Raw genomic sequence first — 128,451 nt, 5'->3', positions numbered from 1 at the left:
TAGACTTTGTCTCAGTGTTTTTACAAAGCCATTAAACTTTAAGCACTCCCTGTTTAGCATTCTAACGTTGACAGTTTATTAAAAATGTTTGGAAAAGAACCCGATTGTTTCCACAGACCGCCACCTTGGTGGAATCCGCACACTGCCACAACACGTTCATTTATCATCATTCAAAAATTACATGGTGTCAGTTATCAAAACGACACCGTAGCTTTGTGATGTGGCTTTTGTGAACAGAGCTTGGATTTAAGACCTCGTTTTGATTCTTCCACCTTCTGTAGCCTTTGTTCCGTGTCCATATTCTTGTTTTTGTCTTTGTGTTTCTTAGATGTTTCATAGTGCCTTCTTCAGTGACGTGCGGTGAGGTTCATGGCTGGTGAGGCACTGACTTCATCACAGTCAGATTTACAGACATGAACCCTAAAGAGTATCTTATTCACCATTTGATTGGCAGCAGTTAATGGGTTATGTTTAAAAGCTCATACCAGCATTTTTCCCTGCTTGGCACTCAGCATCAAGGGTTGGAATTGGGGGTTAAATCACCAAAAATGATTCCCGGGCATGGCGCCGCTGCTGCCCACTGCTCCCCTCACCTCCCAGGGGGTGATCAAGGGGATGGGTCAAATGCAGAGGACACATTTCACCACACCTAGTGTGTGTGTGACAATCATTGTTACTTTAACTTTACACATACAAACTGTAGCACACAAAAAAGCACATTTAATAAAAAAAAACGTTATTATGGTCTTACCTTTACTTATAAATGAAGTCCATGCGCAGCTCCTTTTGAACAAAAGCATCGATAACTTGTTTATAGAAGTCTTCCTTATCTTTCTTCAGTTTTAAAAGTCTCTCTGTCTCGATGGAGATCTTCCTTTAAGTATTACCTCCTGTTTCGATTGAAAGTCCAGTTTAGAAAACTGTTTTATTTTAGATATGTAATCCTCCATGTTAAACGTCCAGGCGAGAGGAAAAAATAAACGATCGCTGCTAACTGTTGCTGCTTGTTGTCACTTCTTCTGCAGCCGAGTAGTCGCAAGAATGATCTCTGGGATCACTAGCGCCCTCTACCACCAGGAGGCGGGATTATTGCGAGCCTCACACAGTGCGTTTTCGCAGCAATTGTATGATTGCTCAGCACAAGAAATACGTTACACACATACAGTTGACAAAATACACTGTACATTATATACCTCAGCTAACTAAACTATGGAAATGTATAATATAATTCATATAGCAATACGGTCCCACTGCACAGCAGGCCAGCAGTTAGCCGAGTCATTGCGCAATCCATGTTGAGGCACAACTGAGTGACGTGCCTCAACTGGCTGCTGACTCACCGCAAGTCTCTTCTCAGTATTTGAACGGCAAATGTGAAAATTCAGTGATTTTGAATAAAAATAATCTAAAACTGGTGAAGTTAAATGGAAAATAACTTTATAGTATAATCACTGGATACATATAACAATTTTTTTTTCTTTTCTTTCCATGATGGCACGTGAGGCCCCGCCTCACCTGCCTCCCCTGACTGCACGTCACTGGCCTTCTTAAATTATATTGTAATCTTTCTCCACGCAAAAGACACACAGGTTTGCCTTGTACCTCCGTGAACATGTACTCTGCCTTGAAACCCCCTGTTCTCACCGTCCACCTTCTGTTTAGCCATTATTGGGGGGGGGGTTGCCGAAACTTGACATCTGCCCTGAATGCTGACGAATAATGAAGCCGAGGCCCACTTGCGGAGCTACGGTGAGTTCGAGGGCTACCGTTGCATTGTGGATAATGGAGTATTGGTGCATGCAAAACAGCAGCAGGCGGCTGTGGCCTGTGGGCCGGTTCTAATACTAATAGATAGCCATATAATTCATTCGACTTGACTTTGACACTTAGGACGTAATCAATTGGTCCCTTAAAAAAAAAGCACAGCACATTTTATATGGTACGTCAAGGTCAGGCGCCGGGTTGAAAATAATGTGTGTCAATTAAATACTTTCTGGCTAAATGTATTTGTCCTTTTAATTTTAACCAAAAAATACAGATTAGAAATGGGTATCTTTGGTCACCTGACAAATGGATTCCGATTCTTGGAACGATAATACAATTCAGAATCGATTCTCATAATATATTTGATAGATAAATTACAACAAGACCTTTTTCAAATGGTAGAGGTTACAAAAGCTCCTCTTGGCTATTGACATACAAGTTGTGCAGAGTTAGTCTAAATTAAACTTTTGTTTTTTACAAAAATCACAGAATATTAATCAATCGGATGAAAGAAAATGGAGCAACTCCAACCCAATCCCAGCTTTACATTACAGAGGACATACATTTACACAGCAATTGAGAAGACATACAAATAACACTTAATAAATACAACAGTAAAAAAGTGAACACTAAAAATATATTAAAGCAACAGTATCAATAATAGTTGGTCAATATTTTTTGTCCCAAAAATTGATTTAATTTTTTTATTTTTATTATAATTGTTTCTCGAATATTGTAAATCGATTTGGCATCGGAATAAATAAAAATTGTGATTTGAATGTGAATCAATTTTTTGGAGCACCCCTACTGCGTATGTCTTATAAAGTCTAGTATTATCTGTGCACAATATATTCCAATAATGTGTTTTTGGTTATCAAAATTCCATTCATCCATTTTCTACCGCTTATTCTCTTCGGGGTTGCGGGGGGCGCTGGAGCCTATCTCAGCTACAATCGGGCGGAAGGCGGGGTACACCCTGGACAAGTCGCCGGCTCATCACAGGGCCAACACAGATAGACAGTCAACATTCACACTCACATTCACACACTAGGGCCAATTTAGTGTTGCCAATCAACCTATCCCCAGGTGCATGTCTTTGGAGGTGGGAGGAAGCCGGAGTACCCGGAGGAAACCCACGCAGTCACGGGGAGGACATGCAAACTCCACACAGAGAGATCCAGAGCGTAGGATCGAACCCAGGACCTTCGTATTGTGAGGCAGACGCACTAATCCCTCTTCCACCGTGCTTAAATACAGTACATAAATATCTGCTGGTCAAGTTGACTTACCATTTCAAAGTAAGATATCCATCAAGTCTGGTGAGGTACAGTACAGTTATATGGTTCTGCAAAACAAAAAGTCACAACTTTCTTATTTAAAATTGAAGTGGAACTGCACTTTTTTGGAATTTTGCCTATCATTTACAATCCTTATGTAAGTCAAGAACACACATGTCTTTCTTTTTTTTATACATTCTAACTTGTAAATAGACGCTAGCAAAAGTCAGCTAACAATGGAGCAAGCAAGAGTCGCTCTATTCTGCCTATAAAGCGTTCTAAAAAACCTCAATCAACACTTTATATACATGCTGTAAGTATATATGTAATGTAGTAACAAGCACATTCATAATAACATCATATTTACATATTTTACTCATTTTAAGCATACAGTTCATTTCACAGACAAATCACAATGTTTGCTTCTCCCTTTAACAACAAACACTAAGCATCATGCAGCAGTACTGCTAAGGGCTCAACAAGAAACCCAAACTACGAATATAATAAAACACTTACTGTACAATGTCTGCTCTCAGTGGGATGTCGACTGATGGGATGTTCATATCTTCCTGTTTAGATACATAATTTTGTGTCTTTCTTGCCATCTTTGGTTTTAAATTGAATGTCAAAGTTGACCAACTTCTCGGTTTACGTCCTCAACCTCCTATCCAAGTGAGAGCCATGATTTATAATCTATAAATAACTTTCACCAACTCCGAGGCGATGGAGCAGTTCACCGGCTCAGTATGTCAATCGCAGCATAAGCCAGTTGGAAGTATGCTAGCTGTTCCACAATTAGCATGTTAATGTTAACATTTTGTCATTTTACACTACCCTTTTAGCAAATGTTGGACATTTTAACTTAATAACCATGGATATTGTTACTTGGCGCCATCTTGGACGTATTAGCATGCAAACTTTCAATGCTAGCATTTTAGCTCTATGTTTTAACCTAATAATCATGGATTTTGTTAGTTGGCGCCATCCTATAAGTATGCTAGCTGTTCACCTATTAGCTTATGTTAATGTTAACTTGCTATAATTTTATAGCACCATTGTAGCTCATTTTGTATATATTAATCTAATAATCATGGATTTCGTTACTTGGCGGCATCTTACACGTATACTGGCTGTTCCCCTGTTAGCGTGCTAATCTTGACATGTTAACATCAGCATGTGAATGTTAGCATGTTAACGTTAGCACGTTTTATATCTGCATTTTTGCTAATTATATACATGATTTTGTTACTCGGCACCATCTTGGAAGTATGCTAGCTGTTCAACAATTAGCATGTTAATATTAACATGTTATCATTATACACTACCATTTTAGCTAATTTTGTACATTTTAACTTAATAACCATTGGTATTGTTACTTGGCGCCATCTTGGACGTATTAGCATGCTGATGTTGGTATGTTAATGTTTGCATGCAAACTTTCAATGCTAGCCTTTTAGCTGATTTTGTATGTTTTAACCTAACAATCATGGTTTGTGTTAGTTGGCACCATCCTATAAGTATGCTAGCTGTTCACTTATTAGCTTATATTAATATTAGCTTGCTATAATTGTATATCACCATTGTAGCTAATTTTGTATATTTTAACCTAATAATCATGGATTTCGTTACTTGGCGGCATCTTAGACGTATACTAGCTGTTAGCATGCTAATGTTGACATGTTAACGTCAGCATGCGAATGTTAGTATGTTAACGTGAGCATATTTGATATCCGCATTTTTGCCAATTATATACAATTTTAATTTAACATTCATGATTTTGTTACTTGGTGCCATCCTATAAGTATGCTAACTGTTCACCTATTATTTTATGTTAATGTTAGCTTGTTATTATATCACCATTGTAGCTCATTTTGTATATTTTAACCTAATAATCATAGATTTTGTTACTTGGCAGCATCTTAGACGTATACTAGCTGTTCCCCTGTTAGCATGCTAATGTTGACATGTTAACGTCAGCATGCGAATGTTAGCATGTTATCGCGAGCACATTTTATATCCGCATTTTAGCTAATTATGTACCATTTTAATTTAATATTCATGATTTTGTTACTTGGTGCCATCTTCAAAGTATGCTAGCTGTTCCCCTGTTAGCATGCTAAAGTTAACATGCATTAGTTACCAAGCTATAAGATATTTATGTCTAGGTCCAGGATTACTGCAATCATAATAGTCTGACTACCAAATATCAACATGCTTACTGGGTACTATCAGAACCCTACAACACAGAGCTGATAATGTTCCTACCAACCCAAAGGCCAAAGAGAAAGAGCATAGGCATTTGAGGGAAGCCCTCAAAACCTGTGGTAACCCCAGCTGGTCGTTTGTGAAAAGTGACTGACGCAAAAATATTGTCATTCCATATGTATCAGGGTTACCTGCGAAACTGAGAAGAATTATTAACCAACACAACATCTCTGTACACTTCAAACCAGGCAACACCTTGAGACAGAGACTGGTGCATCCTAAAGACCAGACACCCCACACCCACAAAAACAATATAGTGTATGCTATCCAGTGTAATGAACAAAACAAACACATGGCACGGTATAGACGGGCAAACTCTTCAGGCCAAGACTCAGCTGTCTACCTGCACCTCAGGGAGAACCAGCAGTCTTTTGAGAAGAAAACTGTACAGATTCTGGACAGGGAGGACGGATGGTACCAAAAAGGAGTGAGGGAAGCCATCTGTGTCAAGGTTGAAAAACCATCCCTGAACAGAGGAGGTGGTCTGCAACACCACCTGTCTCCCACATACAACACTGTCCTTTCAACCATTCCTAAAATACTCTGCAATTTAGCCTCCAACAAATAACAGGAGTTAGAAACAGAAAGTGACCAGAAGGCCATTTGTTTACAACTGAATGTAATGCTAATGTGGATGATTCCGACTATTTTGGACTGGTAGTAGTCGATCCACAGCGATCGTTTTGCCACACAATACCTCAATGCTAACGAGGGGGAATTACACTTCAATGACTGTCGTTGACTTTGACGGTTAGGATCGCTCGTTTGCATCAAAACTGTTGTTTTTCTCACTACGATAGGGCGAAACCATCCTTGCCCAGGCACACTCTCCTGGTTTTGGAGTATGAATATTTGGGTTTTGCCACCAGCCGCTAGACTAGAACTGGCTAATCTAAGTCTAAGATGGTTACTTTTTAAGTCATTTTCCCAACACTGTTTAATGGAACAAACCAGAAGTTAGCCAGGCTAAATATAGTCAGGCTAACAGGAAATTAACCAGACTACCAGGAAGTTAGAGCCAAGCTACAATAGAATAACATGCTTATTTCCCCCCTTTGTCTTATGTTAATTTGTGCTGTCTTTTATTTATCAAATTTTGTGATATTCAGATTTTAGTTCATGCAAAACACTTAATTATGTTATGTTTGTATGTGTCAGGCTTGTCCCTGACAGTTTGACTATGTTTTAGTTTTTTCTCTGTTTGTCTTAGTTTCCTGTCAGCGCTTTTATTTTGTCTTCATTTCCTGAGTGTCTCCCTGAGTGCTGCTTCCCCTCAGCTGTGGCTGATTGGCACCTGGCCACACCTGGTGTCAATCAGCCAGCTACTATTTAAACCTGCCTTCTCCTCCAGTCATTGCTGGATCATTGTCGTTACTACCTGTCGTGTCGTTGTTTGCTGTATGCTGTCGTTAAGCTATTCCCTGGATCCTGACTCCTGTTCCTGCTTTCTGGTTCGTGTTTTCATTTTCTTATTTTTGAACATTAAAAACATGTTTTATTGTACCAAGCCTGCTGCCATCTCTGCATCTTGGGGTTCGTCAACTACAAACTCTGACATAATGATCCAGCCTGTTAACACGTTCCCCGCGGAGATTTCCATGGCGGAGAGGCTTAACAAAGCATTAGAATTAATGGCTAAATTGAAGAGGAGTTCGGCCGCATTTCAAGCCCTCTCCCACCCATCCCTTTCGTCTGTGGGCCTGTCTGGGGACGTCTGGGATCCGTCCCTTGAGGGGGAGGCTAGGAGTGGCTGTGCAGCTGGGGAGGCACAGCTACTCCTCACCCCAGTGGGTCTGCAACAGACGGCGCCATCCTCTTCGGTGGACCAGCAGACGCCACCATGCAGTCCGGTGGGCCAGCAGACGCCACCATGCACTCCGGTGGGTCTGCAACCTACGACGCCACCATGCACTCCGGTGGGTCTGCAACCTACGACGCCACCATGCAGTCCGGTGGGCCGGCAGACGCCACCATGCAGTCCGGTGGGCCGGCAGACGCCACCATGCAGTCCGGTGGGCCGGCAGACGCCACCATGCAGTCCGGTGGGCCGGCAGACGCCACCATGCAGTCCGGTGGGCCGGCAGACGCCACCATGCAGTCCGGTGGGCCGGCAGACGCCACCATGCAGTCCGGTGGGCCGGCAGACGCCACCATGCAGTCCGGTGGGCCGGCAGACGCCACCATGCACTCCGGTGGGTCTACAACCAACGGCGCCACCATCCTCCTCTCCGGTGGGCCAGCAGCAGACGGCGCCACCATCCTCCTCTCCGGTGGGCCAGCAGCAAACGGCGCCACCATCCTCCTCTCCGGTGGGCCAGCAGCAGACGGCGCCACCATCCTCCTCTCCGGTGGGCCAGCAGCAGAGGGCGCCACCATCCTCTTCTCCGGTGGGCCAGCAGCAGAGGGCGCCACCATCCTCTTCTCCGGTGGGCCAGCAGCAGAGGGCGCCACCATCCTCTTCTCCGGTGGGCCAGCAGCAGAGGGCGCCACCATCCTCTTCTCCGGTGGGCCAGCAGCAGAGGGCGCCACCATCCTCTTCTCCGGTGGGCCAGCAGCAGAGGGCGCCACCATCCTCTTCTCCGGTGGGCCAGCAGCAGAGGGCGCCACCATCCTCTTCTCCGGTGGGCCAGCAGCAGAGGGCGCCACCATCCTCCTCTCCGGTGAGCCAACAGACGCCGCCACCATGCACTCCGGTGGGCCAGCAGAGGGCGCCACCGCCATCCTCCCCGGTGGGCCAGCAGAGGGCGCCACCGCCATCCTCCCCGGTGGGCCAGCAGAGGGCGCCACCGCCATCCTCCCCGGTGGGCCAGCAGAGGGCGCCACCGCCATCTTCTCCGGTGGGCCAGCAGAGGGCGCCACCATCGTCTCCGGTGGGTCCTCCCATGCCGGCGGTCGAGCCGCCTCGCCAATTGCGGCGGCGTTCAACTCGCCGTCGCCACCTAACTCTTCCCCGCTGGTTGCGGGGACACTTGGCCTGGTGGCCCACCTCCTTGTCCTCCCTCCACCCTCCCGTGACTTTGGACTGTTTTTTGGGGGGGGTGTTCCTAGAACGTCTGGTATCCGTTATAGGAAGGGGGGCTACTGTCAGGCTTGTCCCTGACAGTTTGACTATGTTTTAGTTTTTTCTCTGTTTGTCTTAGTTTCCTGTCAGCGCTTTTATTTTGTCTTCATTTCCTGAGTGTCTCCCTGAGTGCTGCTTCCCCTCAGCTGTGGCTGATTGGCACCTGGCCACACCTGGTGTCAATCAGCCAGCTACTATTTAAACCTGCCTTCTCCTCCAGTCATTGCTGGATCATTGTCGTTACTACCTGTCGTGTCGTTGTTTGCTGTATGCTGTCGTTAAGCTATTCCCTGGATCCTGGATCCTGACTCCTGTTCCTGCTTCCTGTTTTCTGGTTCGTGTTTTCATTTTCTTATTTTTGAACATTAAAAACATGTTTTATTGTACCAAGCCTGCTGCCATCTCTGCATCTTGGGGTTCGTCAACTACAAACTCTGACAGTATGTATACTAATAAAAGAAGAAAAACACAAAGATAGTCAAGCTAACGGAGAGTGAACTGTAGAATTTTGAGGACAAAAATGAATTTATTCAATTTTGGAATGAGGCTGTAATATACCAAAATGTCAAAGTGAAGCACTTTAATACTTTCCGGATGCACTGTATGCTCGTCAGGCTAACAGGAAGTTAGCAAGGCTACCAGGGGTCGCAGACCTGAGGGATATCCATCTTTAAAGACGGATGCCAAAAATAAATTTGGCGGAATGAATAGGTACATTTTTCTTTTTGCTTTTGAGAAACACGGAGAACGGAAAAATCTAAAGGTCTATGATACTGTCAAATATTACATCTTAAGTCTTTAAAGATGGATACTCTGTCAATGTGTAGTATATATGTCTATTTCTGCTTGTGTTTGAGTGGTGTTTCCACTACTAGACAAGATGAAACGAGTGTAGTGGATAATAAGGAACAATAAGATTGTCTTTTAATATTGGTGCTATTTTAGGTATTATTTTGAATAAGCACACAACCACAATAGTTAGGCACTGATGTCAATTGGTAGTTTTAAATCAAAGACAATAGCCCCTTCTGTGTCCAAAAATACACAATTTAAATTTTAAAAGCACTTTGTATTGATATTTTTATTGGGACTAAAACATAAATCTTACATGACCTTAAATCAATGCTAAATAGGCACTGAGTGGATTCCCATTAATAATTGACAAAAGTCACAGGTTTTAAAAAATGTCCAGTATTATGTCCTTTGTATCCTACAACAGTAGTATTACAATAGTACATACAATAGTACAGTATAGCCATAATTGACAGTCAATCTCTTAAAAAACAATGTTTTTAAAAATCTGAATCCATACAGCCAACAGTGTGTGATGAATGCCTTAATAATAATGAGCATGTTTGTCATCATAATGAGCAAATATGTGCAAATATATTTTAGACAACTATTCCAAAATACAAACACCCCATCAGTACACATTCAATACGGAAAATAAGGTTAACCTGCAGTCAATGTCTTTGTTTTTGGCATACACCTTTAGCATTTAAAATACTAGTATCAGAAATTGGCGTAAGCATTAAAATAGATCATATTGTGTGCCTGTGTGGTTGAACAGGAAGTAAGAACATGTTGAAAACTATATTTGATACATTGGTATCAAACAGTAATGACTTTGGCACCTCAGTTTTTTTACGATTCATTTTTAGCACTTCATTTTTGGCAAAACATTGCACACTGACTTTAGCAGCTGAATTTGTTTGTGTTTGAATCTTGTACGCTGATTTTTTTAAGTCAAATTATGCTGACAACATACCTGCCAACTACTCCGGTTTTCCCGTAATTAGTACGGTTTTCATCAACCTATTCCGGGTTACGATTGCAGTGATAAAAAATACGGTTTTTCATTAATTAAAAAAAAATATTTTTTAAAAATGCGCGAGGTTATTTATAGCACCGCTGCCAAGCACGAGGCATTGTTTCCAAACGAGCGAACGATCATGGAATCAGCCGGAGAAAATTTGCAAACGAGTCTTAAACCGAAAAGAAAACTGCAGTCATTCCGTGAAGAATATTCAAAAGCCTATCCGGGAATAATTATCCGTTCCAAAAAGGGTGAAAACTACGCGAATTGCACCTTGTGCAGACAAGATTTTTCGATCGGACACGGAGGAATTAGCGATGTAAAAGACCACCTTGGGACAAAAGAACACAAGTCTAATGCCGTTGCTAGCGATACAAGTGGAAAACTTTCAACGTTTTTCGGATTTTAGCCACAAAAAGGTAATGACACTAATGTTATCTATTGGAATTGTTTAGTACTGTTATACTGTTAAAAGTGTTTATACTATTTATGCTTTCAAGTCCAAGTTGAAGAAATCTTGTTAAATGTTGACAGCATAACTACCAAAATACAGAAGTATGTCCTTAATATTTTTGCAGTGCTATTTCTGTTGAAAAGTTAAAATGATTACATTAGAGATGTGATGTGCCACTTTTCAAGTGTCTGATGGCTTAAATTAATTTTCATTAATTTTTCATATTTTGAATTCTTTTGAAAGGCTTACAAAAAAACTACATTTGAATTGTAATTCCATGCTATTGACAGGACTATTAATTTTAATGAAGTTAGCTTACCATGTTTACAGTATGATAATTGTGATAGAAATGTGAATTTTAGGCACAGAATATTTTTTACAATTGAACAAGGCAGTAGATTATACAAGCTTGGACAGAAAGTTAATAATGACACCAATTTTTTTTTTAATGGAATTGTTTAGTACTGTTTTACCATTTGTTTACTGTAAAAAGTGTTTATACTGTTTATACTTTAAATTAACAAATTGAAGTCTTGTGAAAGGTTGACAGGATAACTGGCATTAACTGTCAAAATAATTTCAAACTATTGAAGTTAGTTTACAGAATAAACATGTCAATCAACCCATATGATTTTTGCTGTAATATTTTTGTTTTGAAAAGTCACTGTGACTGATAGAAAAGTGATGGTTTTAGCAACATTTTAACCTGTCTGAATGCTAATAATCATTTTGCGTCGGGGGGAGAAGCCCCCCTGAACCCCCCACCAGGACTTTGTCCTGGACCTACCGGGGCCTGCGGCCCCTGGACCCTGGCTACTAGGTTTTTCTGATTTCAAAAGTTGGCAGGTATGTGACAATTCTATTGATTATAATTTGTAAGCAAAATTTGTGTTTTAAAATTCAGTGTGTAAAATTTCAGCTCAGAAATATTCGACCTGTGTCATGTGACTTCAAACGTGACACCTTATTGGCTGGTTCTAAGGCAAGCTCGATTGCTTCAGTCTTCATTTGCCGGAAGTGAGTTTTGAAGCGATAAATATTTCTGCACCAAATTTTTTTCCACAGAATTTTAACAAACTGAATATTCAAACACAATTTTTCTCTCAAATTTTTATTGAGTGAAATTGTCAGCATCATTTGATGTAAAAAAAAAATACAAATAAAAATCCGTTCACAAAATTCATATGCAAAAAATTGTGTTTTATAAAATCAGTGTCAAAAAAAGCTTTTGTAATAAAGACACAAATGTACCTCCATAAATTAACATGAAATTATGCTGACAATTTTACAGAATACAAATGTGTAAGCAAATGCATGTGTTTAAACATTCAGTTTGTTAAAATGCAGTGTTTTAATATTCAGTTCTCAAAATTAAAACGCGAAAAAATTCAGTTACATAAATTCAGTGTAAAAAAGAAGCTTTGGTAATAAATACATACATTAACCTCCATAAAAGTGGGTCTTGCGTTTTGAAGCAACATTTTTGTCTGCACTGAATTTTTATACATTGTATTTTAAGGACAAAAATGAACCTACATATATTACTGCCTATCATTCTGCGGAATCATGTGCCTAAACAAAGAATCCCACGCATCGGTGATTCGGTCTCAGTACTACAAAACAAGCCACCATGTCAGCATTTTGATAAAGAAGGTGACAAACACTAATAAATTCAATAAAGAAAGTAACATCTTCCATGTTAAATGTTCATTTAGCCATTGTATTTATCAATTATATGTATTTTGTATTGCTTTCTGTATGTACGTTTGTAAATAAATATTTTTGTATGGGGGGGTAAACTTACAAAATCAGCAGGCGGTCAAATTCTTAGTTTTCACATTCTAAGCAACTAAATAAATTAACCCTGAGTTCAATGTGCACTAGGAGATTTGATGTGGCGTTTATGTGCATTATGATGTACGCAGCACCGTTACCGTGAGTAACAACATTAACAGTGTACTTTATTCCATCTTCTCTCTTCTTCCCATCTTGGTGCGCATGTTGCGAACCAGGAAGAACAAAACGGTTGTGACAGCCATTAAGACCTCGGCGACCCAGAACGCCATGTCCCAGCTGTGTTGTTTGGCTACAGTGCTAAAGGGAAGGCCGGCAACAAAAGCCCCCACTGTAATAAAAAGAAAGCTGGGTCAGTGGTATGAATGCGGCATAGACGCTACTAATGCGCTCGGAGATGCTCGTACCGTTAGCCATCAGAGCTACGATAGCGTGGGAGGTTCCGCAAAAGTTGGGGGGCGCACATTCGCTTGCAATCACACCGAACAGAGCGATTGGTCCGTAGGAGGAAAATCCAAACATGGCACCGAGAAAGAGAATCCAGATCTGTAATGAGGAAAACAAGTTATTGAGTATGTACTATAAGTACGGTAGTAGAAATGTAACTGTCAGGCTCAGATGCAGTACACAGCACACGGCGTGCAGGTAAAAGTACATTTATAGCAACAGGAAGCAGGGAAATGCTAACAAACCATTCTTTACAATCAAACAGCATCAAGAGGCAGGTGACACTTGACTATAATTCCTCTTGATTAGCGATCAGGGACAGGTGAGTCCACTGATCGCCAATCAAGAGCAGGTGAGGTAAACAGGCGCAATCCTGACAGTTACCTCTCTTTCAGAGACACCGAGGAGCACAGACACAGGATGGAGGACTTGGACCCAAAGAGGAGCCTCCTGAGGGAAGTAAAAGACGTCAATGTAGGTTATTCTGTTGGTTGTGTACTCAACATTGTTGCCCATATTTGGTAGACACACACACACACCACAACACTAGGTAGAGCTAGGGATGTAACATTTTATATAACACTTATCAGTATTGTCGTGGTATTGTTGAAAGTGCTCAAAAATAAGTATACACATTGAAATCTTTTAACAAAGTTATTTTTTTGAATAACGAAAATAAATACACTAGTTAGAAAACCCACTAACTTTGTGTTTCTTATGCTTCCCTGGTAGTGTTTTAGTCTTAGTATTTTATCTGTTTTAATGGAAAAGCTTTTATTTGTTTAAAATATTGGTTTGTACTGTAACACTTTAAAAATAAAGTATATTATTATAATCTATTATTTCTGGTGGGCATTGTGGCGTCCTACTCTGTTCAGCGGTCCCTGAATGTACCGCAAAAACACCCCCGCCTCGTATTGCTCGGAGTACAGAACGATCACTACGTTCCAAAAGAGCCCAGCTTGTAGGTTCAATGTGCACAATTGAATATCTTAGTTGCTCAGACAGCAATGGGTTCATAAGTTTAGATTGGGGTATGTCATGGGGAAAGACGTTCATGTCTCTTGTTTTCATGTGAGCATTCTAGCGAGCTGGCGCTTGTCAGTCCGTGAGTTTATCAAAGTGCAGTTATCAATCACAGTTTTTCGATCGTTTTAATTAAAACAGTAATACTAAACGTCGGGAGTTTTACAGCCGATATCATTAATATTGTTTTTCATTACATCCCCCAGGTACAGTACACAAAAGGGACGTCAATCTTACTACAACTCACAATTCCGATTTTTGGGGTGAGAATTCAATCAGAATCTATTCTCGATTCGACACAATTTTCGATATTATTTGGTATACAGAATATAATAAAACATGTTAAAAACAGCTTACAGGTTAGAAAATCTCCTTTTGGCTACTGATGTACAGTATTGTACCTGTTAGCGAGGAGATGACCTAAAAAATATTTTTAAATATAGGTTATTGAAATATTTGAATTGATGCAGAATTGTTCAAATAAAAAAGAAATGCAATTCCTATGTGAATACATTTTTCAGGCACCCCAATTACACACTGTATTGATGACTTTACATTATCATTCATTTTCTGTACCGCTTGTCCTCATTAAGGTCACATATACAGAACCTTTCATACTCACATTCATACCAATAACAAGAGGGCGGTACCTCTATTTTTGTACGACCCACTTTTCGCATGATTCTGTTGTCCATGAAAATGTTCACCCTAGCTTACCTTGGTTATTGTATGCCGTCTTGGCCAAATGTACAGACTACAGTTGTCCCTTGCTACATCGCGCTTCAAATATTGCGGCTTCACTACATCGCAGGTTTAACAAAAACAAAAAGAAAATCATTCTACATGTTTTTGGCCTAAATTAAATGTTTTATTAATGTCTTATATGTATTACAGTGCAGTATTTGTATAATTTTATATTATATTGTGGCAATTGATAACGGTATTCACCAAGCAGGACTTCCGTTTATGGGTCAAATGTAAACAATGTTAACAACAAAAAGTTGGAAATCTTGGCGGTGTTGACTAACTTTAGGCAGAACAACTTTTTGATGCACTTCATAAAAAGAGAACAGCGGGACGTAGCATTGGACATTCGGCGCGGCACTTCAGATAACCGAGACTGTTATCAGCTAATAACATGTTCGGGCAAAGGGGAAATGAACTCTCTAGATTCACAATGCACTTCATCCTCGACATCAATCACATATCTTTGGCGTGAGCTATGTGGATGAGCGATGTGGAATGATAACCCAGGACAGGCATTGCCAACAAGACAGAATGCTGACAAGTAACAACAAAGCTAATATTTCTAGCAGCGACCAGGTTTTTGAAAAACAATTTACACCCATCTCCTAAGCATTTGAAGCCCAGTTCCAAATTACAAACCCCGTTTCCATATGAGTTGGGAAATTGTGTTAGATGTAAATATAAACGGAATACAATGATTTGCAAATCCTTTACAACCCATATTCAATTGAATGCACTACAAAGACAAGATATTTGATGTTCAAACTCATAAACTTTATTTTTTTTGGCAAATAATAATTAACTTAGAATTTCATGGCTGCAACATGTGCCAAAGTAGTTGGGAAAAGGCATGTTCACCACTGTGTTACATGGCCTTTCCTTTTAACAACACTCAGTAAACGTTTGGGAACTAAGGAGACACATTTTTTAAGCTTCTCGGGTGGAATTCTTTCCCATTCTTGCTTGATGTACAGCTTAAGTTGTTCAACAGTCCGGGGGTCTCCGTTGTGGTATTTTAGCCTTCATAATGCGCCACACATTTTTAATAGGAGACAGGTCTGGACTACAGGCAGGCCAGTCTAGTACCCGCACTCTTTTACTATGAAGCCACGTTGATGTAACACGTGGCTTGGCATTGTCTTGCTGAAATAAGCAGGGGCGTCCATGGTAACATTGCTTGGATGGCAACAAATGTTGCTCCAAAACCTGTATGTACCTTTCAGCATTAATGGCGCCTTCACAGATGTGTAAGTTACCCATGTCTTGGGCACTAATACACCCCCATACCATCACAGATGCTGGCTTTTCAACTTTGCGCCTATAACAATCTTCTTTTCCTCTTTGGTCCGGAGGACACGATGTCCACAGTTTCCAAAAACAATTTGAAATGTGGACTCGTCAGACCACAGAACACTTTTCCACTTTGTATCAGTCCATCTTAGATGAGCTCAGGCCCAGCGAAGCCGACAGCGTTTCTGGATGTTGTTGATAAACGGTTTTCACCTTGCATAAGAGAGTTTTAACTTGCACTTACAGATGTAGCGACCAACTGTAGTTACTGACAGTGGGTTTCTGAAGTGTTCCTGAGCCCATGTGGTGATATCCTTTACACACTAATGTCGCTTGTTGATGCAGTACAGCCTGAGGGATCGAAGGTCACGGGCTTAGCTGCTTACGTGCAGTGATTTCTCCAGATTCTCTGAACCCTTTGATGATATTACGGACCGTAGATGGTGAAATCCCTAAATTCCTTGCAATAGCTGGTTGAGAAAGGTTTTTCTTAAACTGTTCAACAATTTGCTCACGCATTTGATGACAAAGTGGTGACCCTCGCCCCATCCTTGTTTGTGAATGACTGAGCATTTCATGGAATCTACTTTTATACCCAATCATGGCACCCACCTGTTCCCAATTAGCCTGTTCACCTGTGGGATGTTCCAAATAAGTGTTTGATGAGCATTCCTCAACTTTATCAGTATTTATTGCCACCTTTCCCAACTTCTTTGTCACGTGTTGCTGGCATCAAATTCTAAAGTTAATGATTATTTGCAAAAAAAAAAATGTTTATCAGTTTGAACATCAAATATGTTGTCTTTGTAGAATATTCAACTGAATATGGGTTGAAAATGATTTGCAAATCATTGTATTCCCTTTGTTACGATCCGCTGCCCGGATCATAGTTTGTTTATGTTTGAGTCACATGTATTTTCAGCACCTTGAGTTTTGTTTGTTTTCAGTTGCCATGTCAACCGATTACATTCACCTGCCTCTGGTTAGTGTTCGGGATGCGCACCTGTTGCCCGGGCACTAATCAGAGGGCTATTTAGTCTTTGCCCTGGCCTCACTCGGTCTGGCTTCCTAGTTTGTTCCCATACAACTGATAACGACTACTTAGATTTCATGCTATGCTATTTTTTCCTGCTAGCTCCCACGCTAGTCCTTTTGTTTTTGCCTTTTGCTATTTGCACGTCTTTTGTTTGTTCATCGAATTATTTATATTTTAAATAAATCATTTTCCTACCTGCAAGCTGTGTCCGAAGCCGTCTGCATCCTTGGGAGAACCACACCCGCATCACTATGCGACCACGTCGTTTCAGTAGGAAGCCAGCAGAAGACAATTCTCCCGCACCGGCTAACGAGGAGTGGGACGAAGGTACGCTCATGGTGTTGCGAGCGATGGAAGCCGAGACGCTTCGCTATTCGACGGAGGAGAGGTCGAATCTCATGTGGGGAGCTGGAGGCTCTCTTATCCCCATCGACTCCCTCTGGTCGGAAGACATCGGCGCTACACAGCAGTACCGTGCGCGCCGTCAAAGACGGAAGCCGGCCAGAAGGTCTTTCCCTCGCCGCCAAGACGCGCCGCTCCTGCAAACTCCTCCCCGGACCGAAGCAAGCTACATGCAGCTCAAGCTCCCCATCCTCAGACGTTTGGCAACCCAATCGACCACTTCGCCAAACATTTCTCCGATTGGGCTGTCAGTCACATGGACATTTCCAACAATGACCATTGGCGCCCCCCGAAGAGGTAACTCCGCCCACTCCCGATGACGTCATTGAGCAAGAATTTTTTTTTCCATCATCTGCTTCTTTCTGTCAGCCAATTCCAAATAACTTGTATTCTAAGATAAAACATTATCAGGACATTTTTGTTAAGTTCAAGTCTAGTCAGTCACATTCTGATTTTCAAGCCCCGCCCCCAATTATTTTGGCCCCACCCCCTATAGCTCAAGCTCCGCCCACTCCTCTGTTTTCTCCCTCCTGGTCGTCCCTACAGTCCCATGATATTGGGAAGACTAACAGTCAATTTGGACAATTTAAAGAGGAGGAGTATACCCCCCTCCATACCTCCCTCCACCCACCCTTGAAGACGGTTCCAAACCGCAAAGAGCGCGTCTGGTATCCGCGTCTTGAGGGGGGGGCTAGTACTGGGAACTGTGCTAGTGCGGTGGCACAACTTCGGCGTGTTAAGCCGCAACCTCCTGCACGGCCACCGCCACCAGTTTTTCGGCGTGCTAAGCCGCAACCCCCTGCACGGCCACCGCCACCAGTTTTCCGGCGTGCTAAACCGCAACCTCCTGCACGGCCACCGCCACCAGTCTTTCGGCGTGCTAAACCGCAACCTCCTGCACGGCCACCGCCACCAGTCTTTCAGCGTGATAAGCCGCAACCTCCTGCACGGCCAACGCCACCAGTCTTTCGGCATGCTAAGCCGCAACCTCCTGCACGGCCACCGCCACCAGTCCTTTGGCCTGCTAAGCCACAACCGCCAGCTAGGCCACTTCCAGCTGCACCTCGGCTAGCACCTGTTCCTGCACCTCGGCTGACACACCAAGCTTCGTCTCCTGTACCTCCACCACGCCAAGCTCCACCATGCCAAGTTCCTCGGCTGGTTCTCACACCAGCGCCGGCTCCAAGGCTGGTTCCCACACCAGCGCCGGCTCCAAGGCTGGTTCCCACACCAGCGCCGGCTGGTTCCCACACCAGCGCCGGCTCCACGGCTGGTTCCCACACCAGCGCCGGCTCCACGGCTGGTTCCCACACCAGCGCCGGCTCCACGGCTGGTTCCCACACCAGCGCCGGCTCCACGGCTGGTTCCCGCACCGGCTCCAAGACCAACCCCTGTCCCTGCTCCGAGGCTAGCACGAGTCGCGGCTCCAAGACTTGCACCAGAACCTGCACCAGCGGCCGCGATGACGACGTCTCCTCCTGCCTCCACGACGACGACGTCTCCTCCTGCCTCCACGACGACGACGTCTCCTCCTGCCTCCACGACGACGACGTCTCCTCCTGCCTCTACGGCGACGACAACTCCTCCTGCCTCCACGGCGACGACAACTCCTCCTGCCTCCACGGCGACGACAACTCCTCCTGCCTCCACGGCGACTCCTCCTGCCTCCACGGCGACGACGACTCCTCCTGCCTCCACGGCGACGACGACTCCTCCTGCCTCCACGGCGACGACGACTCCTCCTGCTTCCACGGCGACGACGACTCCTCCTGCTTCCACGGCGACGACGACTCCTCCTGCTTCCACGGCGACGTCTGCTCTCTCCTCGTCTCCGGTGGGCTTTTCCAGGACGCCGCCACCTTCCTCGCCCTCATCGTCGTCTCAGCGACCTCGAGTGGTCTGGCTGCGCAAGCGGCGCTCTCAGAGGTTTGTGTATGGACGCCAGTGGCGCAAACAGCAGCGACACCCGAGACATAGACTTGGAACTCTCCGGCTGCTGAACTTCTGGCGCCACTCACGCCCACCTTCTCGGCAGCCACGAATGTGGCCTTTCCGTGGTCGCCCGCCTCGCCTGCGGCAGCGGCGTTCCACTCGCCGCCGCCACCTGACTCTTCCCCGGTGGATTCGGGGACACGTGGCATGGCGACCCACCACCAAATCCTCCCTCCGCCCTCCCTGGACTCTTGAACTGTTTCTTGTTTTTTGGGTTCTAGTTTTTTTTCGTGTCAAGGGACATCTGGAATCTGTCCTTTTAAGGGGGGGGTACTGTTACGATCCGCTGCCCGGATCATAGTTTGTTTATGTTTGAGTCACATGTATTTTCAGCACCTTGAGTTTTGTTTGTTTTCAGTTGCCATGTCAACCGATTACATTCACCTGCCTCTGGTTAGTGTTCGGGACGCGCACCTGTTGCCCGGGCACTAATCAGAGGGCTATTTAGTCTTTGCTCTGGCCTCACTCGGTCTGGCTTCCTAGTTTGTTCCCATACAACTGATAACGACTACTTAGATTTCATGCTATGCTATTTTTTCCTGCTAGCTCCCACGCTAGTCCTTTTGTTTTGCCTTTTGTGCTACGTGCATGTCTTTTTGTTATTCACCATATGATTTATATTTAAAATAAATAATTTTCCTACCTGCAAGCTGTGTCCGAAGCCGTCTGCATCCTTGGGAGAACCACATCCGCATCACGATGCGACCAGGTCGTTACACCCTTCATATTTACATCTAACACAATTTCCCAACTCATATGGAAACGGGGTTTGTCGACGAATTACCCATGATGTGATAAAGTATTTTCAAGGTGTGCCTGTGTTGTAGTTGCCGGGTGACAACCATAGCAATGACGCTTGGAGGAACCTCAGGGCTAACAGTGAGTATTGTAATTAGAATTATATTTAACATTAGAACAGACTTAAGGCTATGAAATTTGTAAAGGTGACTATATGGGTGTTAACATTTAGAAAGCCCATATAATGTTAAAAATACATGTTTAGAAGGTCGTTAACAGTTTTTAATGCTCTAATTATGAAAATATTAGATGTATTAATAATGACCTTGATAAACGAGGGGCGGCAATGGAATCTAGTTTATGTATTATACTGGGAAGGTGAAGTGTTAGCAAACGACGTAAGAGTGTCTGCTGGCTCGGTCTTCGTAGCATGATCACTAAGCTGTATGCTTGTGGAGGTCTTATGCACACTTTCACACCTCACCATTCATGGAGGTGGTGGAGGCGCCTTGCATGTCTGGATATCTGCTACTGCTGCAAATACTTTGCCTTTCGTCACAGCTTGTATTTGCTTACAGAGTAAATGTATGACGCAAGAAACACTTCCGATTTTTCACTTTTAATAAGTACTGCGTGGAAATTTGGTATGTTTGTTTTGAACAGAAGTCTCTGTACCAAAAAAAGTCAGAAAAACTACAACATTTACCGTTACACCCCTAGTATCTAGAGAGGTCTGAATAAACGCTAAATATAACAACAAATTAGCAAAGTTAGCAACACTGATCCTTTCTGTTAAATGTTCTTATGCTCTGGCAGAGCAGGTGCACATTATTGTGTTAAGAAGCAGAGTTACAACGCATACCAAAGGTAGCACCAAATCTATCATGGTGGCTCAAATGTATTTGTGGCAAGCCAGTAGCTGTCCCCTCCTGTCGTCCATTATTTTCCTTCACATTGCCAGTGAAAGAGCTCTTAACTCCAAACAATCAACATTAGTTAATTTAATTGGTGCTTGCCCCCCCAAAACAGCACAACTTTAACATGTAACGTGCCTTTTCAAGATAAAACTTTAAGATAAGAAATATTGTATAAAGACAAAACAATAGTATGAACTACAAACAAGTACAGTAGTAATGTAATAATAATGTCAAGTATTTACCTTGGAGAGTGAACTTTTACAGTATCTCCGTTTAAGCTGCTTCTCTGTCAAACACACCATCAGCAGCTTCTCCATATTTTCATTGATAAATGTCTGCTGTTTAGATATTATTTAACGTTTCTTTCCTGGCGTTATCGACACATTCTGTTCCAGTATGGTGCAGACTACGCACCACCTCGACTACACGCTTTGTCATGTTCTTGTTGATTAGTTTTTTTGATTCAATAAATATCATCCACTCTTTGTTCTCAGGGTCTCTGCGGGTTTGAACAAGTCAAATTAAGACTTTTTCTAAGACCATAATGAATATAATTTTAGACCATTTCACATCCATACGGACAAAAAAGTACACACACATAGAGGAAAATCAGAAGACCAGAATGAATTTTAAGTAGATTAATTCATTCACTGCTCTTTCACATTGGAAAACAAAATGGTTAAACTAACTAAAAACTCCAGAAACCTCTCTATTGTAAACTAATTAAAAAATTACATATTAGCAAACATCAGAACAGCCATTTTTCAGATTTGCCATAGAAGTGTTTTCTTGCAAAATGTGCAGTGTGCTTCATATCAAGTGTTTTCATGTAACAACCAGAATGTCAGCAACGGCAGAGAAAACTACAACAATATATTGTCTCTGAAAGGGGCTGTTAGCATCTCTGCTAAAACTAAATAGTTAACTTTTGCAGTGTTTTTTGCAACTGTCAGAACTGAGCAAACGGATAAAAACATCAACAATACTACTCCTGTATCTGCATAAAGTTGTGAAAAACAAGAGTGTGCAGAGCGATTATCTAAAAAGAAAGAAGGCAATTATGGCTTGTATGCCTCCAACAGAATTTGGATGTGAATAATATGGATAACATTCAAATTTGCTCAGCTCATTTTGTATAGGTTATGTATAAATACATTTTAACCTGTTTTTGTGACTTTCTGAAAACATATTGCTAACAGTTAAGGACTCGTTTTTATTTAAGCATTACCAGATGACATTCGCAAATCTTCTTTGCTTTTCTCACCCTACCATAAACTAAACACTAAACAGACAACATTTATAGCTTTTAATTTACGTTGCTGTATAAACTTGGAGAAAAGATTATGCATGACAAGCTGACCTGAAATTATTAGAATAAACAGGAAATAATACGATAATTATGCTTTTTTAATAGTTTCATTGCTGTGAGAACATGACAAATAAATTAATGTGTGCTTACTGCATGTAATAGTATGATTTCAATAGTAAACATCTTATTTTGAGCTCCTTAGACAAATGGCACCACTTTACCCACATAACACTCCTTTGGGGGGGGGTTACGTTTATCTTTGTATAGTAGTGTAAGTGTTTGTGGCGTTTCAGCATCTTTTGACACAGACTTATCCCAGAGTTTAGTCTTTTACATTAACATTGTATTCACTTTCACCGTTCACTGTTTACAAACACTTCCCTCCTCGATGGCGCCACACTTTATACGTTTCCATCCACTGGCTTCAAGCATATGTTATTAAATTGATCGTTCTGGAACCACAAATCGTTGAACTTGCACTTACCCATTTTATGCAAGTAATTTGGCTTTGCTGTGGGCTTTCGTTAGGTTTTCTACGCTGCTATGCTAAGCACACACTAGCTGGTGGTGCGTGAGAAATTTTGACCGGGCAGCACAAGTAGCCTACTTGAGTTCCGTTTTGTAGTTACGTAATAGCATCCTCAAGAATCTAAATATTTAAAAGCAAGACTGAAGTTTTTGCATGTTTTAAATAAAAGTAACGTTAATAGATTTTTTTTAAGACCCTTCAAATTTGTATTTAAGACCTTTTTAGACATTGTAAGACATTAAATTGAAATTGTTGGATTTAAGATTTTTCTAAGACTTTTTAAGACTCTGGTCCTTCACTTTCACTTTTTTTTTCTTTTTTTTTTACAATGGTTGGAAAAAGAAAGTTATGCCCATTTCTAGCTTTTAGCTCATGCTACCGATTCTGACCAGATGTTTTGGTCAAACCTTATTGGGTTGACTGTAACATTTGCTACAGCAACTAATGGCGGGGATGCTTGTAACAAATTTTTTTGTTAGCAACTTAGCTGAGGCACAGCTCTTATCTCAAAACACTACATTTGGGGCGCTCTTAAATTGAGGTACCACTGTAGTATTTTTTGCAGTTACCTTTGGGATTTCAGGCGTGATGGTGACCCTGAAGAGGTACATTGAGATGTACATACCAGCCATCATTACAATCAGCAAGCCATGGCGGGGGTTGCCATGTGTGCCCAGGCCACACTGGGGTACGTCAGAGAGCATGTTTGTGATAAGAGTAATGCAAAACAAAAACATTGTTTCCACCTGAAAAATGTGTCTGCTACTTACGCGCGCAACAGCTCTGTCAGAGATAAAGCCTGAAGCAAGGCTGCCAAGGAATCCTCCCACCTCCAAGGCACTCATGTACGTACTGCCTGTGAGCAAGCACAAGTTAGCACCCTTATCCGCTGCAAATGCGTCAAATAAATCATAAAATGACACAAACTCATACCCATTAGAGCAGTCTGGCCTTTCTCCTGCATGAGGAACAGCTGCCCCCAGTCAGTTGCAGCTGTCTTCACCCCAAACACCACCAGGTAGCCCAGAGACAGCACCCAAAGAAACGGCGAGAGAAGGAACTCACTCAGGGTGCTTTCACTGATGCCTGGTAAAGAACACACATGAACCGATAAATGTACCTTGAAAAGTACTAAGATCATCTTATTCATTGAAAAAGCAACATTTATTCAATGTCCTACCAGCATTTTTGCTATTGTGACAAATACCTCACGTCAGGCTTTCCATATCAATTTTAAGCTTGTTTTATAGTAATTAACTGAAGAACTATAGTAAAAACAGTTGAATGATAACACTTGACACAATGAAGCATTACAATGGGTTAATGGCTTTAAAATGAGCTTTAATGGCAGAAAATACGCCTTTGGAAATGAGTTAGCTTACTGACACACGGCCATCTTGGGGAAGCAATAATATGGGAAACACAGGACAACAACTCCAAAATGTTTTGTAGCATGTCCTGGTAATTGTATAAGACTTGATTGAATATATATTGTAAGAACAGTTGAATGATAACACTTGACACTCCATTAAAGTAATACAATGGTTTAATGGCTTTAAAATGAGCTTTAATGACAAAAAATAAGCTTTTAGGAAATGAGCTAGCTTAGCATAGCTTTAATGAACTATTATTGACCGGTACTTTTCAGAGGCGGTATAGTACCGCATATGATTCATTAGTATCGCGGTACTATACTAATACCGGTATACCGTACAACCCTAATACCTAATACTTGTTGGCCAACAAAATGAATAATCTTGAATTCATTGTTGTTAAATATAATTGTGGTTATCATTTTGCCCATAATTGTGCAGCCCTAGTGTTTCTCACCTTCTTTATCAAAGTGCTAGCACTTTCTGCAGCCCCATGGTGGTGTTTTCTGCAGTCGTATTTAAAGAAGACCTATGATGAGTTTCGTCTTTTCTGATTCATACATGCTGTTACAATGTTGCATACTCGTGTTAAACAATGCCAAAGTGTCAGATCATCAGGTTCATGCATTTGGGTGTTGTCATAAGTCCCCTTTAATTAAAAAAAGCACAGAGAGGGAGTCACCAGAACGTGGGATTATTTGTTTGGAAACTTGATTCAGCCGAATGATACGCAAGAAAGCCAGTTTGTTAGGCGCAATGTGTGGCTGTCCTATAACCAAGACGGTACATGGAAACCGGGAGAAAATGTTCCTTCATAATAACAATTTTATACTGTACGAAAAACTAGGTACCATTGTACTTCAATACACGGATAAGGTATATCCTTTCCATTTGATTTTAAAGTGGTTTTAATTCATAATTTAGGATTTCAGTTATCTATTAATGATGTAGCCATCCATCTATCCCTCAATATACAGTATTGTCGTTAATTACCTCGCTTTGCTCCCTTCTTGGCCGCTACCACAAGACTGGGAAGGCCCACATCCTTTGGTTCATTCTTCACCAACAACAGGGTCACAAGCGAGAAGGCAGCACAGAAGATGCCTGACATTGTTAGGATGGTCCTCCAGTCATAGTAGTGGAGGAGTACGGTGACCAATATCGGACCTAGACTTCCCGCCATGTTCATGCTGCAGGACAGCACAGACCACCATGTTCCAAACTGGGACGGCTCGAACCACTAGAGAAACAAATAGGCACACAACTTGGACTATTAATTTGACAACAATCACATGGTAAAAGTTAGCAAATTACCAAATTAAGAAGCTGATCACAGGCACTCTTTGTGTTTGTATGGTTGTATCCCGAGGGTGTGTGTAGCCTTAGATAAGGTTGTGTTTAAATTGTAGCCCCATTGTGGTCTTTAATATTACTTATTTATTATCAGGGGACCCTAACATCACCACCCTACATATTGTTTGTACCTGACAAGTTCTGCTACCTTTCAGGCTTTTATTGACAAACCTTGTTTATAAAGTTATAATCAATAGAGCAAATAAACCTATTCACTATGATTATAAATACCGGTAATTCAAGTTTCCCTTTACTTCAGGTAGAGGTTAGCTGATTCATGAACTGTAAAATGATGATCAGTGAATAATAATACATAATTATCATAATTAGTATTATTAGTGCATCTACTGGGAGTTAAGCCTCCCCTGTGTTTAAAAACTAGAGACATTATGTTTCTAACTTTAATCAAGGGTCCTTGATTAAAGTTAAAGAAGCACACATTATGTGTGCTTCTCATAGCACACAGTAATGTGCTATGAGAAGCAAAAGTGAAACTTAAATATAACTATGTTGGATCTATTATATTTTTATCTTTCTACTACCATTTCATCCTGGTTCCCAAATGTTGGCACTGTATGTGAATGTATAAAAGTGAGCTTTGATGATGTTATGGCATCTGTGTTGAGTGAACTGTGAATTGTTGTATGCTGGGTTTGCCGCTCCCAGAAGGAATGAACCATTTTGCATTTTTTGCAAAGCATTTTAGGTTGTGTTACACATTCCTAATTTGATTCAAACAACATTACTATTGAACTTTCACAGCACAATTATGCTAACTTTTCTGACATTCATATTTTATAACTGACAGATTGAAATTAAATGAACACATCACCAAATCTTTACAAAAGCCCAGGCAATGATTATGTGCCCCCCTATAGAGTGTTTGTGCCACTGGCCGGCCCCAGTTCTATTGATTATCAGCCTTATCTGTCACACTGAACATGGTGATAAAGTTGTTAACTCTGCAGAAGAGCAGCTGCTCAAGCATTGTGGCAAAGGTTGCACTTTGAGACGTGATCTAATAAAAGATTGTTTCTCTTGCAGAAAAAAAAAACTTAGTGTTGTCCAAGGTTGTTAAAGTAGAGATCTACTAAGGATGTTCTACAAATAGAACCTCCTGTAATCTGATCCTCTTCGACATGCTGAAGACATGCCAAAGCCTATTTATTCCCCGCCTTTTGAACACTGCTACATTCAGTATAGCGTCTTACTCTCACGGCGTCTCCGATTATTAGTACAGTATATGATCCTCAGTTGGTATTGTACATAACCTCCTCACAAAGATAGAAAAGCCCATCGTTTTAAGGGCACGTTTATCATAACAGAGACAAAATGAAAAAAACAAAATAACCTTAAAGGTAGTTTAAAAAATAATTTACGTTTGACATAAATAAGTATTTAAAACCCTAGCAACCAGCAAGAATTCTAACCTTAACATAGCAATTTTGAGTCAATGAAACACACATTAAGTCCTGTTCCTTTAAGAAAGTAAAATAGTACCTTCATTCAATACAAGTGCTCCAGCTTACAAGTTTTTCAGGATACGAGCAGTCTCTCTGCTAATTGTTATGCCTTTGTTTACAAGCAAAAATTCGCTTTATGAGCCTCCCCCATTGTCGCAGTCTGACCAAAACAGCCATTTTATTAGCTTATTGCTAGAGATCGATCTAACTTTGTTTGTCCAATCATGGGAAGGAAGAAAATGAGTGTGAAGGACAGTGCAGAGAATAGGTGGATGATATTCATTGTATTAAAGAAACAAATCATGGAAAACATGACCAGGCGTTCAACTAACTAACTTAGCTAAGCAGTTGGAGTGTAGCACGGCTAATCTGCACCCTATTGAAGCAAAACGAGTCGATTACGCCGGCCAGAGACATTAAAAGAATACTCAAGCTGCGGATATTTATCCATGAAAATATTGAAAAGCTTCTGATGGCGTGTTTGACGGCGAAGCAGTTGGTAGGACATACCATAGAATTCTACTCTCAGAGATAAATGTTGTACATTATTACTTCATAAAACTACTGTACTTGTTTTTACTACATTCTATTGTATTGTTTTTCATATGATATTTCTCATCTAAAAGTCAGTTTTCTTTCTAAAAGGCATGTAATGTTAAAATTGTGCTGTTTTGTGGGCGGCGCTGTTTGACAATGCAAGTCTTACGAAGTACTAGTTGCATCACAAAACCAAATAAACTTGTATACCTGTCCTACAAATGTCAGCCTTCTAAAATATTTAAACCTCTCCACCGCAACAGACAAGACCAAAGAGCTGTCAAAGGACCTTAGAGACACAATTGTAGACCTGCACAAGACTGGACTGGACAACTTGGTGAGATAATTGATAATTGGAAGAAATAACAGCAGTCAATGACCCTCGGTCCCAAGTATCGGAAATGAAGTGTTGGGCAATATGCATATCGGTAAGAAAGAGTATATTGGGCTTGCTTACAAATAATACTAACCTACCATCAAAATAATGGACTGTTCATATTTTTGTATGAGGGTAAAAACTGTGTGTTCTAACACCACTGAACCCTCAGTCTCATATCTTACAGTCTAGCATCTCATGTGGCCTGAAATCAACAGTGTCTGGCAGCAAGTGTTAGTATTGCACCCAATGAACATTCTCTGGATGACTCGCAATTACACGGATCATGCAGTGTTGCTGTGTGGATAGTTACAGACATGGCAAGAACAGTTGAGGAAATTCTGTGCAAGACACAATCATCGGATTACCTTACGTAGGACCTTCCCACATGGCGGCCAGCCGCAGCCTTGTCCCAGCCCGTTAACGAACCACAGCACAGCGAACATATTCACAGTAGAAGACCAGGAGAAAACCACGTTGATGCCTCCCACCACAAAGAGGCCAATGGAGAAAAGCCAGCGGGCACTAATCTGGTCCGACAACACACCGCTGATGAATTTACTGATGGCGTATGCCATGGTCTGACTGCTGGTGATCAGACCTGCAGACAGAACGAGGGTCACCATTATGAACCATGAACATTATATCAACACTGCATCATTTGTTTGCCCACAAACATGTTATCTAAATTAGTTTTTTCACATTTGCTTTCTTATTTTTGGTTTTTGTTCACTGTAATGTGCTCAGTGTCAACATGCTATTAGCCAGTATTTTCCAATCCTATGCAACTCCCTCCTGTTACTCAAAAGAGTCATCAAACCACAAACCTGTTACCTCAATTACTTTTGAGGACAATTGTTTTATAAAATATTATATTTGTTTACTGTAATATACTTGTGTCAACATGCAATTAGCATAAATGCTATGTGGCTGTGGAATTTTCTAATTCTATGCTAACAACTCATTCCTGTTACTCAAAAGAGGAATCAAACCTGTAACATAAATTTGTATTTTGGATAATATTTTTTATTCTAAAATATGTATTTTTTTTTTGTTGAACAGAGCTGCCAAGCCTCACACAAATTAACCCATTCTCATGCTGCACTTGACATTTGTCACAATTATATTTCCTTATTCACTACGCTATATATATATATATACATTTTTTTTTCATAGTGATAAACTTTTTCTCCTCGCGGCTTGCTTTAGTTCAAGTAACTCTTGATTGCCTACTGAAACAACCAATCCCAGACCAATTCATATATTCTTGTGCCTAAATCTAGCCAAACACAGAAGGCACCACACATTATAAACCAATCAGAAGCAATATAAGGCGGGTCTTGGCGTTTGATTGATTGATTGAAATGTTTATTAGTAGATTGCACAGTACAGTACATATTCCGTACAATTGACCACTAAATGGTAACACCTGAATAAGTTTTTCAACTTGTTTAAGGTCCATGTAAATCAATTGATGGTACAAATATATACTAACATCATAATACAGCCATCACACAAGTTAATCATCAGAGTATATACATTGAATTATTTACATTATTTACAATCCAGGGGGTTGGATGGGGGGTTCAGAGGGGTTGGGTTTGGTTGATATCAGCACTTCAGTCATCAACAATTGCATCATCTGAGAAATGGACATTGAAACATTGTAGGTCTGACTTCGTAGGATATGTACAGCGAGCAGTGAACATAGTGAGTTCAGAAAGCATAAGAACAGTATATACATTTCATTATTTACAATCCGGGGAGGTGGGATGTGGAGGGGGGAAGGTGTTCGTCTGGGGTTGAAGTTGCCTGGAGGTGTTGTTTTAGTGCGGTTTTGAAGGAGGATAGAGATGCACTTTCTTTTACACCTGTTGAGAGTGCATTCCATATTGATGTGGCATAGAAGGAGAATGAGTTAAGACATTTGTTAGATCGAAATCTGGGTTTAACGTGGTTTGTGGAGCACCCCCGGGTGTTGTGGTTATGGCGGTCATGGCGTCTCTCTCTTTCACTCACACCTCAGCAGAGTGTTGTCAACTTGGCGACTTTATCTCTAAATCTAGAATCTTTCCAACTCCTTTTATTGACTTTCTTTAGCCAAAGCGACTAACGACTCGGTGCAAAGCTGCCGCTGTTTCTGACTGAATTGGTTTAGAGCAGGGGTGCCCATTACGTCGATCGCGAGCTACCGGTCGATCGAGGAGGGTGTGTCAGTCGATCGCAAACCAAGCATTAAAAAAATAAACCTAAAAATTTGTGATCATAATCTTTACTACGACGTCACTTTTGTCAGTTGATTGACATTCACGGCACCCGAGGGTCTTCTGAGATGACACTGGCTGCTCCGAGATCATTATTTAAGAAAACATGACCGAGAGGAGGGCTAGAAACACTTTTTATTTCAACAGACTCTCGCGCCGTACCTGCAGTCAAAACTCTAAAGACAGACTGCACAGTTCCTGTCTTCACAATAAAAGCCCTGCTTCATTCTGCCAGCGCTAACAGAATAAGACTCTCAGAAAGCTAGCGTGCACAAGCTAGCAAGCTACGGAATTTGTCGCCAATGTATTTCTTGCAAAATGTATAAAAACGAGTATGGAAGCTGGACAAATAAGATGCCAAAAACTAACCACTTTCATGTGGTATAGGACAGAAAGGAGGACTTTTTTTCTCCTCCATTCGAAAATGTGGAGGTTATCAGCACTACTGTCTGATTCCAATCAATGCAAGTCATCAGAATCAGGTAATAGACTAACTTATATTCTTGTCTTCATGAAACAAAGGACTCTATATGTCTTAAACATGCTTGTGTTATCATTAAACACCTTTAACTTGTTAACAAAAACGTCTCTTTCATAAATAAATAAATAAATATAAATTATATATATGAATGAGGTAGATTCCTTCGACTTGGTCAATTGAAAAGTAGCTCGCCTGCACAAAAAGTGTAAGCACCCCTGGTTTAGAGAGTGAGATGTAAATGATAATGTTTTATCACCGTCACATTTATAATAAAAACAAACCTATTGTTCATGTCATGGCTACGCAATAGATTTGGTTTGTTTGTGAATATTACAACCCTTCAGTGTTTTGATCAAATTGTATACTCTTGTTTACTTTAAGAATGTAGCACAAATAAAAAACAACTAAATTTAGAATCAACAGAAGAAAATTTAATTCTAATTCTAATCATAATTTGCATTTTTTAACTCACTTTTTATGTCTCCCACCACATTAATCCTCTCTCCTAAGTGTCCATTGTGATCAATTATGAGTTCAAACCCCGGCCGAGTCATACCAAAGACTATAAAAATGGGACCCATTACCTCCCTGCTTGGCACTCAGCATCAAGGGTTGGAATTGGGGGTTGAATCACCAAAAATGATTTCCTGGCGCGGCCACCGCTGCTGCCCACTACTCCCCTCACCTCCCAGGGGGTGATCGAGGGTGATGGGTCAATTGCAGAGAATAATTTTGCCACACCTAGTGTGTGTGTGACAATCATTGGTACTTTAACTTTAACTTTAATTATGATGTCATCTGTCAACATCTAGCAGCTTTTATGACAGCCAATAGCTACTTTCCTTAAGAGTTGGTATGAGATGAAAAGAGATCGAGGACAGTGAGGACAGAGACGTAGAAGAGATACAAATTGAGAACACAGATGCAGAGGATGAGTCAGAAGAGCCAGCAGAGAAAACAGTGGAGGGGATTTTTATTTCATATTTCTGGTTAATTAAGACTTGCAATAAGAGGCCACAGTGCAGGGAGAGCTGTTGCAGATGAGGACATCAGTCTTAAGGTATAAACCGAGGGTAAAATGGGCCAAATCAGTGTTAAAAAAAAAGACCAAAAAATGTTTTCAAATGCATAATGCCTCCAAAGTTTCACTTGTCATTTTCTGAGACTTGGCAGCCCTGGTTAAATCACTGTAATGTGTCTACTGTCAACATGCTGTTAGCCTAAATGTACTTGCTAATTCTGTGTCAACTCATTCCTGTAACCCAATTCAACCACAAACCTGTTGAAACAATCTGAGGTTTGACCTTACCCAAGTCATCTTTGTCCAGGCTAATTTCATCCATCACAGCGGGCATGACAAAGGAGAATGTCTTCCTGTTGAAGAAATAGAGCATGTAGCCAATGAACATGCAACAGAAGATTGTCCCCCGGTAGTAGCCGTAGCCTGTGGCCCCCATGGTTCCACTCGATCAAAAGAAATGTTTGATCAAGAGAACTTTGAAAAAAAAAAGTTTTATAATCGTATCCTGTAGCATTAAGCCCGTCACTCCTTCAGCTCCATCGCAGGCAGCTGTTGGACTATTTTCAGTTGAAAGTGGACGCCATCAGCTGGCTGTAAAAGTACTCATCAGACACTTCCTGCCGGCCGGAGCAAAGCGGCTGCTTGAGTGAAGAACCGTCCTGAAAAGAAAAAGAACAGAAATGTGACTACATGCCTCTTTTCCCTTCCATATAAACTTCTATTTCACACAGATGTTGTAGAAGTGTATTTATGTGGATACATTTGGAACGTCAGGACTAAAATACCTGTTAAGAATTCTCCATGTTTCGACATATTTATGCAGACACTCTTTATTTTGAAAGTTTTACTCGTGCGTCTGTCAAAATACAGCTGTGTTCATTTCACAAATAAAATCTTACTGCTAAACAAATTAACTAATATGGTTAACCTGCACCTCCTTTCTGAGCTGCCACCTTATCGTGGTAGAGGAATTTGCGTGCCCCAATGATCCTAGGAGCTATGTGGTCCGGGGGCTTCTATGCCCCCTGGTAGGGTCTCCCAAGACAAACAGGTCCTAGGTGAGGGATCAGACAAAGAGCAGCTCAAAGACCTTTATGAAAAGTACAACTCAAGGACCTAGATTTCCCTCGCCCGGACGCGGGTCACCGGGGCTCCCCTCTGGAGCCAGGCCCGGAGGTGGGGCACGATGGCGAGCGCCTGGTGGCCAGGCCTGTCCCCATGTGGCCCGGCCGGGCTCAGCCCAAAGAGGCAACGTGGGTCCCCCCTCCAATGGGCTCACCACTCATGGGAGGGGTCATAAAGGTCGGGTGCAGTGTGAGCTGGGCGGAAGCCGAAGGCAGGGCACTTGGCGGTCCGATCCTCGGCTACATAAGCTAGCTCTTGGGACGTGGAACGTCACCTCGCTGTGAGGGAAGGAGCCTGAGCTGGTGCGCGAGGTGGAGAAGTTCCGGCTAGATATAGTCGGACTCACTTCGATGCACAGCAAAGGCTCTGGAACCAGTTCTCTCGAGAGGGGCTGGACGCTTTTCCACTCTGGCGTTGCAGGCAATGAGAGGCAACGGGCTGGGGTTGCAATTCTTGTTGCCTCCCGGCTCAAAGCCTGCACGTTGGACTTTAACCCAGTAGACGAGAGGGTAGCTTCCCTCCACCTTCGGGTGGGGGAACGGGTCCTGACTGTTGTTTGTGCTTACGCACCAAACAGCAGCTCAGAGTACCCACTCTTTTTGGATTCCCTTGAGGGAGTACTGGAGAGTGCTCCCTCGGGCGATTCCCTTGTTCTGCTGGGGGACTTCAAAGCTCATGTTGGCAACGACAGTGAAACCTGGAGAGGCGTGATTGGGAAGAATGGCCGCCCGAATCTGAAACCCAAGTGGTGTTTTGTTATTGGACTTTTGTGCTCGTCACGGATTGTCCATAACAAACACAATGTTCAAACATAAGGGTGTCCATATGTGCACTTGGCACCAGGACACCCTCAGCCGAAGTTCCATGATTGACTTTGTAGTTGTGTCATCTGATTTGCGGCCTCATGTTTTGGATACTGGGGTGAAGAGAGGGGAAGAGCTTTCTGCCGATCACCACCTGGTGGTGAGCTAGCTCCAATGGTGGGGGAGGATGCCGGACAAACCTGGCAGGTCCAAACGCATTGTGAGGGTCTGCTGGGAACGTCTAACAGAGTTTCAATTCCCACCCCCGGAAGAATTTTGAACATGTCACGAGGGAGGGACTGGATATTGAGTCCGAGTGGACCATGTTCCGTGCCTCTATTGTCGAGGCGGCTGATTGGAGCTGTGGTTGCAAGGCGGTTGGTGCCTGTCGTGGCGTTAATCCTAGAACCCGCTGGTGGACACCAGCAGTGAGGGATTCCGTCAAGCTGAAGAAAGAGTCCTATCAGGTCCTTTTGGCTCATGGGACTCCAGAGGCAGCGGACAGGTACCGACAGGCCAAGGGAAGTGCGGCTTCAGCGGTCGCGGAGGCAAAAACTCGGACATGGGAGGAGTTTGGGGAAGCCATGCAAAACGACTTCCGGACGGCTTTGAAACAGTTCTGGTCCACCATCCGCCGCCTCAGGGGGGGGAAGCAGTGCACTGTCATTACCGTGTATGGTGAGGATGGTGTGCTGCTGACCTCTACTGCGGCTGTTGTGGATTGGTGGAGGGAATACTTCGAAGACCTCCTCAATCCCACCAACACATCTTATTATGAGAAAGCAGTGCCTGGGGAATCTGTAGTGGGCTCTCCTATTTCTGGGGCTGAGGTTGCTGAGGTAGCAAAAAAGCTCCTCGTGGCAAGGCCCCGGGGGTGGATGAGAACCGCCCGGAGTTCCTTAAGGCTCTGGATGCTGTGGGGCTGTCTTGGTTGACAAGACTTTGCAAAATCGCGTGGACATCGGGGGCGGTACCTCTGGATTGGCAGACCGGGGTGGTGGTTCCTCTCTTTAAGACGGGGAACCGGAGGGTGTGTTCCAACTATCGTGGGATCACACTCCTCAGCCTTCCCGGTAAGGTCTATTCAGGTGTACTGGAGAGGAGGCTAAGTCGGATAGTTGAACCTCGGATCCACGAGGAACAGTGTGGTTTTCGTCCTGGTCGTGGAACGGTAGACCAGCTCTATACTCTCTGCAGGGTCCTTAAGGGTGCATGGGAGTTTGCCCAACCAGTCTCCATGTGCTTTGTGGACTTGGAGAAGGCATCCCCTGGGAAGTTCTGTGGGGAGTGCTCAGAGAGTATGGAGTATCGGACTGTCTAATTGTGGCAGTCCGCTCCCTGTATAATCAGTGTCAGAGCTTGGTCCGCATTGCCGGCAGTAAGTCGGACCTGTTTCCAGTGAGGGTTGGACTCAGCCAAGGCTACCCTTTGTCACCGATTCTGTTCATAACTTTTATGGACACATTTCTAGGCGTAGTCAGGGCGTTGAGGGGATCCGGTTTGGTGGCTGCAGGATCAGGTCTCTGCTTTTTGCAGATGATGTGGTCCTGATGGCTTCAACTGGCCAGGATCTTCAGCTCTCACTGGATCGGTTCGCAGCCGAGTGTGAAGCGACTGGGATGAGAATCAGCACCTCTAAGTCCGAGTCCATGGTTCTCGCCCGGGAAAGGGTGGAGTGCCATATCCAAGTTGGGGAGGAGATCTTGCCCCAAGTGGAGGAGTTCAAGTACCTAGGAGTCCTGAGTTAAGACCTTTGTTAGATCGGAATCTGGGTTTAACGTGGTTAAACCCAGATGTGTGTGTGTGTGTGTATCTCACCTTATAGATAAGGTGAGAAGCTCTGTCATCCGGAAGGAGCTCAGAGTAAAGCCGCTGCTCCTCCACATCGAGAGGAGCCAGATGAGGTGGTTCCGGGCATCTGCTCAGGATGCCACCCGAACGCCTCCCTAGGGAGGTGTTTGGGGCGTGTTCGACCGGCAGGAGGCCAAGGGGAAGACCCAGGACACGTTGGGAAGACTGTCTCCCGCCTGGGAACGCCTCGGGATCCCCTACTTACTGTTAATATTGGATTATTTATGTTGTAATATGTTTCTATCTACATTTTTGTTAAAATGTAATAAGCACATATTCTTCTGTTTAAATACTAATATACATTTTGGGTGATACTTCAAATTTGGGTGTCAATCCAATACCAAGCAATTACAGGGGCAGTATCGGTCATGCCAATGCTGATATTTAATTTTTTTTAGGATCATTAAATGATTACAATTTTGATCATAACTGCAATAACAATCTATATTTAAATTATTTCCTTCTTGCCTTTTATAACATACAACATTTATAGTAACGTCAAAATACTGCAAAAAATAAATAAATGAAAGCAAAACCACTATTGGCTCTGATTTTCTGAGTTTGTAAACAATAACAAAAATTACAAAAAACAATTTTGTGATAAAAAAGTAACAATCTAATCATTGTAGTATCAACCGTATATTTACAGTATATATTTGTATCGATGCCCAACACTGTTTATATTCAAGAGCTTTAGCTTAGCGGCGAGCTAATGCTTTTTGGTATCCTCCTACGATGTATAGCATAGCACGTTTAGCTATTTCTTGTCCTCTAATCCTCCAGTGATGATGTTACTTGTAAGAACACAGTTTACTCGCCGCTATGGAGGACGCCTTTGTGTCATCAACTTGCAGTATCATGATATGACGATAGCATTAAAAGCTCTGAGGTCTTTGCCCCCCCCCCAAGTGTCGTTGCACCTCCAGTGCAATGACAATAATTACTATTTTATTGTATTTTCAAATGTATATTATTCATATCATATATCGTATATTGCGCAACCCGAAATCACCTTTACACTCCATTTAATCCAATAAAGCTGCCAATCAGTGGCCACAATATTGAACACAAAGCTCTAATTGGTTTGGTCTCATCTAGTAGACAGTAGTGAGATTTTAATATAAACAATATATGATATCAATAATAATACCATCGCCATATTGTTATAATGCAAGTTAATGACACAAATTTGACAGGCTGACAAGCAAACAAACACGTCTTTAACGCAATGTAGGGTCTTTGCTAGTGGCTCATGTCCCTCCACAGTGCAGCTTCTTAGTCACTATTCCGCGCCTCCGTAGCAGCAAATATACTGTGATTTTTACAAGTGTAGTGTCGGACAAGAAGGAATAGATAAACATGCTGCACTACATACTAGGGTTGTAGGGTATACCTGTACTAATAAAGTACTCCCGTACTAATTAATTAAAAACAATACTATAAATAAATACCAGTACTTTTTTTACATTTGCATGCTGCCGTATTGTGGTGACGTACAGAGCCGAGGTTCATGTTGAGTGTGTCAAAACGCACACACACAGCGCATACAAGCAGAGAGCGTGGAGAGGAAGAATGAAAAAAAAAACGTAAATTCTCCTGGTTAATAAAGACGGTGCGTGAAGCCCAATATGGAGGTATTTGGGCTTCAAAACTAACGATAAAGGAGAATTTATAAACACGGAAGCGTCGTGCTGCAAGCGCTGCTTTAAAACATGCCTCGCCAAAGGTGGCAATACAGTATTACTACCTTTGCTACAAACTTAGGTAAACATTTAAATAACAAGCAGGACAAGGAGTTTAAACGGGAACGTTTTGGGAATTTTGCGTATTGTTCACAATCATTTTGAGAGACAAGAAGACGAAATCGTTTTTTTCTTTCGCTTTTTAACATATTGAAATCGGCTCGTTCTCGTTGGTCTAGCAATGCAGCTAATAGGAGCAATTAATTCTACCTCTAAATTACTTTAAATTCATTCAAATGCATTCAAAAAACCGTCAACAGTACTTCATTTACGTTCCGTAACCTGTATAATAACCAAACTATAGCAACATTGTTATTGTAAGAGCAAACACCGAGGAACTATTTTTCTATCATCGAAACACATCGCCGTGCTTTGGTATTAGTCGTAAAAACAAACTACGGCAAGAGATAAACTAGCTTCTACAACAACACGAAATGTGTTGTAATGCACAACACTGCGATACGACACCAATTAGTACTGATTGAAAAACATTAACGATCATATTACAGTATCTGTTAAGTATTAGTCCACATTTCATCTTTTGTTTGTACACAGCTGAGCTCGTCAGACAGCGTATGTACTGTAGTTGTAATAACACGCATGGCGTGCTGCGAGTGTCATGATCGATATTAAAGTGACTCACTCGATGGACAGTTGTTTGTCTGGTCCAGCTGACGTTTCCTGTTAATTTTGGGTAAGCAATCCATTTATGTCAAAATAGCTTGGCTCCAAATTCCATATCTATAGCGTCAAAATCGCTTTCATCTCCCTCTCCCGGCTTCCATCTGCTCCAACGTCTCACTCTTAATGCTTGCTTCTATATGCAGCAGTATATTTAGCTTCAAAAGTACAAGGTTGTAAATCCTAATTTGTCCAAAAATACTTGTTTTAGTTGTCTGTTACCAAGTCTGCCGTGATTAGAAAACACACTCGTGTTTGATTACGGAAGTAGGAACAAACAGTTGTGGTCAGAAGTCGGACGTGTGTAGCAATAGAAACAGAAATCAATGCGCGGAATAAATCAGTTTTGGAAATGATTACAATTATGAAAATACGATAAATATTGAACAACGGATCTGTGGTTCCTCCTGCTACGTCACGGATCACATGACTGGCTTTTTCATTAATGCTCAAAATGGCTCAGGAATCTCAGTGAGATTGATAATATTTTGACCATATCTATTTACTTTGTAAGTCTTTTGGTGTTATAAATCATATATATATATCCATCCATCCATTTTCTACCGCTTATTCCCTTTGGGGTCGCGGGGGGCGCTGGAGCCTATCTCAGTATATATATATATATATATATATGATAATAGCTTCAATATAGAGGCAATTTGTTTTTCCACTCTACTGGTACTTTAATTTATATCTTATTCTACTGGTATTTATATTTTTACAACTGTTTTAACTGATTATAATTGTGATTAAAATGTAATCATTCAATGATCACGCTCACAGCTATAGTTTTTAAATGGCCCATAGCATATTGTACAAAATATATTAATTATTAATACAATATATTATTAGATGTGGATGTTTTATTTAGATAGCTTGCATATATTGACCTTATTCATTGGTTCTAGCATATTTAACGCACACAATCATTACATTACATGTATGAGACCCTCTGTGTTATAGTACAGAGTTATACACTATACCTTAATAAAAATGCACTCTGTACTCTATACTGCACCTTGGTACTCCCATACCTTACATATTGGGTTGAAGTATGGGGAAAATTTACCACAACACAATTAATCCTCTGATTATATGACAGAAAAGAGCAGTACAAGTCATTCACAACTTAGTTTTTTTTTTAGAACATCAACTCATAATATGTTTATGCAATCAAAGTTGCGCAAATTTGATGATCTTGTTAAATATAATACATCAGTAATCTTGTATAAAGGATTTAACAAATTATTCCTGCCTAATCTACAACGTTTTTTTTATAAGACGAGTGCAGGCTCATAACTTGGGAGGCTTTGGATATTTCTCATTGCCGAGAGCTCAAACCACTCGTAAACTTTTTGTGTGTCTGTATGTGGAGTAACACTACGGAACAAACTGGACTTACAACACAAGCAATGCAAAACTATTAATCGATTTAAACTGTTATACAAACATCGGGTCTGGTTCAAATATAGAGATGAGGGTCTTTAAATTGACTTGCTGTTGTACGCTGTCTCATAGTGTTAACATGTGCTCAATGTTTCCTTACCATTATTGCTATGTTGTCTATTACCATTGTTGGTATAGTTCATTCTTCTTGCATTGTTGCTACAAATCATTGTTACAGTGTAATAATTATTGTTACCTGTAGTAATTCCACCATGTTACAACATTTGTATTACAATCCTTGAACAAAGTAACAGTAAAGCTCAATGTATTAATCACTGAATGGAGAACTGGATAATTGTTATATATTGTATATATCATATACAAATACAAGCGGTAGAAAATGGATGGATGGGATAGGTTGATTGGCATCACTAAATTGGCCCTAGTGTGTGAATGTGAGTGTGAATGTTGTCTATCTGTGTTGGCCCTGTGATGAGGTGGTGACTTGTCCAGGGTGTACCCCGCCTTCCGCCCGATTGTAGCTGAGATAGGCTCCAGCGACCCCGAAGGGATTAAGCGGTAGAAAATGGATGGATGGATGGATATCATATACTGCATATATAATATGTAAATATTACATATATGTTATATTGCTACTACAGTACATTTTTAGTCTACTTTATACCTGCATTATCCTGTCCATCCTTACATTTTCCATCCTTTGTAACTGAGCTACTGTGTGGAACAATTTCCCTTGTGGATCATTAAAGTTTGTCTAAATCTAAGTCCAAGGATTAAATAAGTTATCTTCTTCTCACTCCCTTTAAGGCAAAACTGGATCATTATGCTTACATATTATACATTACCTTTTGCATTATATTAATTTATATTATTATGCGCTGTCTACCTTGTACTTTTTCTTTTATGTCATTGCCTGAAATAAATAAATAAATGAAAAAAATTAAGTGAATTATATTTATATAGCACTTTTCTCTAGTGACTCAAAGCGCTTTTACATAGTGGAACCCAATATCTAAGTTACATTTAAACCAATGTGGGTGGCACTGGGAGCAGGTGGGTGAAGTGTCTTGCCCAAGGACACAACGGTAGTGACTAGGATGGCGGAAGCGGGGATCGAACCCGGAACCCTCAAGTTGCTGGCACGGCCACTCCACCAACCGAGCTATACCGCCCCAAGAGCAGCATAGCCACATAAATGTCACACTTTGGCCCCTGAGCTGACTGGGTCATCTGTATCAGTGACACCACACTCAGCAGATGCTAAAAAAAGATATCAAGTATCGACACTTTTTGCAGTGGGCTTTATAAAAGAACGTGTTCTACGCGAACCTTCGCGAATGTTCCCTCAAAAAGAACATGCTATCGGCCAGCTGTATCGATATGAATACATCAATTGGAATATGGGTAGTGAGTTCCACGTGACCGCGAGGCACGGACTGTTCAATGACCGCCAAAGGCTACAGAGGAGCGGCGTCGCTGCTCGTGTAGCGGTCGGTGTAGCCGCCGTTAGCTACCCCGATGTTGCACACAATCATGCGATGCGGGTTTACCTGTCAGCCGCGTCTGTCCGTGCCGTCGTGGCACCAAACACATCAGCGTCACCGCCGCCAGCCTTTTTGACGTCCGCGGGAGCGCGCGCGGCGTGTTTAAAGCGGTACCGCCCCTTTCCTGCAAACCCAGTGGATGACAAGGTCGCGCGCATGTCAATCTTTGCCGGCTCAACCGAACCACCTCAGTTTGTAATATTCTGTCATTGAAATCCTATAATAATTATTGTATTTGCATTGATTGATTGATTGGAACTTTTATTAGTAGATTGCACAGTACAGTACATATTCCGTATGTCCTCGGCATGACGTTAAAGTGCATCCGGCAGTGGAGGCTCCTCTATGGCAGAGGTGTCAAACTCAAATACAGAGTGGGCCAAAATTTAAAACTGAACAAAGCCGCGGGCCAAGGTTGAACAAATTAACCTTTTAATAGGGACCCAAACACGGTTTGCACTGAATATAGAACAAGCAAGGCTTATATAACTTTATAGTGACACGCAAAATCGAGTTTCAAATAATAATCATAATAATAATAAAAAAATATCAATGGCATATAAAATACAATTTAAATAAAAAATGTAATGCCTCTTTTCTATTTGCAGCCTTCTGAGGTAAATATCAACATTAACTTTTTCCACAGGCTAATACATTTGAAAATAAACCAACCATTCAGGACTTTAAACTGCTCAGTTTGCAACACACTGATCTAATCTGATGTGCCCAAGCCAGATACCTGGCATCTTTTCTTGGATGCTAGTTCATTAATGTCGGTGCTCAGGCTTTGAGCTGAGGCAACCTTCATTATCGAACGAAGGTGTTCATTAGTCATTATATCTCGTATTCCACCCGGACCACAGTCTTGGGGGCGTGCCTTAAAGGCACTGCCTTTAACGCCCTCTACGAGCTGTCGTCACGTCCGCTTTTCATCCATTCTAACAACGTGCCGGCCCAGTCACAAGATATGTGCGGCGTCTGTACGCACACACACGTGAATGCAACGCATATTTGTAACAGTGTTAAAGTTGTTTATACGACCACCCTCAGTTTGACCTGTATGGCTGTTGATCAAGTATGCATTGCATTCACTTGTGTTGGTGCGTGCAATAGCCGCACATATTATGTGACTGGGCCAGCACGTCGTTGGACTGGATGAAAAGCGGACGTGACGACAGTTCGGGGCAGATCTTCGGGAGGGGCTCTGAAATTTGGGAGTCTCCCGGTAGGGTTGGCAAGTATGGGAATTAGCGGTGAATGCGGTGTTACCGCGACACCGCCGCTGTATATAATCGGCGGTCCAGCTCTAGTGTTGATTTGATATTGCCTCAAGGGCCATATGAAATTACACGGCGGGCCAATTGTGGCCCGTGGGCCAGAGTTTGACACCCATGCTCTATGGGGTCTTGGAGCACTAGGTCCTCGTGGTTCTTAACCTGGGTTCGATCGGACCCTAGGGGTTCGGTGAGTCGGGCTCAGGGGTTCAGCGGTGGTCAAGACACACCCGACTCATCGTGTGAATAAAAACTTCTCCTTATTGGCGTATTACGGATACGGCAACAGCAGAAGTCAAACTGATTTGCAGGTGTGTAATTTGTTGTGAGTTTATGCACTGTGTTGGTTTTGTTCTTTGAACAAGGTTATGTTCATGCATGGTTCATTTTGTGCACCAGTAAAAAAACATGGTAACACTTTAGTATGGGGAACATATTCACCATTAATTAGTTGCTTATTAACATGCAAATTAGTAACATATTGGCTCTTAATTAGTCATTATTAAGTACTTATTAATGCCTTATTCGGCATCACCTTATTATAACCCTTACCCTCTAACCCTGGCCCTAACCCTCTAACCCTAACCAAATAACTTTAAATTAAATCTTTGTTACTTAGAATATGTTCCCCATACTAAAGTGTTGCCAAAAACATATAACTTTGTCTTGAATTTGAAAAAATACAACATTGTATTTTTCACTAAAGAAGGGTTTTGTGAATGCGCATATGAAACTGGTGGGGTTCGGTACCTCCAACAAGGTTAAGAACCACTGAACTAGGAGGTTAACCCCTTTACTACTGTTACCCCAGGTGGCCCTTGGCAAAGGCCTAGTACCTGACTGCCCCCTAGCCAGGGATACAGTGAAGACCTCAACGACGGAGCAAGCGGAAGACGGTAGATTTAAGAACTACCACAACGGCTGTGATGGCGGAAGAAGGCTGCAGCAGAAAAGGGTCCCCAGTCGTCTTGGACTCCATGCCACTGGACCCTGACCTGATTCTGTTAAGGATCGTGTGGTGACTGTCTGTGCACCAGTCTCCCCACGTTAAACAAAGTCACGCACAGGTATCCTCCATAAAGGGATACACCCATACCAGGAGGATTGTCATACTCGTTCGAGTGACCGCAGACAATAATAATAACATATTCCGTACAATTGACCACCAAATGGTAACACCCGATTCCCGAATAAGTTTTTCAACTTGTTTAAGTCGGGGTCCACATTAATCAATTCATGGTAAAATATATATTGATAATGATACATATACTGTGCAACTACACACCGCACACATATACTGAATGCGTATTTATGCATGTATAAATCATAAATATACACACCATTTCTAATGTTTGATTGTATTCAGATATAAGATATACTGATATATACTGTATATTGTACTTTTGTATGTATACAATACTTACAGACTTTTTTGTATATAGCGTAGCACGTTTAGCTATTTCTTGTCCTCTAATCCTCCAGTGATAATGGTACTCGTAAGAACACAGTTTACTTGCCGCTATGTGTCATCAACTTGCATTATCATGATATGACGATAGCATTAAAAGCTCTGAAGTCTTTCCCCCCCCAAATGTTGTTGCATCTCCAGTGCAATGACAATAATGACTATTTTATTCTATTTTCAAATGTATATTATTCATGTCCTATTTTGTATATTGCGCAACCTTAAATCACCTTCACACTCCATTTAATCCAATAATGCTGCCTGAGGCTGAACCAATCAGTGGCCACGATATTGAACACAGTGCTCTAATTGGTTTGGTCTCATCTAGTAGACAGTAGTGAGATTTTAATAAACAATATATTATATTTTTTTAAGGTATTTTATTTTTATTTTTTTGATGCGCCTGAAAGAGTGGCAGCACGTCACAGTAACTCCTTTGTCTAAGTCTAATACAGGTATATTAGAGCGTTGTCCTGATAAAACTTTTTCACTTCCGATTTTCATACCGACTTTGGAGCCTTGAGTATTGGCTATAAACCAGGGGTGTCAAACTCATTTTAGTTTAGGGGCCACGTGGAGAAAAATCTACTCCCAAGTGGGCCAAACTGATAACCTAAAAATAACGACAACTTCAGATTGTTTTCTTTGTTTAAAAATATTCTGAAAATTTACAAATCATAATGTCGGTTTTTTTACACTTACATGTTGCGGTTAATAGTATTCTATTTTCGTTTGTCATTATTTATACGTTCTGAATAAATGATGTGATCATGTTCATCGGTCAAATAGGTGGGATTGAGTCTGGCAAAGTTTTAAAAAGCTCTAATTGGTGTTAATTTTTAATCCATCAAGATAAAGAAAATAACATCAAAATCAAACTACAGGATGTTATTTATGTAGTTTACTCATTTTCCTCGACTGTTGTACTAACGTGGTTTATTCTGTACATATGTAGCATCATCTATCCATCCATCCATCCATTTTCAACCGCTCATTCCCTTCAGGGTTGCCGGGGGCGCTGGAGCCTATCTCAGCTACAATCGGGCGGAAGGCGGGGTACACCCTGGACAAGTCGCCACCTCATCGCAGGGCCAACACAGATAGACAGACAACATTCGCACAGTAGGGCCAATTTAGTGTTGCCAATCAACCTATCCCCAGGTGCATGTCTTTGGAGGTGGGAGGAAGCCGGAGTACCCGGAGGGAGCCCACACAGTCACGGGGAGAACATGCAAACTCCACACAGAAAGATCCCGAGGCCGGGATTGAACCCAGGACTACTCAGGACCTTCGTATTGTGAGGCAGACGCACTAACCCCTCTTCCACCGTGCTGCCCGTAGCATCATCTACAAATATAAAAATAATTGCTATAGTGACATCCAGTGGACATGTTTAGAACAGCAGTTTATTTCATTCAAGAATTTCAGCTCATTTTTATAATTAGCAAACTCATCCCGCGGGCCGGGTAAACCGTGTACGCCCGCGGGCCGTATGTTTGACACCCCTGCTATAAACCAATATACGATCCGATATCAGCAGGAATCATTAATACTTTTATTATTTTTAAATGGTTCGCTCAAGTGAATTGACTCAAACAAAGAACAGTGGTAGGTATGAAAACACTAACCAACTTGTTATTAACCATCTGGAATGAACTTATGCTGCCTTTACCAATCTACTCAAGTAGATTGGTAATTGTTTTTGGTGAAACCTAGACGCCACAATAATTCATTTAGTTAAGCTCCTTTTGGTTAGAGTGTCCGCTCTGAGATCGGTAGGTCGTGAGTTCAAAACCCGGCCCAGTCATACCAAAGACTATAAAAATGGGACCCATTACCTCCCTGCTTGGCACTCAGCATCAAGGGTTGGAATTGGGGGTTGAATCACCAAAAAGATTACCGGGCGTCGCCATCGCTGCTGCTCACTGCTCCCCTCACTCCCAGGGAGTGATCAAGAGTGATGGGTCAAATGCAGAGGATGTTTAAGTTGATAGATGCAGACACGTTTGTTACTGAATACTTTACCTTGAATACTTTTGTATGTGTAAGTAATATGCAACTACAATCACTTGATGCTTTTTTATAATGACACATGTACCAATATTGTTCACACAAAGGTTAAGCAGGCTCTTCTTACTTATTCAGGCGAGGCTGGAATTTTGTGTGATGACCAGTGCCTGTTAATACAAACAATAACAGAGCATTTTTAGTCATCGGGTCACATCCTAGGCAGTGTATGTTTGTTTGGACTACAACGACCGCTCGGAGAAATAAAAATGTGGTTTGAATTCAAATATTTGGGAATTATGGGGATCCCAAATACAAAAGAAAAGTGGGTTTTGCATTATATGACCCCTTCATATAAAGGATATACATTCATTTAATCGAGGTAAATAGGTATTAGATCCCTTACCAAATCTCCAGATCGTTTTGCAAGAAAACTTTTAGACATGCGCTGACATTCTTGGTAGAATGTCTTAAAAAAGGGAAAGTATCCGCTGGGCAAATACACACTGCAGGAGAACTCAACCGCACCGTGGAATCTTGTGATTGGCTCGGTTACTCCGTGTTTTACGCTCCTTTTACAAGAATGTTATTCTTTGTAAGCTGATTCCTATCATCACAACTATGGAGGCATTTTTCTTCAATCGCTGTGTCATAGTTTGTGGGTGGAGAGATGCATGGATCTTAAAAAGAAGAAGAAAAGAAATACATAAGTAATAGCATTAATAAAAAATATTAATTTACACAAGTAATCGTGTTCTTTTTTTTTTTCAGGTTAAACCAGAGCCACAAACTCGCGAGCCTCACGGCCATATTTTGTGGCCCTCTACCGTATTTTTCGGAGTATAAGTCGCATTTTTTTTCATAGTTTGGCCTGGCTCCAGTGCGACTTATATGTTTTTTCTTTTTTTATTATGCATTTTCGGCAGGTGCGACTTATACTCCGAAAAATACGGTACTTAACGTCATAGTTTAATGCAATTGTAATATAATTGATAAATATTTTATTGCAATCGAGTTTGTGGGCTTTTTTTTGTGATTGTTGTGACCGAAAAAGCCTGAATTTGCAGCATCGTTTTCAGAAAGTTTCGGCAAAAGTTGCACTGTTTTAAGGCTTTTTTTAAATTACATTGAATCAACCTGTGATTTTTATGAATTTTCTACAAATGTTTTTTTGCACGGGGTTTCAACAAACATTGGAAATCAAAAACGTCATTAATGTTTTACTCGTTTTATACCACACAGACAGTAGACGCAAAATGGCAACAAAAGACAATGTGAAATTACTGTGCTGTTTTAAATTATTATAATTATTAACAGTGATAATTATTTTTAAATACAGACAGAAACACTACCAAAGGGTACCTTAGTGTTCGCTAACGGCTCTATCGTCGAAAAGTTCCAGACATTCTTCATGTTTATTTTACACTTGAACTGTCGACTAAAACTAGTTTGTCCATCTTAAACATTAATTTATGTTTAAACACTTTCACCCCAGCTTACCTCATTTGTGAACTGTTGAGAGCGATCAAAAGCGCACATTTATGTTGGTAAATGAGAGACAATGACAGATTATCATCACACTTCAACATTTCTAACATGAAAATGCTGACTCCTTGCTCGGTCAGCATTGCACATAAAAAATATGTTCTTCATTGTCTTACCTGGATAAATGAAGGTTAAATCACCCTTAAAGCCCAGATGACCAATATTTCACAAACAAGTTCTTTCTATGCATTTTTTGCTTGTGAAAATGAATCTGGCAGTCATTTCCCATTATACGTTTTTGAGTAATGAGTAGATAACTAACTGTATTCGGAACACCCCTTTTCCATTGATTCAATATGTCGCCCCCTCTTGGTGTGACGTCATCTACAAAACTGGAGCCCATTTCCCCTGCATAGTCTGTGTGGATAAAGGCGTGTAAAGCTATTATTTTGATCACTTAATTGTATGTTTTTGTCGCCCTGGTCAATGATTTCTTCAAAACTGATATGGTTAACATCATGAGCAAAAAAGAAACATAGTGTCACACCCTTGTGAATGTTTTGTACTTGCATGTTTTTTTTTTCTCCGTTTGTGTGGTGTTTAAGTTCCTGTCCAGTACTCTTATTTTGTAGTAGTTTTGTTGAGTGCTGGCTCCCACACCTGGCATTGATTAGCAACCCGGAATCAATCTCCTATTTCATTCCGGCGCTGACTTGCTGACACTGATGGATCAGTGCTCTGCTCCGCCAATACCCATTGCTCTGTTAATGCTTTGCTTTGCCTTGATGCTTTACTCAGAAGAAGTCCTTGTGCAGTTGCACTCGCCTTCTTTTGTTTCTCTCCACTATTAGTGTTCACCGACTCCCTTGTGAGTGCGTTTTCATTTGTTATATTAAAAAATATACTCACCATCTCTCTCCCGTCTGCTGCATCTTTGGGTCACGTCACAAGAGCTGCATCCCTTATAGAAGAATTGCCATTTCCGGACTTTTCCTGCTTTTCCATCTCCTCTTGTATAGACACCATAGTCTGTGTTTCTCCAAGCTCTTTCAGCAATTCCTCAAGAAAACATCAGTAGAAGAGGACGCAAACTAGAATACCAGCGGCTTAACTCATTATTTTCTTGTTTTGACAATATCTCGGGTTCGGGGGAAAGGTGCCTGTCTTGACGGAACGGTTGTTGCTGGACACACGACGGACTCTTGGGAGAAGAGGAGTGCCGCACGCCTGGCGACCCTTTCAGGGGAGGACATTGAAGATATCTACCTATTCCAATCATGATAACAGGACATCTGCTGATTGGCGTAATTGTGCCCTGATGTATCAACAAATTGGAAGATGCTGGCAGCCGTTTAAGGTACCCCAAAGCTGCCACAAATGATTAGAGGATGGGGGTAGAATTCTGGACAGTCAGACATTATTTAATATGCCAGAAATCGTGTTGGCCATACTCTCTCTATACACAAATCTGGCAGATGCAGGCCCACCCATTTTGAAGATAAAAGTGGTCATTCCAAAATGTGCGTAAATTAGTTAGGAAACAATTAGCCTAAAATCACTACTGTGTCTATTTTGGGGGTAATTTTACCTGTAAACATCAATATTATCGGCATGAGAGGGGCCCTTTAAATAAATCGACAATTTTATGTAAACTAGGAGGTCAAGACACTGGTGTGTGTTGCTAAATGTTTATATACTACATTACCCAGAAGGCTTAGCACTGTAGACAGGAACTGAAAATAGGGCTAAGTCAGGGGTCGGCAACCAGCGGCTCCATGGAGCTCTTTCCAAAATGTAAGAAATTGGAAAAAGATGGGGGAAAAATATATTTTTTGTTTCTAATATGGTTTCTGTAGGAGGACAAACATGACACAAATTTTCCTAATTGTTAGAAAGCCCGCTGTTTAATATGTTTGTGTTTATGCTTCACTGATTAGAGTATTTGGCAAGCGCCGTTTTGCCCTACTAATTTCGGCGGTCCTTAAACGCACCATAGTTGTGTGGCCAGCTGTGACGCAGCAGTTTGTTTACATCAGGGGTCCCCATTAGATCGATCGCAAGCTACCAGTCGATTGGGGAGGGTGTGTAACTTGATCGCCAGGCATTAAAACCAAAAAAAGTAGACCTAAAAACTACAGATCATCAATCTTCATTACGGCGTCACTTTCGTTGCTTGATTGACACACATGGCAGCTGAGTATCTTGTGCGCTGGCTGCTGCGAGCTTAGTGTGAAGGGGAAAAAAACGACCGTCGGGAACGCGAGAAGCATTTTTTTTTTCAAAAGACTCTCTCCGTACTGGCTGTCAAAAGTGTTCCTGTTTTCACAATAAAAGCGCTGCTCCATCCTGTCCGTACTAACAAAATACAAGTCTCAGAAAACTAGCGCATACAAGCTAGCGAGCTACGGAGTTAACTCCAATGTATTTATTGTAAAGGGTATAAAAACGAGTATGGAAACTGGACAACTAAAAAGCTAAAAAACAACCAATTTCATGTGGTGTTGGAAAGAGAGGAGGACTTTTTCCCCTCCACAATGTACATTCAAAGTTGTGGACGTTTTCAGCAACTACTGTGACCAAACGTTTTATGGTGTGCATGAATGCACAAATGTGAGCTTTGTTGACGTTATTGACATGTGTTGACACGCTTTTTTGACTTGTTATCAATGTTCCCTCTAATTTTTCATGTGAGCAAACGCAAAAACTCCCTGAGCATTCAGTGGAGGCCATGTGAGCAACATCAGACGTGCACACTGTGGCTACACCTGCAGCACACCTGTCCCAAACCTGACTAAAAATCCATTTTCTACCGCTTGTCCCTTTCGGGGTCGCGGGGGGTGCTGGAGCCTTTCTTAGCTGCATTTGGGCGGAAGGCGGGGTACACCCTGGACAAGTCCCCACCTCATCGCAGGGCCAACACAGATAGACAGACAACATTCTCTTATTATTATAATCAAATGACAGCAGTCATTTCCATGAGGTTATTTTGTAATGTAAGTGTTTAGGCCCACTTACAATGACAATAGCAAAAAATATTGTTTTTCATGAACTGTGTACTTGTATTGTTTGTCTGGGTGGAGGTCCTGCTTTGGAAATAATTTGTACCCCTTTCAGACATTGCATTTAGTTCCCATTAAAACATTCACATGTTTCACAATGAGATGTAAGCAGGGGATCATGTGTACATTCCTGCAACTTCCTGTTTGTAAAAAATATATTTTTATTAGTATTTATTTAATATACTAACAGCATTTCATGATTAATATTTATATATTAAGATTCCTAATAAATGACACTAGAATAAGCACACATTTGATTGGTAAATCATAGTGTAACGACCTGGAATGACACTTTATGTGTGGTGTTGGAGTTGTCCGACTTTTTGTGTGGCTGTAAACGCATCACTGGCTCAGTGCCATATGTGCATGTGTTGGCGCAAGTGAGAAAGAGCGAGCGGCTGCTGTTGATATAACAAAGTTGCTTTTGGTCTGGTTTGTACTGCAGAAAATAACCAGTTTTGCTAGATATCATTTTTTTTACTAATGTTTTGGTGATGTGTCTATGGCCGACAATAAAGCGTTTTGCTCAGTAAAGTGATCGATGGAATTCATGTCCTCAAAGCGTCTCGACAGACGTTACAATATTTGAACAATGATGACGAAAACTGTTTTCTCTGTCGTGTCCGTGTGTCGAAAACTGTTTTGCGCTTATTTTTTTATTTTATTTTGTGCGTGGCATATATTTGCCGTGCGCAGAGGACGCTTGAGCAGTGCGCAATTGCACAGGCGCGCACCTTAGAGGGAACGTTGCTTGTTATTGACTTGTGTGGAGTGCTAATCAGGCATATTTGGTCAGTGTATGACTGCAAGCCAATCGATGCTAACATAATATTTAGGCTAGCATCATTATGCCTCATTTGTAGGTATATTTGAGCTCATTTAATTTCCTTTACTTACGTCGTCTGTGTATATAATTTATATTCGCATGTCTCATAGCACGTTGTCTGTACATAATATTGGCTGCATTTCTGATTGTTGTTTGTGCGCCATGCTGTCCCAGACCACAGCAAACATTACCCAGCTTGCCGAATCCATTTCCGTTTCCTTTAACATGGACACACACATCTATACCTTTGGCCATTCTAAGCCAGTATTTTCCAGGCGTTATCTTACCCTCTGAGAAGCCTCTCTTTTACTAATGTTTGCCAATGTTGTAAAAATGTGTAGAATAAATGTTAAATTTAAACATTTCTGTCAACAAAGATTTGCGTCAGATTTGCGCCCCTATTAATTACTATACCAAATAATACATTGCCCAGCATGGCGTGGTGTCAGGCTGTTGCAAACAAAAGAAATACCCGTGCAAGCAGATATTGTCAAACATGAACAACATCAAATCCAAATACATCACACACCTCACAGATAAGAGTCTAATATAGCTAATATAGAAATGTACATAATGTGTTGCTTTCATTACAAGATTTATATAAGGTTTTTAATTTTTTGCGGCCCTCCTGACATATTTGTTTTTTGTATTTTTGGTCCAATATGGCTCTTTGAACATTTTGGGTTGCCCTCCTCTGGTCTAAGCTATGCTGGAGGACGACAGTTGTGCCGTTTGAGCAATAAAGAGTTGATATATTGTTACACGTTGCTGGTCCTGCTTCGTCTAGACAAGAAACAAACAAGTTCAGAGACCAATTTGATTAGTGAAAATGGCGCTGATTGGGAAAAATATGCGGGGAAGTTGCGGGCAGTGGACAAAGTTAGCGGGGACTGGTTGAATTTGCATAAATTGCCGCGATTGCGACATCACAATTTTCGAGAGGGAATCAATCCTAAATCCCAAGTAGGGAAAGTAATAACTACAATAACGGTGCAAACACCAAAATGACAGCACAACAAACAACAAATTGAGCAACACGCTACCATTTCTTGGGGAACTAAACAGTGTCAAAATGTGACATTTGTACATTAAATTTTACATCTACTGTATAATGACCTAAGGCGTACTATAGCTTAGGGTCACTATAGCTGCTGGTAGAAGTAGAGAACAAATTTAGTCACATGTTTAAAACATGATTCTCAAGTTGACTACCTCTACCAGCCACCAGGTATATTGACTTTAAGACCCCCAGTTTAAACCATGTATTACACATTAAGTCACACATTAAGAGTGTTACTAAAACAGCCTTCTTTCATCTCCGTAATATCGCTAAAATTTATACCATTTTGTCCACCAGCGACGCTGAGATCATTATTCATGCGTTCGTTGCATCTTGTCTCGATTACTGTAACGTGTTATTCTCGGGTCTCCCTATGTCTAGCATTAAAAGATTACATTTGGTACAATAACGGCTGGTAGACTTTTGACAAGAACAAGAAAGTTTGATCATATTACGCCTATACTGGCTCACCTGCACTGGCTTCCTGTGCACTGAAGATGCGACTTTAAAGTTTTACTTCTTACGTATAAAATACTAAACGGTCTAGGTCCATCCTATCTTGCTGATTGTAGTGTACCATATGTCCCGGCCAGAAATCTGCGTTCTAAGAACTCCGGCTTATTAGTGATTCCCAGAGCCCAAAAACAGAGTGTTTTCTATTCGGGCTCCAGTACTCTGGAATGCCCTACCAGTAACAGTTAGAGATTCTACCTCAGTAGAAGCATTTAAGTCCCATCTTAAAACTCATTTGTATACTCTAGCCTTTAAATAGACCCCCTTTTGGACCAGTTGATCTGCCGTCTCTTTTCTGCTCTGCCCCCCTCTCCTGCGTGGAGAGGGTCTTAGGTGACCACAGATTAATCGCTAGCTGTTCAAAGTCAGGACCCTTGGTGTACCACTCATCTGTGCATCAGTTGGTGATGTCTCTGCGCTGCTGACTTGTCTCCACTCAAGATGATCCCCTGCTGGCCCCATTATGGACTGGACTCTCACACTATTAACTAGATCCACTGCGCCGGTCCCCTCCAAGGATTCTCATTGTATCCCACTGGGTTGGGTTTTTTCTTGCACTGATGTGGGATCTGAGGATGTTGTTGTGGCTTGTGCAGCCCTTTGAGACACTTGTGATTAAGAGCTAAATAAATAATCTTTGATTGATTGATTGATTGATTGATTGAATACAGTACATATATTTTTTAATATGCTGAGATAAGCTCCAGCACCCCCCACGACCCCCAAAGGGACAAGCGGTAGAAAATGGATGGCTGGATGGATGGATGCAGTGGTACCTCAGTTTTCATACATATGATTTTGTTTTCACACTTTGGACACATGCTATTTTTTATTTTTACTTTACAGTGTATTGCCATGTTCAAAGTGAATTTTGATAGAGCTACAATAAAAACCATCAAACAGTACCGTAAACCTACGATAGAAATTATACACTGTTCATATCTTTTTAAGGGGGTAAACTTACACATTTAGCAGAACTCAACTAATCGTAACCATCAAAACCAAAAGAGACCTTACATGTAAAATGCAGGAGTTGGGTACATCAAATAGGGGCTGGCCTTACCATCATCAGATGCAAAATTGCAATTGTTTTGTGCTTTGTGGCGAAAGTATCTGCGGAGGGCGGGGCTGCCAGGGTGGCATTGTCTCACATGGAGAAAGTACTCATCGGGACAAACTGCGGTGTAACCACAATCTTCACACACAAAGATTTTGGAACGCCTCTGTCGATAGGCGTACTGTTGATAGATGCCGTGAATCTTCCTCAGGTGGGACTCCAGTGAGCATCGTTGTGTGAAGGCCTTTTCGCAAAGCTCACACTTGTAGGGACGTATACCTGCAGCCAGGGAGAAGTCAAGCTTTTTCATTTCATTTGAATAATATTTAGAATCATTCAGTGTACTCAGTTGTATTTGTATATTGTGCTGCACACCACAGCGAGAAATGTGAAGAAGTAAGCTCATTTTCGAAAGCTTATTTTTGCCTATAAAGTTAATTTTTATAGCCATTTAACAATTCTAGTACTTTTGTCACGGCACTGGCTTGAACGCGCTTTTCATCTGCAGCAAGTTCTACCAGCACCTCAGTTGGCAGCATGCCAGGACACGCCCTGCTCGCGCTGGACGCTTCACGCCCACGCAACAGCGAAGCTGCAGGCAATCAGTGATCAGCAATCAGCGCACCTGGGACTAATCAAGACAAGCAGCATAAAGACCAGCGGACCCATGGAGCCTATGCCGGAACGTAGTTCACTCTTTGCAGTAAGCATCCCGTCTCTGGCTTCCCTCCTTCTCTCCTTGTCTTCCTTGTTTCCTGCGTCTCATGTCATTTGTGCTTCCCGCAGTGTCCTCCCTGTTCCCCGTGATCGAGTTGTGTATCTCGACTTCCCTCTGGATTTTGTACCGCCTCCCTCGATCCTCGACCCCTGCTTGGACACAGACCTCGTTGCTTCTCTCCAGCCCCCAACCGCTTGCCTGCCCACGGACTACCTCTTTGCCTCGCCCCTCTGGACTGACGAAGGATTCATCCAATACGCACTTACAACAAACCCTGGTAACATTTACATTATTAACTCTACACATCGTTTTGCACTAAACACTTAGAGTAGCATACACCTCCCACACACTCATCAAAGGTTGCAATAAACCTGTTAACCTGATCCTCCTCGTGGTGTTGTCTCCTTACCATGCTGTACGTAGCAACTTTAATAGGGTGTCAAATATTAAGATTCAACTGATTTTACGATATTTACTCAAACAGTTGATATAAAACAAGTTATATACTGTAAAACATTTTGTAGTGGTTGTAAACTATCCCAGGATATCGCTGCCCCAACATGGTGGTATGTCAGTTAAACTAGCTCAATTCCATAAGCTTATTTTTTTGCTGTTAAAGCTAATTTTAAAACCATTTAAACATTCTAGTGCTTTAAAAGGGTGTAAAATACAACAATTTAACAGTTTTATTTTATTTATTCAATCAATTAACATAAAACAAGCTACATAAAATGTTATGGAACAACAATTTAGGAAAATACCGCTATTGGGCTTTTTGCCTATATTAAAGATTTTAATAATTAATTCTGAATAATTTGTTAATTAGTTATTACTAACATATTAAATCATGATTTTAACTTAAAATGTAATATATGACGGTCAACGAAAAAAATTATAAGTGTATTTTATACGTATTTTAGGTGTGGGTATGTAAATTTTTTCAAGTCAACACTAAAACATATTGGGTTAAATTATAACCCAATTTTAACCCAACTGCTGGTTCAGAAAAGGATGAACCCCTTATTTGAGTTATTCTAACTCAACATTTTGGGTAAATTATTTCAACCCAACCTTTGGGTTGAATTATTTAACCAAAAAGTTGAGTTATTATCACTCAATGTTGATTGATTCATAACCCAATTATTACCGTTGAATGTATTTAACACAAAAGCTGATTTATGCTCACGACAATGTTGGGTTATTCCAAACCCAACTATTGGGTTGCGCAATTTAACACTCCTTGACCCAATAGTTGGTTAAAAATGATACATTTTACTGCTGGTGTGTCCTACTCCTTCCCAACTACTGATCAAAATGATTTTAATTCCATTAAAATATTCTCAAAAGCAAGATACGAGTGACATTTATTTTACAAGAATTGCTGTGTATGGTCATAGTAGTTCTATACAGCATGCTCAAATATTTTCATGTACATAAGATGTGTGATTGTAAATAATGTTAATGAGATTAATCCTTAATAAAAATTCCCTTAAAAAAAGTACATTTTTAATAAAAAATGTCTTTTACCCAAACAAATGGTTCATAGTTTTGAAAACCCAGAAATTGAGTTCAAATAATACCCTTATAACCCAAAAAATGTATTTCTCTTCATAGAAATAACTCCAAAATTTAACCCAACACTCGCAACTCATAAATTGGGTCATCAAAAATGACCCAGCATTTTTTAATGTGTATGCAAACAGCTTTGTGTTGCAGTCCTCACCTGTGTGTGTTCGCATATGTCTCTTCAGGTCGAAAGTATCATTAAATCCTTTCCCACAAAAAGGACAAAGGTGTCTCTTCACCAAACTATGGCACTTCATGTGGCGAGTCAGAATGCGTTGCAGGGGGAACATCTTGTGGCACACCGTGCACACAAAGTTACTGGAACCGGGCTGGTTTGATGAAAGCAAACTCCTTATTAATATGTAATTTAATGGGAATTTCATGTGAACATCAAGTCACCTTTGCTTTGCTGGCGAGTTCTGCAGCCGCAGGATGGGGGAAGGAGTTTTGAAGCGTTCTTGTGGACCAGCCGTGCATTTGGTCTGCAACCATTCCTCCAGATGCAGCCAGAAGTCTTGGCATTGTCATCGGAATCACAAAGACTGATTGTTGCTGAAGCACATTGGCACTTTGTTGAGCATCCAAACTCCAAGATAGCTGCTCACTACTCTCTATGGGGATGAAACAAATATATTTTACATAAAATAACTTTGTGTACAAAAAAAACAAATGTTAGCTTGTATTTACAAATATAAGTTTTTCCTGTATTTTAATTAATTATTTACAATAGCTGAACACAATAGGGTATAGGCAACAAAACAGCTAAGCACACAAGGTAGACATATGTAAAAAATGCCCCTAATTGAACAATATTGCAGTCTAAAACAGCACATACAATATGTCAATATAAACAAGGGTAAAATAACTACAGTTGTTTATTTTAGAAGAGTATAAGAAAGTATCTATTAAAAAACATGTCTGCATTATTTAACTCATTGCGTCATGAGCTCAACTTAATGAATTATTGTTACCACTAGAGTAGGTGTTGCCAAAAAACTATTACTACTCCACTTCAGCATAAGTCCGTTCCACATACTGTAGTTGATCACTTTTAGTGAAGTCATATGCAAAAAGGAAACATGGGAAGCTATAGGCCACTAAGAGCTAGCAGCTACACACCAGCTAAGCACACTATAACACACAAACGAGCCATACATAAGTGTCCTTAATTGAAAACACCAAAACACCACATTTGTCAATATAAACAAGTATCAAATCATCATCATCAGACTTCTGATAACAATAATATAAAATCGATAATAAATATGATTATACCGATCGAATTAATATTGTTATTGACTAATGCTCAATGCTCCAATACTGGTATCATATCGGAAGTAAAAATGTTGTACCCTGTCCCATATTCCGATACCAAGTACATCCAGGGCTAGTATTCCGGCTATTGATACTGATACTCTTAAAGTTGTACCTCGTTTTATGTACAGTAGGCCCCACTTTTTGTATGGACGAGTTTTTGCCAAAAACTGAGCCAAAATTTTGGCATACAGTCTTGGTATATGTAGGCCTAAACATTGCGCGTGACAAACTAGTTCATATGCCCACGTATCATTCCGGGGTATCATGCGCTTAAACAAAGAATCTCATGCATTGCTGACTCAGCATTTGTGCTTTTGTATTTATTATGATCATTACAAATGAAAAAGGATTACCCTCAATACTTCCCAGACGGAAACGTAAAAAATGACAATAGGAACGCACTGTCCTGCACTCTTCACCCTCTTCACGCACAATTGTTCTGCCATCCACTCCAAAAATACGGTCGGGAAATTTGCAGACGACACCACTATAGTGGGTCTCACATCCAATAATGATGAGACCCACTACAGAGAGGAGGTACAGCACCTAACACAGTGGCACTGGAGCCATGACCTTGTCCTAAACACCAGGAGAACCAAGGTCAAGTCATAGTGGACTACAGGAGGTCTAGGACGACTGAACACACTTATCTCTGTGTACTGGGGGAGATGGTGGAGTGTGTGGACAGGGTTAAGTTCCTGGGCATTCACATCTCCTCTATCTTCTCTTAAATGCTTAAAACATGTGTCTACAAAAGAGTGTTGATGTCCATTTTTAAACAAAAAATTAAAAAAAATGTTTTAAAAATGATCTGTCTCAAATTCTCTTATTAACGATCAAAAACGTACATGTATGTGTGATTAATTACGAGTTAAATATGGACAAAATTTGATGAATCGCGATTAAATATTTTATTAATTTTTTTTGACAGACCCAATTATGCTACATAATGTTTTGGGAGTTTGGAGTAATTGGGTTTACATTATTTCTTATGGGAAAGATTTTGTCAGTTTCTCTGCAATTTGGTTTTTGAAATGGATTACTAATAAAAAAAAAATGAGGTACCACTTTATATACATGTACAATATCATTGAACTAGAACAACAAAAATAAGAAGAGTACAAAGTATCCATCCAATGCTGATACTACCCCTGGTATCAATCGATAGTCTACACTTAAGAAGACATGACAATCTTACCAGCTGTGTTTGTTTCTTCCCACTCAGTCGGCGGCGACTCTCTCCATTCCCTCAAGGCACCTCGTTTCTTCTTCACCAGGAAAGATTTTGGCATGTTTGAAATAGTCTCAGACTTTTCTTCACTCTGAGGACCTGATTTTTTTTTTTTTTTATCCTGAAACTTCAGGTGTGTTTCCCACCTTAGACAACCTGCAAGTGCAGCATCCAATCAAAATCACAGCACTCTCTGGGAATGTAGACAGTTCCGGAGAAAGGGGGTGGGGTTAGGGTTTTTTTGTTTGGACCGCAGTGCACCTGTGTTGGCTCTGTTTGTACCAACTGGTCCTCTACCGGTTTTGCATGCTAGCTACTGAAAATCTGGGCAGGTTTGCATTCAAGTGGCCCTCAGCATGCAAATATTGGTCCCAGACCAAACCCTGGTTCCAGACAAAGGGCACTGTCTGAGTAACAGGAGTGAGCTGAGAGAAACCACAACCTTAACTGCTGGGTAAAATGAATCTCCATCCCACCTTTTTGCACTTTCTGTAATCAGTGAGTTCTATTTTAAGCTGTAAACAACAATCGTGGTCATCCAATCAAGCATTTTTTTATTTAAGTATTGTACAAACACATGCACTGATCCTAAGGAATTCACGGTAACGTTTTCAAAAATGCGAAGTTTGAAATTCAACACATTTCTGCTCCTTACAGAGTTGACCTGAAAACAGAGGAGGTTCTGGTGGAAAGAACCTTTTTCAGATTTTCAGCCATGTAAGCAACATCAACATGCACACTGTGGCCTCACCAGCAGGACACCTGTCCAAACCTGACCACATGAGTTACATAATCAAATGACAGTACCGGTAGTTATTTTCTTTAGAATATTTTGGAATGTAAGTGATTTAGCCCACTTACAGTTTGTGTGGAGTTGGAGTTGTCCGGCTTTTTGCGTGGCTACAAACACATCAGTGAGTGAGTGCCGAAAGTGAGAGAGAGAGGCTGCTGTTGATATGACAGACAAAGAGTCGGTTTTGGCCTGATTTGTACGGCAGAAAACGACCAGTTTTGCTAGATAGAAGTTTTTTACTAATGTGTTTGGTGTCGTTTACGGCCAACAACAAGGATTCTTTCTACTCCTTTTCGAACATGTTGAATAGAGAAACTGGAAATTGTGATGTATCATGTTGTATGCATGCATGTTCGAAATAAACTCAAAATCAACTCAACTCAAACTCAACAATAAACTGTTTTGCTCAGTAAAGTGACAGACGTTAGAACAATTGAACAGTGTTGACGAACATTGTTTTATCCAACCTTGAGACCCCCGAATTTGGGAGATGGGGGGGGGGGGGGGCGAGGTTGGGGGGGCGGGGTTGAGATGCAGGCAGCATACCCCTTCCCCTTTGAGCTGTGCTGGATGAAATGAAATTCTTTTCTCCAATCATTTTAGAACTTGCAAGCGTATTTCTTCTTCTTACTCGTCGTCGCCATGTCTCTTCTTCGTTCTTCTGCTTCGTCTCCTTCTTGTTGTGTGTGCAGTTGTGCACTGAGCTCCAAAAGCCGTAGATGTTATTGTAGCGTCTCGGAAGAGTTAGTGCTGCAAGGGATTCTGGGTATTTGTTTATGTTGTGTTTATGTTGTGTTACGGTGCGGATGTTCTCCTGAAATGTGTTTGTCATTCTTGTTTGGTGTGGCGCATATTTGTAACAGTCTTAAAGTTGTTTATACGGCCACCGTCAGTGTGACATGTATGGCTGTTGATCAAGTAAGCCTTGCATTCACTCGTGCGTGTGTATGTGCTTGAAAGTAATGTTATCATTAAACCAGTCAAAAGATCATACAACGTGTCAGCATTTCTTGACATCTTTGAGTTAAGATCATTGTTAAACCCATCCAATGCTACATTATTATGTGACTGGGCCGGCACGCTGTTTATATGGAGGAAAAGCGGATGCCTGGACTGCATGCGGCTGTTAAGAGGTGAAGGTTTCAGGTGAGAGAGGACGCTAAAGGCAGTGTCTTTAAGGCACGCCCCCAATATTGTTGTCCAGGTGGACATCGGGAGAAATTCGGGAGAATGGTTGCCCCGGCAGATTTTCGGGAGGGGCACTGAAATTCGGGAGTCTCCCGGGAAAATCGGGAGGGTTGGCAAGTATGGTTGACACCTGTCAAAATCCTACAGAAGAAATTATGTGTTTATTTTGTTTAGAGTTCAGATTGTATTTGATTTTGTGTGCGGCATAGATTTGCTGTGCGTAGAGGACCTTAGGAAACCACAATTTTTGATCATAGTGAATTATGACAGGTAATATTATTATTTATTTAAGATCATATTGCTGCATTTTTGTATTTAATTTGTCTGCACTTTTTTGTAGAGAAATGTACACCAAATTATTTAGGGGGGGGCTTAAGAATATTTTAGGGAGTTTATTTTCATATCAATCAATCACGTAACAAGTAACATAAGGTGTATATCAATGAATTACGACATTTGCGCAGGAAAGTGTTTCACAATAGCAGCATGGTGTGTATGGAGTCGTGTATAAAGAGAGAATGGCCAACTAAACAGGCGCCATTTTTGGTACCAAAGACGCAATTGCTGTCCTTTTGACGTTAGTTTTTCTGACAAAATAAACTAAAATAATATGGGTATATATAGTTCTAAACATATTCCAGCTTATCAACTCACAATAAAACATGCTTTTATTTCATGAAAGTATATTTTGTGGCCGTATTTGATGCACTCTGCTGCTGCATTCATGCAGTGTTTAGTAACCTAAGCAGTCTGTCTAAAACGCACCCGACGGCGCAACAAACATACAAAAATACACAGAGCGACCAAAAAAAGAACTAATTATGACATTTGTGTGAAGTATGTCAACTGTGGTGGCTGCCTCCACTGTATGTATCACTCATTACGTACTAACGGATCTTTCTTTTTGTAACATGCTAAGTGAATAAAAGTACTTTTGTATATATTTTTGCATCTTATTTCCTCCCACAAATATTAGTCTGTCATTTGCAATTCATGTCTGCAGTTGTTTTTATGGTGTGAAGTTCATATTTTGTCTCATTATTTGGCTATGGATGTCTCTGTTGTTCAGCAATGTTTGCTAGCAATATCAAGATTTAGTATTTTCTGTTGAGCCTACGAGATATTTATTCATCTAGTTTATTAAAACTATTAAGGATATTTTCTTGATGCTAACAAATATCACCAAAGACGCTATATTGTGGTCATCCGTTTCAAATAAAGCACTTGGCTTTTCTGCACAACAACAACTAAGCTTTTAGTTTCTGTTATGAAAATGGACAATGAAAATACGGTGCAAAGGACCAACATTTAAAATATTTATCAGTAGGACTTAACATAACGTTAGTTTATTTGCACAACCAGGTCGTCCGAGTTATTTTTAGGCATAGTAACTACAAAAAAAACTAATGTGATCTCTTGTCCTTTTCTTACGTTTAGTTCTGTTATTAAACACTACTAACATAGTAGAGAATAAACTTGATAGCATCACAGAAAGTTTCTCAAACAAATTAAATGTTCAAACAAACATTTTACAAAGTGATGGCTGCAGACACAAGCGGTCCGACTGTATTCCACAAGATAATGAAAGTGATATTTTTAAGAGCCATTTCCTTCGGCTCACTTTCATTTTGTCCCTGACTTTATTACCATTATGAGCCACTTCTTTCGGGACTCTATGAAAACTCTTTCCTATCTCTCTATTTGAACGACTGGAACACCCAGGAACAGAACTGCAATCTGGCATTTTCTGGTCAAACTCTACACTCACTCTCACTTGTTTTAATTCTACGCTCAAGCTGGTTGACCATTGAGTGAATTAAGCCACGAAGAAGAAAAATGGATATGACGAAATGTTTAGGTATTTCAACTTTCTTTTCATAAAGAGATATGGAAAACAAAATGTTCGTTTTTAAAATAAAAAAAGAAAATTGAAAAACAAAGCATTTTTCTTTTTTGGTTTTGAAAAGAAAAATGAATAACCACAGTAAACCAAAATGGAAAAACAAACCAAAACGAATGGTTTTTCATAGTCTGAAACCGGAAGTTTTTTTTTTTCAAAGTAAAAGCTAAAATGTCTTTAGAGCACAACAGAGAACATATTTTAGACATGGCACAATGAGGTCTGACGTTTCCATATATGATATATGTATACTGCAAATACAGTATAATATGAAAGTGGAGGTAAAAAGAGTACTACGATTCAATCACGCATCATTGCACAGATTTTCTAACAGGCCAGTCCGCGGTCCTCTCTTCAAAATTCAATTTTCCGGTTCCGGTTTCTGAATATGAAAACACATCAATTTTGGTTTGCTTTTCCATTTCATTTTCTGTTAATATGTGTGCAAATATTTCCGTAGAAGTCTAGGAACTTTGTGCAATGTATTTTCTTTACATGTTAGCCAGCGTCACAGGCCCACAGTACCGTAGTAATTATCTCCGCCTTTTAAAGACCCTGGATGCACAACACAACAAGAGTATTTGTTGGGTTGTAGATAGCATGGATGCACAAAGCAACTTGCTTAATTATGAATAACACATTTCACTTCCATCCACCACTTTCTGAATTCAAACAATTGCACAAAGCATTGCCAAAACAAATCTTATTTCTGCTTAAAAATAAAAATATTACTTCCATAACTAACTTTACACATTTCATTAATGCACTATTTTGTTAGATCAAGTGTTACAGTACATTTCAATCCAGGCACACAAAACAATAATGACATTTTTAGTACATTTGATGAAGACACAATTTGAAAAATACAGCCATTATATCTATATCTTCCATTACCAGTCAAGGTGAAAGAAATTTACTTTTAAACCACAAACAATATTTATCCATATTTTTGGTTAAGTAAATACGTCCACGTATTGACAAATCTCTTTGTTACCTGCATACATTTAGTTTAGTTTGGCATTCTTTAATTTTATTTTCTATGTTTCTTCTCTGAGAGTTAATTTGTTTGTTTTTTTGATAGGTTAATACCTACATATTTCACCTCAGACTTCAAGGGACATTGCAAATATTTGTATTCACACATTCATGGATAGGAAACAATTCACATTTTAAGGTCTAAGCCAGTGGTTCTTAACCTGGGTTCGATCAAATCCTAGGGGTTCGGTGAGTCGGCCTCAGGGGTTCGGCGGAGGTCAAGACACACCCGACTCATCGTGTAAATAAAAACTTCTCCCTATTGGCTTATTACAGATACGGCAACAGCAGAAGTCACACTGATTTGCAGGTGTGTAATTTGTTGTGAGTTTATGCACTGTGTTGGTTTTGTTCTTTGAACAAGGTGATGTTCATACACGGTTCATTTTGTGCACCAGTAAAAAAAATATGGTAACACTTTAGTATGGGGAACATATTCACCATTAATTAATTGCTTATGAACATGCAAATTAGTAGCATATTGGCTCTTAACTAGTTATTATTAAGTACTTATTAATGCCTTATTCGGCCTGGCCTTATTATAACCCTTACCCTCTAACCCTGGCCCTAACCCTCTAACCCTAACCCTAACCCTAACCAAATAACTCTAAATTAAGTCTTTGTTACTTAGAATATGTCCCCCTAGTGTCCAAAACACTCTATATTAAGTCTTTGTTACTTAGATTATGTTCCCCATACTAAAGTGTTACCAAAAAACATATACATTTGTCTTGAATTTGAAAAAAAAAACATTTTATTTTTCACTAAAGAAGGGTTCGCACCTCCAAAAAGGTTAAGAACCACTGGTCTAAGCAAAGTCCTGTATACATTAGATGATTCTTAAATATTTTCAATAATAGTTGGAAAGTGTTCTTCCTTTTTTTTTTTTTTTTTTTTTTTTAAAGAGTTGTTTCATCTGATAATTGAGTATTATTTCCTGTGATAACAGACATCCTTGAGGAATGCCCACCTTGATTAGGAAACGTACTAGTAAGACACAACTATTATTATTATCATAAAGTCCTCTAATTATATCCCGAAACTGAATACAAATTAAATCCAGTGTGTTCCAGCTCTAGAAAAGAAAGTCATGTTCCAGTGAGTCAAGCATTTTATAAAAGTTCAAGAAGAGCAGATGTGCGTGTAACTAAATCCCTGTATTCAATAATGTCCATGACAGTCTTATGTTGTTATGAATGGCGCGTCTTCGGTGTTTTAAAAAATGAGATAATTACTCTGGCTACAGGCTATCATGTGAAGTAAATACTTTAGACATGGCACAAAGTTCTATGACTTCTACAGAAACATCCACATGCACATATTAACAGAACCTTAAAAGGAAAAGCGGACCAAAATTGATTTGTTTTCATATTCCGACACCGGAACCGGAAGTTGCGATTTAAAATACCGGACAGCAGACGGTCCTGTAAAAAAAAAACTGCTATGATGCGCGATCGAATACCTTTCTGTCTCCATTTTCGTATTATATGTGCATATAGGTATATGTATATGCAGACGTCAGAGCTCGTTGTGTGGGGCTCCAAATACATTTTAGCCAGACACACGGCTACTGTAGTATTCCCGCTTTGACTTTGAAAATGAAAACTTCCGGTGTCAGACTATGAAAAACCATCCGTTTTGGTCTGTTTTTACTGGGGATTTCACGTTTCTTTTCAAAACCAAAAAAAACCCCGCTTTGCTTCTCAATTTTCTCTTTTGTATTTTAAAACAAAATTTTAAAAAAAAACAGTATTTTGTTTTTTCATTTCAGAAAATTAAAAAAACAAAACATTCACGGACCTTTTTCTCATACACATTGAAATTAAGGAAAACATTGGAACGGGAAGGTTTACTCTTCAAGTTTCAGTATTTCCGATTCTGAAACGCAAAAAAAAAAAAAAAAAAAAAAGGTCCGTTTTTCGATTGTTATGGCAGATTTAAAAAAACTAAAAATGGTTGATTTGCATTAAAATATTGCCATAAAATTAAATTGTGTCATGTTTACCTTTGATGGATTTAAATTAGGGATGTCCGATAATGGCTTTTTGCCGATATGCGATATTCCGATATTGTCCAACTTTTTAATTACCGACACCGATATCAACCAACACCGATATCAACCGATATATACAGTTGTGGAATTAACACATTATTATGCCTAATTTGGACAACCAGGTATGGTGAAGATAAGGTACTTTTAAAAAAAATTAATAGAATAAAATAAGATAAATAAATTTAAAACATTTACTTGAATAAAAAATAAAGTCAAACAATATAAAAACAGTTACATAGAAACTAGTAATTAATGAAAATTAGTAAAATTAACTGTTTAAGGTTAGTACTATTAGTGGACCAGCAGCAGACTGTATCCTTTGCAGACTGTATTGATATATATTGATATATAATGTAGGACCCAGAATATTAATAACAGAAAGAAACAACCCTTTTGTGTGAATGAGTGTAAATGGGGGAGGGAGGTTTTTTGGGTTGGTGCACTAATATTGTGTTTTTTATGTTGATTTAATAAAAAACAAAAAAAGATACCGATACGATAATAAAAAAACGATACCGATAATTTCCGATATTACATTTTAACGCATCTCTAATTTAAATGTTTCCAGATAAACACAAAAATCGAAAAAAATGTTCATCCAAATTGAAAAAATGCGTGTTTATCTGTGTGATGACAAATTGAACCGGAAGCAGTATTTTAGCTTTTCCTTTGCGTTTAGCATGTTTTTAGCATAACGGCAAACACCTTTGTACAGCAGGAGTCATATTGTCGTTTAAAAAAAGTGTCATTAAATAGTTGTCCAACTTTTGTTTCAGGAATGAAAATAGACAAAATGTTCCGTAGTTTGTTTTTTGATTTGCATTTAAGAATTCGAAATACAATGCGGACCAAGGGTCAAAGCTAAAATACTGCTTCTCGATCAATTTGTCATCACACAGATAAACACGCATTTTTGCATTTTGGAAGAACATGTTTTTCGATGTTTGTGTTTATCTGGGAAAAATAAAATCCATAAAAGGAAAACAGTAAAAAAAATCCTCTTTTTTTTTAAATTTTTGTTTTTGTTTTAAAATCTGCCATATATAATCAAAATCGAAACACGGCCCTAATTTTATTTTTTGATTTGCGTTTCAGAATTGGAAATACAATGAACGGAAGGTACACGGACCGTGCTTGGGAATAAAGGCACACTACGAGAGTTTACAGAAAGTGTGAGATAAGCGCTGCATGTGCCCCTTAGAGTAGACAATCAGTAAATTGAGGTTTAATCCCGATCCACCCTCCTTACCGGAGGTGGCGGTAATGCGCACCAACCGCCTTTTACAATACGGGATGAAGAAAACGAAGAAGAAAATGAAGCGAAAGCGGTGGCAAAATGCGCTGTTGCCTTTTAAGTGTTTAGTTTCGTGCCGTGGCGCTTAACTAAGCCATGACACTTTTTGAGTAGGCTCTTAGGATGTTTATAACATTGTGTTACATGTATTTGTGGGTGCGCTTCCACAAATGCTATTCAGTGCTGATTCGCAGCAGACTGTCAGCACCGAAGAGCGACACAAGCTTGAGCTTCATTTGCTCAGCTTCGCCCAACTCTGTGCCTCCACGCCGATTAAGTCCTCTGTCTCCTGGGGACAACATATTTCTGCAGCTGGGAGACAAAGCAGTCACTTTAACTGAACTTCAGGTAGGCTTGTCGAACTAATATTTATTTCCATTCAGGGAAGCTCCTCAATTATCGTCAGCTCCTAATAGGATTTATACATGCAACATTTCCCCCATGTTGTCTATGTTATGGATTGGTATATTTGTTTTAGACACACATTAGGAAACATAATATACAGGTGAGCATTACCAGACAGGTAAAACTTATTTTCAGTACAAGTTCCTTGACATTAGGAATTGTTTGGACTTCATACAAGTTGAATCTTCCATGCTGGTTCTGTGTTTTTTTAATTTTTTTTTTTATAAATCTTTTATTTATAATGTTCAACATTTACAAACAAACATATGAACAACAACAGTACAATACAGCGCCAGGGGGTTGTAAAATCAATAAAACAACTGCAGTAGAATGCTATATATATATATATATATATATATATATATATATATATATATATATATATATATATATGTATATGTGTGTATATATATATATATATATATATATATTAGGGGTGTAACGGTACACAAAACGTTTGGTTTCCGTATGTACCTCGTCACGGTTTGGTTCATTTTCGGTACAATAAGAAAACAACAAAATATAAATTTTTTGGTTATTTATTTACCAAATTTGTAAACATTGGCATAACATACATATACACACAGGGTCCATTGCCAGGGTTAACGTGGTCAACATATATGAAATAAAAACTAAATAAGATAAGGCTCAGAATGGTTTCTTAACAAAACTTTTCTACATAAAGTGCTTTTTTTGATTGATTGATTGAGACTTGTATTAGTAGATTGCACAGTACAGTACATATTCCGTACAATTGACCACTAAATGGTAACATAAGAATACGTTTTTCAAATTGTTTAAGTCGGGGTCCACGTTAATCAACATTAAACTGCCTCAAGTTGTTGCTCAGATTAAATAAAATGACAAAACTTGTCTTCTACGTATAAAAAGAGCAACATTAAACAGTTTCAAGTCAACTCAGCCTCAGATTAACTTTTCTTGGCTAACTTGTCAGTAAGAGGTGGGAGCTGTTTGCTCGTCTTTATCTTTGTTGAAGCGATGTTCACTTTGGGGTGGTGACGCTTCAAATGGGTTAGCATGTTTGACGTGTTGGCAGAAGCATGCCTAACCGCTGCTGAACAATGTCGGTAAACCTCCGTCCTCTGCACCGCGCAGCCGAAGTGTTCCCAAACGGGAGATCTTAACGAGGCAGGAGGGTCTTCCAGCTCTGGCTTTTCTATGTTGTCGTAGCCCGGTCGTTGCTACCCGCAACCCCAAAAAGGACAAGCGGTAGAAAATGGATGGATGGATCTATATAGCAATGTGTAAAGTCATAAGCTCACACAAGTTCCGTAAGTAGTCCAACTTTGGAGCACAGCATCACAGTTTTCACAGCTTTTTGGTTGTTAGCGGTAGAGAGCGTTTTAAAGTGAAGTTCCAATTTATGCTGGTTCTGTGTTGTATGCACACTAGGTATGCGATGACCTCATCAAATGGACTGCGTTACCGGGAGCCTCTGTCGTTTGTGGTCAAGACCGTGAGAATATTTCATTCATCATAGAAGCTGCTGGACACAATGGTGACCATGACGCATCAAACAAGAAAGTAGGCACATCTTACTATCCAACAATTACAATTGTATTTGCTGTTTTAATGAAGAATGTTTTTGTAAGTACATCATCAAGTCATCCCTCGCCAGAATGCGCTTTGTTTTTCATTTTTTAAAGGATAATGTACATATTTTTTGCTTAAATTAAGTCTTATTTATGTCTTATACAGTATGTATTACAGTACAGTATTTTACTTATTTTCTGTTATGTTGTGGCGAATGCGAAAAACATTCAACACTGCTTTCTTCATTGTGACGATCAAGTTGACCAACTTTTGGCAGAACAGCTTTTTTGATGCACTTCATCTTCAACTCCTGCCTTATCAATAGCACATCTCCACAATGGTGAGCCTTTGATGTGAGTGATGTCAAAATACCAGTACCGGCTAGGGCTGGGCGATATATCGATATACGCGATATATCGCGGGTTTGTCTCTGTGCGATATAGAAAATGACTATATCGTGATATTCGAGTATACGTTCTCACGCAGTTGCTATTAGCTGCTGGCATTACACTACAGGCTCTTCTCACTCTTTCCTGTGTCTCCTTCTCACAGACAGCAAGCGCACATTCTTACACACGTCACATACGTAAACGCCCTCGCAGAGCAGAGAGGTAGCAGTATGGGTAGCGTTAGCTGTGATGCTAGCGATAATACGAGAGAAAGAAGGTGCGAATCTGGTAACAAATGAAGGAATAATTAATTCCACCCAAAAACACCAGGGGGTCCATCGTCTGGCGGTGGTTTGGCTTCAAGTGGGAATATGTCGAACAGACAACCGTAATTTGTCAAGTGTGGGGCGAAAGCGTTGCTATAAAAAGTAGCATTACTGCTAATATGTAGCATCATTTGAAAAGTCACCCGCTCGAGAATGAACAGTGTTTACTCCGCACGTCAACATCTCCGTTCGGTGCCACATCAACACCGTATGAAAGAAATAGTCCACGACACAAGGAGATAACGTCCGCCGGAACCTACCACATAGCGAAGGACGTACACAATTTGATTTCCTATTATGCAGCTCATTTTTATTTGACAGTTATTGAAATATCTTGTGTGACATCATGCACAAAAGTGCACTTTATTTGTTTTAAACTATTGTAGTGGCGTTCTTTACAAAAAGTGCACTTTAATTTAGTGTTGTTTTGATTTGTCATCTTGAGGACATCATGCACAAAAGTGCACTAATAGCTTGTTTTAAAATGTCTCTGACAATCTTGCACTTTCTGTTTTGAAATGACATGAATGTTTGTGCCACTGCTTAATAACTGTTTAATAAATACAGTTTTGGTAAATTGACTTAGTTGTGATTTCCCTCTCTGCATGAAAGTTTAAAATGAGCATATATTAATGCAGTATGAAGAAGAATGTTTTAATGTAGACACATAGAATCATCATACTGGTGTGATTATATGCATCGCGTGTTCATTCAAGGCTAAGGCAAAATATCGCGATATATATCGTGTATCGCGATATGGCCTAAAAATATCGAGATATTTAAAAAAGGCCATATCGCCCAGCCCTAATACGGGCACTTTAATGCTAAGAAGACTGCTCAGCCATCAACCAGCAGCTATCCAGGCAATGCTAAGTGTCAACTCTGTTAATGCACTTCATCTTCGACATGACATGACCAACGTGAACCGTTGGCCTAAGCCAGTCCTCCACATTCATTTTCTGTTACGCCCCCCCTAGGAAGAAGAAAATATATGCGCCCTCTCCCCCACTTTCCACCATGACTAAGAATATATATATTTTGTCGATAAATTTGTTATGACAATACCTCTGCATAACATTGTAAGCTTATCAAAAATAAAGGAAACAACACGCCAGTCTTTACTCGTCCCCCACCGTGGTTACAGTGAAGCCAAGTGCGACATACGCTTATCATATTATGGAACAGCAAAAAAAAGCATGTTCCCCGAGGTTAGACGCCCACCCTGATATTGCACCGTGCTCCCCGGGGGGCTCACCCCATTGTTTTATAAAGACTGGCCTAAGCAATGGGGAATGACACTGCAGACACGATATGCTAACAACACGTAATGCTAGCAATAGTCGTAGCTGCGATTGTGAAGTTGACCAAATATTAGCATAATATTTGATTACTTTACTCCCCGTGTTTCAGCACATGAAGGCCTAGTTCTAATTTAGAGGACTGACCCAGGATGTGATGAAGTATTTATAATAATAATAATGGATTACAACATTCACATTCATTCACTAGGGCCATTTTAGTGTTGCCAATCAACTTATCCCCAGGTGCATGTCTTTGGAGGTGGGAGGAAGCCGGAGTACCTGGAGGGAACCCACGCAGTCACGGGAGATGTCTATCTGTGTTGGCCCTGCGATGAGGTGGCGACTTGTCCAGGGTGTACCCCGCTTTCCGCCCGTGTGTAGCTGAGATAGGCTCCAGCATCCCCCGCAGCCCCGTAAGGGAAAAAGCGGTAGAAAATGGATGGATGGATAGATTCGTATAGCTCTTTTTTTATTTCCACAGAGTGGTTGTGTTGTAATGGCCGGGTGATGACCATAGCTTCAAGGATCTTTTGTGCTACCTGTGAGTAATGTAATCTACAATAGAAAACACTCAAGGCTACTATAATGGGTGAAAAGAGTGTAAAGGTACATATATGGGGGCAGCACGGTGTGACAGGGGTTAGTGCATGTGCCTCACAATACAAAGGTCCTGGGTTCGATCCCCAAGGCTTGGGGTCTTTCTGTGTGGAGTTTGCATGTTCGTGACCGCGTGTGTTCTCTCCGGGTACTCTGGCTTCCTCCCACCTCCAAAGACATGCACCTGGGGATAGGTTGTTTGGCAACAATAAATTGGCCCTAGTTTGTGAATGTGAGTGTGAATGTTGTCTGTCTATCTCTGTTGGCCCTGCGATGAGATGGCGACTTGTCCAGGGTGTACCCCGTCTACCGCTCGAATGCAGCTAAGATAGGCTCCAGCACTCCTCACAAACCCAAAAGGGACAAACGGTAGAAAATGGATGGATGGATGGTACCTATATGGGTGTTATTTCATGTTTAGTGGAAAATTGAATTAGGCTCTTTTCCACTTTTGTTTCCTGGAATCTCGAGCTTCTTGAATTTAAGGTTCCTGTAGAAGTGTGTGGTTTGTGTTTCCACTGCATTCCACAGTTCAGGGTACTTTATACAAATCAGGCTGATGATGTATGGAGGAGTGGTTTAATATATTTCTACAATGATATCATTTAAATAAACGGGCAATAGTTATTTTACTAAAAAGTAAGTAAATGAAAAACAAAGCTATAATGTAAAACAATTATATGATTAAAAAAATAAAGTGTACTGAATTGTTCATAAAAAGTCAGGCTTTTGTCCGCAATGCCCAACAGTCAGAAAAACATCCTCTCAGGAAATGATGAATTCATGAGGGCCAGGGGATTCCTTTTGGTCTTTTTCAGCTGTAAATAACAATATATAAAAAAAATACTGTAATTGTCAGTGTTTATCTCACGCAGAGAACACGAACACTTCGGCTTTAGCATTAGGTTGTTAGCATTAGCATTCTGTTCAAACGGATTGAGTTATTACAGTAATTACTACACAAATGGAGTGTCACGGACTAAATTTACAACTTGTAATAAAGTAAAGAATCATAAAACATGGGATGTGATGTTAAGACTGTCCATTGTGCCAAAAGATGGTGTGCATTCACATGAGATTTGCCTTGATGTTAAGAGTAGCATGGGAGATGTATTCCTTAGAGTGGGATTAGATGTCCATTTTGGGACACATCCTCAGTAGTGTTCCTTTGAATCCCGGGGTGTTTCGGACTTTACTCACTAAACACCCTCATCAAAGGTGGCCAGCTAACAAGTGATCAACTCCGTAGCTTGTGTCCCATGCCCAATCATTAAGATTAGCCTAGCTATAAAATGACTAACATCCCAAGGGACTATGCAAGGCAGGGCCGTCCTCTTCCCTGAGCCAAGCTTAGAGCTGACCGCATACCGCATAGGCCCTCCTCAGGTTGGAGGGTTGGAAACATGGGAGGGTGGGTCATGTTCTTAGAGCCCAACAAGGGTTCTTCCGTTTGATCCATAACCATTGGCTGCCTCTTTCAGCTGCTTCAGAAACTGCTCTGATAATCTGCCACAGAGCCTGTCCGTGAATTCCAAGTTCCTTCAGTAATCTGATGGTGGAAGATGCCACAAATCCTCTGCATCCCACTTCAACTGGACAAACCTTCGCATTCCAGCCATTTTGAGTTGCGGCTGCTGCCAGCTCTGTGCATCGCAGTTTCTTGCGTTCATTGGCCTCCTCAACAGAGTTCTCCCATGGGACTGTGAGGTCTATGATATACACAGATCTTCGCGAATGGGACCAGAGTACCATGTCTGGCCTAAGGCTGGTGGAAGCAATCTCAGGTGGAAAGATGAGTTGCTGGCCAGCATCTACGAGCATCTTCCAGTCCCAGGCCATGGATAGGTGTCCATTTTCTGGCTTCTTAGGAAAATTCTTGGGCTTTTCCCGTCCCTCCCGGATGAATGTTGTTTTTATTGGATTGCTCGGTCTTGGGGGTAAGGAGTTGGTTGCATTTCTCTTGGTCTCAAGTGCTGCAGCCAGGCTCTTGATGACTTGATTGTGCCTGCAGGTGTAGCGGCCTTGTGTGAGGCTGATTTTTCAACCAGACAGGATGTGCCTGAGAGTCGCTGGAGCTGGGCAGAGGGGGCAGGTTGGATCCTCCCCATACCACTGATGTAAGTTTTTTGGTGATGGAAGCACGTCATATACAGATCGTCTAATGAAGCTGATTTTGCTTGCTTCCATCTGCCATAGTTCACTCCAGCTGATCTTTCTCCTCCCCATGCCTTCCCACCGCATCCATTGCCCCTGTCTAGCAAGAGAGACAGCCTTTGTACTTCTCGCAGTCTCCTCCTGTCTGCGCACCTCCTCGACCACCAGTTTCCTCCGCTCAGATGTTGTTGCCTTGGCCAAGATGGTTTGCTCCCTGACAGGCCAAAGCCTCCTCTTCCATACTAGATATGTCCCACGATGTCTTGGTGTCTCAGGGCAGATGTAGCTTGCTCCACAGCATTGGATGGTGTCCATTTCCATCCAGTTAGTACGAGAGGTGCAGCATTGCTGACAGTCTGGTCTTTAGAGTCCTTCAATGTCATCATAAGTCTTGCTTTTGAGCACTTGTACTTCTCTGTTAGACCTGTGAGGGGCAGTTCAAGGACCCCTTTGCCGTAAAGGCCGATGTTGCTTAGACATCACGGGACACCAAGCCATTTCTTCACGTATGACGTAATGGTTCGCTCCATTTTCTCCACACTTGTTAGTGAGACCTCATACATGGTAAGTGGCCGCATTACCCGTGGGAGAAGACCAAACTGTAGGCACTAAAGCTTGAGCTTCCCAGGCAGTAGAGTCTTGTTGATCCTCTCCAGCCCGTTGGCGATGTCCTGCTGTAACTGCTGAACTTGATCTTCATCCTTGAGGCTTGCACTGTACCATCTGCCAAGGCTTTTGACAGGTTGCTCAGAAACTGTTGGTATCGGGTCATCTCCAATGCAGAACTTCACATCTTTAAGCTGTCCCTTTACTATAGAGATGCTTCGAGATTTGCTTGGCTTGATTTTCATCTGGGCCCACTTGATGTTCTCCTGCAGTTTTGCAAGTAGATGCCTGGTGCATGCTGCAGTTGTGGTCGGTGTAGTCATATCGTCCATGAACGCTCTGACAGGTGGGAGACGGAGCCCGGTCTTAGTTCGCTCACCACCCACCTCAAGGCCCTGGTGATGACTTCCATGGCCATAGTGAAGGCCAGAGGAGAGATTGTACAGCCTGCCATTATGCCTACGTCCAGGTGTTGCCATGTTGTAGTGAAGTCAGGTGTTGTGAAGCACAGTTGAAGGTCTTGGAAGTAGGCCTTTACCAGCGTAGTGATTGGTTCTGGTACATGGAAAAAGTTGAAGGATTCCCACAGGAGTTCATGTGGAACTGAGCCAAAGGCATTGGCTAGGTCGAGGAATATGACATGGAGATCTCTTTTTCCTTCTTAGCTGCTTGGATCTGGTACCAAATCATACTAGTATGCTCCAGGCAACCAGAGAATCCAGGAATGTCTGCTCTCTGTCCAGATGTATCAATGTACTTATTCCTTACCAGGTATGTGGACAGCCTCTGTGCAATTATTCTGAAAAATATTTTTCCCTCAACATTGAGCAGGGAGATTGACCGGAATTGACTTATGTCAGTTGCATCCTTTTCTTTTGGAATCAGCACACCACCAGCTCTTCGCCATGCCTTGGGTATTATTTCCTTCTACCACACTATCCTCATGAGCCTCCAAAGTAAGCGCTTTTTGGTGCTTTTGCGTTGGCAGGTCTGAGAGTAAACTGCACCTCGCAAAATTCTCTGCGCAAAGTGGGACCGGCAAAGTGGGGGCGTGGAACGCTGTGAACGGTAGAGATAGAGGAAGCATGCGGCAGAAGTGTGTTCATAGTAATTAAGAGGAATATTTATTTTTTCAAAATCTGTCCATAACTTTTTGAGTCATGTTGCAAACAGACAAACAAACCCTGGCAAAAACATAAACACTTTGGCGTGGATAATAAAGTCTGCGTGCAGCAAAGCAAAGCGCGCCAGCACCACCTTTTGTCTCGAGCATTTCCAAGCCGCAAAGGAAAAGCACCCGGTGGGAGCACAGACACTGCACTTTGCAGAGAAATTGAGAATACGAGTAATATGAGAAGCTACTTGATAAACCATCACCAGGAAAATATATTTGAAACCAGCAAGGCTAAACATCAATTTGTGAGGTATTTACATTGTTAAAAGTCTGGGGTAGGCTCCAGCCCCCTCAAGACCCCGAGATGGACAAGCGATAGAAATTGGATGGATGGATGTTTTAACTTTTTTGAGAAACCGCATTTTCCAAACTGATATAAAAATGTCCACCATTGTTTCTCAGAAAATATAAGTTAAAAGACACAGCGTAAAGACACTCAACTGTATGTTTAAAAAAAGAAAGAAAAAAAGCTTTAAACAGTGGATGTTCCCGCACAATTCTTTGCCCTTAAAAACATGTTTCTAGTGATAAATATGATTAGAACATGTGTTTGTGTTTAATTAGAGTAAGGGTGTTTATTCTAAATAGTCCTGCTACCTCATTATACACACTATGGCATTTTTAATTATTATTTTTTGGACAATAATATCGTACCGTGAGAATTTGATACTGTTACATACCTAACTGCTATGTATAGACACACGGAGGAAACACAATTGAAGGTTTTTAAGTCATTAATTGATGAGTGTAAAACTACTGAATTAAACTGACTTCATGACAGGAGATTAATTTTTCTACAGGTGTTAAACTGGTCGGACTTCTGCATACCGCTGGCTTGTAGCCCTGACAAGCCCTTCAAGGCGGTGGCTCAGGCCAGTGTCGATAATTTCAGTCGCCTCGGGGTAGCTTTTTTAGAGGATCGACTACAACTGGATAAAGGACTTGTGCCTTCAAAGATTGTCCGTAAGTACACAAATACACTGCATTTCACAAAAGTGAGTACTTGGGGTTCCTAATATAAATAACTTTTCCACTTTCGATACGATACCAATATTGGAGCCTTGCGTATTGGCTGATACCGATACATTGATCCAATATGATATACCGGTACTTGCATTATTTTGTAGTGTGAAATGTTAAAAAGGTTTATCAAGTACAATTTCTTGATAAGAGAACAGTATTTGGTATAGAAAACACTAACCTATTTATTATTAACTGTCTGAAATTGACTTATGCTGTCTTTACTTGAAGTGGAGTGGTAATTTTTTCGGCGACATCCACTGGCCACAATAGTTAATTTTTGTGGACACGTTTGTTACTGGATACTTTATAATACACTTCTGCCTTGGAGACTTTAGCTGTGTCCCAATTCAGGGTCTGCATCCTTCCGAGGACCCGGCCTACGCAGCCTCCGAAGGCTGGACCTTCGTAGGCACCTCCGCAGGATGCGTCACCCGTTGTTAAATGGGACAGTCGAGCCTGCGGAGGATACTTACATTTGAAAGTGTATTCGCTGCCGGTGCCGCTGCTTGTATTTGCCGCCATCGTCAAAAAGATCCAGGTTGAACAAAGGTGCACAAAGCATTTTGGGATATGGGAAGCCACAAATGATAGTCGCGGTGCATCCTTCGAATACAGGGAAAAGGAGGGTGCATTCGTCGGCTGCATTTGGAGGAACCTTCGAATTTGAATGAATTGGGACAGCCTTCGCGCAGCGTTGTGAAGTAAGCGGCCTTCAAATTCGTCCTTCGAAGGATGCAGACCCTGAATTGGCACACATCTACAGTCTAGCTTGTGTGCTTAGCGGTTATGTAGCCCCTAGCTCCTGGTAGCCTATAGCCTACCATGTTTACCTTTTGTAAATGACTTGACTAAAACACAAGAAAGACCAATATTGTGTGCTTGTTGGAGGACATTTAGATGTTAACTGGCTGTTCAGCTTTGCACAAGTAATAAGAGCACTTTTATCGGAAATTTTACATGCAAGCCCATTTAATACGATACTTGTTTTTTTAGCCTTGTTCTTTAGCGATAATGATACTAAATTTACTAAGAAATGCAATGCGGTATTTTATTTCTCCACAGCGGTTGTTCTCCAAAAATCCACTGTAAGTGAGCTGATCCAACGCCCTGAGGAGGCCGTAATCCTGTGCCACACCCATGCTGTAAACGGTCAGCGTTGCCCTAATCACATGACAACACACCTGCAGCACCCTCAGCACTGTGACTCACAACTCACAACAGAGAAGACATCAGAAGAACAAAGAGGATCGGGACAAAGCTGCGTCTCCGACGACGAAAGTCCTGACTCCGAGGAGCACATGGAGAACCACGGGCATCATCTCCATCTGTCTAGCTGCCATGAATGTCTGGAGCTAGAGAATAGCACTATTCTCTCAGTAAAATATGCCTCAGCAGAGAACGTTTCAGAGTATGGCGACTCCCTACATCTGGATGGTGATGATGACACTTTGGAAGACTTTGAACATGACACCAAAAGCTGTGACCAGTACAAGAAACCTCCAAATGTTCTTGTGCACACAAATGGCAGCAAAGAGCGTTTTCATGCAGTTCGGCGGATTTTAACTGAGTGTCTTAACGTGGAAAAGTACACTATATATCCCCTGGAGCCGCAACAGGCTTTAAGTGAACCCTGGATGGAAAGTACAAAACTCCTGGTGCTCGCAGAGGAAGAAGTTCTCACTCCCCAGCTTCAAAAACAATTTCTGAACTACTTGAGCCAGGGTGGAAAGGTCCTCGGGCTGGCATCCTCCCTCTGCCCTACAGGGCTCTCACTAGAAAATAGAGAGTGCTCCTACGGGCAAGTGCGGAGACTGCGCTTCACACAAAAGGACGACACAGAACTTGAATTGAGCGTGTTAGCAAGCGGGAAGGTTTATGTCTGCAATGTCCCTGGGCAGGGAAAAATTGAACTATGGGGGGAGCTCAGAGATGTTCCTCATCAAAAGGATGTGGTTATTGTCAATGTAACTCCCGGAGAGCACGGAGGGGAAGCTGTCCTGTGTCAGGTAAGGGTATATCTTCAAAAGTAATTATGGATAATGTGTTTTACTTAAAAGGGTCATGATGTGATTTTTTTTTCTACATGTAAAACACTTCCTTTTGGTCTACATAACATGTATTGATGGTTCATTGGCAAAATGTTGCATAGATTATGTTTTACAGGCCATCAGCCGCATTCTGACCGTCTCTTCAGGATGTGTCGTTTTTGTGGGCGGTCTTATACATGCCGCCACTTCGACTGTGTCTTCTCCCCTACAGCCATGTTGTAGTTTTTAGCGCTTCAATATGGAGTCTAGGGCAACACGGTGCCAGAGGGGTTAGTGCATCTTGTCTCACAATACGAAGGTCCTGGGTTCGATCCTGCGCTCGGGATCTTTCTGTGTGGAGTTTGCATGTTCTCCCCGTGACTGCGTGGGTTCCCTCTGGGTACTTCGGCTTCCTTCCACCTCCAAAGACATGCACCTGGGGATAGTTTGATTGGCAACACTAAAATGGTTCCTAATGTGTGAATGTGAGTGTGAATGTTGTCTGTCTATCTGTGTTGGCCCTGCGATGAGGTGGCGACTTGTCCAGGGTGTACCCCGCCTTCCGCCCGAATGCAGCTGAAATAGGCTCCAGCGACCCCCCACTACCCCGAAAAGGGACAAGCGGTAGAAAATGGATGGATGGATGGAATACGGAGTATCCTGACGGATAAACGTTAGAACTATACGCAACTTTGTATAAAAAATGGCAAACTCAGGTATCCCGTAGGAGATGCCAGCGTTCTGACTACTTAGCTAAAACTACTGGCGACCTCTCGCTCCGCCAGGATTGTTCTTGAAGTTGACTGGCCTTTGTTACACTTGCACATGCTCATGAACAAAATATTTTTTTAAATGAGGGATATTTTTGCATTGTAGCTGTTCTGTTGAGTACAATTCAGATGTCTTTTTTCAAACTGTGTTTTCAGGGCAGCTGGAGTTGGTGGATGGTGTTTAGGTTTTGGCAGGGTGGAGTTGAGGTTTGGGAGCCCCTCAGCCCAGGTCCCCCTTAGGTTTAGGCGGTGATGCTCCTGCATCTTCTGTGCAAAGCAAATCTATGCCGAGTAACAAATCCAATCCAGTCTGAACCCTAAATAAAATAAACATTTAACAATTTGTTCTGTGGGATTTTGCAATGCAACTCTGAATGACAGGTGACAACAAGCGGCTACAACAGATAAAACAATGTTCGTCAACACTGTTCAATTATTGTGACATCTGTCGAAACGCTTTAAAGACAGTAATTCCATTGATTCAGCAAAACGGTTAATTGTTGGTGGTGACCACACCAAAAACATTAGTAAAAAACTACTATCTAGCAAAACGAATAATTGTCTGCATTACAAACCACATCAAAACCAACTCTTGTCATCTGTCATATCAACAGCAGCCACTCTCTTTCTCATTTGCGCCAACAGAAGCTCTCAATAGACCAGGGATGTCAAACATGTAGCCCACGGGCCTGACACGGCCCGCAAAATGAGTTTGGTAAATGTAAAAATTAGCTGCATTTTTAAATTAAAGAAACTGCTGTTCTAAATTTGTCCACTGGATATCGCAATAGCATTTCTGTTAGGCAAGCAAATAGTTCATACCAAGGCAAGCAAGTATACCAAGCAGGAGGTACACGGTAAAGCGGGGCAGCGACTCCTCCCCCTCGACCCAACATAAAGCAAACAGGAGTAAAATAAAAAATGTGTACCCTCGCTTAAAATATTGCATGAGACACTGCACATTGATATAGTTCTGTGAAAATGGTCTTTTGTGCAAATTTAAAGAAAGTGAACTTTATTGTGTTTTTTTGTTCAATCCTAGATGGGCTGTGACTTATTGTTTAATTGTTTTGTAGATACACTGAGATTCTAAGTTCATTGTGTTCTTCATGGTGTTTTTGAAACTGCACCAATTTTTCCCTCAGAATTTTCAACTAACTTGAAGTGTTTTGTCAAGAAGATTATTTGTCATTTGTACAGTTTCATAATCTGCGTGTTCTATTTTGGGCCAAAGTAAAACAAAGAAAACAACCTGTAGTTGTCGTAGTTGTATTTTTAAGTTATTATGCCATGATTTTACCCGTCCAGCCCACGTGGGAATTGATTTTCCTCCATGCGGCCCCTGAGCTTAAATGAGTTTGACACCCCTGCATTAGACTCAGCAACAGGTGCGTTTGATGGCCAAACAAAAAGTCGGACAACTCCAACACCACACATAAACTGTATATGCTCGTATATGTATATGTTTATTCTATTGTCATTTATTAAGAATATTAATGTATGGATAATAATCATGATATGCTGTTACAGTGACGTGCGGTGAGGTTGATGGCTGGTGAGGCACTGACTTCATCACAGTCAGATTTACAAACATATGAACCCTAAAGAGTATCTTATTCACCATTTGATTGGCACCAGTTAACGGGTTATGTTTAAAAGCTCATACCAGCATTCTTCCCTGCTTGGCACTCAGCATCAAGGGTTGGAATTGGGGGTTAAATCACCAAAAATTATTCCCGGGCGCGGCGCCGCTGCTGCCCACTGTTCCCCTCACCTCCCAGGGGGTGATCAAGGGATGGGTCAAATGCAGAGCACAAATTTCACCACAGCTAGTGTGTGTGTGTGACAATCATTGGTACTTTAACTTTACACATACAAACTGTATCACACAAAAAAGCACATTTAATAAAAAAAACGTTATTATGGTCTTACCTTTTTTTTATAAATGAAGTCCATTCGCCGCTGTTGTGCTGGATTAACGCAACCCCTGACGGGAGTGTTATATCAACTAAAGCCCTCACTTAAACTTTCCACGTGCAAGATTGAATCTATTTAAAAAAGTGTAACCGAGGGTTTATAAATGTCGCCTATACTGTATGAAACTACAAAATAACAAACACGGAGGCTCCAGTTTACACGAGGACCACTTTATTTACCTTCTTTCAAAAACTTCTGCTCCACTCCAACGTGTCATCACTTCCGCTCTTAGCGCCTTCAAAATAAGAGCTCAAGGCATATACTGTATAACAGCGCATAACAGGAACTTAACATCACAAAGAGGAAAGCCCATAAAAATAGGTTACAAAAGTTATTTAATAAGAAGCCAAAAAGTGCAAAAACAATAATGTTCGTGTTGGAGGAGTTGTGAATAAGGTACACCTGCAGTCTGCAGGTGTACCTAATGTTGTGGCCCTGCAGTCATTCACAACTCCTCCAACACGAACATTATTGTTTTTGCACTTTTTGGCTTCTTATGAAATAACTTTTTAAAATAGATTCAATCTTGCACGTGGAAAGTTTAAGTGTGGGCTTTAGTTGATATAACACTCCTGTCAGGGGTTGAAATCTACGGCGGGGGTGCAGGAGGCGGGATTACTGGAGCCTCAGCCAGTGAGTCTTTTGCAGCCGTTTTATGATTGCTCAGCACAAGAAATACGTTACACACATACAGTTGTTGACAAAATACACTGTACATTATATACCTCAGCTAACTAAACTATGGAAATGTATAATATAGTTCATATAGCAATACGGTCTCACTGCACAGCAGGCCAGCAGTTAGCCGAGTCCGCAATCCATGTTGAGGCACTGAGTGATGTGCCTCAACTGGCTGCTGATCACCGCACCGTCTCTTCTCAGTATTTGAACGGCAAATGTGAAAATTCACCGATTTTAAATAAAAATAATCTGAAACTGGTGAAGTTAAATGGTAAATAACTTTATAGTATAATCACTGGATACACATAACAATTTAATAAAAATGTTTCTTTCCATGGGCCTCACCTGCCTCTAGTGACTGCACGTCACTGTGCTGTTACTAGATTACATACACGTTAATAAAAACTGTAATGATATAGTTCACATAGTCACAGTAATGTATACGTTATGCCATGCTTACATCTCATTTTGCAACATGCCAATGTTTTACATTTTCATCATAAGTGGGCCCGATCACTTATTGGTATATTAGAAAATAATCTCATGGAAATGACTGGTGTCATTTCATTTTAATAATAAGACATTTAACTTGTCTTGATGTCAGGTTTGTGACAGGTGTGCTGCTGGTATGGCTACAGTGTGCACGTCTGATGTTGCTCAAATGTGCTCCACTGAATGCTCAGGGATTTTTTTAAATTGCTCAGACACATGAAAAATTAGAGGGAACATTGGTGATCAATGGGAAAAACGTCACAAATTGGGCAAATTCCAAACAACTTGTTTGGAGGAAATATGAAGGAAGGCAAGATTGTTTTATAATTATTTCCACTTTGCTTCCATGGTTTGATTTAAAACTTTTGGGACTTATGGAGATCCCAAATACACTAAAACAGAAATGGTTTTGCATAATAGGTCCTTTTTAAGTGGAGATGGATGTACCATATATACAGGACTGTCTCAGAAAATTAGAATATTGTGATAAAGTCCTTTATTTTCTGTAATGCAACTAAAAACATGAAAATGTCATACATTCTGGATTCAATACACATCAACTGAAATATTGCAAGCCTTTTATTATTTTAATATTGCTGATTACGGCAGACAGCTTAAGAAAACTCAAAAATCCTATCTCAAAAAATTAGAATATTTCCTCAGACCAAGTAAAAAAAAAAATGTATAACAGCAAAACAAAATCAAATATTTGAAAATGTCAATTAATGCACTGAGTACTTGGTTGGGAATCCTTTTGCACGGATTACTGCATCAATGCGGCATGGCATGGAGGCAATCAGCCTGTGGCATTGCTAAGGTGTTATGGATGCCCAGGATGCTTCAATAGCGGCCTTTAGCTCATTTGCATTAATGGGTCTGGTGTCTTTCAGCTTCTTTTTCACAATACCCCACAAATTCTCTATGGGGTACAGGTCAGGGGAGTTGGCAGGCCAATCGAGAACAGTAATGCCATGGTCAGTACACCAGTTACTGGTGGTTTTGGCACTGTGGGCAGGTGCCAGATCATGCTGGAAAATGAAATCATCATCTCCATTTGTCGAGTGATGGACCTGTGATTTAAATCTGAAATGTTGGGTGTGGGTAGGCCGATGATTTTAGCTGCTATGTTTGTAATGCGTGTGAGTTTGGTCCGGTTGGTTACAGAAAGCATTGTGAAAAAACATGTGTAACAGTACAGAAGGATGGGTTGAACAATGCTATGGTAAAGTAATAACAGGAGATGAGGTGCAACGTATAGTCCTTTAAGTTTTCGGATGGCTGACAATCTTTGTTGACTTCTTTTTTGAATGTCCGTGGTGTGCTGATCAAAAGTGAGTTTATTGTCCAAGGTTACGCCCAGGTATTTAAAAGTGTCAACCAGTCTACATGTGCTTTGTGGATTTGGAGAAGGCATTCGACTGTGCACCTTGGGAAGTCCTGTGCGGAGTGCTCAGAGTATGGGGTATCGGACTGTCTGACTTGTTTTCAGTGAGGGTTGGACTCCGCCAGAGATGCTCTTTGTCACCGATTGGACAGAATTTCTAAGCGCAGTCAGGGCGTTGAGGGGATCCGGTTTGGTGGATGCAGGATTAGGTCTCTGCTTTTTGCAGATGATGTGGTCCTGATTGCTTCATCTGACCAGGGTCTTAAGCTTTCATTAGATCGGTGTGAAGCGACTGGGATGAAAATCAACATCTCCAAGTCCAAGTCCATGGTTCTCGCCTGAAAAGTGTGCAATGCCAAATCTGTTCTAATACTGAGCCGTCCTGCTCCATCATCTTTTCTGGCAGAAGAAGTCAGATTTGAGTCTACTGTACAGAGTATTGACAACCTGCATTCACAGACAATCTGTGTTTCTGAGTGAAAGCGTTTCTAATTGTGTTGGGCCGCCACAATTGAATGAATGTACTGTATATGAAATACTTGTATATTTGTTGCATCTTGGAAAAAGCTGTTAAAAACTAAAAGAGATGAATAGCCTGAAATGAATATAACATTAATGCCCACAAGCGGTAACCTTCCAACTGGCTTCGAGTTACAGCCGATCACATTTATATGGTTTGTCATATTGCACATTTCTCTATCATTGTTCTCAGTAAGCATTTGACTGATCCAGAACTAAGACCTCAAATATGTTTACTTTGTGTAATGATGCTAAAAGCCTGGTTCTGTGGAGTTATGTGTATTCCCTGTGTGCAGGTACACCTGGAAAAAGCTCTGGCAACTGAAGAGTTTGATAATTTACAAATCAACAATGCACTACATCACCAAGTCTTGGCAGAGATTCTGCGCTCTCTTGGCCTTAGTTGTCAGAAAAACCAAACACCAGCACCAAGTCCAGTTTACCTTCTGGCGACATCTTGGGTAAGACTCTCAAAACTCTTTGTAGGTCTGTATTAGTAAGGGTGTTATGGTACACTCATCTTTCGAAACGATGCACAATATTGGGTTCACAAAGACAAGATGAGACTTAACATGAATTCTAAGCAGGAGTGCCGTGTCGGGTGGTAGAGTTGGGACAATTTCAAGGACCCCTGACTGGCAGAGTTTTTTTTCCCCATGGTGCCCAGAATTACTGATAGCACTCATGTTTTTAAGAAAACGGTCTGCATAAGTACGGCCTCTGTTAATCTTTTCAATCCGGCTCGCAGGACGTCTCTAGATTTTTTTTTTAAACCTTTGTCAACCGAAATTGAAGCGGCTAATATGATGTGCAATGCAGTTTTCAAAAGTCTTGAACTACATAAACCAGACGTGAAGCAAAGTGAACGCTCAATTTGCCTTCACCAATAAAACAATATTCTAAAACTTTTACAATTTTTAACAGGGAAAAACATTTAAACACTAATAAAAAATATGGCTCTTAAGAATTCAGAACAATATTTCATGTTTATTCTGCCAGAAAAGTATATTAGTGTCAATTTATTATAGTTATTTTTTAAATAAAACTTGGTCAAAGATTTCAGTGTGTGTATGACTACGTTATGAACATATTAGACAATACCACAATAATAATGATAACCATGATCATTTTAGTCACATTAACGGTGATATGAAATTTTGAGATCATTAAAGCCCTACTCTTTTGTGTCCTTCTCGCGATCTCTGGTTCTAAGTTGAATGTCATAGTTGGCTAGCTTCTTGGTTTATAGCCACAACAATCTATTATAGAAGTGAGAGTCATGATTTGTAATCTAGAATGAACTTTTACCAACTCAGAGGAGATGCAGCAGCTCACCAGCTCTGTGTGTCAAAAGCTGCATAAGCTAGTTACCTGTCTTTGATCACGGCATCGCTAAAAGTAGTTACTCTGCTTTAGTGCTTATAATAACAATATCGTTAATAGATTTGTAATTTGCAGGTCACGAGATCTAAATGGAGTATTGTTGGCAGTTTTTGGATGTTTTTAGAGGACTTTATAGGCACAATGGATGACTCCATTTAGCTTAATTGTTAGCCACCTCATACTTGCCATGTATTACAAATGAGATTGCATAAAAAAAAGACAAAGGTGTTCTGGTCTTGAATAGGGATTGTGAATGGTAGGCAAAATTTAAAAAAAGTGCAGTACCCCTTTAAGTCATGTGGTTGCAACCCAGCAACTGCTCCTGGTTTTGCTGTGATATTTTTATGTGGATCGTATCATTTTTTTTGTATGATTATTATTGAAGTAGTTAAATTACTCTTATGTTAAACTTGCATGTCACAAGGTTCTGTAAAAAACAAAAAGGAAAGTTTTTTTTGACGAAATGTGTATGTTTTTCTTTTGTTAGTACGAGTTCCGGTTCTGTGTAAGCGCTGGAACCGTTTCAAAAGTGGTGATTTGACACCGGTATCGGATAATACGCAAACAATACAAATCTCTACCAAGTATTGTAGTGTAACACAAACGCTTCCTGTCCTTAACCTAATGTGTACTGTGTGGGAAATCGGTACCCCTCTATACCGAACCAAAGGTTTAATGCCGAAAAATTTGATTATATGCATCATTACCCCGCTATTAGAGTATATACATGAGTACAGTTATCAAAAATAAAAAATAAAGTGCTTGTATTCTAAACATGTTATCTCTCTTCCACACAGGAGGCCAAAGATAAGTTTCTGCAGTGGCTAAAGTCATATACCGATGAAAATGGCCTCATCCCAATATCAAAGGCGTCTCTCAGGATCACAGCCAGTTCTGATCTACAGAATTGTGCTTTTCAGCACGATGGTTCTCTTTCCCTGTTCACCAACTATCCTGAGACACAGACGTGGGAGCCCTTCTGTTTGGAAACCTATTGCAGTAACCTGAAAACGAGTCGACTGGGACATACAATGCTGTATGCCGATGTAGTTACTTCGACCATGGACGTGGTAGAAGGGTAATACATTATTTGATCACAAACAAGTGCGTACGTGCTAAAACCTCAGGATTGAGGCTTTAATATATGATAAATAGATGAATGTATAGATTGATGGATAGACGGATGGATGAATACTGTAAGCGAATGCATAAAGGAAACAGGACCCCAACCGCAAAGTGGGAACATTTTCAGAAGTAATGATAAATAGTATATATAAGCACTTTGTGTAAATACCTACATGGATTTTTATGTAAATGCATATACATTTTGTAAATAAAGGTGATTACTTTATTTTATAAATAATATACCAAGACTGCACCAGACCCTAGACTGGAGCTATTGAGCATGAACTGATGAAGCCTGCTTGGATTAGAGGTGAATCTTCTTAAATAGTCGAGATGTAGTGCTGTCAATACAATATGAACTGTCATGCAAATGCAAGTATCGGTGTAAAGCTATATTCAATTTCTTACAATGAAATGATTAAATGTAAATGTTTGTCTCCTTTTTAAGGTTTAACCACCATTTACCAGAGGACGCTGGTTTAATTGTGATAGCAGGGCAACAAAGTAAAGGCAAAGGTTGGTGGTCTGCACACACGTCACAACACAGAGAGTAGTAGTATTATTGTATTGTATCATTAACAATGATATTATTATTTTAATAATGCACACGGAATGTTCACATTCCTACCTTTTTTGCTAACATTTTGTATTTCATTGGATTAGTTTTAAATTAGCACACACTTGTTTACACTCTTGTCTGGATTTTTTTTTAAATGATACTCACGGGACTGAAAAACATGTGTGCAAAGTAAAGACAATTAGGTACCTGTTGTGACTTTACATAGATATTCAAAAGCAAAATGCTGTTAGCTATGTTGATTTGTTGGTTAAATGTAGGGGTGTCCCAATCTGATATTGGCTATTGGTCAGACATAAAAAAAAAAAAATATATATATATTTTCATCTAATTTCTCTGATACAAGCAGTCCTGCAGGTGGTTTACTTATGCTAAATGTCCTCAAATGATCACAAAAAAGTTGTTATTTTCTTGTATTTTAGTCAAGCCTTTTACAAAAGGTCAACATAGTAGCAGCTACACACAGCTAAGCGCATGATAATACACTACCTAGACATAAATAAGTGTCCTTTATTGAACAAAATTGCAGTCTTAAACTGGACATATAAACAAGTATCAAAACATTATAGTTGCATATCATTTACACCTATAAAGTCTCCAAGGCACAGGCGTATTAGAAAGTATGCAGTTACCAACGTGTCCGCATCCATTAACTTACTGCGACTTGAGCTTACCCTGATGAATCATTGTGGCCTCTAAGTGTGGCCAAAAAAACTTTACCACTCCAAAGAGCATAAGTCTATTCCAGACGGTTAATAATAAATAGGTTAATGGTTTTCATATCCACCATTGTTCTCTGCTGACTAATTTCACTTAATCAAACCTTTTCCAACATTCCACACTCCAAAATAATAAAAGTATGTATGATTCTTGTTGATATCCTATCGGATCAATATCGGTTTTGGCCAATACTCGATGCTCCGGTATCGAAAGTGAAAAAGTTGTATCGGGACACCCATAGTTATTTTTGTATTTGGATTTTTTCAGATTTCACAAGAAGCTCCTACATACACTCTAAAAAAAAAAAGCTCAGATTCGGTGCAGGTCTGCAAAGTTTGTTGGCTTGTTGTACATATAAACTTGTCAACCCCAACATAAGACAATATGAATCATGGCAACAGCAAGTTGAGGTATCTGCACATTTTACAATATGTAACATAATAAACCCCAACCCTTACAATACCCACCCACTCAATTCCCAAGGTAATTGTCACCTAGTGCCCATAACAGATATAGACACACATGAATATATGTAAACATAGATTCAATCTAACAAAATATATTAAAGATAAATAAATGAATAGAGAAGGTCAAATAAATAATACATAAGATATACAATAAAATATAACGTAAAAGTAAATAAACACAAGGAATGGGGGTCAGGGGGAGGGGGGATGGGGGCTTCAGCGGTCAGTTCTGTCTAAATTGTGTTACTCGAATCGCTTGGGGTGATGTCAAGCTTGTCCCTAATAAGGTCTAAGAGGGGGCCCCAAGTTTTATGGAAAGATGACACAGATCCTTTCTGCGAGAACCGAAGCTTCTCTAATTGTAGACACCGCAAGACATCTTGTCATGGCGGATATATTTATACAAAAATCTTGCCTTCCTTCATACGAGTCTGTAAGTAGACTCCATATGGAAGCGCTAAAAACTACAACATGACTGAAGAGGAGAAGACTCTGTCGAAGTGGAGGCACGTACATAAAACAGCCCACAAAATGGTGCATTCTGAAAAGACGGTCAGAAAGCGGTTTGAAGATGGTCTGTAAAACATAATATATGCAAAATTTGACCAAAGAACCACCGTTACATGTTATGTAGACCACAAGGAAGTGTTTTAAAATTTAGAAAAAAATATCATAACATGACCCCTTTAATCCTGAGAGACGTAATACAATGCAATAAGTTTTCCAATAAGCAATGGTGTAAAAAAAAACTACCGTATCCTTCCAGTGTTCTCCTGCAAGTCTTGTATATGCACCAACATTACTTTTTTGATTTATCTATGGGAGTGAGTTTGTCACCACAAAAACCTTTTAACACACTTGTTGTGAAACAAGGACCACCTGTATTTAGGAAAAGGACTATGTATTTATTTGTTCTATATGAAAGACATCCTCAAATGCATTCTGGCGCTATACAGGAAATACAATTAAGTCTCATTACCCTAATATACGCCCTAATATAATGGTAGAAATACCACACACATTATTGTGAGTAAAAAAAACCTATACTCATGTCATATTCGTGGTTCTAAATTATATTTGACTAACTGACCATAATTCCGACTGCAGGTCGGAGGAAAAATGCCTGGCTCAGCCCTCTCGGATGTGCCATGTTCACACTGTGTGTGCAAGTGAAGCTGAGCTCCAGACTTGGACAGAGGATTTCTTTTCTGCAGCACCTGGTGGCGCTTGCTGTAGTCGAGGCTGTGCGCACACTTCCCGGATACCAGGTATCATTTTTACACCTTGCATTACCAGCTGTCTCGGCCCGAATGGAATTGTTACGACATACTCACATTTACAGTCAAAGCTCGGTTTTAGTACACCTCACTTTTTGTATGATTCGGTTTTGAATTTTTGCCAAATTTCGCGTGTTCGTTCGTTATCATACAGCCAAAGACTGCGTAACAAACTAGTCTGTTTGCCTGCTCATCATTACGTGGAATCGAGTGCTTAAAGGGGAACATTATCATCAGACCTATGTAAGCGTCAATATATACCTTGATGTTGCAGAAAAAAGACCATATATATTGTTAACCGATTTCCGAACTCTAAATTGGTGAATTTTGGCGAATTAAACGCCTTTCTATTATTCGTTCTCGGAGCGATGACGTCACAACGTGACGTCACATCGGGAAGCAATCCGCCATTTTCTCAAACACATTACAAACACCGAGTCAAATCAGCTCTTTTATTTTCTGTTTTTTCGACTGTTTTCCGTACCTTGGAGACATCATGCCTCGTCGGTGTGTTGTCGGAGGGTGTAACAACACGAACAGGGACGGATTCAAGTTGCACCAGTGGCCCAAAGATGCGAAAGTGGCAAGAAATTGGACGTTTGTTCTGGACACTTTACCGACGAAAGCTATGCTACGACAGAGATGGCAAGAATGTGTGGATATCCTGCGACACTCAAAGCAGATGCATTTCCAACGATAAAGTCAAAGAAATCTGCCGCCAGATCCCCATTGAATCTGCCGGAGTGTGTGAGCAATTCAGGGACAAAGGACCTCGGTAGCACGGCAAGCAATGGCGGCAGTTTGTTCCCGCAGACGAGCGAGCTAAACCCCCTGGATGTCTTGGCTCACACCGTCCCTTATGCCACCGAAGATGATCAAGAGAAGAATATCGACCCTAGCTTCCCTGGCCTGCTGACATCAACTCTAAAACTGGACAGATCAGCTTTCAGGAAAAGAGAGCGGATGAGGGTATGTCTACAGACTATTTTAATTGATGAAAATTGGGCTGTCTGCACTCTCAAAGTGCATGTTGTTGCCAAATGTATTTCATATGCTGTAAACCTAGTTCATAGTTGTTAGTTTCCTTTAATGCCAAACAAACACATACCAATCGTTGGTTAGAAGGCGATCGCCAAATTCGTCCTCGCTTTCTCCCGTGTCGCTGGCTGTCGTGTCGTTTTTGTCGGTTTCGCTTGCATACGGTTCAAACCGATATGGCTCAATAGCTTCAGTTTCTTCTTCAATTTCGTTTTCGCTACCTGCCTCCACACTACAACCATCCGTTTCAATACATGCGTAATCCGTTGAATCGCTTAAGCCGCTGAAATCCGAGTCTGAATCCGAGCTAATGTCACTATAGCTTGCTGTTCTATAATAAATAAATGATAAATGGGTTGTACTTGTATAGCGCTTTTCTACCTTCAAGGTACTCAAAGCGCTTTGACACTACTTCCACATTTACCCATTCACACACACATTCACACACTGATGGAGGGAGCTGCCATGCAAGGCGCTAACCAGCACCCATCAGGAGCAAGGGTGAAGTGTCTTGCTCAGGCTATGCGCCATGTTTGTTTGTGTTGGCATCACTATGTGATGTCACAGAAAAATGGACGAGTGTATATAACGATGGTTAAAATCAAGCACTTTGAAGCTTTTTTTAGGAATATTGCGTGATGGGTAAAATTTTGAAAAAAACTTCGAAAAATAAAATAAGCCACTGGGAACTGATTTTTAATGGTTTTAACTCTTCTGAAATTGTGATAATGTTCCCCTTTAAACAAATATTCAGTTTTATTGACTCAATCTCAGTGTGCATTTTTTTTGCTTATGGGAAAAAATCTGCAAAATAAACCACCATCAGGCCAAAGAAAGTTGCGAGTGCCGGCACTCTGATAAAGAAGGTGAGAAACACTATGATTTTTGAAATAACTCTAAGCAGAGCATGGAGGACCTCTGCAAGATATACGGGAAATCCCCTCCCCTCCTTCCTTTCTGCTCCTCGCGATCTTTGCCAACAAAAGCTGAAAAAAAGATTCCATTTCAACCCCCATTTATATTCATTTTGCATTATTTTTTGTGAGGCCATGAACGTGAAAGGCTGAGTGCTGACCGCTTTGTGGAGACGACCGTTAAGCTTGTTAATGTTATTTTAGCGTGGTCCTCGTCATTCTTTAAACGCCTTGGCAGAACTGAGAGTATTTTTTGTGAATATTTTTTTGACCGTATCTCATTATGTAACGGTAAACAATATAAAGATAAACCTCGTTAAAATTCCAGACGGTTAGGAACCGTATAAATTTGTAATTACTGAGAAACAGTCATTTATTAATGCATTTTAGGCAACACTGCTTACTTCCTGGAAACGAAGTCGCAGCAGCAGCGGCGCATTAGCGCCATTTTGGCTTTTTTCCGTTTTACTTCATTTCACTCACTTCACTTCCGTGAAGTTTGAGGTCACTGCTGTTATTATATGATGACAGGTGTAGACAATATTGGAGACAGACGCATTTGTCCAACACAAAAAGTATACAGCGCAGGAGAGAAATATTTCTCAACATAGCATCCTTCACACAGCTGCTGTGACTGACAGTTAATGACGTGAGTAAACATGCAGCAGGCGGTATGTAGGGAATGCTGCCACAACCTGTTTATAAAGGCTGCCATTTGTTTACTGGGATGGTCACTCGTCCTTTATTCAACTGCTAGCTTTGTCAGTGTTCCCAATTACATCAATACTAGCTAAAATGTTTTTTCATCTCATGGAATAGAACACAGGCTGTGAAGTATGAGCACGCTGAGTTGTCAGAGGCACAAAGATTGTGTATTAGATGTGAGGTATCACTCGTGATTATTTTTGTTGGCGACACTGTTGCACTGAACTACATGGTGAGAGAGAGAGGCATAAAAGGAGGCAGCTGAGCCGTGGTGGTTGGAGGAACAAGTCTCAGTAGCGCCAACGGAGTACCTCGCCGACTTCGGCGAGAAGGCTGTGGATAATCTGCTAATAGTTTTCCACGGTTGGAAAACAAAGTTATGTCTAATGCTAGCGGTTGTTTTAGGACGGATCTTACGGGTTTCATTCTGACCATCGTAGCACAAACTAGCAGCGGGGAGGCTCATACTCTGTTTGCTCGCAACCTAAAGCATAACAAAAAGCCGAGACAGCTTGCATCTCAAAACACTTGTGAGTTTGTTTGTTTTAGGGTTTTTTTCCCCTCAGGATATTGACCTAAAAGTAAAGTGGCCCAATGACATCTACTACAGCAACCTGACCAAGCTTGGAGGAGTTCTAGTGACTTCTACTGTAATGGGTACAACTTTTCATCTACTAATAGGTAACTACCTCTTCTTCTTTGTACCGAGTGTCACATTACCGCATATTTTTAAGCTATTGGAGTCTACTGGTTGCATTTTTATTCTAAATCAGGTTTTGCAGTAAACACAACAGACAGCACGGTGGAAGAGGGGTTAGTGCATCTGCCTCACAATACGAAGGTCCTGAGTAGTCCTGGGATCAATCCCGGGCTCGGGATCTTTCTGTGTGGAGTTTGCATGTTCTCCCCGTGTCTGCGTGGGTTCTACTCCGGCTTCCTCCCACCTCCAAAGACATGCACCTGGGGATAGGTTGATTGGCAACACTAAATTGGCCCTAGTGTGTGAATGTGAGTGTGAATGTTGTCTGTCTATCTGTGTTGGCCCTGCGATGAGGTGGCGACTTGTCCAGGGTGTACCCCGCCTTCCGCCCGATTGTAGCTGAGATAGGCTCCAGCGCCCCCCGCGACCCCGAAGGGAATAAGCGGTAGAAAATGTATGGATGGATGGACAACAGACAGACTCTCCATGATTTTGTCATGTTGCAGTTGCTCTAATTCATGCAAATTCAACCAACCCTTACAAATTATGCATGGATTTGTAACTTTGTACAATCTCTGCAACTTCCCGCGGTATATTTAGGCAAGTCATATTGACAGATGTCGGTCGACGTGTGATGAACATCTCTCGTCCTGTCATTTACAAGCAAAAAACACCTCTTTCAACAATTCCAGAATGTTCCTGACAAAAGCAGTCAAAGCACTGCAGTCGCATGTGTCAGAACGATTGTGTGCGGTCCTGTAAAGGACACAGAAATGATAAGGCAGTTAACATATGATCTGACTGAAGCTGAGAACAGACTCACTATCACATGACTCACTGAGATAGGAGTGCCCCTTTGTGGTCAAATGGAAATACAACCCTCAACAAAAATGTCCTTCAAAGGCTCCTAAATTATTGACTTTATTAATATATTATAATTATTTACATTACAATATGACCCAGTTACAAAGAACATTTCAAACATTGATAACCCATTTGTGGAATAACAAACTGAAAAAAGATGCAAAATTTAGCAAATTTTACCAAAGCTAATATCAAGCATTTTAAGGCCACAACAATTATTATAAAACAGTGACATCCTGTTGGTACCAAATATGTAGCAGCAATTTATCTAATACAAGCCTCTTTCTCACTAAAATGTCCTGGTAAATAATAGTTCCTGGAACTAAAAGGTTCCTGTGGCCTTGAGTGTTTGCATTTCATCCACATGCTGAAGTTCAGGGTAATTTATTCAAATCAGGTTGATGACATATGGTGAGTGGTATGTCATCTTTACTTTTTTGTTTTCCTTGTATTTCCTAGATAGCATTAGATCACAACAATGTCATTTAATGATACCTTTTTATAGAACAGGTCTATACATTATTCTTCTATTGAACAAATAGTCTTAGTGATCTGAATTACATGACAGGTCAGTTTAGTCACTAAATGTTCTTGTTTACAATTTAATATCTGCTCTATGTATCTGTTTGTAGTATCATTTGTCTATAAAATTGTTACAAGTAAACCTCTGCATAACATTGTATCCTTATTAACGTTAGATAAAACAAAAACAGAAATATAGGTCAACATAAAACAAAGAATACTTTATCAACATTGTTTTTTAGTCTGTAACAGAAAAGATTTAAATTGCATCAATTTGCCTGAAAATAAAAAAAACTAAACAAAAATTAATTAACATTTTTGGACCATCTTGAACCATTTGATACTAAAAAATGAAATCAAATAAATAATAATAAATTCAAGGAGCACAATACATAAATTGCATTAACACACAAAACAATTAAATTATTTAAACAATCTAAGCGATTTTTTTTTCTTTAATGAAAATGAGGAAGTCAGTATTAAAGGCTACAATGACCACATTTTGTAGTGCACCGCTTTTTGAAGTGAGGTTTGAAGCATGATACTGGTAAATCCTTGTTTCTGGGGTCACACGCGGGACTTATGCAAATCTTAATTTACGAACATAATAAAACAATCAGTTACTGTACAATGTCGGCACTCACTGGGATGCCGACTGATGAGATGTTTATATCTTCCAGCACTAGATTTTTGTTTCCCGTTTGGATAATGATTTCATCACTCCTCAGGTAAAAAATGCTCGGGAAAAAAAATGAGCATTTTGTCGCGTCTTTCTAGCAATGTCTCCAGGTCCAAGTTGAATGTCAAAGTTAACCAACGATTCGGTTTATAGCCAACCTTCTATTACACAGATGTGAGGCATAGTTAATTATCCCGCACAAACTTTTGCCAACTCAGTGGTGATGCAGCAGTTAAGTGGGTAAATAGCTGCAGTAACTATGTTACCTCTGTGATCAAGGCGCTGCTAAAAATAGGTCCTTGGCGTTAGGGCCTGTAATATCAATGTCGCTACTACTAGGTTGATATGAAGGTCACGACATGTAAATGAAGTATTGTTGGCAGTTTTTGGATGTTATTTTAGAGGGCTTTATGGGCGCAATGTATGACTCACATTAGCTACATTGTTAGCCATCTAGTACTAGCTGTTTTTTACGATTTAGACTGCACAAAAACGAGAAAGAGGTGGCTTCTTGTCTCACATAGGGATTGTGGATGATAGGCTAAATTAAAACGAACACAATATTTTACCACCACTCTATTGTCCAATAAAACCAACTCGAAATCTGTATCTTATTTGCATAAAGATTTAACATCAATACAACACAAACAACGGTAGCAAACATAATTGCACAAAGCAGGTGTCAATTATATTGTTTCGTCAAATCGGCAATAGTTGTTATTCACCAAGCACTGCAATGCTATTTACTAAGGCCATGTCCACATAAGATTGCTTGTTTCATTTTGCTGCCGGGTTGAGAAAAAGAAATGCCTCCACATTACACGGTGTCGTATCAACAAAGAGTCATGTCCAGACGAGAACATGTCACTAGGTGAAAATGATTTAATACAATGCCTCGCCACATGTAGACACAGACAGAGAAGCAAATTGCTGAGCTCAGTTGCAAAACTGATTGATTGATTGATTGATTGATTGAGACTTTTATTAGTAGGTTGCACAGTGAAGTACATATTCCATACAGTTGACCACTAAATGGTAACACCCGAATAAGTTTTTCAACTTGTTTAAGTCTGGGTCCACTTAAATTGATTCATGATACAGATATATACTATCAGATATATACTATCATCATAATACAGTCATCACACAAGATAATCACATTGAATTATTTACATTATTTACAATCCGGGGTGTGGAGGGGGGTGGGGGTGGGGGGGGGGGGGGGGTGGGGGGTTAGGTTTGGTTGTTATCATCAGTCATCAACAATTGAGAACAGAGAAATGGATATTGGAACAGTGTAGGTCTGACTTGGTAGGATATGGACAGCAAGTAGTGGGCAGAGAGAGAGAGAGAGAGAGAGACACATGCTTGTTCGACAGTGGTTTAATTTAACGTTTTGTGTCCTAGGCTGTGGTTTCAACGTGAGCAACAGTGAGCCAACAGTGTGCATCAACGACCTGATCCATCAGTACAACATTCAGCACAATTGTAACTTGCGGCCACTGAGCAGTGCGCAGCTTATTGCTCGGACTGTTAGCTGTCTGGAGGCCCTCATAGACTGCTTTCAACAGGAAGGCCCAGAGGCTGTCCTTCCAATGTACTACAAGACATGGCTTCACAGGTGAGCGCCCCATCACACGTCTGCAATTGTGATTTATTTAAAGGGGAACTGCAAAATGTTCCTATCGTTTACAATCCTTATGAGAGACCAAAACACACGTTTTTTAAAATTTGGCATCCCTTTGCCCGATTGTAGCTGAGATAGGCTCCAGCACCACCGCGAACCCGAGAGGGACAAGCACTAGAAAATGGATGGCTGGGTGGATATTTGAAATAATCGGTTCATTCTAGTTTGCTGGTAATGCAGCGAATGGGCGCAATCCATTCTGTATCTAAATCACTCTTAAAAATCCAAATCCAAAAACCACCAAAAATACTTGATTTACGTTTTTTAACCTGTATACTAATCAAGCTGTAGCGACATTATTATTGTACGAGCAAACACTGAGGAACTTTTTAACTAGCGTAGTAATACATCGCCTTGCAACAACATGCTACGGCATTAACTGTAAGCTAGCTTCTGCGTGAGCAGCTGAATAACTTTTGAGTTTTTAATTTAAAACACAATGCGACTGAAAACATGAACAATGATATTACAGTATCTGTAAAGTATTAGCCCAGATTTAATACACACACACACACACACACACACACACACACACACACACACACACACACACACACACACACACACACTCACACACACACGCACGTATATATATTAGCGCTGTCAACCTTAACGCGTTAACGCATGTGATTAATAAAAATAAATGATTGCGTTATCAAATATGAACAAAGATTAATCACCGGTTAAGGCTTCACCTAAAAGACTTACACATTAGTTACACGGTCTGTGTGGCGGCCCATTTTGCTTCAAAACAGAACTTTGGATAAAACTAAGGTAACTTGTTGGTATTGCAGCGACAAATGCTTTATTATCGGCGAACATCAAGTTTAAAATACCATCTTAAAGCGAAACATGCACTTGAGGATGGCGCCGACAATGTTGTCAATCCTTTTGGCGACTTCTTTTGTAAACAGCTACTAGCGACAAATCGAATGACTTTTCCCGGTGATATTAGAGACTTTTTGGTGTCTTGGAGACTAAGGTGAAAGCAAGCAGTCAGCTTGTGCTGCTGCACCGATAGCCACATGCTAGCATGAATGCTAGCTACATGGACAAAAAGCAGAAGAGAACGCGACGCTAGCAAAGTTTACTGATTCAATGTTGTCAACAAAAGTAGCACAGTTAAGTTAAACATATGCCTTTGCCAAACGGACAGCCACCGCATGCAGGACATCTAACATCTGTGAAGACCAAGTCCTGCAAGATGTCATTCATACATATATATATATATATATATATATATATATATATATATATATATATGTATATATATATATATATATATATATATATATATATATATATATATATACTGTACATACACACATATGTATATATAAAGTTAAAGTTAAAGTTAAAGTACCAATGATTGTCACACACACACTAGGTGTGGCGAAATTATTCTCTGCATTTGACCCATCACCCTTGATCACCCCCTGGGAGGTGAGGGGAGCAGTGGGCAGCAGCGGTGGCTGCGCCCGGGAATCATTTTGGTGATTTAACCCCCAATTCCAACCCTTGATGCTGAGTGCCAAGCAGGGAGGTAATGGGTCCCATTTTTATAGTCTTTGGTATGACTCGGCCGGGATTTGAACTCCCAACCTACCGATCTCAGGACGGACACTCTAACCACTAGGCCACTGAGTATATATGTGTATATATGTATATACCTATGTGTGTATATATGTATATACCTATGTGTGTGTATATATGTATGTACCTATGTGTGTGTATACTGTATGTATATACATGTGTGTGTATATGTATATACGGTACTGTATCTGTGTGTGTTTATATATATGTATATACCTGTGTGTGTGTGTGTGTGTGTGTGTGTGTGTATGTAATTACCTGTGTGTGTGTGTGTGTGTATACGTATATACATGTGTGTATGTATACACATGTGTGTGTATATACGTATATACATGTGTGTGTATATACGTATATACATGTGTGTGTATATACATGTGTGTGTATATACGTATATACAAGTGTGTGTGTGAATGTATATACCTGTGTGTGTGTGTGTGTGTGTATACGTATATACCTGTGTGTGTGTGTGTATATGTGTATGCAAAGTGGAAAAGTGTTCTGTGGTCTGACGAGTCACATTTCAAACTGTTTTTGGAAACTGTAGACATCGTGTTCTCTGGACCAAAGAGGAAAAGAACCATTCAGATTGTCATAGGCGCAAAATTCAAAAGCCAGCATCTGTGATGGTATGGGGGTGTATTAGTGCCCAAGGCATGGGTAACTTACACCATTCATGCTGAAAGGTACATACAGGTTTTGGAGCAACATATGTTGCCATCCAAGCAACGTTATCATGGACGCCCCTGCTTATTTCAGCCAAGCCACGTGTTACAACAGCGTGGCTTCATAGTAAAAGAGTGCGGGTACTAGACTGGCCTGCCTGTAGTCCAGACCTGTCTCCCATTGAAAATGTGTAGCGCATTGTGGCGTGAAAAATACCACTACGTTGAACATCTTAAGCTGTTCATCAAGCAAGAATGGGAAAGAATTCCATCTGAAAAGCTTCAAAAATTGCTCTCCTTGGTTCCCAAACGTTTACTGAGTGTTGTTAAAAGGAAAGGCCATGTAACACAGTGGTAGCGATGCCCCTCTGCCAACTTTTTTGCAATGTGTTGCTGCCATTAAATTCTAAGTTAATGTTTATTTGCAAAAAAAACAACAAGTTTCTCAGTTCGAACATTAAATGTCTTGTCTTTGTAGTCTGTTCAATTGAATAGAAGTTGAAAATGATTTGCAAATCATTGCGATATACACAACGTGCCAACTTCCCTGGTTTTGGGTTTTGTATGTATATATTTATGTATATATGTATGTACAGTACCGGTATATACGTATATATATGAATATACGTATATATGTTTGTAAACCGTATTTTTCGGAGTATAAGTCGCTCCGGAGTATAAGTCGCACCGGCCGAAAATGCATAATAAGGAAGGAAAATAACATATACAGGTAAAAGCCAGTAAATTAGAATATTTTGAAAAACTTGATTTATTTCAGTAATTGCATTCAAAAGGTGTAACTTGTACATTATATTTATTCATTGCACACAGACTGATGCATTCAAATGTTTATTTCATTTAATTTTGATGATTTGAAGTGGCAACAAATGAAAATCCAAAATTCCGTGTGTCACAAAATTAGAATATTACTTAAGGCTAATACAAAAAAGGGATTTTTAGAAATGTTGGCCAACTGAAAAGTATGAAAATGAAAAATATGAGCATGTACAATACTCAATACTTAGTTGGAGCTCCTTTTGCCTCAATTACTGCGTTAATGCGGCGTGGAATGGAGTCGATGAGTTTCTGGCACTGCTCAGGTGTTATGAGAGCCCAGGTTGCTCTGATAGTGGCCTTCAACTCTTCTGCGTTTTTGTGTCTGGCATTCTGCATCTTCCTTTTCACAATACCCCACAGATTTTCTATGGGGCTAAGGTCAGGGGAGTTGGCGGGCCAATTTAGAACAGAAATACCATGGTCCGTAAACCAGGCACGGGTAGATTTTGCGCTGTGTGCAGGCGCCAAGTCCTGTTGGAACTTGAAATCTCCATCTCCATAGAGCAGGTCAGCAGCAGGAAGCATGAAGTGCTCTAAAACTTGCTGGTAGACGGCTGCGTTGACCCTGGATCTCAGGAAACAGAGTGGACCGACACCAGCAGATGACATGGCACCCCAAACCATCACCCAACCATGCAAATTTTGCATTTCCTTTGGAAATCGAGGTCCCAGAGTCTGGAGGAAGACAGGAGAGGCACAGGATCCACGTTGCCTGAAGTCTAGTGTAAAGTTTCCACCATCAGTGATGGTTTGGGGTGCCATGTCATCTGCTGGTGTCGGTCCACTCTGTTTCCTGAGATCCAGGGTCAACGCAGCCGTCTACCAGCAAGTTTTAGAGCACTTCATGCTTCCTGCTGCTGACCTGCTCTATGGAGATGGAGATTTCAAGTTCCAACAGGACTTGGCGCCTGCACACAGCGCAAAATCTACCCGTGCCTGGTTTACGGACCATGGTATTTCTGTTCTAAATTGGCCCGCCAACTCCCCTGACCTTAGCCCCATAGAAAATCTGTGGGGTATTGTGAAAAGGAAGATGCAGAATGCCAGACACAAAAACGCAGAAGAGTTGAAGGCCACTATCAGAGCAACCTGGGCTCTCATAACACCTGAGCAGTGCCAGAAACTCATCGACTCCATGCCACGCCGCATTAACGCAGTAATTGAGGCAAAAGGAGCTCCAACCAAGTATTGAGTATTGTACATGCTCATATTTTTCATTTTCATACTTTTCAGATGGCCAACATTTCTAAAAATCCCTTTTTTGTATTAGCCTTACACAATATTCTAATTTTGTGACACACGGAATTTTGGATTTTCATTTGTTGCCACTTCAAATCATCAAAATTAAATGAAATAAACATTTGAATGCATCAGTCTGTGTGCAATGAATAAATATAATGTACAAGTTACACCTTTTGAATGCAATTACTGAAATAAATCAAGTTTTTCAAAATATTCTAATTTACTGGCTTTTACCTGTATAAGTCACACTGGAGTATAAGTCACATTTTTTGGGGAAATTTATTTGATAAAACCCAACACCAAGAATAGACATTTGAAAGGCAATTTAAAATAAATAAAGAATAGTGAACAACAGGCTGAATAAGTGTACGTTATATGAGGCATAAATAACCAACTGAGAACGTGCCTGGTATGTTAACGTAACATATTATGGTAAGAGTCATTCAAATAACTATAACATATAGAACATGCTATACGTTTACCAAACAATCTGTCACTGCTAATCGCTAAATCCGATGAAATCTTATACGTCTAGTCTCTTACGTGAATGAGCTAAATAATATTATTTGATATTTTACGGTAATGTGTTAATAATTTCACACATAAGTCGCTCCTGAGTATAAGATGCACCCCCGGCCAAACTATGAAAAAAAACTGCGACTTATAGTCAGAAAAATATGGTATATGTATATACATATGTATGTATGTATATACGTACATCCTTGCAGCGTTTATATAAAACGTTGATAGAGCGTTTTGAAGTAGTTTTAGAAGGCTTTAAAAGCAACACAGGAAACTCCTATTAGCCGCATATTGAAAGCGTTTTTTTTTTTTAATCGTATGTGTTGTTGACATGTGTGTTCTTGTCACTCATAAGGATTGTGAATGATAGGCAAAGTTCCCCAAAAATGCAGTTCACCTTGGAGATTCCACCATATACTTCCACGGCATATAAAAAACTTCAGGAGTTTGTCTGAGCCGGTGAAGTTCTTGTTTTTATTTCAGTGGGACTTGTGTGCGGCTGTGGAGGGAGGATGGACCTGAAGCTGAGGTGATGGGTCTGGATAGTAATGGCTTTCTTCAAGTCCACAGCAAAGAGCAGGGTGTCATTTCACTGGAGCCCGACGGGAACTCTTTTGATATGCTGAAGAACCTGGTGGTCGTCAAGCAGCATTAGAAACGTATCCAGAATGATCATTGCTTCATTTTTTGCGTAGGTAATACCGGTATTTGATTTGTTCACACAGGGCAGGATGTTTTATTTACAATCTATGTTATGTGCTGCTGATTATGTGACTCCCTTGTTTTTTGTTTTTGTTTTGCTTTGACATAGCCAATTATTGGAACAGTTATTTGTGCGTATGCATTGATTGCTAATGGTAGCCAATCCTTAAAGGTCATGATACAATATTTAAAAAAAAAAAAAACCCCTCATCAGAGTCCCTGATTTTTGATGATGGTGCATCAAGTCTGTACCACATAAATTAGGTAAAATATATGAAGATATTGATATTTTTACAGATTCTAATCACCCGTGCAATCATGTCCACTAGGCAGACCCTCCAGTAATTCGCGATCTTGCCATATCACGCAAAATCAGCCAATCCCAGCAAATTATGCAACCTCACGTTTTGACCGTCATTTTCACCAATCAGATTTATTCCTCAGAAGCATTTAAATTCACACATCAACCACCTAATCAAAACTTAGGTTTGTTTCTTGTGTCGACAAACAAAAATCATCGCTGTCGAACACGCTCAACAGTTTCGTAATGTTCCCAAATGATGCGGTTGTAAACTGAAAGGTATATAATCAAAAAGCACTTTTCAACACTAAAATACACTGAGAATGTCGGCAACTTGTGTTTGACAGAAAGCAATAATGAAGCCTTTGGTGGTGTAATAAAGCAGTCATTTGGCAGTCTTTTTTTTTGTAGGGATTTTCCGATCAGAATTTTATGCTGACTCTACCGAACATTCATGAGTGAGATCGGTCGATACTGATACCAATCACATGTATTAACTGTTCATTTGTCAATGTATTTATGATGAGTGCGTTTGACAGTTTAACAATATCCACGCAATATTTTACCTAAATCCTTTTTTTCTTTTATTACATACAATTGTTCGAGCGAAGCATATTGTAGTCAATAGTACATAACTAAACAAAAGTAAAAAGTACTATTTACCACTAATTTAAATTAGACTTAGACTTAGACAAACTTTAATGATCCACAAGGGAAATTGTTCAACACAGTAGCTCAGTTACAATGATGGAAAGTGTAAGGATGGAAAGGACAATGCAGGTATAAATAGACTAATATAGCGATACAAAATCTAACATATATATGAATATATACATATGTGTACAGAATAATATATATACAGATATATTATATTATGTATATAACATATATACAATATATACCAATGACCATGTACAATATTACAGCATATGTGACAGCAGCAGCATAAAATAGAGAGTAGATCCAGCAGGAAATAGAAAATAGACATTATAAACATTATAAACAAAGAGAAGTAGCTAACATGTCAGGTGTCAGGTAATAGGCAGATGTCATCTATTGCTGTATGACGAGTGATTATACAGCTGGATGGAGTGTGGAATGAAGGAGTTGTTGTTTGCCATCAAAGTCCCCCTGTGTTCTCCTAGGGGGAGAATTATTGGCGTGTCTAGTGGGACAGGTGAGAGTTAAGTTAGAGACAATGCAATCGTTTATCAATTATTTAATGTATCTGTGCGGCCTGGTAGCAAATGCGTCACGGACCGGTCCCCGCACTGGTGGTTGGAGACCCCTGCCTTAGGAGATCGGCTCCACACTGTGTATGGAGACAAATAATTAGCAGCTAGCAGTGTCAGTCAGATGTGATCAGATTAAACAACATTAATCTGCAAAGGCCATAACATACTTTTTCACCAAAGTCAGCCGATACTGATCGATCGGCACAGCCCTAGTTTTTCGAGAATGTGCATTTAGTGCCAAATCCGGATTTATGACTGTGTGGTAATAAAACGAGTGAAACATCAATATTTATTTTCCAAACTATGCTCGTATTTGTGTGTATAAACCAGTTTCATTATATTTTGTTTGATTTGCTGAAATCCTGTGCATTTTGGGTTCAAAGTTACAAATAACACTTAAAATATTGATGACACATTTTAGAAAAACAACGCAAACCATTGCATCTTTTGCTGCAACTTTTTGAAAAATCTGCAAATCCTGGAGGGACTTAATGCAGATATCGTAGGACACAGCATGGCATTGACGGCACGTTATTACATCGTAGATTTTCTATATTATTGAATTATTAATAAACTAAGTAAATAATATATATTTAAAATAATCAAAATGAAATATATTTTGTCTAATACAAACTAAGCTACATAACACATTTAAAATATAAATATAATAAAATTAACACTTTTTTTCTTTTTTACTGTAGATAATTTTAGATTAGTTGCATTTTTACCTGCGTGTATGATGAACTTTAAAACTGAGGGGGCAAATAATCAAGCAGTATTTAAGCATGATTAAAGCAATACAGGCTCAAAATGTTGTATAAAATGTTAATAAATGTGATAAGATATCCTTATAATTTAATCAAGTTTGTGAAAATTGTGTCAATTGAGAGGTTGTTAATATGATGAATACGTTTGGAGAAAGTATGATAGATATATGCTTATGCTTCATTACATGTGTACAATACGATGTATGGTATTTATGGCACATTGTACCAGGAAGTGTTCATTTCACACATTTATTATTTAAATAGAAATGACAAATAGTTTAAATTGTTTACGGCAGCAGGGCTTCTGTTGTATCCTTACAACTCTCCTGTTGCCTTTAAGTCCATTTGATACATTTTCAAATTCTTTTATCTGGTTTTCCTGAAAATGACACAGATGGTCCTGTACCAAATATGCTCTTTGCAAGTAAAAATAAAGAGTTGAATTATGTGTGTTTTATTGGTAAATTTCACCTTCTGGATTAATGTTTTGTACCACAACAAACACACTAGAAGCTAAACTTGATTTCGTCACTGATTTTAATCTAATACAAAAGACCTAGACCGGTGCAGCTCTGGTGAAGAGAGTGTTAAGGCAGTAATAGAATAATGCAAAAATATTTACAATTTTGACTTTTTCTCTAAGGATGTACTCACTTTTTTGCTTGTGGTTTAGACTTTGAGTGGGCGATATTTTTTAGACTGTCATACAAGCTATACACTGACTACTTTACATTGTATGAAAGTGTCACTTCTTCAGCGTTGCCACATGAAATTATATATTAATGTATTTGCACACAAGCGAAGTGTGTACACGCGTGTGCAAAAATCCATTTATTTAAATAGTTTACATTTGAATAGAATTTGCTCTACTGTGCCAGACGTTGAATAGGAATTACAGGACGTGGAATTAAGCTCATTGCAATTCAAAGGAATTTATTTTAGCCGAGTACATTGAGAATTGGTCACGTTTAACAAAGGTTTTGGCTTAAATACTACAAGTTTGTGCTGTCAAACGATTATATATTTAAAAAAAATCTGATTAATTACACTTTTTGAACTGTTCTTAATTACTAGTCAGTGTATGCATTGACCTGATTGCACTTAAGGTAAAGGAGCATGTGCTCCAAATTGACTATGATTAATCTGCATTGATACATCACTCATGCGATATTTGTTATGACTAACCGCATGCGTCAGTGCATTCAAATGTGCAAAACTAATAAAAAAAATACTTTATAAACACTAAAACTAAACACAAGTTCCCTCCATTTCGAATACTTGGATACGTTGTTTTTCAAAATTCAAAGATATACTCCATCAAATTATCTGTTTTAGAGAAGTCAGATGCTTTTATTCTTAACTGTCAAACAAATACAAACTGATCAGTTGGAAAGTGATTCCAATAGTAATTGTACTTCCTGTTTGCAACCTCAATGCAAAATCATGGAATGTAATTAGCGATAATCTCGATTCCATTGAGAATATCGTTGACTATTGACAGGTAGTCTACTGCAGTGTTTTTCAACCACTGTGCCGCGGCACACTGGTGTGTCGTGAGATACAGTCTGGTGTGCTGTGGGAGATGATATAATTTCACCTATTTGGGTTAAAAATAATTTTTGCACACTAGTAATTATAGTCTGCAAATGATGTGTTGTTGTTGAGTATCGGTGCTGCCTAGAGCTCGGCAGAGTAACCATGTAATACTCTTCCATATCGGTAAGTGGCAGCCGGTAGCTAATTGCTTTGTAGATGTTGGAAACAGCGGGAGGCAGGGTGCAGGTAAAAAGGTGTCTGAAGCTTAAACCAAAAATTCAAAAAAAAGGTGAGTGCCCCTGAGAAAAGGCATTGAAGCTTAGGGAAGGCTATGCAGAACTAAACTAAACCGGAACTGGCTATAAAGTAAACAAAAACAGAATGCTGGACGACAGCAAAGACTTACTGTGCGTCCACAAAGTACATCCGAACATGACATGACAATCAACAATGTCAGCACAAAGAAGGATAAAAACAACTGAAATATTCTTGTTGCTAAAACAATAGTAGATGCGGGAAATATCGCTCAAAGGAAGACATGAAACTGCTACAGGAAAATACCAAAAAAAGAGAAAAAAACACCAAAATAGGAGCGCAAGACAAGAACTAAAACACTGCACACAGGAAAACAGAAAAAAACTCCAAATAAGTCAGGGCGTGATGTGACAGGTCGTGACAGTACACCTACTTTGAGACAAGAGCTATAGTGATGCATGCTTGGTTATGGTTTAAAGTCACATCCAACAATTGCGACAACGACTTTTTACTGTCAACTGAGTTTCGTTTTTTAATGATTTCTGCTGGTGGTGTGCCTCCGGATTTTTTCAACGCAAAATATGTGCCTTGGCTCAAAAATGTTGAAAAACATTGGACTAGTGTAGCTACATTTATGACAAAATGAATGTAACATTCGTGTTGGAAACAGATTGACTAAATTATTATTTGAATATTAAATATTAATATTAATGTCATATTAAACTGTGACGTACAGGGCTACAAACTGGACGATCGAGCAATAAAGTTGATTTGATTTGATTTGATTACATTTGCTCAGTCTTTTTATTTATATAATACACACCTCACACACACGCAAATGCATCGGTAGTGCAACACTTAATATGACTTCCGGTCCGTCACTCAAATACGTCTGTGTGCAACAAACACCAATACAAAATCCCAATTGTTACAAAATGAACACCCGCATAAATTATGTTATGGTTATGGTTTAATTTGTGCTGATATCAATGCAGGGGTTAGTGCATCTGCCTCACAATACGAAGGTCCTGAGTAGTAATGGGTTCAATCCCGGGCTCCGGATCTTTCTGTGTGGAGTTTGCATGTTCTCCCCGTGACTGCGTGGGTTCCCTCCGGCTTCCTCCCACCTCCAAAGACATGCACCTGTGGATATAGATTGATTGGCAACACTAAAGTGGCCCTAGCGTGTGAATGTGAGTGTGAATGTTGTCTGTCTATCTGTGTTGGCCCTGCGATGAGGTGGCGACTTGTCCAGGGCGTACCCCGCCTTCCATCCGAATGCAGCTGAGATAGGTTCCAGCACCCCAAAAGGGACAAGCGGTAGAAAATGGATGGATGGATGGATGGATCAATGCTAATTAAAACATTTTTTTTTGTTCACATCTTTTTTTTTCACAAATTACTTAGAGTACCGGTATCGATAAGGGCATCGTACCGACAAAGCCTTAACGATAAACATCCCTTGTATAGGCCTGCACATTTGTGATCATTGGATTACTACAGAAAAAAAGATGACGGAATTTGTCACGCAGGCATGCAGTGACAAGAACGGCCTGCCGGGGGCAGCAATGCAACAGATGCGCCCCGTTTGCCAAACACAAGAAGAAGAAGATAAACGGAAGCAACATAGCAATATTAACTGAGTACAGCATTGATCTAAAGCTCATAACAACACAACGTCCTTGCTAGCGAGCAGGTAAACATGTTTTTCTTTTCATATATTATAATACACCACAACATAATACAGCCACTATGTTTAGATATATTTACACTTGGGTGAGAAAATGAATGCGTCATCATAATGCGACTGCAAAAATATTGAGCTAATGCTATTGTTTCATGTTAAAGGATACAGGTTGAACTACGCTTTTTATTGGAATAATACATGTTGTTATATCTATGTTCTACCGGATTATACTTAATATCCTTCAAAAATAAAAGCTTGGGTATTTGGCTTTTTTTAGTTACACGCCGACGGCAAAGTTAATAGTCACTCGTTTTTCAAAATCATTTTTGTTGTCAAAATCTGCTAAAAAAAATACTGACAACACATTTATGCAGCTGTGTTTCTTTTTTTTAAATTTATTATTCAGCAATATGTCAACATTTATATTGAACTTTGTTGTGGAGAGCTCAAAAAATAACCCTATCCATTGATCCCTGGACATGTGTCCTCAGGGATAATATGGTTCCAGAAGCAGCAACACTTTATGCAGTATACAAGACAATAGCGGCAATTGGAGCACACATTTTAGTGCCTGTGGTAATAGAAATGCAAATAAACCAAGTTAAAACAAACAATGGAAGTCCAACCTGGACATAACTGAAAGCTGACTGCATGTAAAGTAACATTATATATAAACACACACACACACACACACACACACACACACACACACACACACACACACACACACACACACACACACACACACACACACACACACACACACACACACACACACACACGTCTATCCACTATATTGCCAAAAGTATTTGGCCACCTGCCTTGACTCACATATGAACTTGAAGTGCCATCCCATTCCTAACCCATAGGGTTCAATATGATGTGGGTCCACCTTTTGCAGCTATTACAGCTTCAACTCTTCTGGGAAGGCTGTCCACAAGGTTGCGGAGTGTGTTTATAGGAATTTTCAACCATTCTTTCAAAAGCGCATTGGTGAGGTCACACACTGATGTTGGTCGAGAAGGCCTGGCTCTCATAATCTCCGTTCTAATTCATCCCAAAGGTGTTCTATCGGGTTCAGGTCAGGACTCTGTGCAGGCCAGTCAAGTTCATCCACATCAGACTCTGTCATCCATGTCTTTATGGACCTTGCTTTGGAAGAGGAAAGGGCCCGCTCCAAACTGTTCCCACAAGGTTGGGAGCATGGTATTGTCCAAAATGTTTTGGTATCCTGAAGTATTCAAAGTTCCTTTTTCTAGAACTAAGGGGCCAAGCCCAACTCCTGAAAAACAACCCCACATCATAATTCCTCCTCCACCAAATTTCACACTAGGTACAATGCAGTCCGAAATGTACCATTTTCCTGGCAACCTCCAAACCCAGACTCGTCCATCAGATCGCCAGATGGAAAAGCGTGATTCATCACACCAGAGAAGGCGTCTCCACTGTTTTAGAGTCCAGTGGCGACATGCTTTACACCACTGCATCAGACGCTTTGCATTGGACTTGGTGATGTATGGCTTAGATACAGCCGCTCGGCCATGGAAACCCATTCCATGAAGCTCTCTGCGTACTGTCCATCCATCCACCCATTTTCTTCTGCTTATCCGAGGTCGGCTCGCGGGGGCAGCAGCCTAAGCAGAGAAGCCCAGACTTCCCTCTCCCCAGCCACTTCGTCCAGCTCCTCCCGGGGGATCCCGAGGCGTTCCCAGGCCAGCCGGGAGTCTTAGTCTTCCCAACGTGTCCTGGGTCTTCCCCTGCCGGTCGGACGTGCCCTAAACACCTCCCTAGGGAGGCGTTCGGGTGGCACCTGACCAGATGCTCGAACCACCTCATCTGGCTCCTCTCTGCGTACTGTACGTCGGCTAATTGGAAGGTTACATTAAGTTTGGATTTCTGTAGCAACTGACTGTGCAGAAAGTGTTTGACCTCTTTGCACTATGTGCTTCAGCGTCCGCTGACCCCTCTCTGTCAGTTTACGTGGCCTACCACTTCGTGGCTGAGTTGTTGTTGTTCCCAAACTCTTCCATTTTCTCACAATAATGCTGACAGTTGATTTTGGAATATATAGGAGTGAGGAAATTTCACAACTGGATTTGTTGCACAGGTGGCATCCTATGATAGTTCCACGCTGGAAATCACTGAGCTCCTGAGAGCGGCCCATTCTTTCACAAATGTTTGTAGAAACAGTCTCCATGCCTAAGTACTTGATTTTATACACCGGTGGCCGGGCCAAGTGATTAAGACACTTGATTCTGATCATTTGGATGGGTGACCAAATACTTTTGGCAATATAGTGTATCTCTATCCTTCTATCTTTCTGAGCCTATTCCAGCTGCACCTGGACGGAAGGCAGGGCACACCCTGGACAAGTCGCCACCTAATCACAGGGTCAACACAGACAGACAACCATTCACAGTCACACATTATAGATGCCGCACATGGTCAAAAGTCCCAATATTGTCCAAAATACCTACCCGGGTTCCAGTCCCACGAGTCCCGCCGACGGCCGGGGTGGCCAAAATGTCCAAAACACGCCCAGGAAAGTCGCATGGGCAGGGGGGGAGAAAAGTGGAAAAAGTCGTCCGACCCTTTTTTTGACACAAAACACAGCGTTGATTGTGATGCGACCACAATCATTTTGTACATGAAATGTAGTATAGAAAATGATCAGAGACCCAGCTATAGGTAACAGCGACACTACAATATGAATTACAGAAGCAATAAAACATTGGATTTAACATTATGTTTAAAGTTCGACTCCTATCTTGTTTACTTCCGTAAATACCTCCTTAAAGTTTGTAATCAATTAGAAATATCAAGCAGCTAAAATGCGCCAAACAAGTGTGGAGAGAGTGTTTAGTATTTTGCCATCATGCATTGTAGTGGTATTTTAAGTGCGTATAATTTTGAACCATGAACAATGTTTGGACGTTTTTTTTTTTTATATAATATCCATAAAGTTCAGTGAGCAGGTTGTGTTGTTTGACAAGAAAAAACAGAAAACATTCTTTGCTGGTTGCAGTTTATTTGGACCATGAGTGAGAAGGGTTGTATGAATTGGGTCATAAAAATCAATGCCGTGCTCTTTAAGTTTTGTATCTTTCATGTTCATTGACTGGAATTATAAGGTCTGACCACAAGATAGCGGTACATTTGCAACAAATAGACTGGCAGATGTTTTAAAGTCCAGCTGTAAACACTAGGCGGGCCAGACTTCAAATTAAACCTGTGATGTCATGTCTCGCTGGCCAAACTGAAGACACCAGCGAACTTGACCTGTGGGCCGCATTTTGGTTACTCCTTGTATAACTAATGCGTGTGTTCCTCTTGCCACTTGTTAATAATAACTTGATAACTTATCTAGGGAAAAACCATGAGGCGGTACAAAATGGATGTAAGGCAGAACAAATTGGAAAAAAATGATTAAAGTGAAAAGACACAGGTGCGACCGAATGCAGCTAGGATAGGCTCCAGCACCCCCCGCGACCCCGAGAGGGTCAAGCGGTAGAAAATGAATGAATGGATGGATGGATGGACACAAGTTCACAAAGTTGAGTATAATTAATGTAAGCATTCCTACCAGTTACTAATTAATAATACATTTGATTTACAAAGCACTTTGTAAGGTACTCAAAGACACTGCTGTGTATAACAAGAAATACTGCTATACAGCTCTCCCAGCTGCACTTGGGCAGAAGGCAGGGTATTGATTTTCAAAATGTTCTTTTGGGGTTTGCGTGGCAGCACATTGTGATAAAAATGTTCCTCTTTTTTTCTCAATTTTCCTCTCCTTTTCTCATACAGTGTTCACTTCCCTGTATGTACCTTTATTTGCTAAAAACAGCAACAAAGTGGCTGAACTGCATCACAGATGATTTCTTCTAAGTCTGAACCTATGCCCTGTGTATACTCTCGCGTCACGTAACTTGCATAGGCGACGCTGTCCTTAGTGTCCTAAGCCTTCCTCCTGCGTACTTTCCGGTGACTCTTGCGTGCGCCTCCCAAAAAAGAGTTGTGATTGGTCAGCTTTTGAAAAGGCGGCTCCCCGAACATTGGAGAGCAGACTTTGTGTTTGAAAGGCACAAATTGTCCTCTGGTATAGTAAAACGTAAAGTAAAATGTCCATTCAAAGTAAACTGAAGATTCCGAATGGATTAGTTCTCGTCTAGACAAAGATGTTGATGTTGTGGTTGTCGTCACTCTTTACAAGAAGGTAAATGTCGCTGCTGTTGCTGCTTCAGGACAGACTACTCCTCAGTGTTTTGGAGGAGAATTTACAAGGCTGACACTAACCCCCTAGGCAGAACTATATATCAAACAATATGCTTTCAGGGGGGACGCAAGCTAAGCGACGCAAGAATATATTCCAGCCTTTACTGTCTGGCAAACCAAGCGCGTGAGTGGTGTATCTGAAGTATGAGAATTTAGGATTAAAAATGTATTTTTTGTAAATATGTGACATGATTAACAATTGTTGTATCAGTGTTTTTATTCAGGATATAATTCAAAGGTGCTTGAGGCGCCCTAAAAAGGATGTAAATGTGCTCATTTTTAAGTCCATGTAACCTCGCTATCTCATCTGAATATACCTTTCTTTTTCATTTAAATATACTTTGCTTTCTTGCAGCGGATGCCGGCCTTCGATTCAAAAATGATTTCACATGGTTTTAAAAGCAGCAAAAAGGACTTTACCTTTGGTCCTTGGACAGTCACGACTGCAAAAAACCATATCATGAAATCTAAAGACATTGAAAGGTGAGATTTGATTCTTTCTTACAATGACAGCTGACACCTAAACTTACGATTGTTTGGCTACTGAATAGGGGTGTAACAAATTGGCGGCTGCTGGTCTTTCAGGAGGGGGAAGCTCAATTTCAGTTACCGTATGTGTAATCATCAGTACAGCCTCCAAAAACAGATAAAAATGTGAAGATGTTAGATTTCACACACAAAAAAACACATGACTTAGAGTTGTAAAATTCTCCTTATCAACACAGAATAATGAAATGAAACTTGAAAAATGCTCTGGCAGTGTTTTATATTTCAAGATCGCTGACTTGCTCATTTTGCTGTCAATCTAAAAGGGATTCAGCCGTGGACAGATCATCCAATCATCATGTTTAAGCTGAGCATTCAGGCCAGCCAAGGCCACGCCCACTTTTCATACACTTCCAGAGACACTCGGCGTCCAATGGGCGGGACGTTTTTCTAATGACTGTCTAGTTTGGCTGCAGTGGAACAACCCACTCTATGATCCCCCACTGAAGTCAAAGGACGCTCTGCTTCAACATTGTTTAGTGCACTGTGACACTAACAAAATTAATGAGAAGAAAGTCGCGTCAGCTGTTGTAGCTGATTCTGAACAAAAGCTGAAAGCCTTCTAGTCAATGAAATGTAAACACAAAAGTACAGATTTCACCACTTAATCATTTTTTTTTTATATTTTAGGAGATGGCGAGCTTCCTTTGCAGTCTAAGAGCAATCACTACCGGGTTATTTATTTTTTATTTTCATCATTTTATTTTTGGTTGATGATTATATTTATTAATTTGATTGTAATTTTGTTACTATTATTTAGTATCAGTGATATCTTATGCTAATAGTTTTTATTTATTTTTAATTGTATTATTATATTTATATATGTTTTATTTTATTATTATTACTAGAGGTGGGGGGAATAATTTTTAGATGCATCGCAATTTGGACATGGACGATAATCGGTTTATTTATTGTAAATAAAGTAATGCAGACCGTTCTAAAATTTGGCAGACTGGAGCGAGCCTAATCACAGAGATATCCAACCAGCTCCTTTATTATAGGGCACTTATGCTCCAGTTTTGCACACATTTCCATGCATTTAATAAATGTGATGGGAATTTCTTATTACAAATACATCCATCCATCCATCCATTTTCTACCGCTTGTCCCTTTTGGGGTCACGGGGGTTGCTGGAGTGTTTTTAAAAGTTGCAAGTGATAAACACTTATTTAGTGAAACGAGAAGAAATGAAAACTGTATCAATATACAAAAATTTATCAATAATGCATTTTTAATCGAATCATACCTCCTGAATTGTAATCAAATCGTGAGGTGGCCAAATATTCCCACCTCTAATTATTACTTAGTATTTCTGGTCTACTATGTTAATATTTATCAATTTAATTAGCATTTATTAAAATTGATCACAATTTTTAATATTTGTCTTGTGTTTCTATGTTTCAATTTATTTCCTATTTTATTAGTGGTTTTTTTATATTAGTATTCATCCCAGTAGACTTCAAACCTGGCAACACCCTGAGACTAAAGACCCGATGTCCACTTTTAGACCTACAGAAATCTACCAAATACACATTTCTAGATTTGTTGTTTCCATGTTTTGCTTTGTTTTGCAGATTATCCGAAGAGATGAATTTACCTTCCCTCCCAGAAATGTTATTTGGGGACAACATCCTGCGCATCCAACACAGCGACGGCTTTGGTATTGAATTCAACGCTATTGATGCCCTGAAGAGAGTCAACAAATCAGAGCACACCGTCAAAGTGGCTTGTGCTCAACAATGGCAAGAGAGCAGGTAAGACGTTCACTATTTTGATCAAAACTTGAAGTTCCACATCAGTTTCTGTAACTCATTCAGTTGCTATGAATTGTACAAAACATTTATTATTTTCTCATTTCAATCTTTCACAGTCCAACTCGCTTAGCGCTGTGGTTGGCATAGCTTGTCCTCTCCTCCTCCCTGCACTAGATCTGTAGAACTTAGAACCATCTGTATTACTTTATTTAACATACAGTACTTAAATAATCGCTATTTGGACATTCAAAATCGTCCACGTCCCAATCGTGACGCATCATAGAATAGTAAGCGCCGAGATGGCCTAAACATGTCTTCATGAAAATCGATTATAGTAAATTATGCATCAATTTAGAATCGGGTTAAATAAGAATCGCGATTGAAATGTCAATCGATTTTTTTCAAGCACCCCTATCAATTATAGACTGATGACACGAACAATATGAATTGACTTGTAGTGAGGACTGTCACTGTCAGGAGCATCTAAGTGAAGATCTCTTTACTTCCTTCTAGATCTGTTTCTGAACAGTCTCAAGACGGGGTGAGACCGTATGACTGGACTTTCACGACAGATTACAGAGGGACCCTGATTGGAGAGGAACTACAAATGAAGGTGTGCTTATGTCTGATCTCTGGATGTTGGTTGATACGTCTTTTCAACTTTGCTTAGAGGTCGGGAACTGTACCTCTGGATTTGTTGATGTTTCAAGAAGGTTAACAAGGGTGTTTTCTCCAACGACAAGGGGAATTTCACTCCCCATGAGAAATTGTGTTTCAGATAGTTGAAAAGGGTACTGCAGAGTGTGTAAGAGTTTGCCCAACTGACCCACTTGTGCTTTGTGGACTTGTAAAGGCATTCGACCGTGTCCTGGTGGGGCTGCGTTTGGTTAACGGGTTTGTCATTCAGTCCTTGTACAACCAGAGTAGGAGCCTGGTTTGCATTGTACCAGTCAGTCGAGCATGTTCACTGTGAATGTTGGCTTCCATCAAGGATGGAAGCCAATTCATTTTCATGGATAGCATTTCGAGATGAAGCCAAGGCATTGAGGTTGTCCAGTATAGGGTCCCTCAGGACCTTGTCTCTGCTGTTTGCAGATTTTCTCCTGATTGCCTCATCAAGCTGGGATTTTCAGCTATTACTGGGGTGGTTTGTAGCTGAGTGTGAAACTTCAATGAAGAGACTCAGCACCTTCAAATCTGAAACTGTGGTTAGGAGATGGAAGATGGTGGATCACACTGTCTGAGGTCTTGCCTCAGGTGAATGCGTTTAAGTATATCAGGGTTTTATTCACAAGTCAAGGAAGGCTGAAGAATGAGAACCACAGGCAGATCAATGCAGCATCTACAGGAATGAGGTCACTGTACCGGACCATCGTAGATGGCTCTACGATTCCTATCCTCACCTATTGTCACAAGCTTTGGGGAGTGACCGAAAGAGAAAAACTGTGGATATGAGCGGCCGTAATGAGTTTCCTCTGTATGGTGACTGGGCTCACGCTTAGAGATAGAATAAGGTGCTAAGAGTTGTAGACCTAGGTGTACGCTGAAAGGATTATATCTCATAGCTAGTCTCGGAATGCCTCTGTGTCGCCCCGCTAGAACTGGAGAAGGTGGCCAGAGTCTGGGAAATCTGAGCTTCCCTTCTGAGAAAGAAAGAAGAAAATGGAGGAATGGACGAATTAATTGTATGCCGATTGGTCGGCCACTAATCATTATATTCCAATTTTTATAAAAACTTACATGGTAGCCATTGGCGATTGATGCCTTTTAATGTCCATCACAAACATCGATTCCCTCTGGCTGACACTGTATTTATTCTTAGTCCCCTGAAAGCTAACTATGTGTTTCCATAAACAGTGAAGAGCCGTTTCCCTAAGCTAATAATCACCTCCATTACAGCAAATAACAAAATGTCCTTGTATCGTAATAACATTATCACTGGAGGATCTAGTTAGAGCAGGGGTGGGCAATTAATTTTTACCGAGGGCCGCATGAGCAACACGAGCACTGCTGGAGGGCCACATCGACAATATTTCAATTAAATTTTGCTCAATATTATTTTTGATATACCGTAAGATCCATCCATCCATCCATTTTCTACCGCTTATTCCCTTTGGGGAATAATAATAATAATAATAATAATTAATAATAATAATGATAATAATAATACTTTCATTTAACCTATCTTAACTTTATACCAAAAGCAGATTGCTTTTGATGGTTTTATTTTTAACACTGTCTTACACTACACTTCCTGATGTATAATACAATGCAAAAATGTCAATTTCTGCACAGGGTTAATTTAAAGTTTATCCTGCATCCTCTTTAAAAGTCCAACATTTTTCCCCGTCAGATTTGGACAACCATCTGTTGTCACACCTGCCAGCTTGTCCCATTTCAGTCCTAACATGTCCAAACACGCATTTACCTATGTGAACAAGTCATTACTTGTGGTTGTCCCTTTTAATTGACTGCATGGCTGCCGGCTCTTCCGTGATTTGAAAGTTTGCAGTTATCCTACGTAAAAAGATGAGCAGCTGGGCGGTGTCACGTACATCGCAGCCCTCATCCAAAGCCAGCGAAAAACAGTCAAAGTCGGCCGTTCTGTTCTTCAGCTGAAGCTCCAAATTTCCGGGCATATCAGCGCAACAGAGTCCAATAAGCACTCCTTAATAAACTCTCCGTCAGAAAACGCATTACTTTTTCTGGCGATTTTGTGAGAAAAGACGAAACTTGTCCTGACGGCTGCATTCTGGGGGTGTGAAATATGGCAAAAAGTCCTTGTTGGGTTTGCAGTTTTACCATCAACCCATCAGCCTCCCTTGCGCACACTTCATCAGACAGATTCCGGTATTTTTCCTCGTGCTTTGTCATGTAGTGGCGATTCAAATTATATTCTTTAAACACAGCAACCTGTGTACCACACATTAAGCACACGTCTTTACCTTTAATTTCCATAAAAAAAATACTTGGCAGTCCATGTCTTGTTGAAAACACGGCATTCGTCATCAACTTTTCTCTTTTTAGCGTCTCGGGTGTAAACTGTGCATCACTTGTCGCTGTGCACCTTCACTCACAGGTTACACACGGACATACGTCCATAAATAACACTTTTCAAAATAAAAGCAGCACAGTTGTATTGCCCGCACGACATAGATGTTTTTAAACTTTATTTTGTAATTTGTGATTGCCGCTGTTCACATTCACTCACAATCACGCACGCGCATACGTCCACACGGAAGTAATACAAACAAACGCTTTTCAAAACAAAAGCAGCACCGTTGTATTGGACACTCGACATAGATACCGGTACTTTTTTAAATGTATTTTGTAAATTATGATTGGCCTCACGCGGGCCGGACAGGAACGCACAAATGGCCGGATGTGGCCCGCGGGCCGCTGAATGCCCAGGTCTGACTGTTAGAGGATTCTCTCTCTAACTTAGAGAGAGGATACTATAACAACTGTAGGTGTGTCATTATTGTCACAGTCAGTACACGACACGTAAGAGGAGGGCGCATCGATGCATACATTGATACTAGAGAGATTAGGTTGATAATTTTCTCAAAATAATTTTCTTGTTGTTTTTGTTAATGTTGACAAACTTGGAATGTTTCTCTGGAGACAGAAGGTATTTGAGGTCAAAAACCAAATAATTTAATGTAAGTAATAGATCATAGCTTTTATTTGTATGACACTAAGTTGGCCCAAGTGTGTGAATGTGAGTGCAAATGTTGTCTGTCTGTGTTGGCCCTGCAATGAGGTGCCGACTTGTCCGGGGTCTACCCTGCCTTCCGCCTGTATGCAGCTGGGATAGGTTACAGCTACCCCCGCGACCCTGAGTGGGACAGGCTGTAGAAAATGGATGGATGGATAGTTTTGTGTACTGTTGACTTTGTTTTTGATCAAACAATTGTATGTAGTAAAATAAAATAAGGAACTAGTTTTAAATATTGTGTTGATATTGTTAAACTGTCAATAGCACTCACCATAAATACACTGAAAATTGTACAATTAATACATGTGATCTGTATTGGTATCAGCCGATCTCATTCGTGAATGATCGGAATCAGCAGTGATCGGAACCTACCTATCGGTATTCAATCAATCAAAGTTGTTTTATATAGCCCTTAATCACAAATGCCTAAAAGGGCTGCACAGACCACAGCAACAGCCTGGGCTCTGGATGGGCACAATGAGAAACCGTGGAAGGGACTGCAGATATGGGAACTCCCCCACCCCTGGTTGACCGGTGCAATGGATGCCGAGCGGATACGGTTAATAACGAGAGAGTCCAGTCCATAGTGAGGCCAGCAGGGCATCCTCTTGTATGTAGACAAGTCAGCAGCGCAGAGACGTCACCAATTAATGCACAGAGGAGTGGTCTATCCCGGGTCCCGACTTGGAACAGCTAGCGCATTAATCGGTGGAAACTGTTCCGTGGCCACCTGATAACCTCTCCACGCAGGAGAGGGGGCACATCAACTTATTTAAAAAGGTGTCTATTTAAAGGCTAGAGTATACAAATGACTTTTAAGGTAGGACTTAAATGCTTATATTGAGGTAGAATCTGTTACTGTTACAGGAAGTAAAACAAAATGCTTGTCTACTTCTGATAGTATTGACTGGAACACTTTGTTATTTATCACTGAAGTCTTGATCCAATCATATTAACACTTGCTTCTTGTACCTGTGTTGTATTTCTGTTTTACCGACCTTAAGGTGACTGAGACCACAGAAAAAATTAACTTGGAGAAGCTGAGGGCCCGCGAACAGATAGTGTTCTTCGATGAGATCCTTCTGTTTGAGGACGAGCTGCATGACCATGGAGTCTCAATGATAAGTGTAAAAATTGTAAGTCTATCCTTGATGGTCACTTAATTGTTCCCCAGATTAAATATTCCACGTTATTATATTAAGTTGCACCATTGTGCAACATGTGAATAATGATTTTCTTGCTTAGAATTTAAAATAATGTAATTCTCTGCCATTTATGTTATTGATATTCTTATTAGACTCCTCATCTTTTTGTTCTGCTTTAAAGAAACTTACAATGTTTTTTTTCATGGGAGATCCCGGAAGGACAGTAACATTTCTTAATATAATGAATACCAAGACTGAAAATAATCCATTAGTGTTGACTCTGCTATTTCCATTCGTTTGGCCAAGTGTGAACGCAATCCACCAAAGCTGATGATAATGGGACACAAAAGGTTGCTTATCTACAAGTACATTTTGATTGGGGATAAATGATAATTGCTAATTAGTTTTCTTCTGTTAAAATAAACCTACCATAGAATTCTGCACTGCTCATATCATTGGTAAAAAAAAAAAAAAAGCCCAATATCAATTAATTTCCCCTACTATGTATTAGACCCTGTATGTATCATTTTGACCTTCTCTCAATTAGAGAATTCTAGAAAAAAATCTAACTTTTACACTTCATTTTTTGTTCCAATATAGTATGTTTTTTATGAGTGGAAAGCAATTGACAAATTAGTTGTCAATCAATTATCTTTTGTAATCATTGCATATCATAGGTAACAATTTTATCACAATATAATATTTCAATATAACCTGTTTGTGTATGTGTCTGTGTGTATAATGCAGAGAGTGATGCCCACCAGTTTCTTCTTATTGCTGCGGTTTTTCCTACGAGTGGATGGCGTGCTGATAAGAATACATGATACACGACTATATCATGAGGTAATTATATAAACACAAGAATGAAGAAAATGCAGTGATTATTAAAAAAGTCTGATTTAGTTATATTTTAATGTGTCATGTATATACAGTATGTCAGAGGTTCTTAAATGTAATTTGTCTGAATTTTTCTCGGCAGACATTAAGGGATTAAGGGATCCATATAACGTCACTATCTAAATTGAATAACTGGCCGTGACGCATGTGCATATATAATATTTTTATTTAAATGTCAAGTTACAGGTATTATTTTAAGAATATTTTTTTATTATTATTTTTTTCAACATTTTAACACCATTCCCGCGAGTCAAAGGCTTAGCGGCATGCTTATGGAGGTGTCCTGCACACTTCCACACCTCGCTTTTTACAGCGACGATACTTCAAACTCCTAGCTTGTGAAGCTGCCTGAAAGGCAAATACTTTGCCTTTCATGACCGCTTATATTTTTATTGCAGAGTAAATTAATGACGCAAGAAGCACTGGGAACTAAAATATGCAATTTCTGTAGAAATTGCGTGTAAATGCTGAAAAGCCCAAACTGAACCGAAACGCTAATAGGCAGCACTACGGCCAGATAGTGTCAATTAACAAAGCATATGACTCTTAAGCATAGGCGGTCCTGGCTAGATTTACGCCCTTGTCAAACCATCATGAATGAAAAGACTTACACCCAAACCCCGCCACCAATACTATATATTATTTGTATTATTTTATTACATAATCTTAAATGCAAAATGCTATCAAGAACAGAGAAAAAAACAAGATAAGTAAATGAAATACATTATATAAACACCAATGTAAATTGCACAAATCCTTTATCTCGGAATCTAACCATGTTTGAAACATTATAAGTTATTTAAATGAGCATATAGCTTATAGCAATAAACAGTTCCACAATCAGGAAGTCTGTGTGAATGTACACAAACTAGACTAGGTTGCCTAAGAGTGAAATTAGTTGCAAGACATGAGGCCTCAATTTTTAAAGTTGCTTGTTTGGCAAAACTAAAAACCGAATACAATCGTCTTCTGTAGCCAATAGCAACATATCAGCAAGAGGCTAATTAATACTACTGTCAGTCAAGTCACTCATACAAATCTGCATACTTTTTCTTGTGCCCGTTTCTCATTTTCTTCTGTTCTTCTTTTTCTAAACTGGGCACCTGATCGCTTCTTTGGTATTTTATTTTGATCCATGATTAAGAGGAAGACTTAATATGTTTTATTTTTCCATTACCTTTTGCCAACACGGTAACATCGTCAATTCGCCCGTCTATCAACCGGAGTCAAGTAGATGACTGCAGACGTTCTTTTCCCTCACATAACCCAAATGATTACATGTAGGTATATATTTTAATTTCAGGAATGTAATACAATGTATTTGGAAGCGGTTTGTGTTGTGGCCTCACTGGTCTGGGATCAGTCTATCCCTCGCCCCTTCCCCCTTGCCAACCTCTGCAGTTGCAAGTTGATTCCCTGCCCCTTCTCCCTTGAGAGGCGGATTTGGACATGAGGAATATTATGCCTCCGTTTTTGAAATTTCCGCCTTTACCTTGGAGCAAATGTGCCGCCTTCTCTATATAAAAAGTGGCACTAATTGAAATGAGCAGTGGTAGTCTAGAAGATTGGCGTGTTTTGTTTTAAAACAATTTTTTTGGTACGTACGCGCTTATATCATTTGCTCTTTGGGCGGTCGCTCACATTACCCGTAGCAAAAACCGGCCGTGCTCTAAAACTGCACTTTTTTTTGGAAATGTGCCTATTTTTCACAATCATTATGAGAAACAAGAACACACATTTTATTTTTTTTAGGATTTTAAAGATGATGAAAAACACTTGCAAGATGCGGCTAATGGTAGTCACTGTTGTAGCCTTCAAAGCCCTCTAAAACAACTTCAAAACCCTCCTTCAATGTTTATATACACACTGCAAGTCTACATATAATGTAGTAACAAACACATTGATAACAATATGTAGTATGTTCAATATTTACCGTATTTTGGTCATTTTATGCACAGCCTGAACTAATTCTTCGGCGCATTTATTTCCGTTTTCATAGCAGCGCACTTACGACTTACTGCAACCAATTCTTTCCTACTCCCTAAATCAAACCCAAGTGTGTTTTCTAATCATGGCAGACTTGGTAACAGACAACGAAGACGACTATTTTTGCACAAATGAGGATTACTTGATTAATCAAACAAACTAACCGATAGATTACTCGATTGCTAAAATAATCGCTACTTGCAGCCCTATATGCATTCACACAATTACGATGCACACTGCGACCTAACAGGCAGCGTCAAATCTATTCTATCTTCGTCTTCTACTGCTGCTTTATTGTTACGTACACACTTTGCTATTGCCCCTGCAGGGCGGAGGAAGCACTGCTTGAATGCGAACTCCTCTAATTAGACAGAATGTTATTATTATTTGGGTGATGTCTGACAGGCCAAATGAAACGTTTTGCTGGGCAGAATGTGGCCATCTATTGAGGATCCCTGCAGTTTGCATAGGTTACATTTTAAGTTAGGAGATTAGTTCAGCTATAACACAAAACCAGTATGCTATATCTACATTAAAAATAGTTTTCTGTGCAGATGAAGTCATAAAATGTTGCTTTAGGAATAAAATAGGTTTTTGACATGAAGTTGCAAATTATAAACGTTCGGTTTTCAATGCAGTTTATGCTTCCGTACTAAATGTACCGTATTTTTCGGACTATAAGTCGCAGTTTTTTTCATAGTTTGGCCGGGGGTGCGACTCATACTCAGGAGCGGCTTATGTGTGAAATTATTAACACATTACCGTAAAATATCAAATAATATTATTTAGCTCATTCACGTAAGAGACTAGACGTATAAGATTTCATCGGATTTAGCGATTAGGAGTGACAGATTGTTCGGTAAACGTATAGCATGTTCTATATGTTATAGTTATTTGAATGACTCTTACCATAATATGTTACGTTAACATACCAGGCACGTTCTCAGTTGGTTATTTATGTGTCATATAACATACACTTATTCAGCCTGTTGTTCACTATTCTTTATTTATTTTAAATTGCCTTTCAAATGTTTATTCTTGGTGTTGGGTTTTATCAAATAAATTTCCCCCAAAAAATGTGACTTATATATGTTTGTTTCCTTCTTTATTATGCATTTTCGGCCGGTGCGACTTATACTCCGAAAAATACGGTACATATTGGTGTGATCTATTGTGCTTCTGTCACTGCTTCCAGGCTGGAAAGAACTACATGTTAAGAGAGTTCTGCTCAAGGGAAAGTAACATAGCAGACTTGAAGGTAAGCATGGTCAAGTGCTAAAAATGACACATAAAAAGAAGAACATGTTATAGTTAATATTCACGCTACTTTAGCTTCAGCTCTTACTGTCTTCATGATTCAGTGGTACAATTGAAGGTCGAACACGATCGATTCTTAGCTGACCTCCGCTTTCTTTGGATTTCAAAACATTTTTCCCATTAAAAAAGTATTTAATGTTCAGTTGTACTTCAGTTTTCGTACGCCCCACTTTTTATCTAATTCGGTTTTCGGAAAATTTGAGCTAAAGTGTATTTACATTTACACACCTGTCAACATATAAGCATTTTTTTTACCTTGACCCCTGAACAAGCTTGTCCGCCTTGCTAAAATTATGACATTAGCATGCTAATGTTATATAAAATAAATACTGTAATGTAATACATATAAGACCAAAAACCAGAAGGGTATGCTATTTAAAAAAAAATCTACGATATAATAAGGCCTCAATATTTGAAGCGCAGTAAGGCGAAGGATGACTGTCATAACACAAAATAGCAATATTTCCATTGATGGTACATTTATTCATAGAATGTTTTGAAAAATGATAATCATGAAATCATGTTTTCTTATTTCCTGTAGAACGTTCCTGCATCGCTCCACACAGATCCCAATGAGATCGCTCAACATCTAACACTAAAGCTCAGAGAGTGTGAGAAGTTGGAGCTTCCTGAGCAGGAATGAGGATGTTCAGTGAGCAATATATTTACTTTTTGTGTTGCATAATGAACAACATACAATATTATCATAGCGAATCATCGCTGTACAGGTAGGGAAAGAGCGAGGAGAAGTAGCATCATGTTTGTCACATTTGTATCATAATTGTATCATAATTGTTTCATATTTGATGAATGGTAAACATCAAAACAAATTTGTTTTTAAATGTAAAGTAATTCGAACTGTCAAAGCGACACATTCACATTTACTCTATGAATGACTGCATTGCATTCGCTCCTCCACAGTTACAATTCACAAACTCATAATTGAAAATATTTAATTGTGTTATTTCTTTGGAATTTTTGAATATTTACTAGGGATGGGTACCTTTTTATACATTTGAACCCGATACAGTACCAATTCCCCAGTACCTGGGAATCGATACTAGTACTTTACGGTGCAAATTTTCAGTAATGTTGTGTGTGTGTTCATGTGATAATAAAGGTTTTTTTGATTAATCATAAAACTTTTTTTTTTATTGTAACATTTTAACACTGAGCTGATAATAATATCTGTGCTGTCCAGGTGTTATATCTTTTTTTCTTACATTTCTTAGTCTCATTTGCAAGTCTGCATTCATTTTAGTTTGTCCTAGTCTATCAATGTTCTTATTCATCCAGGTCATATGTCATCTCAGGGCATTCAATCGATCGGAAATTTACTTTTTGATTTGTCTTAGAAGACGTTTTGCCGCTCATGTAGTTAGACTAGATCTGACCATTGTAAGTCTATGAGCATGAACTGATGAAGCCTACTCAGATGAGCAGCGAAATATCTTCTAAGAAAACCAAACAGTCCAGTTGCAATCGATTGAATGCCCTGATTTGTCCTAGATGTTTTCCCATAGTCAGGAAGTAGTCTTTGCCAGTAGGTTGAATGTGCCAGTCTTGTCTTTTGTTGAGTCCTACAAAGTGTTTATACTGTAAGTATTGTACTTATCAAACCCCATGTGTGTGATTGTAATATGCAATTATTTACTCGCCATGTAAAATCGCTAATGCTAATCAGTAGCATCAATATGGCATATCCATTGTAAATTAGCATGGAGCTAGTGCATTTTGAAAAGTGGAGCATTACTTTTGAGCGCTTTCTATCAGGCATGCTTGCTTTGTTGCCAGTGAAATTTCTAGCAATACAAAAAGGCAGTCAGCTCTGAATAGGCCTGGCACAGAGTATGTAAAATATGGCACTGTTGGATTTTATATGAATTGGCACTTGATAGTACCGACGTAATTCGGTTGGTACCTATAAAAGTACTGAATGCGGTACCCCTTCCTACCTAAAACCAGATATTTACTTGAATATAACTACAAAAAACAAACAGACTTCTCCGTTGCTTGATGTAGAATGCGGTATATCCAAGTGGACAAAAATAATAATGGAATAAACAATTTACCTACACTCATGATGAGCATGAATGTCATACATTTTTTGACTTTTATGGAATTATTTCAACCTTTCATCTTTTTTGGGGGGTGCTTTTTTTATTGGATCTGTTTTACAATGCATTAATGACTGGGGATTTGGACCACTGCGCAATGTTTCTCCATTGTCTTTCCAATGTGTGCTAGAACAGTTTGTTTTTAATTTCTTATTTAATGCCAGATCACAATAGAAGTAATTTAGGGGTAACTTACAGGGGGAAAAAAACTTTAAAAAAAAAAGGTCTATATTGTTCTTTCATAAAACAAATTACATATAACTCATATATGCCATAAAAATATATGTCTGGATATAATCATGTTCATAATTTATCTGCTACTTGTATCACAATTGGAGGATCGATCTCATTCATAAAATGGCAGGGTTTTTTTGTGGATTTTTTTTGCCTTTCTATTAGGGGTGTCCCAAAACAAACGTTTAACTTCCGACACAATAATAACATAAGAGCTTTGCGTATTGGCTGATGCTGACATTGATTCGATACAATATGAGCAAAAAAACCTTGTATTATTTTGTAATGTGGAATGTTCAAAAAGGGTTGATGAAGTGAAATTAGTCAAACAAGAGAACAATGGTAGGAATGAAAAACACTAAATTATATATCATTAACCATCTGGAATGGACTTATGCAGTGTTTAAATTGAAGTGGAGTGGTAATTCGGTTTTTTTTGGCGGCACCTATTGGCAACAATAATTCATGAAATTAAGGTCATGATGCAGAAAGTTGAATGATGCGGACACGTTTGCTACTGGATGCTTTCTAATACGCTACTTTCTTGGAAATTTGTACGTGTAAGTAATATGCAACTATAATTATTTGATACTTGTCTTTATATTGACAATTGTACTTTTTTAGACTGCAATATTGTTCAATAAATGACACTTATTACAAACCCCGTTTCCATATGAGTTGGGAAATTGTGTTAGATGTAAATATAAACGAAATACAATGATTTGCAAATCCTTTTCAACCCATATTCAATTGAATGCACTGCAAAGACAAGATATTTGATGTTCAAACTCATAAACTTTATTTTTTTTTTGCAAATAATAATTAACTTAGAATTTCATGGCTGCAACACGTGCCAAAGTAGTTGGGAAAGGGCATGTTCACCACTGTGTTACATCACCTTTTCTTTTAACAACACTCAATAAACGATTGGGAACTGACGAAACTAATTATTGAAGCTTTGAATGTGGAATTCTTTCCCATTCTTGTTTTATGTAGAGCTTCAGTCGTTCAACAGTCCGGAGTCTCCGCTGTCGTATTTGACGCTTCATAATGCGCCACACATTTTCGATGGGAGACAGGTCTGGACTGCAGGCGGGCCAGGAAAGTACCCGCACTCTTTTTTTTACAAAGCCACGCTGTTGTAACACGTGCTGAATGTGGCTTGGCATTGTCTTGCTGAAATAAGCAGGGGTGTCCATGAAAAAGACGGCGCTTAGATGGCAGCATATGTTGTTCCAAAACCTATATGTACCTTTTCAGCATTAATGGTGCCTTCACAGATGTGTAAGTTACCCATGCCTTGGGCACTAATGCACCCCCATACCATCACAGATGCTGGCTTTTGAACTTTGCGTCGATAACAGTCTGGATGGTTCGCTTCCCCTTTGGTCCGGATGACACGATGTCAAATATTTCCAAAAACAATTTGAAATGTGGACTCGTCAGACCACAGAACACTTTTCCACTTTGCATGAGTCCATCTTAGATGATCTCGGGCCCAGAGAAGCCGGCGGCGTTTCTGGATGTTGTTGATAAATGGCTTTCGCTTTGCATAGTAGAGCTTTAACTTGCACTTACAGATGTAGCGACCAACTGTATTTAGTGACAGTGGTTTTCTGAAGTGTTCCTGAGCCCATGTGGCGATATCCTTTAGAGATTGATGTCGATTTTTGATACAGTGCCGTCTGAGGGATCGAAGGTCACGGTCATTCAATGTTGGTTTCCGGCCATGCCGCTTACGTGGAGTTATTTCTCCAGATTCTCTGAACCTTTTGATGATATTATGGACCGTAGATGTTGAAATCCCTAAATTTCTTGCAATTGCACTTTGAGAAACGTTGTTCTTAAACTGTTTGACTATTTGCTCACGCAGTTGTGGACAAAGGGGTGTACCTCGCCCCATCCTTTCTTGCGAAAGACTGAGCATTTTTTGGGAAGCTGTTTTTATACCCAATCATGGCACCCACTTGTTCCCAATTAGCCTGCACACCTGTGGGATGTTCCAAATAAGTGTTTGATGAGCATTCCTCAACGTTATCAGTATTTATTGCCACTTTTCCCAACTTCTTTGTCACGTGTTGCTGGCATCAAATTCTAAAGTTAATGATTATTTGCAAAAAAAAAAAAGTTGATCAGTTTGAACATCAAATATGTTGTTTTTGTAGCATATTCAACTGAATATGGGTTGAAAATGATTTGCAAATCATTGTATCCCGTTTATATTTACATCTAACACAATTTCCCAACTCATATGGAAACAGGGTTTGTACGTATGTCTAGCTCAGTCCTTCTCAAATAATTCTTCTCTTGTGTGCTTATTGGAGGACATTTAGATGTTAACTTAAGTATTGTAAACTGCT

The 128,451-nt window shown here is 40.2% G+C and overlaps 4 protein-coding genes across 7 annotated transcripts; 2 read left to right on the top strand and 2 right to left on the bottom strand.

Annotated features, from left to right (window-relative positions):
- Nucleotides 1–8,868: 8,868 nt before the first annotated feature.
- Nucleotides 8,869–41,010, bottom strand: LOC133607328 (glucose-6-phosphate exchanger SLC37A4-like). The gene is made up of 10 exons (XM_061961838.2): nucleotides 40,892–41,010; nucleotides 32,021–32,391; nucleotides 28,335–28,567; nucleotides 25,231–25,477; nucleotides 23,798–23,950; nucleotides 23,635–23,720; nucleotides 23,434–23,547; nucleotides 13,263–13,328; nucleotides 12,839–12,977; nucleotides 8,869–12,762 (listed from the first exon to the last, which is right to left on the bottom strand). Exons 2-10 carry the CDS (start codon nucleotides 32,166–32,168, stop codon nucleotides 12,599–12,601), a joined length of 1,350 nt encoding a protein of 449 aa, XP_061817822.1. The 5' UTR covers nucleotides 32,169–32,391; nucleotides 40,892–41,010; the 3' UTR covers nucleotides 8,869–12,598.
- A 12,522-nt stretch (nucleotides 41,011–53,532) lies between these two features.
- Nucleotides 53,533–58,608, bottom strand: LOC133607053 (transcription factor Ovo-like 2). The gene is made up of 4 exons (XM_061961511.2): nucleotides 58,431–58,608; nucleotides 56,315–56,526; nucleotides 56,073–56,244; nucleotides 53,533–53,910 (listed from the first exon to the last, which is right to left on the bottom strand). The coding sequence occupies exons 1-4, from the start codon at nucleotides 58,522–58,524 to the stop codon at nucleotides 53,588–53,590; spliced, it is 801 nt and encodes a 266-aa protein (XP_061817495.1). The 5' UTR covers nucleotides 58,525–58,608; the 3' UTR covers nucleotides 53,533–53,587.
- An 8,139-nt stretch (nucleotides 58,609–66,747) lies between these two features.
- hlcs (holocarboxylase synthetase (biotin-(proprionyl-CoA-carboxylase (ATP-hydrolysing)) ligase)) lies at nucleotides 66,748–105,128 on the top strand. 3 transcript variants are annotated; one of them, XM_061963213.2, is made up of 11 exons: nucleotides 66,748–67,074; nucleotides 68,545–68,676; nucleotides 76,033–76,195; nucleotides 77,318–78,261; nucleotides 84,402–84,566; nucleotides 86,286–86,566; nucleotides 87,062–87,129; nucleotides 89,485–89,645; nucleotides 92,878–92,992; nucleotides 96,484–96,697; nucleotides 102,103–105,128. In XM_061963213.2, exons 1-11 carry the CDS (start codon nucleotides 66,850–66,852, stop codon nucleotides 102,272–102,274), a joined length of 2,640 nt encoding a protein of 879 aa, XP_061819197.1. In that variant the 5' UTR covers nucleotides 66,748–66,849; the 3' UTR covers nucleotides 102,275–105,128. The 3 variants fall into 3 exon arrangements, with proteins under 3 accessions (XP_061819197.1, XP_061819198.1, XP_061819200.1); XM_061963214.2 differs by lacking the exon at nucleotides 68,545–68,676; XM_061963216.2 differs by lacking the exons at nucleotides 92,878–92,992; nucleotides 102,103–105,128 and having other exon boundaries at nucleotides 96,484–96,659.
- A 2,821-nt stretch (nucleotides 105,129–107,949) lies between these two features.
- tiprl (TIP41, TOR signaling pathway regulator-like (S. cerevisiae)) lies at nucleotides 107,950–124,874 on the top strand. 2 transcript variants are annotated; one of them, XM_072913843.1, is made up of 9 exons: nucleotides 109,035–109,095; nucleotides 109,166–109,296; nucleotides 112,733–112,860; nucleotides 114,498–114,677; nucleotides 115,191–115,290; nucleotides 119,400–119,531; nucleotides 120,288–120,383; nucleotides 123,619–123,681; nucleotides 124,282–124,874. In XM_072913843.1, the coding sequence occupies exons 2-9, from the start codon at nucleotides 109,237–109,239 to the stop codon at nucleotides 124,381–124,383; spliced, it is 861 nt and encodes a 286-aa protein (XP_072769944.1). In that variant the 5' UTR covers nucleotides 109,035–109,095; nucleotides 109,166–109,236; the 3' UTR covers nucleotides 124,384–124,874. The 2 variants fall into 2 exon arrangements, with proteins under 2 accessions (XP_061817530.1, XP_072769944.1); XM_061961546.2 differs by lacking the exons at nucleotides 109,035–109,095; nucleotides 109,166–109,296 and adding an exon at nucleotides 107,950–108,111.
- The last annotated feature ends 3,577 nt before the right edge of the window (nucleotides 124,875–128,451 follow it).

This window comes from Nerophis lumbriciformis, linkage group LG09 (genome assembly GCF_033978685.3).
Source record: "Nerophis lumbriciformis linkage group LG09, RoL_Nlum_v2.1, whole genome shotgun sequence".
Classification (NCBI taxonomy): domain Eukaryota; kingdom Metazoa; phylum Chordata; class Actinopteri; order Syngnathiformes; family Syngnathidae; genus Nerophis; species Nerophis lumbriciformis.
Note: the sequence above shows the minus strand (reverse complement) of the source record. Positions and strands in the feature narration are given on the sequence as shown.

Coding starts and splice junctions, on each gene's coding strand:
- LOC133607328 (XM_061961838.2), bottom strand. CDS start 32,168: ATGGGGGCCACAGGCTACGGCTACTACCGGGGGACAATCTTCTGTTGC. Junction 25,478..28,334: donor GTGGGAAGGTCCTACGTAAG/GTAATCCGATGA, acceptor TTGTTTCTCTAG/TGGTTCGAGCCGTCCCAGTT. Junction 23,548..23,634: donor CTGACAGAGCTGTTGCGCGC/GTAAGTAGCAGA, acceptor GACGTACCCCAG/TGTGGCCTGGGCACACATGG.
- tiprl (XM_072913843.1), top strand. CDS start 109,237: ATGTCTTTATGGACCTTGCTTTGGAAGAGGAAAGGGCCCGCTCCAAAC. Junction 119,532..120,287: donor CAATGATAAGTGTAAAAATT/GTAAGTCTATCC, acceptor TGTATAATGCAG/AGAGTGATGCCCACCAGTTT. Junction 123,682..124,281: donor GTAACATAGCAGACTTGAAG/GTAAGCATGGTC, acceptor TATTTCCTGTAG/AACGTTCCTGCATCGCTCCA.
- LOC133607053 (XM_061961511.2), bottom strand. CDS start 58,524: ATGCCAAAATCTTTCCTGGTGAAGAAGAAACGAGGTGCCTTGAGGGAA. Junction 56,527..58,430: donor GGAAGAAACAAACACAGCTG/GTAAGATTGTCA, acceptor TCATCCCCATAG/AGAGTAGTGAGCAGCTATCT. Junction 53,911..56,072: donor ACATATGCGAACACACACAG/GTGAGGACTGCA, acceptor CCCTGGCTGCAG/GTATACGTCCCTACAAGTGT.
- hlcs (XM_061963213.2), top strand. CDS start 66,850: ATGTTTATAACATTGTGTTACATGTATTTGTGGGTGCGCTTCCACAAA. Junction 89,646..92,877: donor GCACACTTCCCGGATACCAG/GTATCATTTTTA, acceptor TTTTCCCCTCAG/GATATTGACCTAAAAGTAAA. Junction 96,698..102,102: donor TACAAGACATGGCTTCACAG/GTGAGCGCCCCA, acceptor TTTTTATTTCAG/TGGGACTTGTGTGCGGCTGT.